Genomic DNA, 115073 nt, shown 5'->3' on the forward strand with positions numbered 1-115073 from the left:
TTGCTCTCTCTGCCGGAATACTTGAGGTGGGACATAGATCTTTTGCCCTTGGGCTAGAATTTACACCGTTGGATCTCCTGGTTCTCAGGCCTTTGAACTCAGACCAGAACTACACCGCTAGCTTTTCTGGGTCTCCAATTTGCAGATGGCAGATCCTGGGACTTCTCGGCCTCCGTAATCACGTTAGCCAATTCCTTAGAGTCTCTCTCTGTTTCTCTGTCTCCCTCTGTCTCTCTCTGTGTCTCTCTTTCTTACTTTCTCTCCCTATATATATGTTCTGTTTCTCTGAAGAACCCTGATTAACACATACAGCTGGAAAGGTCAGTAATATACCGTCACTCTCCCACCTCAGGAATATATTAACTCTCCAACTCTACGTCAAAATTCAGTTCACAGGGAACTCATCTTAGTCCATTTGCGTGGCTATAACAAAGCACCATAGACTGGGTGGCTTATAAACAGCAGAAGTTTATTTCTCACAGCTCTGAAGGCTAGAAGTCCAAAATCAGAGTGCCAGCACGATCACGTTCTGGTGAGATCCCTCTTCTGGGGTGCAGGCTGCCAGACTTCTCATTGTATCCTCACATGGTGGAAAGAGAGAGAGAGAGCTCTCGCGGGTAGCTTTTATAAGGGCTATAATCCCATTCATGAGGGCTCCACCCTCATGACCTAATTACATCCCAAAGACCCCAACTCCTAATACCATCATATTGAGGGGTAGGATTTCAACATATGATGTTTGAGGGGACACAAACATTTAGGCCACCGCAATCACCTTTCTCTTCCACAAGATATCACACTGGTCCATTGATGACATTATGCGGACCGGAGCTAGAGAGGAAGAAGTAGCAACTACCCCAGACTTATTGGCAAGACATTTGCATGTCAGGGGGTGGGAAACAAATCTGACAAAAATTCAAGGGCCTTCTGCCTCAGTGAAATTTCTAGGGCTCCAGTGATGTGGGGCACATAGAGACATCACTTCTACGCTGAAGGATGAGTCGTTGCATCTGTCCCTTCCTACAACCACGAAAGAGGCGCAATGCCTGGTGGGGCTCTGGGGTTTGAGGCAGCATGGTCCTCATTTGGGTGTATTAATCCAGCCCATTCATCGAGCAACTGGAAAGGCTGCTAGTTCTGAGTGGGGCTCAGAGCAAGAGAAGCCTCTGCAGCAGGTCCCGGCTGCTGTGCCACTGCTCTACCCTGGGGTCACTTGATCCGGCAGATCCAGTGGTGCCTGCAGTGTCTGTGGCAGGTGGGGATGCTGTTTGGAGTCTTCGGCAGCCCCTAGAGGTGAATGTCAGTGCAGGCCCTTAGGATCTTGGAGCAGAGCCCTGCCGTCCTCTGCGGACAGCTACTCTCCTTTGGAGAAACAGCTCTTCGCCTGCTACTGGGCCTTAGTAGAAGCTGAACGCTTAACCATGAGCCACCAAGTTACCATGTGACCTGAGCTGCCCATCATGAACAGATGTTTTCTGACTCATCAAGCTGTAAAGTCGGGCCTGCGCAGCAGCACTCTATCACCAAATGGAAGTGGTGTGTACGTGACCGGGCCTGAACAGGCCCTGAAGGCACAAGTCAGTTCCAGGAAGTGGCCCAAATGCTCATGGTCTTACTCCTGTTACGCTCCCTTCTCTCTCCCAGCTGCACCTGCGGCCTCATGGGGAGTTCCCTGCAATCTGTTGACAGAGGAAGGAAAGACTCAGGTCTGGTGTACAGATGGTTCTGTGTGATATGCAGACAGCACCTGAAAGGGGACAGCTGCAGCACCATAGCCCTGTTCTCGGACATCCCTGAGGGACGGTGGCGAAGGGAAAGCCTCCCAGAGGGCAGGACTTCAAGTAGGTCCACTGGCTGTTCACTTTGTTTGGAGGGAGAAGTGACCAGACATGAAATTGTATAGCTGTGGCCGATGGTTTGGCTGGACGGTGAGGAATTCGGAAGGAACGTGGTTGGAAAATGGGTGACAAGAAAATCTGGAGAAGAGGTCTGTGGTTAGACCTCTCTAAATGGGCAAAAAATGTGAAGATATTTGTGTCCTATGAGAATGCTCACCAAAGAGTGACCTCAGCAGAAGCCATGTTAATGATCAAATGGACAGGATGACCTATTATGTGGATCCCAGTTAGCCTCCTTCCCCAGCCACCCGTGTCATTGCCCAATGGGTTCATCAACAAAGTGGCCACAGTGGCAGGGATGGAGGTTACGCCTGGTCTCAGCAACATGGACTTCTACTTACCAGGGTCAACCTGGCTGTGGCTACTGCTGAATGCCCAAGCTGCCGGCAGTAAAGACCAACACTGAGCCTCTGATATGGCACTATTCCCCAGGGTGATCAGCCAGCTACCTAGTGGTGGGTTGATTACATTGGACCCCTTCCATCATGGAAGGGACAGTTTTTGGTTCTTACTAGAATAGACACCCTGGATACAAATTTGCCTTCCTTGCATGCAATGCTTTTGCCAAAACACCATCCATGGGCTTACAGAATGTGTTATGCACCATTATAATATTCCACACAGCATTGCTTCTGATCAAGGAACTCACTTCACAGCAAATGAAGTGCAGCAATGGGCCCATGTTCATGGAGTTCACATGGAGTTCACCATGTTCCCTACCATCCTGAAGCAGCTGGCTTGATGCAGTGGTGAAATGGTTTTTTGAAGACTGAGTTGCAGTGGGTAGCAATACCTTGTAGGGCTGGGGCAGTGTTCTTCAGAAGGCTGTCTATGCTCTGAATCAGCATCTAATATACAGTGCTGTTTCTCCCATAGCCAAGATTCACAGGTCTGGAAATCAAGGAGTGGAAATAGGAATTATCCCCAATGGCCCACTAGCAAAATTTTGCTTCCTGTTTCTGTGAACTTATGCTCTGCTGGCCTAGAGGTCTAAGTTCCAAAGGGAGGAATGCTTCCACCAGGAGACAAAATAATGATTCCATTGAATTGGAAGCTAAGACTGCTGCCTGACCATGTTTGACTCTTCATACTGCTGAATCAACAGGCAAAGAAGGGAGTTATTGTGATGGCTTGGGTAATTGATCTTGACTACCAAGGGGAAATTGGACCACCACTCCACAGTGGAGATAAGGAAGAGTATGTCTCGAATACAGGAGATCCCTTAGGGTGTCTCTTAGTATCACCATGCCCTGTGTTAAGGTCAATGGAAAACTATAACTCACTCCAGGCAGGACTACTAATGGCCCGGACCCTTCAGGAATGAAGGTTTGGGTCATCCCCCCAGGTGAAGAACAACAGCCAACTGAGGTGCTTGAAGGCTTCCCTTTGAAGGCAAAGGGAATAGGGGATGGCTAGTGGAAGAAAGTAGTTATAAATACCAGCTACAGCCTGACCATTTACAGAAACAAGGACTGTAATTGGCATGAATATTTCACCATTGTTTTGTTATGAATATGTTTGTGTGTATGTGTACATATATACACAAATATATATTTATATATGTAGCAAATATCTTTGTGTGTATATGTATGTGTATATATACATGTGTAGCAAATGTCTATATATAGTATGTAACAAGATATATAGTATGTGTAGCAATATATATAGTGTGTGTATATATATATATAATATTACATATATATAGTCTTCTCACTTCTGCAATTTCCAGACAGCACAGTCTGGGTCTGCAGATAGACCTAGTATCCAGAATATATAAAGAATTCTTAAAACTCGACAACAAAAAGACAAACAATCCAATTCAAAACAGGCAAAGGACTCGAATAAATATCTCTTAGAAGAAATACAAATGGCCAATAAGCACACCAAAACATGCTCAATATCGTTAGCCATCAGGGAAATGCAAATCAAAACCACAACAAGATACTGCTTTACAACCTCTAGGATAGCTAGAATCAAAAAGTCAGATGTAACAAGTGTTGGTGAGGATGTGGAGAAACTGGAACTCTTGTACATTGCTGATGGGAATGCAAAATGCTGCAGCTGCTGTGGAAACACAGTTTGGCAGTTTCTCAATGAGCTAAACATAGACTCACCACATGACTCAGCAATTCCACTCCTAGGTATGTATCCAAAAGAACGGAAAACAGGTGTCCAAACAAATACTTGGACGTGAATGTTTTTAGCAGCACTATTCACGATAGTCAAAAGGTAGAAACAAGCCAAATGTCAATCAATTGATGAATGGATAACGAGAAGTGGTATATCCACACAATGGAACATTATTCTCCCGTAAAAAGGGAATGAAGTACTAAAACATGCTACATGGATGAACCTTGAAAACGTTATGCTAAATGAAAGAAGCCAGATTCAAAAGGTCACTTATTGTTTGATTCCGTTTATATGAAATATTCAGAATAGGCAAGTCTATAGAGACAGAAAGCAGACCAGTAGTTGGATGGAGAGAGTGACTGCTCAATGGGTACGGAATTTTTTGTGTGATAAAAATGTTTCAAACTACTAGAGGTGATGTTTGCACAACATTGTGAATATACTGAATGCCACTGAATTTTACACTTTAAATGGTTAATGATTAATTTTATATTAGGTGAATTTACGTTAATTAGAAAAGAGTGGTGAGCAAGGAGAAATCTGTGGAATCTGCTAATTCTGAGGTTGTGCTAGGTGGCAGCAAGTGAAGCAGTGGCATGTGTCCCCGTGCTTCTTTGTTCCTTTGCCTGCTTCCAAGCTTTTTGTTCCCTTCCAGTGTTTGAAATTAAAGATTCCTTGGGCTGACCCCATGGCCGAGTGGTTAAGTTCACGCGCTCCGCTGCAGGCGGCCCAGTGTTTCGTTGGTTCGAATCCTGGGCACAGACATGGCACTACTCATCAAACCACGCTGAGGCAGTGTCCCACATGCCACAACTAGAAGGACCCACAACGAAGAATATACAACTATGTACCGGGGGGCTTTGGGGAGAAAAAGGAAAAAATAAAATCTTTTAAAAAATAAAAAATAAAATAAAGATTCCTTGATGTAGGGTACAAGTGGTTTAGGTGTTTTCTGCTCTAATAAAGGACTATACCTAAAAAGAAGAGGGAAAGGAGGGAGGGAGGGGGAGAGGATGGAAAGAAGGAAGGAGGAAGGGGGGACAGAGGAGTGGGACGCAGTGATTAAGCTTACAAGTGGCCAACCCGGCCCTTGGAGGATTGGTAGAACCTCCAGTCACATTACCTCTTCCTCTCTCATCATTCCCACCATGTTCCAAATGGACAGGCTGAACTGCTGTCAGTTCCCTAATAACCCGTGGTCTCTCTCAATCCCAGGCTTCTGAAATGCCGTCACTCAGCCTTGAATGCCACTCCCTATTTTTAGCTGGCCTCTGTTATACCTCTTCCACCATGCAGTCCCTTTGAATACGAGGTTGGGTGGAGAGCCTGCCCAGCGTCCTCCCCTAGCATTCTGCACTCACCCCCATTAGAACGCTTCCTACATTGTTGTTTGACCACTTGTCTTTCTCAACAAGCTGTGGGTTCCGTAAGGACATGAGCTGTGATTATTTTGTAGTTGTATTTCCAAGTGCCCAGTATGTAGTAAATGCCGAATATAATTTTTAATGAATACATTAAAAAAATCTGAAAATGGAATATGTAGAATACGCAGCCGTGCATATTCAAGAATAGTGGAATGACCCAGGGTCTTCTTCATGGGAATTAGACAAAAGGTGACTCTTTTTCAGAACTGATGCCACCCCTAATAGAGTATGCTGGTTGGTGACCAGAATGTGGGCTGAATTTCAGTCCTTGGCCCCTTCAGTTAGGTGTCCTTGTGCAGTGAACAACCTGCCCAACCATATACAGAAGCTCTGGAAGGATCTTTTACACCAGTGGTTCTCAACTCTGGCCACATATTAGAAAAACCTGGGGAGCTTTTTGAAAATACCCATACTCAGGCCCCACTCTCAGAGATTTGGATTTAACTGGTCCTGAGGGATTGGCTTCATTTTAAAGCTCCCCAGGTATTTCAATGTGCAGCCAGGGTTGAGCACTACAATTTTAGACTTACTGATGTGAAAATCTCAACCTAGGCTCTATTGCAAATGTGTTTGCATCATATAGGCATGCAACGACATGCTGATGGGGTTCATGTCGCAGCCAAAATGCTAACGCCAGAGCCAGCCACTGGCACTTCCACATTTACTGCCAGGAGTCTTCGCCTTTACCACCCATTCTCAGATGTCCAGGCACATCTCCCTCTCAACCTGTCCCACAGTGAGGAGGGAAGTGATAGGCAGCTGAACTACTGCACTAGGACTGCAACTCGAGCTTGCGGGAGCAGGAGCTCTGAAGGAAAGTCCTTGCTTAGCACAACCCTGCTTGTATAACCTTGATAAAGTTATTTCACAATTCTCTGCTTCAGTTACTTTGGTTGTAAAGTTAAATTAACGGGTTGGACCTATTTGCCAGAACTATCATGAGATTTAATGAGCAAATAATTATAAAGGGCTCCATAAATATAAATTGTTGTGCAATTGTTAAATAACTTCATTGTGTAAAATTCTATAGAAATCTTTAAAAAATGTACTCCAATGATTGTGACACAGATGGTTAGGCAGCTGCTTAGACAGATCTGCTCTCGAAGTTCTCAGAGCTACTCTGGTCCCTGCCTTTCCTGAGTTTTGTTTGTTCAAATCTTCTTGAGATTCTGAGACAATAGCCCTTGTTCTTCCAATACATTACTCCTTTTCTCCTCCTTAAGCCCTCCAGTACTGCTTTCTGTTGCTTGTAAACAAAGAGTTTTAACTAATGCCATAAATGCCAGTGTAGCATTTTCCAAATTGTATTCTGTGAAATGCTATGTTCTAAAATGTTAATATGTTTGTGCAAGAATAATTCTTAATATATTTTTATTTTTAAATCCTAAAATAGCATTCATATTAAGAATTATACTAAATATATGTGGTTATTCTTCTTTTTTTTTGGTGAGGAAGATTGGCCCTGAGCTAACATCTGTTGCCAATCTTCCTCTTTTTGCTTGAGGAAGATTGTTGCTGAGCTAACATCTGTGCCAATCCTCCTGTTTTGTATGTGGGATACCGCCACAGCATGGCCTGATGTGCGGTGTGTAGATTAGCACCCGGGATCCAAACCTGCAAACCCCAGGCCCCCGAAGCAGAGCACACCAACTTAACCACTATGTCACCAGGCCAGCCCCTATAGTTATTCTTATTATACTTAATAACCTGCCTTTATACAAGTGTTCTATGTCCAAAGATGCCAGCAAATTTCATGAGAAAATACTTGTAATACAGTGGTCCTCAAACTTCAGGGCGTATCAGAATCACCTGGGGGAGCTTGTTAAAACAGATTGCTGAGGCCCACCCTCAGTTTCAGCAGGTCTGTGATGGGGCCTGAGAATTTGTATTTCTAACAAGTTCCCAGGTGATGCCGCTGCTGCTGGCTTGTGGACATTTTAAGAAGCCCTGCTGTAGTATTTTCCCAATTTTAAGAACCACCTGGGGTGCTTCTGGGTCCCAGGTGACTCTTATGACCTGTGCTGTGTCTGTGGTTACTGGTTCATATCACACAAATTATGTTAGGACTTTAACACATATATGTTTAAAAACAGATACATATTTAAAAAATATATGTATTTTTTGAGGAAGATCAACCCTGTGCTAACATCTGCTGCCAGTCCTCCTCTTTTTGCTGAGGAAGACTGGCCCTGATCTAACATCCATGCCCATCTTCCTCTACTTTATATCTGGGACACCGCCTCAGCATGGCTTGCCAAGTGGTGCCATGTCCGCACCTGGGATCCGAACCAGCAAACCCTGGGCCACTGAAGCAGAACATGCGAACTTAACTGCTGTGCCACCGGGCCGGACCCCAAAAATATTTTTTAAAACATATTTTAAAACAATATTTGCATCTTGCTTTTATTACAGCATGATAGAAAAATTAACCACTGGTATACATCATAACAAAAAGACCATGAGTTACCATTTTCGTAAAGTTCAGGTAGTCTTAAATTAGGCTGCTCCAAAAATTGTTCATTTTATCTTTTTAAGAATTCAAGCTTAGGGGCCGGCCTGGCGGCGCAGCGGTTAAGTGCGCACATTCACTTCAGTGGCCCCGGGTACGCCGGTTCCGATCCCGGGTGCAGACATGACACCACTTGGCGCGCCATGCTGTGGTAGGCATCCCATATATAAAGTAGAGGAAGATGGGCATGGATGTTAGCTCAGGGCCAGTCTTCCTCAGCGAAAAGAGGAGGATTGGCAGCAGTTAGCTCAGGGCTAATCTTCCTCAAAAAAAAAAAAGAATTCAAGCTTATGATTCTTCATCGACACTTTAAAATTTCAACTTTTTGCTTGCTTCATTCAATCATCATTAGGCTGATTTTTGTCTAAAATAAAACGTATGTCAAGAGCAGATGGTACACCCCTGTTAAGGAATCAACTCAGAAACATCACTCCTAACAAGGCAATTGTTGATTGTAAGAAGTCACAAAAACTCTATCGCATACAAACTTAGGGGATTTTGCATGCCTTTTTTGTTGTTGTTGTTACAAAAATGCAAAATGGAAGACATTTATTACCTGTTCCTCAACTAATTTTTAAACTTTTCAAATCTTGTACTGTTGTAAAGTTGAGCAAAAAATTATCCTTTCTTGCCCTCCATCTTTGAGGTCATTTTGTCGCTGGCCACTTGAATCCCCGCACTCGTGCCTCAGGATGGTCTCTACACTTTCCATCAGCAGCGTGACTGACACGTGGTTTGGAAAGTCCTCTAGTGCCTGGTCTTTGAGGACACGGTCAATGACCTGTCCAAGCCTTTATCATTCAGTGGCCCTAAGGGCCTTTGTGTAACAGGGTCTGGCAACAAACAACTCCTTACAATTCTGGGGCAATGATCTATGGAACTGGTGAATTGAAAATGTCTTGCTAATGGCCCCAAAGGTGACCTCAAATTTTTTTGCCTAGAGGGGTCACACAACTAGTTTGTATAACAATTTAAACAAGGCCTTAAAGTCTTATTTGAATTAAGAGCACACTTGGTGCAGCAAAACATAACCTAAGAAATAACTCTGACTGTTATTAACACTTGGATTAGGAGTCAAAAACCTTGGAGGCCAAGTCTCAGCTCAATGTACTGAGTAACCACAGGCAATCTGACGTCTAATTCCAGTTCTCTCAGTCTGCACAAGGAGAATTAGAACAAGGCTAACTAGTCCATATGAAGAATTCTCTAGGCCATTTTATAAATACAAAATAGACTGATGGTGCCCTGCATTGTATCTTTTTTTTTTTTAATATTTTATCTCATTTAATCCCAACCACATCCTGAGATTCGGAAGGCAGGTATTCTTATCAGCTTCTTAACAATAAGGAAATGAAGACTCAGACGGTAGATAATCTGCAACCTATTCAAGATCATACAGCTAGTGCCTGAACAAAGTCAGGATTCAAAATAGTTTTTTCTGAATCCACAGCTTTGTGCAGCATTTTAGGTAGGAGGGGTGATGGTGGAATTAGGGCTGTCTCCCACTCTTTAGCTCACGATTTACGCATTCCGGTGCCTTTGGTATGGCAAGCAACCAGCCAAAGTTTTGAGCTCAGTTTGTCCATGAGTCTTGCTTCCCTTCTCCAGACCTACCCACACTTTTGCTGGTTAGAAAAGGCTATTCTTAATTTGTGAATACAGAGCAATAATATATGCCATTGTCATACCCTTTATATAGGATCTGAGTGCGCGCCATTCAACAATTTGCCGAACTGAGCACTCACCAAAATTACCCAGGTCAACTGTTAAAAGTTGATTCTCCAGGCCAGTTCCTGCCCCTCATTCTCCCACCCAAATCTTATTCAAAGCCCACACTGTATCTTTTTAAGCAATCATTCCTCTCTATTTTCCAGGCTGCTCCTCACCTTATGCCCTGCATTGGGGTTTATTCTTCAAGAAGCTTCTCTGAACACCTTTGACTAGTGTCAAGACAGGGAAAGGGGCCTTTCCCCATTGCAGGTACCCTGTCTGATTCACTTCAGCCAGGGAGTGTGTCCCCCTACCCCTCTCCAGATAGAAGGCATTAGACACAGTTCATTGATGACACGACAATTTATTATAATCTGTTGGCAGTACACAGATAGTCATTAAACCAGAACTCTGTCTACATAGAAGTGGGTAATGATATGTAGCCATTCCACGGGGAACTGTGTGCACTTAATCATCATCATGATCTTTTAGCGTCTTGATCCTCTGCTTGTGCCGCTCAATTTCTTTTTGCAGATGTTCAATCTCCTTTACATGATGACTGATCTCATCTTCATGGTGTTTCTTCAAGGCTGCCAGTTGTTCTCTAGTCCGCTTTCTACAAGGACACAGTCACTCTGGGTTTAATCCCAATCCTCCACCCCAGAGAGTTTCTCTAAGCATAACCCACAATACCTAAGGCTAAGGACAGGAGTTCCAATCTCATGGGAGTCAGGCTAGTCATCCTCTTCTACCTCCTTAAGCCCTACTTGGGAAAGAATACTCTATCTTAAGATGTAGTCATCTTTAGATGACCAAAGTGATTTCTTTTTCCTGCTGCTAGTACCAGAAATTCCAGCATTAACGAGCTAGAGTAGGAAACTCCAGAGAAGTGTGACACAAATCCCCAATACCTTATAAGAGGAACAACCCAGAGAACAGAATCCCCTTTTGGGGGAAAAAAAGGAGCAAAAGAAGGGGGGTAAGCCAAGGGGTACAGTTAAAGGACAAATATTTGCATCCTATCTCAATTTATCTAGGGCTTCCTTTGCCTGAAGAAATGCATGGCCCACCGTAAAGGCCAAAATGAAAGAAAAAAAAGAAGGGGTCTCTTGCATGGTCAGTACTTGCAGTCCAATTTAGGTCTCAAGAGGGGCAATTCAAATGTTGGTTCGGCCACATTTGGGCCTCAGTTTTCCTTAACTGTATAATATAGGGCCCAATTAGATGGTCTCTAAGGGTTGTACCTTGGCTTTCTGGTATGGCAGGGGCTATGGTGATAATTCTTAAGAGTGAGCAATAGAGGGCAGAAGTGAAAAGAGGCCAAGGGAGAAGCAGAAGGAGATTAGTTCTATGCTGTTCCCCACTGTGAATAGTAGTAAAAGATAACTCAGGGCTGAGAAAGAGGATAGGCCCAGATGCTAAAGGAGAGGGAAATCTACACAGCCCAGGAGATGGGCTGGGCGGGCAGGGCAAAAGTCTCTAGGAAATGTGTGTATGTGTGGATTCCAACCATGAGGAGCTGCCACCAACCAGGTCCTAGGACCTACTCGCGCTGGCCGAATAGGAGGTGTGTGGCGGTCTAGAAATGGCTGAGGAGGTCTGAAGAGTCAGGGAATCCATCCACACGGGGCTTGCAAAACTAAGGCGTGTGGAGGAGAAAAGAGAGCGTGGAGGAGCGACAGGTCTGTGAGGGCCGAGGGAGTCAGGCTCGGAGGGTCTGCAAGTATTGGACGGTCGGATCTAGACACACTGCGAAGTATCGGAGCGGCGTTTCGCACGACCCGGGGAGAATTCCACGGGTGGGGATGGTAAATGATTCAGGAAAAGTTGAGCCGTGGGATGAGTGTTCTGGAGACCCGCAGGTGGGAATGGCTGGCGTGAGGGGCCCTGGGATATTCGGCAGGGCTGGGAGCGCCCTATAGGTGGCAACAGTCAGGGCTTCGAGTGTTGGGCGTAATGGGTTCGGGGGCCCGGGAGTTCTGTTGGGGGACAGGGAGCCCCAGGGCAGTAAGGAGGGATGGGTGGGGCGACTGGAAGGCCCTGAGACATCTAGGGCTGGACTCGGGACCCCGTAGGCCTCACCGGAAGTATCGTTCCTCTTCAGCCTGCTCTCTCTTTCCGAAGGCCCCTCCGGCCTCCCGGATCGAGCCCGCGGGGGAGTCGTGATCCTTTGACTGCGGAGAGAGACGGAAGACATTGGTGAAGGGCGGAGGGGGACACGGGATCCGCGCTCGGGGCTGGGGCAGCGGACACTGCCGCCGGCGTACCCGATCGGAGCTGAAGCCTCGGGCTTGCATGACCCTCGCGCCCCACACGCCCAGCCGCATCTGCGCCGCCAGAGCCGTGACTGCCATTGCTGTCAGTGCAGCACCTCTCCGGTCACTGGAGGTGCAGCCTCTCTATAGGCCCCAACCGCGCTGATGGCCAGGCAGCCAATCGCTTCGGTGGAGGCGGGATGAACCTAGGAATAGCGAATCATGAGAGGGAGGAAGCGGGGTTCCTATGGTTCTCAGCCAATCCTGAGCGAGAGGCGGGCCTATTCTTAGCCAATTCCTAGCAAGGGCTCCGGGGCCAAAGGACAGGAGAATAATAATGGAGGAGGTTGGGGAGGAAGGGGAGGAGAAGGTCAGGAGCTGAAATTTTGGCTCTTGTATTCATCAGAACGAGGCGTGGCATCCACGCCTCCCACCCCACGATTCCAATCCTAAAGTTATTATTAAACAACCCATAGGAAGCCTTCCCTTTCCTGGACTACTAGCACCAATAAAATGGGTAATATGGGGGGGGGGGGGGGGAAGGGGCAGGTGGGGGTGCGGCGCTGTGTCCAGGATGCTCCGACGTAGGGCTGTTGGGAAAAAACATTTTTTAGGTATATGTAAATGCTCTCTTAAGAGGTTGTCAGTGTTCTTTTGTTGCATTGACGTTTCGCTCTCAAGTCTCAGCTTAAATGTTACCTTCTCAGAGAAACCCTCCCTGACCTCCTTAGTCATTCTGTCCTAGCTCCCTGTTTTGTTCTGTTTCTCTCTCTTTTTGCACTTTTCATCTTCAGAAGTTATCAGGGCCTTGATCAAGTAGGCACGGAGTTAATATTTGTGAAGTGCATTAATACATTATCGAATGGGCTTGATAACTGGGATTTTGGTAACGTGGTGCCATGAAGTGGAAAAGCGCATAAGTAGGAATCTAGGGAAGGCTTTGCCTTGACCGTCCTTCAGCCGTCTAACAAATGTGAACAAGACAACAGTAGTTAATAGCCTTTGCCTGCCTCATTTTCTCTCTCTGGGCCCAGTTTTTTCTCCTTTAGATGTGAGGGTTGGGCCAGATTATCTATCTTATTCATGATTATAAAAATACCTTCTTTGCTTTCAATGAAATTGTAGAACTGTTTTTGTTGATCATCTTTTGGTTGGAAAAATACCAGCCCTGGTTTGTCTGACTTAAATGAGAGGAAATGGCTGCGGGGCACATTTTCAAATGTTCATTGCAGAAAACTTGGAAAAATACAAAAGCAGAAGGATAGAAATAATAAATCACTTACAAGCCCACTACCTAGTGATAATAATTTGGTGTGTTTTTAGGTGATATTGAAGTGCCATTCCAGTTTCAGAACTCTGTTTGTAGTTCTCAAGTACTGCTGTTTCTTAATTATTCCCTAGGCTGGGCATCCAATAGAGGGTCTTGGCTGTTTATGCAAAAGATCCGTCTAGGCACTAGGATGGCTATAATTTTAAAAAGTGGAAAATAAGTGTTGGTGAGGATGTGGAGAAAGTGCAACCCTCATACATTGCTGGTGGGAATGTAAAATGATTCAGCTGCTGTGGAAAACAGCTTGGCAGTTGCTGAAAAAGTTAAATATAGAATTACCATATGATTCAGCAATTTCACTTCTAGGTATATACCCCCCCCAAATTAAAAACTGGTATTCAAACAAATACTTGTACACACATGTTCACAAGCAGCATTATTTCGTAATAGCCAAAAGATGGAAACAACCCAAGTGTCCATCAACTGATGAATGAATAAATGAATTGCGGTATATACATACAGGGGAATATTATTCAACCATAAAAAGTAATGAAGTAATGATACATTCTATACTTTGGAGGAAACTTGAAAAGATTTTGATGAAAGAAGTCAGACATGAGAGGTCACAAATTGTATGATTGCACTTATGTCAAATGTCCAGAATAGGTAAATCTATACAGATAGAACACACATTGGTTGTTGTCAGGGGTCCGGAAGAAGGGGAAACGGGAAGTGACTGCTTAATAGGTGCCAGGTGTCCTCTTTGGGGTGATGAAATTGTTTTGGATCTAGATAGATGTGGTGGTTGCATAACACTGTGAATGTACTAAAGGCCACTGAATCATTTGCTTTAAAATGCTTAATTGTGTGTTATGTGTTTTTCACCTCAAGTAAAAAAAAGAGTTGATGTACTTACGTTAAAGGAGTGCGGTTACGCTTCCAGCCCTTTAAGAATCGCAAGGAAGGGGGCGGGGCTAGGGAGGACCTGTGAGAATCACGTGAGGCAGCGCCTGCGCAGAAGAGTCACGTGGTGGCTGGGCCGGGGAAATGGCGGCTCCAGGAGAGAGCGGGGCTTCGGGCGGCGGAGGCAGCACGGAGGAAGCCTTTATGACCTTCTACAGTGAGGTGAACACCGAGTGAGGAAGAGTGGCCCCGGGGCGACCCTCCCGGGCCTGCTCTTCCAGCGGGTGAAGGCAGTGGTCCTCCTGGCCTGGACCGTTGGGTGGCTCCTCCTCTTTGGCCTTCGGGGCGGCGGGGGGCTGGGGGCGTGTGCGTCTCTCCCCGATAGCTGCTGGGGCATCCCCTAGGCAACGGAAAAGGGGCCGGGGTCCGACGTCTGCGGGGAGACCGCGAGTGTGGCCAACGAAGTGCCTGAGCCCGCGCGAGTTCCCTAAGTCCGGGCAGTGCGGGGCTGGCAGCGGCTCTGCCTTCCTGGGGGCCACTTAAGCGTCTTGGCCCCCATTTTTGTTCTAAACGGAAGCACTCTCTACGCTTAGTTCTCTGTGGTGAGTTGTATTACTGGTTATTTCTGCCATTCGCGAACGCCAGGCCGTATGCATCATGCCAGGTAGGCACTATCTCCGCTTTTTACGGATGACAAACCTGAGGTTTAGGGAGGTGAAATCATTTGTTCCGGGTCTTAGAGCAGACAGCTTGGTATCGTGTTAGGACAGGAGTAGGTTGAGTCTGAGCCTCTTTTACTATCGCCTCTCCAGCGCATAGTGCATAGTGGTTGCTCAGTAAATATATGTTGAGTAAATGAATGAATGATGAATGAATGAAAGAAGAGCATGCCATGTGAAGTCAGAGGACCCGTGATTGGGTTTGTGCAAGGGAGTTAACTGGTCTGAGATTGAATTCTTTGAAGACGTTGATTTTGCAGATCCACAGTTTCCACGTCTGTAAAACGAGGGTTAATATAAAAACAAGAGTTTTTATGAAGGTTAAAGGAGTTAATGTGTAAGAAAAGGTTTCACAAAATATAAAACAGAAGCATCTTTAAGAGTTAAGAGAAGGCTGAAGACGGACCTCGTTAAGTTGGCATGGATTTGAAGAATGGAGTTGCTACCCGCCAGGCTGTGAGCAGCTCACAGTTAAGCACCATGTCACATTCATCTTTCATGTTAGGGATCTGCAACAGTGCTGTTACATAGTAGTTTCTCCAAAGTGTTAAATTTAAAATGGAAATTAGCACATCCTTTATAGTCTGTCCTTTTGAGATGCCTAATTCATTTGAAAGCGTTGATGCAGTGGTACCATAGTTTATTGGCCTCTAATGACTACTCAGTAATTATAGTGAAACTTGTTTCACTTACCCTCTCTTAGTTGAAAAAAAAAAAGAAATCCTGATTTGTTTGAATTGGATGAAAGAAAGTACCTAAAGGAGGACCCTTCACTTATCATTCAACCAATGTTTATTGAGCATCGGACATATACTAGTGTACTGTTTAAGTGCTGGAAATTTGGTAGTGAACAACAGAGAGAAGAATCCTGTCTTCATAGAGCTTAGATTCTGTAGAGAAGGGTAAACAATAGACAAACAGGTACAATATAGTGTCAGGTAGTGATAAGTGCTGTGAGGAAAAATTAGCCTGGGAAAGAAGGTAGAGAGGATGGGGGGAGTGGCATGCTATTTTAAAATGAGTGAAGAGGGAAGATGCTGAGAAAGAATGGCTTTTTATGTTACTGAAATGTTTTCTAATCTGATTTTGGCTGTAGGAATAAAGATGGTATATAACATACCAGAGATCCATTCCAACTAGCATTCCAGCTCTGGCAGTGGCACCAAGGATGTTGTCCTGAGAGTACCTGGTGCCTATTCTCCTTAGCAGTCTCTTCAAGTCAGGGATTTTTCTAACTCCAGTAGAGTTAGTTAGGCAGAGTTATTTGCTCCCTGCCCTATGCACTTTTAATGCTGCTTTTAGTATATATTTCAGTGTAATTGTATTTTCCTTTCTTAAAATACAGTTCTAAATTAAGTATGGGATTAAAATTAAAGTATTGGGATTAAAATTCTGCTTTATAGGTTGGGTGATTGGGAACAAGTTTGTTAACCTCTTTAAGTCTCAGTTTCTTATCTGCAAAATGGCGATAATAGTAATATCTACCATGTAGCATTGCTGAGAGGAATAAATATGTGTAAAGTTTTTACATGATTAAAATTCAGTAAATGGTAACTGTTGTAATTATTCCTCAAAGTGTTTAGCAGAATATCTTGAACAGTAGACACACAAATGTTTGCTGAACATGCCAGTGAGTAACTTGTTAGGGTGACAATTCAGAGTTTACTATTGAGCTTTACTAATGAAGTTTTTATCCCCTTTGTTTTAGGTGAAACAGATAGAGAAGAGAGATTCAGTTCTAACGTCCAAAAATCAGATTGAAAGACTGACCCGACCTGGTTCCTCCTACTTCAATTTGAACCCTTTTGAGGTGAGCTGTGTGATGTTGCTGTGGCCTCCTGATGGGTAGCTATGCATAGCTGTGGGCAGACTTACCTTAGGACACACACCTCATTTGTATCATAGTTAGAACTGAACCTGGGTGGTTTTGTGAGCCGAGCTGAGGAGGCAGCATATTAAGGAAAATGAAATGGTCTTTGCCCCATCAAACATTCCCCCTCGTCTTTTAGCAGCCCGAATATATAAAGATTTATTTTCAGATGTGAAGGGATAGCTAGCCTTGATAAATTTAGGATCTTTGATTTAATTTACGTGTTAAAACTTCTCTGTTTCACCACAATAAAAAAGTAGCAAAAACCCAAACAACCAAAAAATCATCGCAAGATTATAGACAAGCAGATGCGCTTTTTGGATTTCCTTAATTTTATAGCTTTAAACTTTTTCTGATAAAAATAAGTCATATTTTTTATAAAAATCTGAAATATAGAGAAAGCAAGAATAAATAATCATGTATTATTCCAACTAAGAGAGAAATAGCCATTCTTAACTGTTTATAGTCAAACTTTTATTTGAGTTTTATTTAAAAACAAGAATCATGCACTTTATGCTATTTTAAATACTATGTTGTTACATAAATTTTTTTTTTTTAAAGATTTTATTTTTCCTTTTTCTCTGCAAAGCCCCCTGGTACATAGTTGTGTATTTTTAGTTGTGGGTCCTTCTAGTTGTGGCATGTGGGATGCCACCTCAGCATGGCTTGATGAGCAGTGCCATGTCCCTGCCCAAGATTCGAACAGGCGCAACCCTGGGCCGCCGAAGCAGAGCACGCGAACTTAACCACTAGGCCACGGGACCGGCCACTAAAATATTTTTATATAAGATTTTTAAAAGTGTGTACTGGGGGCCGGCCCAGTGGTGTATTGGCTAAGTTCACATGTTCCGCTTCAGTGGCCTGGGGTTCGCTGGTTCAGATCCTGGGCACCAACCTATGCACCGCTTATCAAGCCATGCTGTGGCAGGCATCCCACATATAAAGTAGAGGAAAATGGGCACGGATGTTAGCTCAGGGCCAGTCTTCCTCAGCAAAAAGAGGAGCATTGGTGGAGGATGTTAGCTCAGGGCTAATCTTCCCAAAAAAAAATAAATCAATCAAATAAAAAACAAAAAAATAAATAAAACTCAGATTTGCAGAAAGGTTGCAGGTACACTATGAAGACTTTCTTGAACTATTTGAGTCTAAGTTGTTCATATGATGCCCCATCACCCTGAAATACTTTACTGTGTTTTTCCTACAAACAGTATTCTCCTACTGAACTACAATATAAGCATCAAAATCAGGGAATAAACGTTGATATATTGTTACTATGTAACCCTCAGGCTCCATTCCAATTTGCTAATTGTCTCAATACTGTACTTTATATCAAAAGGATCCAGTCCAGAATCTCCTGTTATGTTTAACTGTCCTGTCTCTTTGGTCTCCTCCAGTCTGGAACAGTTCTTCAGTCTTTCCTTGACTTTTGTGACCTTGGCATTTCTGAAGATTGCAGGCCAGTTATTTTGTAGCATATCTCTCAATTTGAGTTTGATATTTCTTCATACTAGATTCAGTTTGTACACTATTGGCAGGAATATCACAGAAGTGATACTACATTCTTTCCTTTGTAACTTATAAAGTGGTACATGATTTTGATTATCCCGTTAATAGTGATGTTAACTTGGTCACATAAGGAGGTGCTTGCTAGGTTTGTTCATGAAGTTACTTTTTTTCTCCTTTGTAATAACTATTTTATTGGGAGGTGTTTTGAGACTGTGTATATATCCTTTCTTTATCAAAGTTTCAATTTATTAATTTATTTGTCAGTATGGACTTGGGATTTCCTCTTTTATCCAGTGGGTTATATTTCAATATTATTTATTTTAATGCTCAGATTGTCCCAAATTTGGTCAGTAGGTTACTTTTAAGACAGCTCCTGTCTTTTTGATATTTCTTCATTGTTGTTTGATTACTAGGCCCTCTTGTATTTTTTCTTACCCAGGCTGGAATTAACCATTTCATCAAGGAGCCCTGGTTCCTTTAATGAAGAATGGTGTTTAGAAATCAAGGACTGAGTGCTAGGTGTACTCATTGCTAGTGGGATATCACTACTCCCAAACCCTGTTGGTGGATATGGCTAAGGAGTGTGTGTATGTGTATGTATGTGTGTGTGTGCGTACACGTATTTATGTCCAATTTTGATCCAACACCCCAGGGTTTATTCTAGGTTTTTTCTTTCCATGTTCATAGTTCCCTTCTCTGATAGTGAGAAATCTGGCTCCCACTCTCTACTATATAGATATTTACTTAACTGACCCTCCTGTATGCATTAGATCTCGCATTGCCATTCTTTCCCTCCTCACTCCACTTTACTCTTGACACCAACACCAGTTTGCCTTGTTATGCAAAAACTGTTTTCCCCATACCTGAGCTCAAAACTCACATGCCAGGTCACCCTTCCATGTGGGTATGTTCCTCACCCGGCTGTGGCTCCGCGTGCCTGCCCTCTACCTCCTGGGGGTTCTCTTCACTCCTCCTGGGCTCCAGCATCCTCCCCATCAAGCAGGGGCCTTCCTACCCTGCTCTGGCTTTGACACTCTGTGTCAGCCTGCCTTTTTGGGGAACACCCCCCTCATCTTACTTGGGCTCTTGAGTCTACACTCCGAGTCACCCCCTGCACGGAGGCTCTCTCCACTCTGCTGAGGTTCCAGTTCCCTGTGCCACCCATACTTCCACACATGTTCTCCACACTCTGCGCAGGCTCTGATACTTCGCATTGGGCTGCCTTCTTACGTTGGATGCCCTCCTACATAGGCATCCACCTCACCATGCACAGGCTTCCACACTCCATGCTAGGCCGCCCCTTTGTGGAGGTGTCCTTGCTTGGGCTCCCGTACACTGTGCTGGGCCACCTTCCTTATGGACACTTTCCTTACCCTGCTTGGTCTCAACTACCCCTTGTTGGGCTCCACTTCCATGTGGATGCCTTCCTCATGCCTCTTGGGCTCTCGCACCCTGTGCTGGGCTGTACTCCGATGTTGACAGTCTCACCCTGCTTAGGTTCTAACACCCTATCCCAGGCTACCTGTCTGTGGAGATGCCCTCCTCAACCCACTTGGGCACTTCATTTCAGGCTGCCCTTCTGTGTGGATGCTCTTCTCACCCTGTTTGTGCTCCAGCACCATGTCACTGGCCACTCTTCCCTGTGTGGTCACTATCTTCTTTCTCCCAGGTGGGCTCTGACACTTTGCTCTGGGCCATCTTGACTCCCCACCCCGAGTGGATGTCTCCTTTGCCTGGCCCCTGTTAATATATTTGGATTGCATTGCTCAGAAAGGGAAGGGGAAGATGCAAAGCTTAAAGGTGCTTTTGATAGGATTTTGGGGAGGGCACAGGGGAGAGAATTTGTTTGCGAGGTGGTAAAACATTTGATGGTATGTTCTATTTAGCCATACTTTCAAATTGAGCATAGTACCATGAAAAGGAGATCCTGTAACTTACCCATTTATTTGTTAAAGTAATTAGTATTTCCTGTGGTGATCTGATTGGTGAGGAGTGACAGATTATTGGGACCAGTATGAAGGCTGGGATTTTAATGCCTCCTGGTTAATGTGGTTCTCAAAGTGGAACTCACTGCCCCGTAGCTCCTGTCCTGACTATAGGAAGTGTGTTTGAATGGGTAAAGATATGATGAGGTTGGCACACTCAGGAACATACGTTTGAGTGGGCGGGACTCCATGATTGTCCATTAGAACTTTTGTCTTTTCTATTTCATAGAAATGTTCTGGCCACTCTATAGGCTGGGTGTCATTTTCTTATAAAGTTGCTTTTGACTCCAGGTCAGAGTTAGTTGTTCCTAGTGATTAAGGAAATCAACGACTTGTTTTCATGTAGCGTCTATTGAGACATCTAAATGAATTAGATTTTTCTACAGAGGTAAGCAAGGCTGTGTTTTTCTAGTAAGGAGAAGTAAGGCAGTAATAGCTGTCCGCTCAGCTGTCAGTTGAAATGTCAGTAGTCTTCCTCTACACCACCTTGCTGAGCAGCGGGTAGGAAAGGGAGAAATTAGGGGTCTCAGTGCAGGAATCCTTATCCAGGGAGCATTTTTTCCCTTCCTGCCATCTCTACAGCTCCTTATTTGGATACATTTCTAACCTTCAGCCATTATGTGAGATCTTTCTTAGATGTTCTGTATTGTTCTCAGGTTAAGGGCCCTGCCCCACTTCCTTGCATAAGCTTAGATGAACCTGTGCCCCTGCTCAGTCCTGCCCTTTTCCTTTTCTTTCTTTTGCTTTAACTTTAAGGCCCCAGCAGGCAGCTCCACGGACTTTGTTTTCTGTTTATTTTGTTCAGCACCTTGGAAAGAAAGGTATTTCTCTCGTAGAACTCTGGAACTTGGTACGTTATTAAAAGGTCAGAGAGTTCAGGTGTGACCTAAGACTGGATTCCTATTTCAAACAGAAGCTCCTAGAGGACACTACTATAGTTTATTTGAGTTCAGGAACTTATATAAATGCCACAGTCATGCATTTTTGTTTCTGTGTGATTAACTTTTTGAGGTCCAGGACTGTGTATTTTCTATTGCAGTGTCCCCAAATCCTGAGACACAATAGGAGTTCAGAAAAACCTACCGAGAATCTGAATGGAGGGGGCTGGCCTGGTGACACAGTGGTTAAGTTCACATGTTCTGCTTTGGTGGCCCAGGGTTTGCCGGTTCAGATCCCAGGTGTGGACATGGCACCGCTTGGCACACCATGCTGTGGCAGGCATCCCACATATAAAGTAGAGAAAGATGGGCACGGTTGTTAGCTCAGGGCCAGTCTTCCTCAGCAAAAAGAGGAGGATTGGCAGCAGATGTTAGTTCAGGGCTAATCTTCCTCAAAAAAAAAAAAAAGAATCTGAATGGACCTGTGTGTGTTCTTAGAGCTCTATTGGTAATATGACATGTATCATTTATGTAAGAATTGTTGCTTGTCTCTCCCTTCCCTGCTTAAATTCTTTGAGCACAGTAGTGAGCACAATATCTAGTAATCCTAGGTGCTCCAGAAGTTTGGACTGAATGTATAAAGCTGGCTTCCAAGAGGTTTGGGCCACAAGTATAAGCCCATTGTCCTCATTGTGTTTTATGGCCACATATGGTACCTCCAACTCTTAAAGATAGAAAAGGAGTTGGGTTAGCTTTGAAGGCACTCAGGGAATATTTGTGGCCAGTGACCAGTGCACGTGTGATATAACTCTTGGAAAAATAACTTTTGGGGTGCGTCTGTGTACATACCCTCTTCATTTTTGCCAGATCTTCTGAAGGTAAGCTGCAGACAGTGTGATGCTTCATGCTGAAGTACTTGAGTGTGCATCTCCTCAAAATCAGAATGCACTTCCTCAGAACCCCACCGTTACCGCTCCTGGGAAAGACAGCTTTAGCTCAGTAACGTCGTCCAGAATAGAGTCCACACTCAGAGCGCTCCAGCTGTGCTAAAAAACTCAATTATAGCTATTTTATTTTTTTCACCTTGGGAACCAAGGTTTATGAATTACATTTGGCATGGTTAGTTCATGGCATAGGCTACAGCTTTATTGGAGGCAGTTTTCCGTGCTTTCTCATTCGTTTTGGACACCGTCTGGCATTTGTTGGACATTCCTTTTCCTCAGAGCCGAGGGAGGTAAGGTTCTCTGAAGAGCTGTGTGTGTTCAGTTACCTTCCTTTATCTGTAAATCTTATATGGCTGCATTCTTCCTCTGGAGTGACTTTTTCCCAGTTTCTTTCTCTCTTGGGAAGTTATGAGGGGGCGCACTGACTCTTTAAAGTTCTTCTTTCTCTCTCACCCCCAGTTGTATATGTAGCGTTTGAGAACGGGTATGCTCTTGTCATAACCTTCAAAAGCCTGTTGAATGCAGTGGTGATTCAGCTTGGCTGCCTACCAGTGACTACTGCTGTAGGTGGGCTCTTTGAATGTTTTGAAAGCTTGCTATAAATCTTGACATTACTTGTTGCCAAGTTTTTCTAAGACCCTGTGAGCATCTGACTAAGCTTGGCAGATTATTTTTCAGTTTTAATTTCTCTGGTAGGTATTTTTCACTTCAAGATTTATTTTCCTTTTTTTTCCTTTGCCCCTCTTAACCGATCCTCAGTTCTACTAGCTTTGAATGCACTTGGTTCTCACTTGCATCATCATTTCTTACTAGTGCTCCTCAAACGTTAATGTGATTCAGATCATCCGGGGATCTTGTTGGAGTGTTAATTCTGATTCAGTACCACTGAAGCGGGACCTGCTCTTCTGAATTTCTAGCAAACTCTTCTCACCCTCCACCCTGTCTGCACCTTCTTCTAGCCTTGAATACTGAGTAAATAAATAATTGGTGCTATGTTGAAACCATGGACTACACTATGAAATCATCTGCTTTAATTGTGTATCTTACAATGTTCCCTTCCTCCAAATGCACTTATTATATGGTAATTTAAAAAAATATGTTTCCTCTGCTTATTTATCTTTGCATTTCTAGTACACGGCAGTGTGTTCAGCAGGTAGTAGCAACTATATAAACGTTTGAATGAATGTATGTATTGTGATGTATTGTCATTCATATTTCTTGAGCATTTTTTAGAACTATGCCAGGCACTGTTCTAGAATGCTAAGTATTATTCTAGATGCTGATTATAATATGTATAAATTATTGGACACCTTAAATTTTTTAAATCTCTTTTACAGTTTTGATTTTGATTCTTCCAGGTTCTTCAGATAGATCCTGAAGTGACAGATGAAGAAATAAAAAAGAGATTTCGGCAGGTACCGTATTTCTCTGTAATAGATGGAGTTTGAACCTTTTGAAAATATATTAAGTACGTGATTCTCTCAGGACTTGCTATTATGACTTTTGGGCCAAAATTTAACCTTTTTTTTTAAACTTCGGGCTATGTAACTCTTAAAAAAGAACTCATAGTGACATAAAAGCTTAGATAATTTGGGGTCGGCCCGGTGGCTCAGCGGTTAAGTGCACACGTGTGCTTCTCGACAGCCTGGGGTTCGCCAGTTCGTATCCCGGGTACGGACATGGCACCGCTTGGCACGCCGTGCTGTGATAGGCGTCCCACATATAAAGTAGAGGAAGATGGGCACGGGTGTTAGCTCAGGGCTGGTCTTCCTCAGCAAAATGAGGAGGACAGGCAGTAGTTAGCTCAGGGCTAATCTTCCTCAAAAAAAAAAAAACTTAAGTAATTTAATGACCATAGCTTACCTCTGAATAGAATGAATTTTATATCCAAAGAGGCTCTCTGCAGCCCCTTAATTAAGAGGGAGAGGTACAAGGTAGAACAGTCATGCTTACTTGGGGTCACACTGACTTAATCCCCTGGCTTCCAGGAGAGAACATGTTAAATGATTTGTAGCAGTTTTTTATTTTTTAGACCCCATTCCTCAATAATTTTATCTTTTGCAAACTTAAATGAATACCCAGGAGGTACATGGTTTAATATAAAGAGTGCTTTCTGGAACAGGAAAGTAGATCAACAACCTCTGGTTCTTGCCCATTCTAATATTTAATGACTCAAGCTGTAGTCTTATAGTAGCCTTTTTAAAAACCCTTTCAATTTTAACAGCTGAGTAACCCACCAGCCTTTCCTTATATGAGCTCAATAAGCAAACTCTTGTAATGTCTTTGCAAATTGGATTTTCTATATATTTAATATATATATATATTTTTTAACTTTCCCCAACTTCTTTCTGTCTCTTACGTACATCATATTTTAGTAGGGCCTGACCAATGCTAACGTAATCCTCAGCTCCTGCATGCCATCCTTGTCAGTATCCAGTGTTATACTCGCTGCTTCAGTACGGTGATTGCTCCCACATTGCTGACTCACAGTCATCATCTGATCTACTATTAAGCCAAGATGCTTTTTATCTTTGCCTACTCAGTCATTTCTCATTATATAACTGTAGCTTTTTTTCCTTCCTGAGTTCTACTCTGCACTCAAATTCCGCTTTTTTTCTTTTTTCTAAAATTTCAAGTTTCTTCATGTAATGCATTAGCAGTCTTTCCCAATTTAATAAGCAGGCATTCAAATCCATAGTCAAAACAACTTTTTATGTAGCTCTGCAAAGCACTCAGTAAGAGTTCTTATTTCGTCTCTAATGTGATCTAAAAGTTATTAAAAGTGTGGGCCCAGGAGCTGTATGACTTGAGTTTCAATCTTGGCTGTAGCTCTTACAATCAGTTTGAACTTGGGCAAGATACTTTCAATCTTTCTGTGCCCGTTACCTCCTTTGTAAAATGCACATAATAATGGTGCCTACCCCATGTGGTTATTAATGAGGATTTAAGTGAGGTAATACACATAAGCACTTAGACTAAGTCTTGGCATACAGTGTATCCTCTTTATATGCTAACTGTCGTCAATGTGTGTTAGACAGTATGCTGAGCTCTTGGCTTGCATCATCTCGTTTCATCCTTACGGGAACTCAGTGAGATGTAGGTACCTGGCATCGTCCCATTTACCGTGGAGAAAGCTGAGGTGGAGACAGGTTAAGTGAATTGCTCGAGATCTCACAGCTAGTAGGTGCTTGAAGTTGGAGTTAGACCCCAGGCTCCACTGATGCTGGGTTAGTATTAGAGTCCCACTTGCTCTCCTTCCCCAACAGTCCCTGTTATCCAACTAGTGGCTTTCTGTTTGTCACTTGACATAGGTCAGTGATTCTTAACCCTGGCCGTCTGAAGGAGTCGCCTGTGGAAGTTGTTATTTTTTAACTTTTTTATTATAAAAATTTTAATTATATTTTGTAAAGAAAGAATAGAATAGTGAACACCCGTATACTCACCATCTGTATGCAACAGTTCACTTCATTAACTATGTATTTTTGGCTGAATTGTTATAAATTACAGATACCGTGATACTTCAGCATATATCCCCCCAAAATAAAAAAGGACATTTTCTTGCATAACTGCTTTTCACATCTAACAAAATTAACACTAATTCCTTACTATCATCTGATACCCAGTCTAGTAGAAGTTTAAAGAGTAGGATGCCAGAGCCTGATTCAGCGGTCTGAAGGTAAAAAGTAGACCTGTGGATTTTTGAGAAGCTTCACAGGGTTGGAGCACAGCCACAACTGAGAATCACTGCTTTAAATTAAAAGTTCTTTTAGAAACGAGATGATGTCTCATACCTGTTTTATCCACCTCAGTGCTCAGTATAAAAGGAACTGAGTACTTTTCAATATGTAATAGGAACCCAGTACTTTTCAGTCTACTCTCTCCAAATTATCACAACGTCCTTGTAATACTAGGCTTACATTTGTTCTCAACTGTGTGATTAAAACCATAAATGTTTCCCAGGTGTGCATTTAGCCTTTGGTGCTTGAATTTTGATAAAGACCAGTATTTCTAGTCATTTTATGATATTTATTAATTTTAAAAAAATGCCTCTGGCTGATAGTCTCTTTTTTTTGGTAAGGAAGAGTGGCCCTGAGTTAACATCTGTTGCCAGTCTTCCTCTATTTTGTATGTGGGATGCTGCTATAGCATGGCTTGATGAGCAATGTGCAGGTCTGCACCCAGGATCTGAACCCACAAGGGATCCAAACCTGCAAACCCCGGGCCACTGAAGTGGAGCATGTGAACCTAACTGCTACACCACCAGGCCAGCCCTGACGACAGTCTTTTTTGCCATAATACCTTAGAGCTTTTGGTTTTAAAGAGGCACAGTGCAGGTGAAGAGTTATTAAATGTTCCTCTTATTGACAAACTTAACTTGTCTCTTATTGTAGTTATCCATATTGGTGCATCCTGATAAAAATCAAGATGATGCTGACAGAGCGCAAAAGGCTTTTGAAGGTATTTGTAAATTTACCTGCTTCTGAGTAATGTATTGTCAGTGGTAGGGACTGACTGTTCCTTGTCCTGGATCAAGAAAAGAATGTTATAGTTTTGTCTTCTGGTCCTGAAGAAGCTGTGGTTTTCAATAGAACAATTGTCGTTCCAAAGCAGAATGTTGCTGTTTAAGAAATAGACCTTAACTTTGGTTTGTTAGAACTTTTATGTGCCAACAAAGAGTGTTATTGCATAGGATCATTTTTTTTTCCTTGAACATAAAAAATAATTGGAAGTATTTTATCTCTGAGTTAAATCTAGATGTGGTATATTTAGCCTTGAGTGTGTATCTAATTTTTTCTAAGGCTTTCAAGGAAAGCCATTGCTATAGTTGTATGTTTTTTAATTAGTTTAACAACAGTAAATAATTTAACAAAGTAGGGAGTGCTTTTAGACAGCACAAGTCCATTTACACTGCCTGAGTATAGTTCAGACTGTCAGAGGGTGTTTGCAGAAACAGTTAATTTCAATGTTTTGCATTAGCTGTGGACAAAGCTTACAAGTTGCTACTGGATCAGGAACAAAAGAAGAGGGCCCTGGATGTAATTCAGGCAGGAAAAGAATACGTGGAACACACTGTAAGTATTTATAGTGCTGCTGTGTTTACAGGAAGTATTAGCAAGCCTTGGGCACCTTGTAGGAGGGTGAATGTTAACTTCGCAGTGCCTCCTGGCGTAACTGTGACTGCTTATGTGTCTCCAGCACTTTGCTGTGGTGGTCGTGAATAGTGTGTGCCTAAAGCTCTAATTCACCCCCAGAGCTCAGGATGAGGAGTGGCTAGGACACTGCTCCAACCTCTTTCCTTACCAGTCCTGTGTTGTGGAAGGAGGGCTCTTCTTGCCCTCTCATCACATGTTGTCACGTTACCCCATCCTGAGAGTGGAAAACTGGAGCAGCCATGGTGACACTTGACCCCTGATTTTTATTCTTGTCCCTGTGAAAGGGTTGGAACAGGGGCTTGAGAAAGGCTGGCAAGGGGATATGAGTAACTTTTTTTAAAAAATAAGAGGAGGTAATTGTCTATTAATAACAGGATTGGGAAGGACTCAGTTGAAATAAATTCTGTTATTGCTGGCATTATTTTTTTTCATTACCTAAATCTTCTGAGTGGTGGGAGATGTTAAGATGGCTTGCTTGAGGTGAGAAAGGTCTTTGCTTTAATTTTTTGCTTGCTGGGGCAAGAATCTCGAGGCCATTTATCAGAGCAGTTTCAATCCGGGGTGAATATGGATGTGACCTTTTCTTTGAAGAGCTTTGGAATCTGAAACAGAACTATCTAATTGATAGTAATAATGAGTCCAATTTAGATGAAGAACATGAGTAAAAAGAGGAGATGGGCCAACATAACTGTGTCCAGCTGGTCATGTGTTGGAAATGGTACCTGTAGGCCCAGTTCTGGCAGAAATCAGAAAAGTACCTGACAGTTTCTTGACTCCTTGTGGTAGTTACCCTTCTTCTGTATTTTGCCTGAAGAAGCCATCCTCACTCTCTGACACAAGGTGGCAGTAGGGCCTTTCTGAGCTTGGAAGCCACTTGGCTTTTTGCTGGTGTGATAGACTGAATCGTTAGTTAATGGAGTAATGTCGTTCTTGGGTGAATGGGTATATTTAACTGTTTTGGATCTCAATAGTGACCGAAGTGGTAATAACATCAGTTAATGTGATGTGAAAATTACTGGTTTAAGGGCATTTCACAGTCACAATTATTAAGAATGAAGTTGTAGAAATGCCAGAGAAACAATGCTTAATGTCGCATGTTCTGTAGCTTCTTCTAAAACTTGACAAATATATTTTCTTTGCTATAAACACGTAACCGCAAGTGCGAAAGGTAAACAGGTAATCTGTTCAGTTTATCAGAGCCTCTTTTGATCTGGCCTAGGATCCGATGAGTTGAGGAAAACTCCCTTCTGGTCCCTTTTCATCCGTCCAGGTAGAAGAATTTTAGATGAAGTTAGAAAAAGGATCCCTGGTTCCTGGTTTTCCTTGATTGCATTGCTGTTTTGGAGGGCAGGGGAGAAGTTCATCTTTTTTTAACGCAAACTTTTTATTATACCTATAGAAAAGTGCGCATATTATATGTGTGCAACTCAGTGGACATTCTCAAAGTATGAGTGCTCATTTTTTGATGAAAAAAATTCTTTTTAGGTGAAAGAGCGAAAAAAGCAATTAAAGAAGGAAGGAAAACCTACAAATGTGGAGGAGGATGATCCTGAGCTGGTGAGTTAAACATGAGAAGAGCCACCTTATCTTGTGCGGTTGAGTTCACTGATTAGTGGTTAAAGACAGGGAAGCCTAAAGAATGATGCACACATGCATGCTATAAACATTTTATTTTGACTTAAAATATTAAATGTACATTCATTCGCCCTTTTAAAAAATTTCCCCTTTTTTGACATAGGGCTGCGGCCATGTTTTTGCGTGTGCGTCTGCTGATCAGAGTTTATAGTTGACTTAATTTCGTAAAACACGCACGCCAAGCATTATCCATAGTTTCTGTTCTTAATTCCTTTTGAAGTGCATTGGAAATGTAGGTACTCGGGAAGCAAACCAAGAGCAAAATCTTAGATATTTGTGATTCTGTTTTCAGTCTTTTCCAGATGTCTCACCTGTAACTAATTCAACAGCAGTTATTTTTAGGGACTCATGTTTATTAAATCTTTCTAAAGCATTCAATGTAGTTTAAAACAACAACAACAAGCATTTGTTTTTATAATGACGTCAATTTCTATGATATTTAAATAACTTAAGTACGGTAGTCATTGCAACTGGCGTAGACAATTTTGGGAGCAACCACAAATAACTCTTGATAAACAGACAGCTGTTTCGTAGCACGAGTGCTCGCTTTGCTCCAGGTAATAGTTTGCAGAGAAATGGAGAGTAGTGGTTAATCCACTGGGTTATTTAGTGGAGATTGGTTAGGAGATTCTACTTAAATATTTGTGTCTAATTGCCTCCCTAGCCTGCAAACTTAAAGTCTTCTTACTGATCCCTCAGTTGAGGTTGGTATGTAACTTAGCCATGTGCGTATCTTGTTGTTGAAGATTTTTGGAAGAAAGGCTGCACCTGCTCGCTTCAGTGATTCTGCTCATGGTGACCAGTCCTCTCTTCTGGGTGGTAACGCTGCTTGAGAACTCTTAGGTCATCTTTTCCACCAGCCACCTGTTTTGGGTTTACTCTTTTCCCATATTTAGTTTTTTCTCCTCAGTCCTATTTGCTCTTCTCTTTAATTGTCCTCTTCAGTCTTTTCTGAAGACCCTCTTACAAATACTCCTTGGCCCTCCTGAGCTGTTAAAGACCCTAACTTTTTGTAGTTGTATTTTTTTTTGTCTGATGATAAAGGAGCACATGCTAATAATAGAATATTTGGAAAAAGCAGAAAAATATGAAAAGATGAAAAACCCCCCGTCTCTGTCCATCCAGAAGAGTTTGGAACTTTAAAGGTGTTGAAGTCTTCCTTGCAGACGCCTGCACCCCTTTGATGTTTGTCCTTCTTAGGGCTGGAGTGGCATCACTGCTTTCATTAAGCAGTGCCTGGCTAGTGGAAGCGACGGCAATTCTGGACCTCTTTTACTTGCCTTCTTTTCCACGCAGCACTCTTTGCTCCACCGTCTCTGATTTTAGGGTATAGGCCCTGTGAAATCTGCATGTTGGGTTATTTTCTATGTTTCTTTTTATATTTAAAATCCTTTGTATTTGGGGGAAAGAGTTTTAAAGATAAAGTTCTGCTTTCTATCTAATGTTGTGTAAACTGTTTCTGGCAGTGATTAGAATATAAGTTCAGCTGCATACAACTGAGACCCAAAATGGTGGTGGTTGGAATAAGATAGCAGTTTGTTTTTTCTCCCATGTAATAGTCTTTGGGAAGATGGCCATTGGTATGGCAGCCCCGGACCATCTGTAATCCAAGGACTTAGTCTCCTCCTTTCTGTGGCTCTGCCAGCAAGGATGTTGCCCTCATCCTCACAGTCCAGGATGTGTCATCACCTCACTCATGTGCCAAACAGCAGAATAGAGGAAGGAGGCAAGAAGGGATAAGCCTGCTCCTTTTAAGAACATTCCAAGAAATTGCTTAATCACTTTTCCTAACATCCTGTTGGCTAAAACTTAAGTCACCTTGGCACTCCCGGCTATAAGGAAGCCTAGGAAATACAGACTTTTACATTGGGTGGTCATGTGCCTTAAGACAAGCAATTTTAGATGGAGGGAAAAGAGATAATGAGATGAGGAGTAGGGACAACTAGTAGCCCTGCCACAGTCAGTAGACCCCTAAGACTGGTGTGCTGGATAGCAACTTCGTATCTCTAGCACCTAGCTCAGTGCCTAGCACAGAGTAATTATAAAATATTTGTGAAAATTTTGGAAGGTCTTTGGAGGTAAAGGCCCTCCGAAATCTCAAATGGTTGTGATGAGCAGGTAGATTTTTTTCCCTTATTGGTGCTTTTTTTAGAGCAGGGTTCCCGTGTATCATCTATGTGGTGAAAGTGGGCAGGTCTCATAGGTGGATGTGTTGTTTTTCTCCTGAGAGAGCATTGTGAAGTGGTTCTCTCTGAAGAATCTTTTTCCATGCCGGCTTCTAATCTGCTTTTATCTTGGGCTCCATCTAAAAGTACTTGATTCAAGTTGCTGGTAAAATATTTACTTGGATTTTCTTTTGTTCTTAATTTTCTTGTAGTTCAAACAAGCAGTATACAAACAGACCATGAAACTCTTCGCTGAGTTGGAAATTAAAAGGAAAGAGAGAGAAGCCAAAGAGATGCATGAAAGGTATCTATTAGTATATTCATTTAAATCATATCTAAATGCCTTGGTTACCAACATTGGTCATTGGGGGTTTTCTTAATGAAGGGGTTAGGTAATACATGACTTAAGAGGCTGTCTAAAATAGTTCTCTGACAGGGAAGTGCAAATCAAAACTACGCTAAGATATCGTATTGCCTTACACCCATTAGAATGACAAAAATATCTAAAACTAATGGTAACAAATGTTGGAGAGGTTGTGGAGAAAAAGGAACCCTCATACACTGCTGGTGGGAATGCAAACTGGTGCAGCCACTATGGAAAACAGTATGGAGAGTTCTCAAAAAATTAAAAATAGAACTACCATACGATCCAGCCATCCCACTACTGGGTATTTATCCAAAGAGCTTGAAGTCAGCAATTCCAAAAGTCCCATGCACCCCAATGTTCATTGCAGCATTATTTACAATAGCCAACACATGGAAGCAACCTAAGTGCCCATCAACAGACGAATGGATAAAGAAGATGTGGTACATATATACAATGGAATACTACTCAGCTGCAAAACAGAGCAAAATCATCCCATTTGCAACAACATGGATGGACCTTGAGGGAATTATGTTAAGTGAAATGAGCCAGCGAGAGAAGGATAATCTGTGTATGACCCCACTCATATGAGGAATTTAAAAATGTGGACTAAGAGAACAGTTTAGTGGATACCAGGGGAAAGGTGGGGTGGGAGGTGGACACAAAGGGTGAAGGGGTGCACCTACAACACGAATGACAAACATTAATGTACACCTGAAATTTCACAAGATTGTAACCTATCATTAAGTCAATAAAAAAAAAAAAAAGAAAAAAAAATAGTTCTCTGAAACAGCCAAACTTTTGAATTACTAGGGTGAGAAATTTCCTCTCACTTTTGGGAAATATGGAATAGACCTATCCTTAGGGAGTTTATCGTCAAGAGTGCTATGTGTTTTCTTCCTGATTTCCTGAACTGAAATAGGCAGAGTTATTGAGGCCATTGTTACTGAGGCCAGAGCCTTTGTGTGGCTAGTGGATGCAGCTGTGGTGAGTATGCAGCGTCATACAGCGTAATCACTGACAAAATGTTTATTGTCCTAAAGTAGGATTTCCCGTGCTCATCAAAATATTGAGGTTAATTTAGTTTATGTATTTCGGAAGGTAGCTGTGCTCACCGCTGTACCACCAATGCCGCTAGTTTATATGTTTTGTATTGTTAATTACTGTTTAGCAATAAATACGTTTTGCTAGTTGAGGTTGTGTGAAATATCCTGGTTTTGGGATAGGTTTTGGGATAGGCTTTTTTGTTTTGGGTTAGGTCCAGAGATCCTCTTGAGTAAGAACCTCTGCTATTGTAATATCATAATGAAGAATGTATGTAATGTGATGAAGTATGTAATATAATGAAGATGGCTTCGTCACGAACTAAGCCCAGAACCTCCCATTAGTATTGGCTGAGCTTTGATGACACGTGACAGGAGTGTTTGTATCTTGCCCCACAGCCCTGCGCAGGGTCGCCTCTGCGTGTTTTAGAGTGAGACATTCATGAAAGTGCTTTGAGCCCTTGCCAGGCAGCCATCTTTGTAGAACCCTAGGGAATTGATTTCCTTTGTCTGCTTGCTTCTGTGGGGAGATGCCTTAACTTGCTTAGTTAACATGGGCTCTAAGTTTCATCTAAATACTATGGTCTGGTTTTCTTCCTAGGAAGCGACAAAGGGAAGAAGAGATTGAAGCTCAAGAAAAAGCCAAACGGGAAAGGGAGTGGCAGAAAAACTTTGAGGTAAATTTTCAGGCTGGCCGGGGTTCTTATTCCAGACTAAGAAAACTCCCCAGCCTAGAAACTTGGTTCTGGAGCATTCCCGGGACTGACTGGGGCAGTCGGTCAGGGAAATGGGATATGGAGGGAAGAGTGGGGGCTTTGGAGAATGAGTCCTGGCCCAGCCACCTCTAAGCTCTGTTGCCTTGGCAAGGGCCGTGAGGCTCCCTGAAGGGTTTTTGGAGATTGTGGTGGGCTCAGCTGCCAAGTGGGCTGAAGAGAAAGACTTGCATGTTTAATTTAGGGGTAATCATGGAGTAGTGCCCTGCTTAGAGGGCTGTTACTAGAAACCGAGGTTCTTGTGGCCCTGGTGTCCTGCCTACAGAGACACTTATGGCTTTTGAACTGGTCTCCTCTGTGACACCCTGGTTGCATCCTTCAGGTGCCCAGCCAATTTCCTGAATTGAGCAACATTTAGTCTTGTCTTCTTAAGATTCAGAACCTAGGTTAGGGATTAGCTAACCAGAGTTGATGACTTTGTTTCTGTATGCAAAGAGAGAAAAGGAGTAGGCCCCTTGGTAAGGAGGAAGAGATCGTAGTGGCCCTCTCAGCACAGCCAGCTAGGCATTGCGCTGGCTTTGAACCTCCACCCAAGTTTTAGGGGGCAGAAGGAATGTGCAGTGGAAAGAGTGGCAGTCATATGTTTGCTAGTCATATGGCTTTGAGAAGATGATTTAACCTTTCTGAGCCAGTGTCACCATTGGTGAAATGCCAGTGGCACTACACACTGCAGTCAGCTTTTTGTGAGGATTAGAGAGAGCATATGCTAAATGTCCAACCCAGAGGTCCCCAGTGATTGGTGGTCTCATTGTTCTGATGAGTGTTACTCATCTGTCCTCGTCTTCCAACCTGTGGCTTCTCCTTCCTTCTGGGGATGCTGTGACACCTTTTTGTGCCACACAAAATGGGAGAAAAGCTCTGCTCTGTTCTACTCTTGGATTGTTCCAGAGGACTGAGCTGCACTGGGCTGTGGGGGCATGGCAGAGCAGGTTCAGGCTCTTCGTCTCATTAACTGGTTTCCTCACCTCAAACCTCTTTTGTGCTTAGGAAAGTCGAGATGGTCGTGTGGACAGCTGGCGAAACTTCCAAGCAAATACAAAGGGGAAGAAGGAGAAGAAAAATCGGACCTTCCTGAGACCACCAAAAGTAAAAATGGAGCAGCGCGAGTGACTGCGTGGGGTCACAGCCACAGAACCTTCCCCCAGCTGTCTCCCCTCCTGCTTTGAAGGACTCATTCTTTCCTCCCATTTCCACCCCAACATAGAGTAGTATTTGCTTTTTAGTCCATTTTGTTTTCAATACAATTTAATATCGATCAGAGTCATTCTTTTGTACATTGAAATCAGGGGCTTGGTTTAAAAAAAACCTTCCCCGACCCCATACCCCTAAACCAACCGGGATTGGAAGGTACCACCGCTGGTGCTGCCTTTCCTTCCCACAGCCTGTAACTTAATGTTTTGTACTTCACTGAATTGTGATGGTTAGAAACTTCGTGTATAGTTTGTGGAAATCATGCAATTAAACATATTGCTTAAAACGGTGTTGCCGTGACTTCAGAGCTAAGCCTAGGCCACCTTGGGAAGCCTGGGCCACCCTCTCTTCCACTGCTTGCTTCTGGATGTGGCATCCTTCGAAGCCCCAGGTCAGGCAGGGAGGGCATTGGGCACACGGAGCAGTTACTCGCTGCCCTGACATCCCATGGTGTTTGGCATGTGTTCTCCCATCTGACCCATCCGCGTGGCATGAGGCGCCAAGCCACCCAAACCTGTTCACTTTCCAAAGAGCTAGCCATCTCCACCCAGTACCATTGTGTCCTAGCCTGTCTGCGTTTGTTAGCGGTAGTATTCTGTATGTGTAATAAATTTTTATACCCTAACCATTGATGTACTCATCCTCAGGTATTATTCCAGGGGTGGGTCTCTTGTCTGGCTTGGATGTTGGGCAGACCTGGCTCCTTACCTTATTTGCTGAACCTTAGTTCCTTCATCTGCAAAATGGGAATATAGGTTACTGTGGTAGCTTCTCGGGAGGACTAGCTGCGGCATGTACAGGGTAACTACCACAGTGCTCAGTGGGTGTTGCCAGTGTTCGTTCTTTTTTTGTTCTTTTGCTTGCTTAAAGCTCTACAGCTGGCAAATGGCAGAGCCTGGAATCAAATTGAGGTTTGATGGACCCCAGAGCATATACTCTTTTTTTTTTTTTTAAAGATTGGCACTTGAACTAACAACTGTTGCCCATCTTTTGTATTTTTTTCTTCTTCTTCTTCTCCCCAAAGCCCCCCAGTACATAGTTGTCTATTCTAGTTGTGAGCGTCTCTGGTTGTGCTGCGTGGGATGCCACCTCAGCATGGCCTGACGAGCAGTGCCATGTCCGCGCCCAGCATCCGAACTAGTGAAACCCTGGGCTGCCAAAGCAGAGTATGCAAACTTAACCACTTGGCCATGGGGCTGGTCCCCGCCAGTATTACATTGTGCAAAATGAAGGTACTGAGTATTTTGAGGATTAAATGAAATAATGTATGAAAGCACTCAGCTGATAGTATATATTCAAATGGCCTGCTGGCTATGAGAGACAGGATTAGCCCTTGGGAGGGACATAAGGTGAGAAATAGAACACCTAAAAGTGTTCTTACCTAAAGTGTGATGATAGGAGAAACGGGGCAACTTGAAATTAGACGTTTTGCAGTATTCTGTAGATGAGTGAAGAGGTACAGTGGTCACGAGGGCGCGAGGTCTTACAGTATCCAAAGACAGTGCCGCTTTGATTTGCTTCTTGGAGGGGACAGAAGTGTGGGTGTCCATACAGCTGAGCACGTCCAAACTACAGGAGAATTAGAGCACAGGGGTGCGTGGGGGTGGCTAGAGCTAAAACTGGACCAAGGCAGAGAGAAGGAAATGTTTTGTCACCCTGCAGGGTCACACAGGCTGCATTTTTTGACTGTCCTGTGCAGGGAGCAGCAGCTATCTCTTCTAGCCAGGCAAGCCGACGCCCACCTCACTCCAGCATGTGTGTACACACCCACCCCTTCCTTAGAGGTTCTCTGGTGGTCACAGCTCAACTGTCTTTGCAAGCTCGTGAGGGCCAGGCCCAGTCTTTGCCCTCAAGGAAGTCGTGCCGGCAATCAGCTATGAGTGTGCTCATGCTTCAAGTCTGCTGGAATAAACGGTTAGAATAAACGGTGATCCTCCTGGGGCCCCTGCTGCCTACCTCACAGTCTCTACTGGGACTCATGGATGAGTGAAGAGGGGCAAAGATCGTGAAAGGCACAGTGCATCCCCCGCTCCAAGGAGGGGGCGCTTGATCCTATTCTTAGGCAGCCAGGGAATGTTTCCTGGAGGAAGGGGCTTTTTTAAACTTGGAACCCAGAGGCCGTTGCGTCAGTTCGCAGTGTTATCAGCTGCAAGGGATAACTCGCATCAACAAACACGGGAGTACTTGCTCACGTAAGAAGGCTGGTGGCAGGCAGTTTCAGGTGTTGTTCATGGGCTCAACGCTACCCCCAGGGAAGCAGGCTCTTAGAGTGCCTCCCCTCCATCCTCTCAGGAGGGCTTGTCATCTTAGGGTGCACAGTCTCACAGAAGGCTGTGGCAGCACCACACCCCATGTCAATTGCCAGGTAGAGGTCATCCTGGAAGCCAAGTTTTCCCCAAGAGATGTCATTGGCCAGAAAAATGGGTCACATGGCCGCCTCTAACTGTAAATTTGGGAAAACAGCAAAGGAGAATGGGCAGGTCATAGACCAGGACTTGTCCCTTGGGGCTGGGCACCTACTCTTTCCAGTAATGTTTTGTTTGTAAGGAGGAAGAAATAGAGGTTGATATCTGGGGATGACTTGGAGTGTCTGGCATAGTTGGGGTAGGACTTGAGGGGAAGATGTTTCAGTCAGAGGGAACAGTGTGTGCCAAGACCCAGCGGTAAGAGCATAGCCCATTCACGGAATCGAACATCCTTTGTCATGCCTAGAGCATAGAAAGGGTGAGGTGAGACCAGGAAGATCAGAAAGTCATGAGGAATTTGCATCTTAGCCATGACATCCTGTTTTCCCGTACAGACTAAAGCCTGCCCATTTCTTCTCTGGCACAGTTTAGCCACAGACCCACTGGGAGGATCAGCAGTGGTCTCAGCCATTCTCAGGACCCTTCTCAGGGCAATCTTCAGTGAGGACCTGGCCAGGGAGAGGGCTGTATGTGGGGTGTTGAGTTAAGACAGTATTAGTCAAGATGTCTCCAGGGTGGGGCCGTGGCTGTGGCAGTTCTGCCAGCGCCTTCATCCGTGAAGAGGTGAAGGGGCTCTTTGGGCAGGAAAGGCCCCAGGGCCCAGAGAGAATGAAAGCCTGGAAGAGCCACTTCACTCCTCTTCCTGCGGTTTGCTGTGACTAATGGAACACTTAGCCAACCCCCACACCTCCCACTGCCAGCCGACCGCTGCCTGAGGACTGCTGCAGGTGACGGGGCAGTGGAAGGAGCTGGACAGAGGGGGTTAGCGTCCTGGCAACTGGGCCAGTGAATCAACCCAACCGCTACTCAGAGCCTCTGCTTCCTCGTGGGTAAAGTAGTGTGTAAAGTAGCAATTTACCTTTAAAACGAGGTCTAACCCTCTGCAGCACCAGTCATTGCCTTTGGCAGTTCAGTCAAGGTTTCTCAGCAGCTGCCCGGGGCAGCTGCAGCCAGGCCCCACCTTCTGGCACCTCTGGCTTCCCTGGAGCCCCAGAGGAGGTGGCAGTGAGTGAGTGGGAGGCTGCAGAGGAGTCTGGGCCTGCCCTGAGGGCGGAACCTCAGTAAAGCAGCGTTTGCGCCTCCTTTTGCTTCTTCTTCCCCGTCCCTGTCCCTGTCCCAACGCATCTGGTTCATCCGCCCCCTCCTGGAGGTTATCAGCTCTTCTCACCATTGGAATGGGGAACTGTGGGGACATCTGACCCCCAATGCTGTGCAAGGAGCATCGAAAGGGCTTGCAGTCACCTTCCTGATTACCTGCTCTCCCGCTCACCAGCTCTGTAATCCCGGCAAGTCATTTCACCTCTCTGGGCTTTAGCTTCCTCCTGTTCGGTAAAACCAGGGTAAAATACACCCTCACCCGCCCTGTTCCTGTTCCGTGAACTCTGGTGACATTCTGTTTATTGCAAAAAGAACAAACCTTGCAAATGAAAGTAACAGGCCTGTGTTTGGGGTCAGACAGACTGGAATCTTGAAACTTGTCTGAGCCTCAGCTTCCTCATCTCTTAAATATGTTGCCCTGAGGGTTAAGGAGATTAGAGAAACCAGGTGCCCAGGACAGTGAGGTGCACAGTGGGTATTCCTCCCTGCCCCCCTCTTCCAGCATAGTGTTCCCTGTTCCAAGAATTGGGTGAAAGAGCAGAGGATTAAGGACACTTGGGACACTTGTTAAAAAGACATTCTCGGGGCCGACCCTGTGGCCGAGCGGTTAAGACCGTGCGCTCCGCTTCAGTGGCCCAGGGGTTTGCCGGTTCGGATCCGGGGCGCAGACATCAGGCTGTGTTGAGGCGGTGTCCCACATGCCACAACTAGAAGGACCCACAACTAGAAGATACAACTATGTACTGGGGTTGCTTTGGGGAGAAGAAGAAAAAAAAAGATTGGCAACAGATGTTAGCTCAGGTGCCAATCTAAAAAAAAAAAAGACATTCTCTGCTCTCCCTCAAGATTCTGATTCAGGATTTAGGGTGGAGTATGTGGGGTGTGCGCAGTGGGGAGACAGACAGCTGGATCTTTAATAAGCTCCCAGGTTAACTCGGCCAGCACTAGAACATCAGACAGGGACTGACAGGCCTCCATGAGGTAAGGGGTGGGGCGAGCTTGAGCTTCTGTCAGAGATGCCAATATTCTCACCCTACACCTGTGGCTCAGTGGGCAGCCATTATTAAGATGATGGGTAGGTAAGCATAGCTACTAAGAGTGCTTCTGTAGTTGAATTCTCCTTCCCCAGTCCCTTGCTTCCTCTGGAGTCCCTCCACGCCTGCTCTGCAACATGGGCCACCTACCTTGGAACCATGGGGGTGCTTGTCAAAAATTCATTTCCTGGGCCCCACCACCAGGACTGCTGGATTGGAATCTCTTGACGTAGAACCTGAGAAACTGCTTTTTTTAACCCATCATTTTTAACAAGCTCTCCAGCTTAATCTGATGTCGGGAAAGGATTTGAACTCTGATTCTGGGACACTAGGCAGGAACTTGGTTCAACAAAGTGATTTTCATTTAATGAGTTCCTAGTATGTACCAGGCATCACGCCAGGTGTAACATAGGGAAGATGTGTCTCTGTTACCCGACCCAGGAGCCTGAGGCTCCTTGCTGCTCAGTGGAGGGCTCAAGCTGAAGAGCAGAGGCGGTGGTCAAAGCCGGGTCTAGTGGATTCTTAGAGCCGGTGTTTGAGAATGTCCAACCATGCCATGGCCCAGTTTGCTTTCCTCTGTGGCCTAACACCTCTGCTTCCTGCTAAGCTCAATCAGATATTTTGGCGAAGTTGGGGTCGGGGGTGGAGGTGGAGATAAGAAATAACATTCCGCACAGAACGCACAAGGCTGGAGCTTCTAGCGCAGTCATAGGCATTTGGCAGAACGGTGGTCCTTTGTTTGGATCAGACAAGGGGCCTCCTCAGAGCAAGGATTTGTCTTCTCCCTCAGACTGGGGGCTCATGAGGGCAAGGATGGCTGCGTCTCCCCCTCAGATAGAGGTGGCTTCAGAAGGCAGAATTTTCTCTTTCCCAACAGACTGGGCTTCCCTGAAGGTGGGGAGGTCTCCTCTTGGTTGGGGGCACCTGTGGGTGGGCTGTGTCACACCCATTGGACCGTGGCCTCTGCAGGCAAGACTGGCTGTGTGTCCTCTCAGACAGGGATATCTTCTGGAAGCAGCTTTGGGTCTTTTCCATAGCTTGGGGCTCACTGGAATTGGAGCTGTGCCCATCGAAGCTTGGGCTCCTGAGGACGGGGCTGGAGTACCCTAGGCCAGGGCCCATCTTCCCCTCAGACCAGAGCCCCGGTTCCTCCCTCCTCTGCCAGCCCAGGCCCAGCCCTTTGTCCCAGAAGGGTTCTGCATCGGATGGGACCAGCCTGGTGGTGTTGGCAGAGACTCCTTGGCTGGATGTGAGTGTTCCCAGTGACCTCGAGGTTGGGGCCCCACCAAGGAGCGGCTTCCTGGCCTTATGCCCTGCCCATCCAGCACAGCTGGCAGGCAGGCCTCCCCTAATTTTTCATCCTGCCATTGCTGAATGGCGACTGGGGATTGGAACGTAGAGGAAATTGAGTCACACACCTAGGTCTGGGCCTGCCTTCTGCCTCCTCCCCATTGTGTGCCCTGCTTCCTGAGTTTCCTGAGAAGCTGTCCAGGAAATATGCTCTCAGCAGCCCCCACCTGCCCCTCAGCTTCTCTGCCACCTCCTAGGCCACTGCCCCCGCCGTTTCTCAGGTAAGAGGCTGGTGGCCTGGGTGAGAGGGTCAGGTATGGCTGCTTTGTCTAGCTGCCCCACAGAATCCTTGAGGCCGGTCAGGCTCTGGAGGGGTCTGAAGAGCTAGGTCATGCCTGACTTCCCTCCATTCAGCACCTGCTCATGGACACAGTCCGCCTTCGTCACTCACAGACACAGCATGCATCCTTTCACCCCTCATAGCCGTTTAACATACACAGTCACCTACAGTCATAGCATTCCCTCACACACATCACACAAAACACACCCTGATCACCACAGACACAGTTCATGGCCTTTCGCAAACATGCAGCACACAACGGACGCTTGATGTCCACTGATGCAACCCGTGACCCCTCACTACACACAAAAAAACAAACTGTCACAACTGACACAACCCATCGTGTGATGCGTGTCCTTACCTACGCTCTCTGCAAACACACCTACTCCACATAGACACACAAACATCCCCCTACACACACACACACACATACACACACACAGATCAATGCAATCACCTGTGCACATCACAGAGATTCCCCTCACCCCAAAACAGGCCCCCAAGATCCCTGAGTGCTACTGCTCAGCTGGGGCAGGGACAGGGGCCCAGTCAGCAACACCATTCCCACTTCTCACCGCCCGCGGGCTCTGCATTGAGGGGCAGTCAGGAGCAGAGCCCGGGTCCTGGCCACACCATGGAGCACGATAGGAGAGACACCTGTGCTGCTTCCTATGCCCTGGGACTCAGCGCAAGCAAAAAGAAAAAAGCTGGCTAGCATTTGTCACAGGCCTGCTGTGGGTCAGACACCATGCTCAGTGCTTTTACAAACATTATCTTATTTAATTATGCAATATCTTTATGAAGTAGATACTATTAACCTCATTTTACAGCTGTTTCAATATAGGCTCAGAGAGGTTAAGAAACATGCCTGATATACCACAGCTAGGAGGCAGCAATGAGATTTGGACAGAGGTAAGTCTGACAACCAGAGTCCATCTCTTTTTTATTTATTTTTATTTTTATTTTTTTTTGAGGAAGATTAGCCCTGAGCTAACATCTGCTGCCAATCCTCCTCTTTTTGTTGAGGAAGACTGGCCCTGAGCTAACATCCGTGCCCATCTTCCTCTACTTTATACGTTTTAACGCCTGCCACAGCATGGCTTGCCAAGTGGTGCCCTGTCTGCACTCAGGATCCAAACCCGCAAAACCCTGGGCCGCCGAAGCAGAGTACACGAGCTCAACCACTCGGCCACGGGGCCAGCCACATATTTTAATTTTTTAATTTTTTAAAGAGTTAACAAATGAGCAAATTAAAAGTTCAGTAGATATCAAAGAATCCACAGTGAAAAGACTCCCTCCCATCTTTGTTCTCCAACCACCCTATTTTGCTCTCTGGAGGAAACCCAGCCTACCTCTTGGAGACCTCTCTTTTAACAACCGTCACAGGCATTGCAGCCCAAGGGTTCCAAGAGCAGCACCCAGACCCTGGGGCCTTTCCCACGCCCTCCTCCTGCCCAGGCACACAGCCAGTTGCCTCTGTCTGTCCAGGTGAGGAGTGGGGCCCAAAGCCCCTCTAGGGCTCCTGCCTGGCTGCCAGGCACCGTCCTTTACCGACCTAATCCCATGGGAGGTTGGTGGTGCTATCTATCCTCACTTTACAGATGAAGAACTTGAGGCTCAGGTGGCCCACTTGTTAAGTGGCAAGGTTGGGATTCAAACTCCCTGTCGTTTGAGAAAGAGAGAGAGAGAGGGAACCTGAGGTTGTGATGGTGAGGAGGAAGAGAGGACGCAGGGCTGCCAAGCGTCACGGCTGGCCGGCCCAGAGAGGAGTCTGAGAAGGAACCCGCCGCCCCAGTGACTTTTGGGCTCTTAGGGGTCTCTGGTTTTGTAGGAACCCCCTCCCCCAGTGGCTCTTTTCCTATTCCGTTCATTTGCATTATTTGTCTATCTTTGTGTTTTTGCCATCCTGCTTTAACTACTGTAACTTGATAGTAAATCTTGATGTATGATGCAGCATGTTTCTTGACTTCTCATTCTCCAACTTATTTTGGCTAATCTCAGGCTCGTGTTATATATATATATATATATATATATATATATCTACAAATACCTGTGTGCCCACTGCCGAGTTAAACAGAATATTACAGACGCACTAGAAGTCAGTCTCCTGCGCACCTGGCCAATCCTGTCCCTACCCCTCCCCAGAGCTAATCATATCCTGAATTCATCTTTATACATTGATGCATATGTATGTGTCCACCGACAGCAATAATGTTTTAGTTTTAAGAAATAGTATCAGGCTATATTTATCCTGCAACTTGCTTTTTGAGTCTAGCATTGTGTTTCTTGTCCATGTTATTACATGTAGCTCTGTTCATTTTAGCATGTGTTTTACAAGATTACATTGTAAAAACACGCAAATATGTATTTCCAAGAAAATGCGTGACAAGGGAATACAAATATTTCCAGAGTGTACGTAGGAAGGATGTGCACATTTTCTGGTTCCTTATGAAATTCATTTCCAAAATGATGGCGCCATGAGTGCTCTCTTTTTAGCAGTGTAATAAGAGGTTCCATTGTTCTGCATCCTCCCCAGTACCTGGAATGGGCACACTTCAATTTTTTTTCCTATCTGGTGGTTGGTTCTTTTCATTTGAACCCCTGATTTCCCAAAATGTTGATCATAATTTATGTTTCTTACCCCTCAGGCTTTTTCTTCTGGGGATTGTTGCCTCCTTCCTGGACCCGTTTTTCTATTGGGCTTGTCTTTAAGTTATTGATTTGTAGGAACTTAGATTATGCCTGAAAATTCTTTTTTTTTTAAAAGATTTTATTTTTCCCTTTTCTCCCCAAAGCCCCCTGGTACATAGTTGTATATTTTAGTTGTGGGTCCTTCTAGTTGTGGCACGTGGGATGCTGCTTCAGCATGGCCTGATGAGCGGTGCCACGTCCACGCCCAGGATCCGAACCAGCGAAACCCTGGGCCACCAAAGTGGAGCACGTGAACTTAACCAATCGGCCCCGGGGCCGGCCCCTACAAATTTTTTGATAGACGTGTTGCAAATATCTTCTCCTGGTCTGTCTCTTTTCACTCTCTTTATAGTGTCTTTTGATGTACACAGGTTTAAACTTTATATGGTCAGATTTATCCAATTTTTTGTTGTTTATAATTTCTCTGTCTTTTAATTTAAGAAAATTTCCCCTGCTTTTAGATCATAAAGGTATCCTCCATTTTCTTCCAGAACTTTCTATTTTGCTTTACACAGTTAGGTCTTCAAGCCAGTTGCAATTTAATCGTGGACATGGAAGGGGTAGGGGTCTAATTTTATTCTTTTTCCCTAATGGATAGCCAGTGACTTGTACCAATATCTGCTCTGCTTTCATTGATCTGTAATGGCAACTCTGTCACATGTATCAAGTTTCCACATATGTGCTATTTCTGGGATCTCTATTCTGTTCCTTTGGACTATTTGGCTTATCCTTTTATTAATACCACCCTGTCTTAATACTGTAACTTTAAGACTTGACATATGATAGGGAAAATATTATCATATGTCCTTATTGTTCAGATGTCCTTGTTGCTCTTCAGGAATTTCTTGGCTAGTCTTGGCTCTTTGCTTTTTGTTTGGAATTCTAGGATCAGCCTGTAAGTTTCCTTGAACTCTATTGGGATTTTTTTTGAAGTGCTTTACGTATCTTATTTCTTTTCTTTTTCCAGTTTTACTGAGGTATAATCGACAAATAAAATTGTACGATATTTAAAGTGTGCATCATGGTGGTTTGATATACATATACATTGTGAAAGGATCCCACCATCTAGTTAACTAACATCTGTGGGGATTTTGATTGGAGTAGCCCTGAATTTATAGATTAAATTGGGAAGAACTTACATCTTATAATATTGACAGTCCCATGTATGAATATTTTACATTTATCTATTAAACTAGTTCTTTAAAAAAAATTTTTTTTTGAGGAAGATTAGCTCTAAACTAACATCTGCTTCCAATCCTCCTCTCTTTGCTGAGGAAGACTGGCCCTGAGCTAACATCCGTGCCCACCTTCCTCTACTTTATATGTGGGAGGCCTACCACAGCATGGCTTGCCAAGCGGTGCCATGTCCACACCCGGGATCTGAACCGGCGAACCCCAGGACGCCAAAGCAGAACATGCGAACTTAACCACTGCGCCACCGGGCAGGCCCAAACTAGTTGTCGTTTAAGTATTTTTCAATGACTTTGTAATTTCCTCCATCAAGATCTTGCACATCTTTGGCCAAAAAAGTTATTTGCCAAGATAGTTTTCTTGCTATTGTAAATTGGGTTTTCTTAAAAATGACATTTTCTGTTTATTTCTTGTTTAGAGGAACATAATTGATTTATATATATATATATTGATTTTATATCCAGAAATTTTATTGAAGTCTTTTGTTGATTCTAATAATTTGTCCATGGAATTGCTTTAATTTTTTCTGTGTAAACAATCACATTACCTGTGAAAATGACAGTTTTACTTTTCCTTTCCAATCTTCGTAGGCCTCTTTTTTTTTTCTCTCATGTTCTTCACAGCAGAGTGAGGTACTTACGATTCCTCCCAGTTTGCATATTAGGAAAGTGGGGTTCAAAGAGGGAAATTAGCTTTTCCAAGTTCACACAGAGAGTTGGCGGCAGTCAAGATTGAAATTCAAATCTCTTTAATTCTGAAACCCACGCTCTTTTCCCTGTGGCGTTCTTCCTTCCACGTTATCCTCCATTTATAGACAAGAAAAGAACAGCTCGCAGCGGTGAAGTGTCCACAGCACTTTGAGCAGAGGGCAGTTTGAGAGAGCGGAAAGAAGTTCACAAAGCCTACGCAACACTGTGCAGGACTGAATTAGTGTTTAGAGTATCTGGGTCCTAATTCCAGTTCTGCCACCTGCCAGCTGTCTTTCCTCCCGTACCGCACTTCCTCTCTCCGACCTCATTCATTCAATAAACGTTATCGAGGAGCGCCTGCAACGTGCCGGGGAGTGTTCTGGATAATGGGGTACAGTGATAAACAAACCCATCCTTGCTCTCAAAGAGGTTATTGTTTAGTGGGGGAGACAGATAGTGAGCAAAGTGAAGAAGTAAAATGGATGGTATATTGGATGTGCTAAGTGCTGTGGCGGAAAATAAAGCAGGGTCGGGGCCTAGGGAATGTCAGGGGGTCCCTACAGCTTGTTAGGGTTATCAGGAAAATCTCACTGAGAAAGTGGCATTTGAGGAAAGACCTGAACTCTGGGTGTCTGGGGAAGAGTGTACCAGGTGGAGAGAAGAGCAGGTGCAAAACCTCGAGTCAAGAGTGTGGCTGGCGTGTTGAGGAAGAACAGACAGGCCAGTGTGCGGAGTGAGAGCAGGGGCGGGATTGCAGTGGGGAGGAAGTAGGAGGTGAGGTCAGGTCTTTAGGGCCTTGTGGGCATTTTAATGCACTTTGGTTTTTCCTCTAAGTGAGATGGAAGCCACTAGAGAGTTTTGAGCAGAGCAATGATCTAATCTGACTGCTGTTTCATAGGCTCAACTGCACCGCTGTGTTGAGAACAGACTAAAGTGAGGCGCAAGGGTGGAAGCAGGGAGACCAGCGAGGGGGCCACATCCAGGTGAGAGAGGCTGGTGGCTTGGACCAGGGCCATAGCAGCGGAGATGGTGAAAAATGGCCAGGCTTTGAACCTCTCTCTACCATCTATCATCATTTAAAGTATAAAGTAAACTTATTTACTTTAAAATTTAAAATAAGTTGATTTGATGAAGGAAACTTTAAAATATAAATCCAAACATAAGGCAACTCCTTAAAAAAGCAATCTCTTATTTTCCTGATGATAAGATCCCAAAAAGAATTTTTAGGGCAACTTGAATATATAAACTCCTGGGAACGTAGATGATATAGTCCAGAGTTTCTCACCCTCGGCACTATCAACATGTTGAGCCAAATAAATTTTTATTGTAGGGACTGTCCTGTGCATTGTAGGATGTTTAGCAGCATTGCTGGCCTCCACCCACTAGGTGCCAGCAGCACCCCTGTCCCTTCCTCCCTGGCAGTTGTGACAACCAAAAATGTGTCCAGATATTGCCAAATGGAGCCAATGTTGAGAATCACTGATGTTGTCAAATGCGTAGTCAAATTATAATATTTCATTTATTCTTTTAGTTGCTCATACACCTTAATATTTTGGGCAATAATTTATTATTTTCTAAGTAATGCTTTTTTTACACTCTCAAATTTCATGAAACAGATTTATTCAGACCCTTTATGTGCATCGTTGATGTCAACACCTTCGTTGTTGCTCTTCTGGCCTGTCATTTAACAGAATTTTCCAGGTTACATCATTTTCCCTTCCATCTACATTGTATGAACCCAGCATCTTAATAAGATGCTATCACAGGAAAATTACATCCCAAGACACAATTATCCATTATGTAATATTGGGACAGTTTTTCTTTCTCAGTCGTTCTCTAAAATCCGAACAAGTGCTACGTTACTTTAAAAAACGCAACAAAAAACTCTTTCTTATTATAAAAAATTGAAAACACATACACGAGTGTACTTAATGTTATAATGGATCCCCATGTACCATCAGCCAAATTCAACAATTATAAACCCATTTTTTTAATTGAAGTATGTCCCATATTATTTTGAAGCAAATCTCCAGTATATAATTTCATCCATAAATATTTCTGTATGTCGCTACAAGATAAGAATTCTTTTTAACATAACAGTGAAACCATTGACCTAACAATTAACATTAATTCCTTAATATAATTGAATATCTGTTAAGTGTGTAGATTTCTGTTGGTCTCATAAATTTCTTTCTTTTTTTATAATTTGTTTGAATGAGGATCCAAACAAGGCTCGCACGTAGCAATTGGTTGCTGTGTCTCTTAATTCTCATTTAATCTACAGGTTCTTCCATCATCTTTTTTTCTCTCTTATAATTATTTGTTGAAGAAACCAGGTTGTCTGTGCATTCATTACTGTCTGCATTTGCTGAGTGCATGCCTAGGATCAGTTTCTCTTCTATATTTCCTGTAAACTAGTGATTGAAATTGCTAATTCTGTATCCATTTCCTTGGCAATACTATTTGGGTGTGTACAAACACAACTGTACTAGGACAGTTTTTAAACATACACACAAAGAGAGGGAGGAGTATAATAAATCCTTTTATACCTGTATTAGTTTCCTGTAGCTGCTGTAACAAACGACCACAAATTTGGTGTCTTAAAACAAACACACATTGATTCCGTTACAGTTCTGAAGGCCAGATGTCCAAAATCAGTATCAGCGGACGGAGACAGCAGGGCTGTGCTCCCTCCAGAGGCTCCAGGGCACAATTCGTTCCTTGCCTCTTCCAGCTTCTGGTGGCTGCTGGCATTCCTGGCTTGTGGCCGTGTTACTCTGCCTCTGTGGCCACATTGCTTTCTCCTCTTCTGTCTATGATCAAATTTCCGTTGGCTTCTCTCTTATATAGATTCCTGTGATGGCATTAAGGCTCACTTGGATAATGTAATATTTTAAAGCAATTCCCTGTAATTTCATCTCTAAATATTTCTTATATAACCACTCCACCATTATCACTTAATAAAATTAACAATAATTCCTTAGAATCATCTAAAATCATGTCCATATTAAATTCTCCCTGATTTTCTCAAATACGTCTGTCCTAGATATCTTCTATTTTCCCCTCCAGCTCCACTCTTCGCCCTTCTCCACCCGACTCTGTGCCCCTGGAGGCTGGTCTGTATGGGCTACGTTAACCATCTCCCTTGCTTCTGGTTGGGGTCAGCCAATGGGAGGCACTGGTAAGACATCAGAGGGTGGAAGAAGAAAGAGATTTGGGTATTTATTTCCTGGTTCATTCTCTGCCGGGTCATTGAGGATCAGCTGCAGCTTCCTACCCAAGGTCACAGCTCCTGCCCAAGGTCACAGCTCCTACCCAAGGTCACAGCTCCTGTCCCTCAGCCCTCCCCAAATAGCCACCCTCTTTGGGTTCCAGTAACTGCTCTCTCTCCTCAGCCCGTCGTATGATAAGGGTGCCCCACTCTTTGCAGCCCTGGAGGACTACTCTATTCCTTTTGGATCTCCAGCCCGGCCCGCATCTCTTTAAGTGCTCCCTTCATCCTTGGACTGCCCATTTTGAGTGTGCCATCTCTTTCCAGGACCGTAACTGACACGTATGTCTTTTTACAGTTGATTTAATTGCTCCAGGTTCCAAACAAGATCCACAAGTTGCATTTGATTTTTATGTCTCTTAAGTTTCTTTTAATCTAGAATAGTCCCCTCTCCATTTTTTTCCCCCAGGTGGTTGGTCTCTTGAAGGAATTGGATCAGTTGTCCTGTAGAATGTCCTCGTCCCACATTCCGGATTTGGCTGATTGCCTCCTTGCCAGGTCTTCTCATTTGTTCCTCTGTCTCCTGTATTTCCTACAAACTGGTTAGATCCAAAGGCTTGATTAGATTCAGATTTGGATATATTTTAAAGTAGAACTCACAGTGTTTGCTAACGGAATGAATGTGGATGTGAGAGGAAGGAGGAGTCGACCTCAGTGTCCTCATTTGTAGAAGGTTGATACGATCTCTGCCTACCTACCCCGCTTATTGGTAATCGCAAAAGAGGTACTGAAAGGCAACTGCTCCAGAAACCCCGGAACAGGAACAGGGACTACTGAAAGACAGGCTGAGCCGAACAGCCCTGGGTTTGAGCCAGGTGTCCTGGAATCTGTGGTCAAACAGGGCCTGGTTGATCCTGGAGGTCCCTCCAGGCTTGACGTCCCTGCTGGAGTGTGGCGGCTGGAGGATGGCTGAGAAGGTGAAGCCAATTTGGGGCAAGCGGGTCTGGGCTGGGGAGCAGAGTGGAGGCCTGGGCTTTCCAGCGGACAGTTTGCAAGAAGGTTAAACGCAATGAACAGATTGTGTTTGCTTGTGTCTCAGGGCACTCAAGGCTCAAAATGCCTCGAAGGGAGACGAGGCGGGATGACCAAACTGTGCCTTTGCAAAGTCCTGAACAGGCCTGGGCCGCATCTTGGGATTCGAGGACAGTGTCTGTGGTGGGTGAACGTGGGGAAGTGTGTGTGAATGACCATGAGGGAGGAGGTGACTCTGGGCAAATGTGAGGAAGGGGGTGACAGATTTGGGCACCTGAGTACGTGAGTGTGCATGTGAGTGGAGGGATGTGGTTGTGCGTGGGTGTCTTTGCATGGTAGAATGTATTGAGCGTACATGAACATGTAAGGGTTGTATGCCTAAGTGGTTTGAGTGCTTCTCCCTGTGTGTGGCGAGGGTGGGGTAGAGGGGCAGATTTGGGGCTCTAGTCTCCAGGGCCGAGGCACAGGTTAAAGCTGGTTTGTCCTTTGAGATCTGTTTTCGGCTTTGACAAAGGACGGCAGTGGGTCCCAATCAGCGTAAGGAGGCTGGCCCAGACACGCAGGGCAGAGCTGAGGCTGGACCCTGCATGGGGAGTCAAGAGCCTATACTCCTGGCTCTGCTTTGCACCTGCCTCACTCTGGGACCCTGGTCCTGTCTACAGTTGTTCCCCTCTCTGTGTAGCGGGGGGTGGGATTGGCTAATATCCACCTTGCTTTCTTAGACAGTGTGCACTACAGTGCCCGGTACCTGGCGATGTTCAATAAATGTTTATTGGTTGAATGTGTGGGTAAGTGGATTGGAAACTGAGGCAGGAAGCTCTGGCCCATCCCTCATTTATGAACACACAAAGCCTCCACTCAACCGACTTTCACACACACGGACACACACAGACACACATGCACACACACTCACAAACTCACCTGTGTTCACCCCTTCAGTTGCCCACACCTATTCACCCTCACTTTTTCCCACTCACTCCCACACTGCAAAACTCCCGCTCAGGGTCTTATGACGCTCCCTCCCTCCCCCAGGCCCATGGCACTCCGTCCCCATGGGTTCCTTGGGTTCAGTGCTTCTTGGTCACCAAGGATGCCCAGCCCAGTCACGCCGCTGACCACAGTAGCTCTTCTGAGCTCCTCCCTTCTCATCTTTTTTTAAATTCTAGTTGTCACTCTTTTTCCTCCTCTCTCTCTCTCTCTTTCGTTCTTTTCTCTGCCGCCTGTACAGATGCACAGACACACACCTACATAGGCACACGCAGGCACACGCTCGCTGTCTGTGTCCTCTTTCTCTTTTAACTCCCCTGGTTTTTGTCCTTATATCTCCTCCTTCCTCTCATGCGCTCTCTCTGTTTACATCTGTCTGTCTTTCTGCGTATGCCTTTCTCTCTCCATTTCTCATTTTTTTCCTGACTCCCTCTCTCCTGCTCTTATTCTGTTTTCTCCATCACTCATTTCTCCTCTCTCCTCTTCCTTGCGCTCATGCTCAGTTTCTCTCTCTCAAGTGCATGCTCTCTCACTTCTTGCTTTCCCTCTCTTTGCTTTTTCTCTCTCTCACTCTAATTCTCTGGCACAGTGGCCACTGCCCACACCCTACCGTGCCCCTTGCTCGGTGAGAAATCTCCAAGCAGTGCCCAGGGCCTGGGTGACCCAACTTGGAGGTTCCCGTGGCATCCGTTGGAGAGGCCCTAAGGTCACGGCATTTCCTCCCGGGGGTGACTTGGCAGTGGCGTGCTCTGTTTCCTCACTTCTGCAATTTCCAGACGGCACAGAAGCTGGGTCTGCAGACAGAGACACCAGGATCCTGCCGCTGCAGCTGCTGCCCCTGGTGCAGGTAAGGGGGTCCCAGCCCTGGCTGGGCAAGGGGGAGGCATATGAGAGAGTCCTCAGGAGACCAAGGGCGTGCTTCTGGACTATGCCTAAGCAAATGGGGGGTTCTGCTTTTAAGAAACTGTTTTCACATCTTCCTTGGGCCCAGAGTATCATATTTAGAAAGAATTTCTCGTGACCAAACTTCCCACGAAATCAGCTCCCCTCTTCGGTTCTCTGAGGCCAACGCAGTGCTGAAGTGACCTCAGAGACCTCACTGGGAGGTGGTGATGGTGATGAGAGAGGGGCTACCTAGATCTCGGGGAGCTGAATGCCGCCTACTTTACTAGCTGTGTGACCTTGGCCAAGTGGCACTCCCTCTCTGCACCCCAGTCTCTTAAATTGTCACATGAGGATAATGCCATCTCCCCAGCAGAGTTGTCAGGACAAGTAAAGGGTCTGGTACAGGCACGGGTGCTTAGGAACTCACTAGATGCTAGGCTTTCCCGGGGGACGATGAAGACAGAGGTTGTTGGTACAAAGGGCCTGGCCCACAACCAGGTTCTTCCACCAGGTTCCAGGGGGTAGGGACAGAGCACAGGCTTGTGCCCTCCTGTCCTTTGCTGGCAGGAGGTCCGGATGTAGACCTGGTGACCCAGAGATGCTCCAGGCACTCCCTCGGCTGGGAGAAATGAGGAGCCAGCACACTCTCTCCCTGAGCATTCAGGCAGCTTTAATTTAGCGCTGACTGACTCCACAGCTGTGTTCTGGTGCTTGGAGAGGGAGAGAGAGAGAAAGAGAGGGAGAGAGTGTATGTGTGTGTGTCTGTTGGGAGGTGCTGGGAAAGCAAAAGAAAGAGACATCCCTACCTTTAGTTACCGACAACCCAGCCAAGGAAAGACGCCCGCTCTGGAGGTGAAGAAATGGCCCTGGGCCTGAGGCCAGCAACAGGGTTTTGATTTCGGCTCTGGCTCACAAGCTGGGACCTTGGGCACTTCAGGAGCCTCGCTTTCCTCATTTGCAGATTGCAGTTAAAAGGACTGACCTTGTGGGTTTGTGGGCAGGATGAAGTAAGAAGCTGGGTGGGAAAATGCCTCATCAATCGTAAGATGCTACACGAACGTGAGGCAATGTGTTACTGCCACTGCCAACACTGTAATTCTTACTGAAAATGCCTTAAGAATGAGGAATTTGTTTTGTTCATGGCTTTATCCTTACCCTTAGCACAGAATTTGGCTTATATATAATCTTAGAATATGAATTGAATAAATGAATGATAAAGTAGTATTTTGTACTTGGAAGAGAATGGACAGTGAGCCAGAGACCCAGCATCTAGTCCCAGCTCTGCCCCTGATACTGTTGTCGCATTGGGCAAATCCTTTCTGGGCCTCAGTTTCCCCATCTGTGCAATGAAGGTTTGGTAAGGGATTCACAGTCTATGACATTAATACAATGTGCCTCCAGGACCGAGTTTCTACTCCCGATTGGTATTGGGGTGGCAGGGGGTGTGATGAAAGGCTGGGGTCCTGCGTGTCCTTTTCTAAGGAGACCTTTATGGGGAGACCTCCTCCTCCCCATTCTGGGCCTGTGAACAAGGCCTTGTTGAGGAGAAGCGAATGCTCCTCTTTTTAGGGGCAGCCCCTCCTTTCCCACACTGGTCCCATCCCCTTCCCCCATGGGTGGGCAAGGAGGGGGCAACAGCTGAGCTGTAGCCTGGGAGCATGCCCCGAGTGGTCCTGGGGGGTATGTCTGGGTTAGGAGTGGAGCCTGTTCCCACAAGGACAAATGATGGGTGCCCAGCGTGGCCACTTCTCTGACCAGCACTATTGGGTTCCTAGGCTGCATGGTGGTGATGTGGGCTCTGTGAGCAGAGGAGTCAAAAGAAAGATTTCTTGAACTTTCAAGGTCTGGTAGTAGTGCTCCTTTATCTAAAGAATAGCATGAGGACAGGACCCATGGACCGTAAAAAGCTGCAGGCATGGGGACAGGACCCATGGGCAGTGAAGAGCTGTGATGGGTTGAGGGCAGGGCTAAATTTATAAGGCATAGGTATATGAGTTATTTCTTTATTAGACAAAGAAGAGATCGTGTAAAAAAGTCGTTAAAAAGGTATCAGTGCAGGTGGGGTCCAGTTATTGGGTGGTCCTATAACTTTGTCTATGAATCAGGTCGAATCAGGTCAGGAAGTCCTATACTTCCTGGAGGACGATATAGATTGGCATGTAGGGCAGGACGCCTTAGGCTTCTCTCCCTGGCGTAGCCTTGATCCTCATCAGTGGGAGGGTAGAGAACCCTCTGGTGTATGTTTGTGCGTGCGTGTGTGTCTGTGGTTATGTGGGGTGAGCTGGGGAGTTGGCTCTGGCTATATCCACATGTGCTGGGAGCATGTCCAACCTGCAGGTGAGGCTGGTACAGCCGAGCGGTTCCCAGAGGCAGGATCATCGACAAAAGCAGCTGAGAGGTGGGTACATCTTTCTTTCCTTGTGTCTTCAGACAAAGGAAATCAGAGCCAGGCTCTGTGTGTGTGTGTGTGTGTGTAAAGAGAAAAAGGCGAGAGAGAATATGTGGGGGGAGGACCACCACTCAGCAACCCCCCTTCCCCATCCCCTTAGTTCTGCAGGAGGGGGACCCTCGGGGCCTGGGTTTGGAGTTGAGCTTAGATGGCTGATGGGCGAAGCATGTCAAAAATTTGTGCAGATCTGTTTATAGTTTATAAAATCCATTTCAGTTTACCAAGTACTTTACTGTGTACCAAACCCTTTATTCCAACAATCTTAGTTCCCTTTCACAGCAATGCTTGAAGTGGGGGGGCCCGTTTTACAGATAAAGATCCCAAGGCTCAGAGCCGGGAGGAGACTCTCTTAGGACTGTGGGTGGCACAGCCGAGGCCAGAACTCACATTCTCTGATCCCAATTCCTGTGATTTCTCTTCAGCCACCCCTTGTTGCTGCTTCCAAAGAAGGAGATGTGGCTCGTGGGTGCATGGCTGGTTTGTTTGCTTATTCATTCATTGGTTCATTCAACAAATATTTTCGGGGTGAGGGAGGAGCTCACAGTTATTGACCGGTAACCAAGTGCTTAAGTTGCTTCATTCTGCTCTTACAACTACCATGTGAGGCAAGTTTTATTATCACCATTTTGCAAATGAAGAAAGGGCGGCTATGAGAGCCAACGATCAGCTAGGAAAGAGCAGAGCCAGGTACAGATCAGGGTCCCTGTGACCCCAGGGACTGCGCCCTGTACTCTCTGTCTTCCCTTGGGCCAGGCCCTGGGTTCCCATGAGAGTGTCCGCAGGACTCAGGAGCTCGCAGGCTGGGAAGACGTGGTCAGCATGGTTCCTGATGTAACAGAGGGGTGTGGCCAGTTCTGGAAAAGCCCAGAATAGGAAGCTCCTCTCCTCTCCCTCCTCCCTGCCCTGGCTGACTTTCAGGGAACAAGGAGCAGGGAGCATGACTCAGACAGAAACCATCTGGGTATCTGGGAGCCAGGAGAGACCCAGGCCAGGCTCAGGGTCTCCCCACTCCACAGGGATGCCCTAGGCCAGCTGAGCAGAGACTGAGTCTCATCAGTGTAACATACATACCTGGGGTCAGGGTAGGGCCCCAGTGACAAGGAAAATTGAGCAACTCTGGTACCCAGGCCACCCCCATCTCCAGGACCCTAGACCCTGTCCCTGACCTCTCCCCAGACAAGGAGCTCCATTCGTCCACCAAAAAGTGTACCTGGCACGGCACTAGACTCCTTGTACCAGAACCCGTGGGGAGCCCAGCACAGAATTCTCCGGAGCTCAGCATACTTTCTTCCTTAATTTGCCCCTCAAATCCCTCTGCTTCTTGGAGAAATGGTCATGAAACCACTCCACAAGGGGATCTTTAGAGGGTATGGCCAGCATGGCCAGGCCAGGGCACAAATGTCAGCAACAGGGGAGGTCAGAATAGGACGTAACTGCTTTATTATGCACCTACTGTATGCCAAACATCTTAGAGGTTTATCTACCTTCAACGTCAGGGCTGTCCTATGAGGTCAGTGATGATACTATTCCCCTTTGATAGATGAGTAAACTAGTACTCATGGAAGGGAAATGACTAAACTGTGGTGTTTGAGTGGCCCCAGGGAATCCCAGGGCTGGGAGTCATTGAGTCTGGTACGTGCGGGTTTGGAAGTGAAGGGGGGGATCAGTTAGACACTCTGTGTTTGTGTGTGAGTATCTATTTGGTAAATATTCCTTGAGCGTTTGCTGCGCAGGAGGGCCTCTGATGCGTATTGGTGAAATGCCAGAAGCCTTCACCCAGGGAATTCCTAACCCAGAAGGAAAGAGAAGCCTACAGCCATTGTAATGCAACGTGATGCGCTGTGTCGTAGGAATCAGAGGTGGCACCTCTAACCCTGTCAGGGGTAGAGAAGTAAGACTAACAGTAGCCAACACTCATTGAGCTCCTGTGATGGATCAGGCATTTTCCATTTAATCCTTACAACTCTCCTATGAGGTAGGTAACATTATTATTATTTTGTTTTACAGATGAATAAACAGGGGCTCATGGAAGTTAAATTAATCACCCTGGGCAAGAATTGGCTGATAGCATTTTGCCAGCTGTCCCCAACTGCTATAAAAAGATGTGACTTGTTCCCAGAAGCTTTCAGGGTTGATGATATATCCAGAAGCCTGATGTAGGCGGCGTCAGGCTGGGGTGAGCTTGATTGAGTGATCACAGTGACAGCGGTGCTATTTTGAAAAACATTTGATCTGATTTAATCAGCAGATTGTCTGGGTTGCTTGTAGATACAGCTTTTTAGAGCTGTGGAGTGTGAATACCTTGAATTGTGCTAAACACTTTATACGCGTTATTCGTTGAATCTTCACACCACTCTAGGGAGATATGCACTTGGAATATGACCAGCTCCATTTATAAGGGAAGGACCTGAGGCCCGGAGGGTGACGTGGTTGGCCATGGTCATGAAGTTGGACGTGACAGAGGCAGGATTTGAACTCGGGTTTGTCTGACTCCAGAGTCTGTGTGTTAACCACTGTCCTTTCCAAATACTTTATATCTTTTATCTCACTGGGTGCTCACAAAAGCTCCGTGAGGTAAATGTGTTATTGTCCCCACTTTATAGATGAGGCCCAGGGAGGGGAAACAGTTTTACCAAAGGTTGCACAGCTATTTAGTCATAAAACTGAGCCCTATGATTCCAAGTTAGAAATAGACAATGTAGGGCCAGCCCGGTGGCACAGCAGTTAAGTTCGCACATTCTGCATCTCTGCAGCCCAGGGTTCGCCGTGTTCGGATCTGGGTGAGGACATGGTACCGCTTGGCAAAAGCCATGCTGTGGCAGGCATTCCACGTATAAAATAGAGGAAGATGGGCACGGATGTTAGCTCAGGGCTGGTCTTCCTCAGCAAAATGAGGAGGATTGGCAGCAGTTAGCTCAGGGCTAATCTTCCTCAAAAGAAAAAAAAGAAAAAAGAAAAAAAAAAGAAATAGACAATGTACTTTCAAATCTGCCGTCTCTCAGGCCCGTTTTTAAAATTTATTTTTTTATTGTGGTAAAAAACACATAAGATGAATTTACCCTCTTAATTTTTAAGTGTCCGTTACAGCATTATTAACTATATGCACATTGTTGTAGAATAGGTCTCTAGGACTTTTTATCTTGCATGACTGAAACTCTGTACCCATTGAACAACAACTCTCTATTTCCCTTCCCCCCAAGCCCCTGGCAACCACCATTCTACTTTCTGTTTCTATGAGTCTGATTACTGTAGACACCTCATGTAGATGGAATCATGCAATATTTGTCTCTTTGTAATTGGCTTATTTCACTTAATAATATCTTCACGTTTCATCCATGTTGTAGCATATGACAGGATTTCTTTCCTTTTAAAGGCTGCATAGTACTCCATTATACACACATACCACATTCATTGACCTATTCCTCTGTTGATTGACCTTTGGGTTGCTTCCACCTCTTGGCTATTGTGAATAGTGATACTATGAACACAGGTGTACAAAGATCCCTTCAAGATCTTATTTTTAATTCTTTTGAAAATATACCCAGAAGTGAGATTACTGGGTCACCTGGTAGTTCTATTTTTAATCTTTTGAGGAAGCTGCATGTTTTCCAGAGTGGCTGCACCATTTTCTGGTTCCACCAATGATGCACAAGTGTTCTAATTTCTTCACATCCTCACCAACACTGGTTATTTTCTGCTCTTTTGATAGTAGCCTTCCTAACTGGTGTGAGGAGATATGTCATCGTGGTTTTAATTTTCATTTCCCTGATGATTAGCGATGTTGAACATCTTTTCATATGCTCGTTGGGCTATTTGCATATATTCTTTGAAGAAATGTCTATTCAAGGCCTTTGCTCATTTTTTAATGAGTTATTTATTTATTTACTTATTCATTTATTTTGTTATGAAGCTGTAAGAGTTCTTTATATATTCTGGATATTGACCCGTTATCTAATATAGGTTTGCAAATATATTCTCCCATTCTGTAGGTTGCCTTTTTACTCTGTTGATTGTTTCCTTTGCGACTACACAGACGTTTTCAAGTTTGATATAGTCCCATATGTCTATTTTTGCTTTTGTTACTCGTGCTTTTGATGTCATTGCCCATTCCAATGTCATGAAGATTTCCCCCTATGTTTTCTTCTAGGGGTTTTACAGTGTTGGGTCTTATGTTTGGGTCTTTAATCCATTCTGAATTAATTTTTGTGTAGTAAGCCCCTCTTATCTGTGAGGCATATGTTCCAAGACTCCCAGTGGATGCCTGAAACCATGGACAGTACTGAACTCTCTCTATATATACTATGTTTTTTCCTATACATACGTACCAATCATAAAGTTTAATTTGTAAAGTAGGTGCAGGAAGAGATTAACAAGAACTAATAATAAAATAGAACAATTATAATGATATATTGCAATAAAGGTTATGTGAATGTGGTCTCCCTCTCTCTCAAAATATCATGTTGTACTGTACTCACCCTTCTTCTTGTGATGATATGAGATAATGCAATGCCTACTGATGAGATGAAGTGAGGTGAATGACATAGGTATTGTGACATAGCCTAATGCTACGTCAGAAGGAGGATCATTGAACCATGACGCTGTCAATGGCCGGATGTCAGGAGCAGACCATGGGGATGGTTGGAGATGCAACGAAGGGATGATTCACATCTCAAGCAGGACAGAGGGGGGCGATGTGAAATTTTATCATGCTGCTCAGAAGCACGTGCAATTGGAAACTTATGAATTATTTATTTCTGGAATTTTCCATTTAATATTTTCAGACTGAGTTCAGACTGTGGGTAACTGAAACTGCGGAAAGCTAAGCCACGGATAAGCGGGGGGGCTACACTATATGGTGTAAGATAAGAGTCCATCTTCATTCTTTTGCGTATGGATGTCCAGTTTTCCTATCACCATTTGTTGAAGAGACTCTCCTTTCCCTATAGTGTATTCTTGGCACCCTTGTCAAAGATCATTGACTATATATGTGTGGGTTTATTTCTGGGCTCTCTATTCTGTTCCATTGGTCTGTGTGTCTGTCTTCATGCCAACACCATACTATTTTGATTATTATACTTTGTAATGTGTTTTGAAATTAAGAAGTTTGAGGACTCCAGATTTATTCTTCTTTCTCAAGATTCTTTTGGCTGTTCGGGGTCTTTTGAGATGAGAGTCCATATAAATTTGAGGATTTTTTTTCTATTTTCTCAAAAACTGCCATTGGGATTTTGATAGGGCATTGAATCTGTAGATTGCTTTGGATAGCATGCACATTTTAACAATATTAAGCCTTCCAATCCATGAACACGGCCTGTCTGCCCATTTATTTGTGTCTTCTTTAATTCCTTTCAGCCGTGTTTTGTAGTTTTCAGTGTACAAGTTTTTTGCTTCCTTGATTAAGCTTATTCCTAAGTATTTTATTCTCTTTGATGCTCTTGTCAATGGGATTGTTTTCTTAATTTCCTTTTCTCTGAGGCCCATTTTTAGGTCTTCGTTTTACCAGTGAGGAAACAGAGACCCAGAGTCATGGGTGAGTTTAGTGTTTGAACGAGAGTCCGATTCCATCTCCAGCGCTGCCTGGCAAGAGCGAGATGGGTGCAGAGCAGACCCTGCCCTCCCTTTACCACTTTCAATACCCGACTTTGGGGAGCAAAGGTACAAGCAGGATTCCCAGGGCAAAGGCGTCTCGTCCTGGGGCCCTGCAGCACCTGAAGCTCCTTCTCAGGCTGTCGGTCGGATCTGTGAGTGGACCCGTTGGCCCAGGAATGGTTTGCTTACAGCAGAGGTCACAGCTTGGCCTAGGAGAGTTAGGATGGGCCCTGGAGTTTAAAATCCCACTTGTCCCAGTGTGACTGTGGACAAGTCTGTTTCCCTCTCTGATCTCACTTTCTTCCCAGGAAAAATGGACATTTCATAAAATTCTTCTCACAGGGCTGATTTGAGGAAGAAACGTGATCATTGGTGAGAATGTCTCTGGCTCTGGCTCACCTCCAGGCCTGCCCTCCTCGCACAGCAGGGAGTCCTTAGATCCATGTGAGAGGGCCCACCTGGAGCCTGTGTCTCTCCCACACCCCACTTCTAGCCCACGCTCTGTTGGTGAGTGAACCCCCAGGCTTATGGGGCTGCGAGGAGCTGCTGGTGCATGGGATATATGTGAAGTTGGACGTGACTGATTTTATAAATATTTAGAAATTTGTACTCTTGACATCAAATGGACCCCCCAAATGTTAGGGGCCAGTCTGACTGGTAAACCCAACTTCCCAACCCACCGTCCGCGCTGGGGAGGTAACCAGCAAATACTTCCTTCTTCCCAGATCCTCGTGGTCCGTCCCCTCTGACTGTCCAGCTGAGGATGGGAGCTCTTTCTCCGGGTTCCCTAGGGGCTGCGAATGTTTCCAGACAGGATGGAAATGGCAGGCAGAGTGGGAGTTGGGGCTGAGCATTCTGCAGGGCGGAGGATGGGAAATCCAGATGGCAGAATTCTTCTTGTCTCCATGAATATTTATGGCCCCCTAGCCCACCCCCGGCTGAGTACTGGGACTGGGCCTTCTGCCCAGCCTTGATCCGTCAGGAAACCATGCCCTTATGTTAAGGTGAATGGTCTGAGCCATCTCCTCCTTCTCCTTCCAAGTGCTCATTCCCCTTCTAAGCTGTTGAAAGCTTTGTTGGCGTTAGCCTGAGGGCCTGTCTGGAGCTGACAGGGAAGCCATCATGTGGGTTAGAGCCCATGGGGTCAGTGGTAATCCATCGTCCCCTCCCCTCGCTCCACATAGCTGGGCCAATAGGAAGAGGGAGGCTTGGCTTTTTGCGGCCACTTTGCATGCTTATCTTTGGAACCACTGTTAGGATCACAAGATTTTGCAGATGTAGAAACTGAGGCTCAGAGAGGTAAAGTCACTTGCCCAATGTCACACAGCAAGTAAATGGCAGAGCCAGGTATAAACCTAGATCTTTCTGACTCTGGAAGCCTTGTTCTCCCCACCTTACTATGCCTCCCCAAGAGAGACTAGACACCTTTCCTTCCTGCCAGTTTCCTCTGAATAGTCATCAAGGGCTTGGTCATTCATTCATCCATCTAGTCCCCAGCGTCTGACACTGGAGATAAAGACATGAAAAAGACCTAGTCCTTGTCCTCAAGAAGCTCCCTGCCTGGTGAGGAAACCACCACAGAAATCAATACTCAGCAAAACATTGTGTCAGGTGCTACACTGAGGAGTGTGCCCGGGACCATGCGGACCCAGGTAAGAAGGCAGCTCATTCTGCTGGGGTGATCAGGGAAGGTGGCCCAGAGAAAGCACTCTTTAGATCAGGTTTGAAAGGATGAGTAAGATTTTGCTAGGTAAAGTAATAGTCAAAGGGCACCCTTGAAAAGGACCTCAGTGTGCGCAAAGGCACAGAGGTTTGAGGAGAAATGGAGTTTTTAGAGACCCAGCAAGAAATTCAGTGTGGCTGGAGTTGAGGGTAAATAGTAGTAGCGGCTGGTGGGTAAGGAACTTAGACTTGATCCTGGGCCATGGGGAGCCATGGAAGGTGTTAGATCAGGCAATTATGTGGCTGCCAGTGTGTTGAGGCACAACACTTCCCAAACTTCAGTGTGCACATGAATCACTTGGGAATCTTGTTAAAATACAGATTCTGATATAGCAGGTCTGGGGGGGGGGGTCTGAGATTCTGCGTTTCTAGCAAGCTCACAGGCGGTGCTGATGCCGCTGGCCCAAGGACCACAATTTGAGTTGTGAAGTTGTGAGGGCTCAGTCTGCCTTGTGTGGAGGCTGCTCTCACGTCACTGGACAGATCAGGCCTCCGCCATCTTCTTGGCTCAGCCCTCTTGCAGCTGTCACAAAGGGATCAGTGTTGTTGGTTACCAGATATTTGTTCACTCAACAAACATTTACCCAGCTCCCGCTCTGGCCAAGCTTGTGCTGAGTGCTGGGGATGGAGAGAGGAATTGGAAATGCCACTTTCTGGTCCATGTCATCACCATCTCTTGCCTCCAGAATGGTCTCTCTGCTTCCACTCTTGTCCCCTACCATCTAGTCTCTGCCCAGCAGCCAGAGCAAGTCAGATTAGGTTATTCATGCACTTGACATACCCCAACAGCTCTCCGACGCTGGTGGAGTAAAATCCAAATTCCTTACTGTGGCCTGGGAGCTATTGGGAGCCTGTTACCCTTTGCTCTCCTCCCACTCTTCCCATTTCTCACGCCCCTACAGCGACATTGACCTTTTAGTCTCTTGAATATGACAAATGTATTCCCACTTCAAAAGATGATGAACTAACTTCCACCACAGACTCTTTGCACATCATACATCATACCCTTTGCCTCGAATACTCTTCTTCTGGATTTTCTCTTGACTTGTTTCTTCTCATTTTTTAGATTTTTAGCCAGGGGAAGATACAGGTTTTGCAGGATCCTAAAGCTTATACAATTTTGGGGGCCATCTTTGAAGAAAAGATACCAAATTATAAATACACAATTAGCTACAAGGCCTAGGAGGGGGCCTAGAAGCTTAAGCTTCATTGGTTTTGTGATAAATCTGCCTCTGCTTTCGTTTATATGTCACCTCCTCTGAGGAGCCTTCCCTGATCACTCTATTTAAAGCAACCCCTCACTCAATCTTCGTCGTCATGTCGCTATTTGTATTTCTTTTATTGAATTCATCACAATTTGAAATTCCCTTGTTCATTTATCTCTCTAACTATTTTTGTCTGATTTCCCTGACTAGTGTAAGCTCCTCAAGAGCAGCAATCTTGCCTGTCTTATTCCTGCAGTATCCCCAGCTCGGTGCCCAGCACCCAGCAGGATGTCAATTACTGTTGGTGAATGAATGCACACAGTCTCGGTGCTTCAGTCTGGTGTGGCAGGCGGACATACACAGGCAATTTCAGTGGGATAAGAAGCCGTGAGCTCTGGGAGCCCAGAGGATGGGCACTTAACCAGGCCTGGGGGCAGAGGGGAGGGTGCGGAAGGCAAGGAGGCCTAGGAAGAACTACCTGGAGGAACGAAGGCCTGAGTGGTCTTAAAGGATGATCCGTAGTCGGCCAGGCAGAGAGAGGGAGGGAAGCATGAACAAAGGCACGGAATATGAGCCCCGAGACCTACAGGAGACTTGACTGGTTACATTTTGATGATTTTAAGGGTTCTGTTGATGAAAAGGACAGCTAGGTATTAAGTTTGGGAAGAGGACCAAGCAAATGGGAGTCACCTGGGAATCAGGACCTGGGACTGGATAGCAGGCAGCAGAAGTAGGAAGAGCCAGGGTGATGGGTACCGGAACCGCCACGGGCAAGGCTTCGGGCAAAGGCAGGGGTTCCACCCAAGACTCCCCACACTGATTCTCATTCTTTATCTGGAAAGAAGTGGCCTACCACTGCTGGGCCTACTGGGGAGGCTCTGTGGACTGGGGAGGCTCTGGGCTCAGACAGATCGGAGTATACATTGTCACAGCTGACTCTGGGAAGCTGACGCTGAGATGGAGATTAGCATGTAGGCACATTTTTCCTGGAATATTTTAAAGCAAAACCCAGATAGTGTATAATTCTACCTATAAATACTTCAGTATGGATATCTCATTGATAAGGAATTAAAAAATTAAAAAATGTATAATCATAATATTGTTATTATACTTAAAATTAACATTAATTTCATAATTGCATCTAATTCTTAGTCTATGTTCAAGTTTTCCCAATTGTCTAACAATTTTTTTTTTTAGATTTTTAAAAATTTTTCCTTCTTCTTCCCAAAGCCCCCCAGTACATAGTTGCATAATTTTAGTTGTGGGTCCTTCTAGTTGTGGCATGTGGGATGCCGCCTCAGCATGGCTTGATGAGCGGTGCCATGTCTGTGCCCAGGATCCGAACCCACGAAACCCTGGGCCACCGAAGCAGAGTGAGAGAACTTAACCACTCGGCCACGGGGCCAGCCCCTAACAAATATTTTTTAAGTTAGTTTGTTTGTTTGATCAGGATACAAACAAGGTCCACACACAGAATTTAGTTGCTGAACTAAGCTTCTTGAATGAGAACTTAACATTCCATTTCCTCATCTCACTTACTCCCCAACTCATGCTTCAGAAACCACTATCCCTCTGATGAAGGAAGATAGAGTTCCGTGTTGCCACATGCGATGTTTGTTTTTCTGTCTACATCTCCCTGTGGCTTTTCACACTGTTGGCCACTTACTCCCCACTTTTGAAACTTTCTTCCGCTAGGTCTCCTGCATGGCACTTGCCTGGCTCTCCTCCGACCACTCGGACTGGCCTGGGCCTGCCTCCTCCGTAGGTTTCTCTCCTCCTCTGCCCTCTGTTTCAGTGCTGGGCTCTTCAGGGTTTAATCCTGGATTCTCCTGGATGTTTCACAGACATTCCTAATATGATATGTCCTCAGCTGAATTCATCCTCCCCACCGCACTCTGTTCTTCCTCAGTGTCGTCTCCATGAGGATAGACACCACCTCAGCCCCAGCTGTCTGGGCCAGAAACCTGGCAGTCCTTGACTGCTCCCTTTCTATCAACCAACATCCCGCCCATCACCAAGTTCTGTCCATTTCATCTCTCAAATAACTCTCACGGTCATCCATTTCCCTCCATCCTTTCTGCCATGGTCCCAGCCTCTTCCAGCCCTGCGACAGTTGCAGTTGTCTCTGGGCTGTCTCTCCGCCTCCGGTCTGAAGCCCCGCCAGTCCATTCTGTGCACAGCAGCCAGAGCCATCTTCCTTAAACCCGGATCCAGCCTTGTCCCTTCCACACTCCGTATCCTTCAAGGACTCCCCATTTTCTGCAGAATCAAGTACGAACTCCTTAGACTAATATTCAAGACCCTTAAGTTGACTGCTGCTCACTTTGTAGGCCCTGTCTCTCCTCATCCCTGCTCTCACTTTATGTTTTAGCCAAACCGAATGTCTCAAGTTCCCTAAGAACCAGGTACACCCTCTCCTATTCTTCCAGGGCTCCGCGGTGCCGTCCCTTCTGCCTGGCGTTCCTCCTCAGGCCCACTCCTTCTCTCCCTTCAGCATGAGCAGGAGGTCATTCCTGACCCTCAAGTCTGTGCTAACAGCACCCTCTCTGAATTACCCTGACATCTGGGACCTCCACCATCATCACACTTATCACTTGTCTGTTTCTGAATCTCTCTCTTACAGAATGGTCTGTGAGCCGCTGCAGGTCTGTTCTCCGGGGCCTCGGTGCTCTGCCCAGGGCCTGGAGCAGCGGGCGCTCGGCCAGTGAGCGCATGAATGAGTGACCGAATGGGCGAATTGGATCAGCTTGCATGTGTGCCCCATTCACATGGTGAAAAGGCTTTTTAAAGAACCAGTTAATGCAAAAAAAAAAAAAAAATTCATGATGAACAAAATACCAAAATTTTAAATGGAGACAGGATCCTAACAGCGCCAGGCAGAGCCATATTAGAACATGAGGCACAGGGAAGAATCAGTAGTTACACTGATTTTGATTTTTTAAAATGTTGCATTAAAATAGAATTTATTTTGATTCCTGAGGTTTTGGGCACCCCCTTAAATTTTGTACCCAGGTGAGCGCCTCGCAAGAGTTACCCTAGTCCTGCTGCTTCCTGGTGGGAAGACTTTGTCCACAGGCCTGGGTAGGCATGGCACGGGGACAGGGGGCCCTGGCTTAAGGTGTCCTGGGTTAAGTCCTTTGGCTGGAGAAAGACAGTTTTCAGGGGAGAGATGCCCCCACCCCACTGAGCTGGAGCCTGAACCCAAGAAGAGGAAGGGACTGACTGAGCGACAGGGGTGGGGAGTGGGGTGGCTAGAGATGTGACTTCCTCACAGACCCAGAGTGAGCACCACGCACTGCCCAGCAGTGGTTGCCTCCCTGCCTCTCTCAGCCCCCAGGAACAGCGTCCCCCAAGTCCCAAGGGTCCAGCACGAGAAAGAAACAAAGTCAGCCCAGATGAATGGGCATCTTGGGCTCAGAGGAAAGGCGGGCAGGGCTGAAATTGTAGAGCCGTGATTTTCAGATCTTCTGGTCTCAAGATCTCTTCATATCCTTGACATTTGTTGAGGGCCCCAGAGAGTTTGTGTGTATGCAGGTCATATCTCTCAAGTTTTACCATATTTGAAGTTAAAACGAGGACAGTCTAAAAATCTTTTTGGTTTTTAAACATGAAAACAAGCAATACATTCATTCCATGGTAACATAAATAATATTTTTAGCAAAAAATAACTAAAATTTTCAAAACATAAACAATTTAGAGAGAAGAGTGGCATTGGTTTATTTCTTTTGCAAATTCCTTTAATGTTGGATTTAATAGAAGACAGCTGGATTCTCGTACCTCCGTCTGCACTCAAGTCTGTCGTGAGATGTTGTTTGGTTGACGTCCACAAAGCAGATCCGCCCTCACGCGGTTGTGTGTTTGTAAACGGAAGGATATTTTAACGTCTTTTTCGGATGATAGTTGATGCTCTTTGACATTGCATCAAGGCTTCACAAATGGTAGTCTGTTTCTTACAGGTTAGTTGCGATGTGGAACCTGAACCATACCCATGAACTTTTTGGGATCTGTTACACAGCAATGTGTCGATCCAGCTTGCCCTTTGAATCTTTTACCTAGACATAATTTTGAAATATCACGCCTTCTTCCTTCGGAAAATTCGGGTTCACTGAGTTAGGCAGGTCTTCTACATCTCGACCTTTCATGATAAGATATCAAGAAAATGCATTCAGGGGCCGGCCCGGTGGTGCAGCGGTTAAGTGCGCACGTTCTGCTTCTCTGCGGCCCGGGGTTCCCCGGTTTAGATGCCGGGGGCAGAAGTGGCACCACTTGGCAAAAAGCCATGCTGTGGTAGGCGTCCCACATATAAAGCAGAGGAAGATGAGCATGGATGTTAGCTCAGGGCCAGTCTTCCTCAGCAAAAAGCGGAGGATTGGCAGTAGTTAGCTCAGAGCTAATCTTCCTCAAAAAAAAAAAAAAAGAAAGAAATTGCATTCATTAATATCACCACCTATCTCATCGGAAAATTCTTTAAGTATGGGAAAGTTGTCAAGCTCATGCTGTCAAATACAAGTTCTCCAAAAATTGTCATCTTCTCTTGAAAGTTCAAATTTTATCACCGGCAACAGATACCATCGTTTGTTTTCCTTGAAGTGACAGGTTCACTTCGTTCATATTTGAAAAAATGTCTGCCAAATACCCAAGTCTGAAAGCCATAGTTTGTCAGTCATTTTTCTGAGAGATAATGGTGACTAAGCAAAATTCAGCTCTCAACCCCAACAATGGCATAAGCGCTTTTCCTGAAGACAACTGTCCTTCAGTGTGCGGCGGAAGTGTCTCATGGGTGTTTCCCGTTTCGACACACAGACAATTAAAAAGATGTATACTCAAAATTTAATAAAGTTAATAATTTCCTTGCTTTATTAAGGACACTTTAAAGTGAAATTGGCTTTTTAAAAAATTTAATTAAATTTTGGTACACTGCGTGCATGGCTGTGAAGAACGTAACTCCTGCTACATTTTGGTGCCACTGCCTTGATTTGTGCTAAAGAGGCAACTGTTTTGCTCATCATTTTGTACCATCAGCACAAATGTCAACACAGTGAAAAAGACAAATAATCTCTTGGTATTATTATGACAATGGTTTTGACCTCAGGGATCCCCTAAACGGTTTCAGAGAGATTCCTCTCTCCTCCCTCGTTTCCATGGACCACCCTTGAGATCTATTATCCTAGAGTGGCGGCATCAGGTGGGTTCCACCTTAGGAGTGGAAAAGGTCCCAGCCGAGTAGAAGCTAGCAATTTTGCTGCTGGGGAAGCAGCATAAAACTATGTAATTCAGGGGCTGGCCCAGTGGCGCAGCGGTTAAGCGCGCACGTTCCGCTTCTCAGCGGCCTGAGGTTTCCCTGGCCTCGGGTCCCAGGTAAGGACATGGCACCGCTTGGCAAAAGCCATGCTGTGATAGGCGTCCCATGTATAAAGAAGAGGAAGATGGACATGGATGTTAGCTCAGGGCCGCTCTTCCTCAGCAAAAAGAGGAGGATTGGCAGCAGTTAAGTCAGGGCTGATCTTCCTCAAAAAAAAAAAAAAAAAAAACTGTGTAATTCAAATCAACTATGTAATTTACAACATGACTTGGTGGGTTTTTTGTTTTTAAAGGAATCACGATTTATTGGAATAATGGAACCTACATTTATTTAATTTAACATAGACAAACTACGACTACAGGAATGGGGCAAAGCACAAAAGTGTTCTCAATCAGGCTGCCCAGTGGCACAGCGGTTAAGTCCACGTGTTCCACTTCTCCACAGCCCGGGGTTCACAGGTTTGGATCCCGGGTGCAGACATGGCACTGCTTGTCAAGCCATGCTGTGGTAGGCGTTCCACATATAAAGTAGAGGAAGATGGGCACGGATGTCACCTCAGGGCTAGTCTTCCTCAGCAAAAAGAGGAGAATTGGCAGCAGTTAGCTCAGGGCTAATCTTCCTCAAAAAAAAAAAGTTCTCAATCAACAAAATTCCGATTAGAGCCAGTCGTTTCTTCAAACTCACCTGTAAGTATCTATAGGTTTCTTCAAGTGTCTCTGCTACTCCGGGGCCCCCTAAAGAATGGGCATAATTAAAAGGCTTCTCACTCATTCCTTCGGTTATTGGTTCATGATGCCGGGAATAGTGTTGAATAGACAGATAAGGCCCTTCTCCTCCTCGTGCTCGTAGTCAAGTGCAGTCAAATGCAAATATGATTACAAGCGTGCTCAGATTTACGAAGAAGTACAGTGAGTTTTGAGACAGGAACGGAACTGAACTGGCCCTGGAGTCAGTGAAGTCCTCTCTGAAGAAGTGAAATTCGGCTAAGGTCTGAAGCATTAGCTCACATGGCCAGGTGGAAGCGGGGTGTGGGTGGGGAGGAATGTTCAAGGCATCGGCGTGGGGACGTGTGGAGGCTGAGGCAGGAAAGGTTTGGGTGGGTTTGAAGACCCATGTGGGAAGTCCATTTTGGCTGCAGCCTCGGGGGAAGGTAGCATGAAGTGAGGGTGGAGTGGCAGCTGGAGGTTAGGACAAAGGGCTGTCAGGTGGCCCTTTTTTCAGTTCCTGGAACCTACCAAGCTCTTTCCTGCCTCAGTCCTGGACCCGTGCTGATCCCTCTGCCTGGGAAATTCTTCCTCTGCTCCTCCTTCAGGCCGCAACGGAAAGGTCACCTCTTTTCTAAGCAAATCCCTTTTTTGATTCTCCATATCAGTGCCCCATTTTCTTTGTATAGCAGCTATGTTTGTTTACATTGCTTTTGTCTGCCTCCCCCATGACACTGTAAGTTTCCTGAGTGCAGGGCCCCATTGGCTGTGTTCACCCTGTATCTCCTGTGCCTAGCAGAGAGCCTGACAGGCAGTTGATGCTCAGAAATATTTGTTGGATGAATATGTGAATGAACAAATGAACACAGAGCTGGACTTGAGATCCTGGCTCCATCCCTTAACGGCTGTGTGACCTTGGACAAGTCACATAACCACCCTACGATCAGTTTCCTGTTACATAAAAGGGGGGTTTTACTTCCTATCTCAAAGGGCTTTTGTGAAACTCAAATGAGTAGTGCATGTGGAAGCACCTAAAAGGGTGCCTGGCTCTAAAAGGAGTGCTCTGAAGTGTTAACTGTCTTCCTTGCTTCTCACGCTCAATTCTGGGCTCTTTTCACTGCATTATGATATATGACGAGCCTCAGGCCTTGCTTAATCCCAATCTAAGTCTCTTGCCATCCCTTCCCCATCAGCTGCAACAAAACATCAGAGGGCCTTCCAGGCTCACGTGATAGCGACAAAGTGGGAGGAACAAGAGGTGGGGAGGGAGCCACGGGTTCTGATGGAGAGCAGATGACGGCGAGGCACTGTTGAAAATGGACCGCACTTTGGGTGATGGGGTTGTGGCTGGTTTTAATCTTCCTTAATATACTTTAAAAAACTTGTTTATTTTGAAATAATTTTAGGCCTTCAAAAAAGTTGTAAAACAGTACAAAGAGTTCAAGTATGCCCTTCACCCAACATTCCCTAGAGTTCACAGCTTATAATACCATAATATGATGATCAAAACCAGGAAATGAACATTGGTAGAATATTAACTAAATTATAGACCTTATTTGAACTTCACCAGTTTTTCTCTTAATGACCTTTTCTGTTCCAGGATGCAACCCAGGATCCCACAGTGCACTTAGTTGTCACATGTCTCCTTAATATTCTGTCATCTATGACAGTTCCTTAGTCTTTCCTTATCTTTCATGACCTTGACACTTGTTTCTCTTAAAATTTTTTTTCCCTTTTTCTCCCCAAAGCCAAATGTTGCATATTTTTAGTTATCGGTCCTTCTAGTTGTGGGACGCTTTTGGTTAGTACTGATCAGTCATTTTGTAAAATGTCTCACAGTTTGGGTTTGTCTGGTGTTTTCTCATGACTAAACTGAGATTATGCATTTTGGGGAAGAATACCAGAGAAGTGATGTTATGTCCTTTCCAGTCCATCAATTCCGGGGGACATGATGTTGATAAGTCTTGCTAATGATGATGTTAATCTCGATCACTTGGTTAAAGTATTGTCTAAAGGGCTTCTTCACTGTATACTTTTCTTTTAAAATTATCTTCAAAAATTTTTAGCTGCTAGAGTAATAAATGCTCCTAAAAAGTTCAAACAGGGGCGGCCCCGTGGCCCAGTGGTTAAGTTTGCGTGGTCTGCTTTGGCGGCCCAGGGTTTCAATGGTTTGGATCCTGGGCGCGGACATGGCACTGCTTGTTAGGCCATCTTGAGGCGGCATCCCACACACCACAACTAGAAGGACCCACAACTAAAACATACAACTATTCAGTGGTGGGATTTGGGGAGAAAAAAGCAGAAAAAAAAAAGAAGATTAGCAACAGTTGTTAGCTCAGGTGCCAACCTTTAAAAAAAATAAATAAAAAATAAAAAGTTCAAACAAACAAAACTACAAAGTAAATAGACTTCCTACCAAGCCCACTTTACCTTTCCAGTGGTTACTTACCACTGTCAACTGTTAGAGGTGTACCCTAGATCATTTTCTATTCATATACACATATATACTGGGGTCCTACCAACTCGTTTTGTTTTACTTAGCTATATTATCCAGGGACAACTTTCCACGTCAGTACAATCAGTAACTCACTCTTTTGAACAACTGACTAGTATTTCAATCCCTGGATGACACTAATATTATACTTCTCTGTGTTTTCCTGATTTTTTATAAACACATAAATCATTATTACTATTATTAGTATTTTGTGTGTTTGTGAGGAAGATTGGCCCCGAGCTAACATCTGTTGCCAATCCTCCTCTTTTTGCTTGAGGAAGGTTGTCGCCGAGCTAACATCTGTGCCAGGCTTCCTCTATTCCACAGCGTGGCTTGATGAGCCCAGGATCCGAACCTGCCAACGCTGGGCCACCGAAGTGAAGTGTGTGAACTTAGCCACTACACCACCAGGCTGGCCCCATAAATTATACTTCAATGTAGAACATTTTACCATCAAAATTTTTATTTCAAATGTCATCAATAGAAAAATATACAAATTTTGTCAGAAAATTAAAAATTTCATAGTATAAATTTTTATGTATTTTATCACCATAAATAGATTATCTAAAACTTTAAGTCAAAATAAGCCAAAGAATAAAAAGGTATATACATATATTTAAAATTATTTTGTTGAGGTCATACTGGCTTAAAAGATTGTGTAAATTTCAGGTGTACATCATTATATCAGCTTCTGTATAGGCTGCGTAGTGTTCACCACCAATAGTCTAGTTTTTATCCTTCGCCATAAATATGTGCTGCTTTACCCCTTATGCCCACCCCATACTCTTCCCCTCTGGTAACCACCAATCTGTTCTCCTTGTCTATGTGTTTGTTTATCTTCCACATATGAGTGAAATCTTACAGTATTTGTCTTTGTCTGACTTATTTTGCTTAGCATAATACCCTCAAGGTCCATCCATGTTGTTGCAAATGGCATGATATTGTCTTTTTTATGGCTGAGTAGTACTCCATTATATCTATATCTATATCAATATCGATATTGATATAGATATAGATATCTTCTTTAACCATTCATCCCTTGATAGGCACTTGGGTTGCTTCCAAGTCTTGGCTATTGTGAATAAGGCTGTGATGAACATAGGGGTGCATCTATCTTTTTGAATTAGTGATTTCATGTTCTTTGGATAAATACCCAGTAATGGAATAGCTGGATCATATGCTATTTCTATTTTTAATTTTTTGAGTAATCTCCATATTGTTTTCCTTAGTGGCTGTACCAGTTTGCATTCCCACCAGCAATGTATGAGGGTTCCCTTTTTCCACATCCTCTCCAACACTTGTTATTTCTTGTCTTGTTAATTATAGTCATTCTGACAGATGTGAGGTGATATATCATGTAGTTTTGATTTGCATTTCCCTGATAATTAATGATGTTGAACATCTTTTCATGTGCCTGTTGGCCATCGCTATTTCTTTTTTTGGAAAAATGTCTGTTTGTATCCTCTGCCCATTTTTTGATCAAATTGTTCATTTTTTTGTTGTTGAGTTGTATGAATTCTTTATATATTTTGAAAATTAACCACTTGCCAGTATATGACTTGCAAATATTTTCTCCCAGTTGGTGGGTTGTCTTTTCATTTTATTGATGGTTTCTTTTGCCATGTAGAAGCATATAAAGATGTATTTTTAAATGGAACATTTCTCTTGTAGAAAAGATATTGAACTGCCATTAGTTTCATTGAATCTCAGATGTCATCCATTGTAGAAACACACTATTATTTTCTCTAGAAAGAAAAAAGATGCTGCCAATTAATTGGAAGACGCCTTTGATTTTAGGGTTTTAAAAATGTGCAAAGCGGTAGTCTTGGAATTGATGAAATAACATAGTCCTTTGTTGGCCCCTCATTGACCAGAATTCCTGTGTGATCTTCCAGGCACAGGCAGGACCCTGTGACCAGCTGCCTCATTCCAGCCCAGAGCGATGGAGTCAAATAATAGCTCTCGTGTGGACTCTGAGTTTCGGTACACTCTCTTCCCGATTGTTTACAGCATCATCTTTGTGCTGGGGGTTATTGCCAACAGCTACGTGCTGTGGGTTTTTGGCCACTTGTACTCTTCCAAGCAACTCAATGAGATAAAGATCTTCATGGTGAACCTCACCGTGGCCGACCTGCTCTTCTTGCTCACCCTGCCACTGTGGGTCGTCTACTACTACAACCAGGGCAACTGGATTTTCCCCAAGTTCCTGTGCAACCTGACCGGCTGCTGCTTCTTCATCAACACCTACTGCTCTGTGGCCTTCCTGGGCGTCATCACTTACAACCGCTTCCAGGCAGTGGCAAAGCCCATCAAGACCGCTCAGGCCTCCACCCGCAAGCGTGGCATCTCTTTGTCCCTGGTCATCTGGCTGGCCATTGTGGCTGCTGCATCATACTTCTTATTCATGGATTCCACCAACATAGTGCCCAACAAGGCTGGCTCAGGCAACATCACTCGCTGCTTTGAGCATTATGAGAAAGGCAGTGTGCCAGTCCTCATCATCCACATCTTCCTGGTGTTCAGCTTCTTCCTTGTCTTCCTTATCATCCTCGTCTGCAACTTGGTCATCATCCGCAAGCTACTCATGCAGCCAGAGCATCTGCAGCGCAGTGCAGAAGTCAAGCGCCGGGCACTGTGGATGGTCTGCACGGTCTTGGCTGTGTTCATCATCTGCTTTGTGCCCCACCACATGGTGCAGCTGCCCTGGACCCTGGCTGAGCTGGGCTTCCAGAACAACAAATTCCACCAGGCTATTAACGATGCACATCAGGTCACCCTCTGCCTCCTTAGCACCAACTGTGTCTTAGACCCCATCATCTACTGTTTCCTCACCAAGAGTTTCCGCAAGCACCTCACCCAGAAATTATATAGCTTGCGCAGCAGCCGGAAATGCCCCCTGGCCACCACGGAGACGGGCATTGAAGGGGTCATGCCACTCAACCAGATCCCTGTCAATTCCCTCAAAAATTAGTTCCTGATTATTGGGGCCAGGCCCAGAGGCTTCTCCTCTATGGACATCACAGACCAACCTGGGAGAAGAAGGGGTATCTGCTGTGGTCTGGTCACCTCCTCCCTGGGCACTGGTGCCCATTAGATATGGAGGCTAGCTGCCCAAGGTGGGGATGATGGCAGAACCAGATTATGGGAAAATCCGGAATTTGAATGAGCCCCTCCAGCTACCTTTAGGCATAGGCCATAGCAATCTTGGCTGGTGACCTTATCCTGAGCCTGAGTCTGATAGCTCTGGGAGGAACATCAGGGCCAGGGGCAGACCTTGGGGGCAGACTCTGAGCCACTCAGTTCACCCTAGCAGGGCAGTACCTCAAGTGAGTGTGGCCTAAAGTTTTGGGCAACCACTCCTTTTATCACTATAAAGTTAGAGAAGGGGGGTTTTGGAAACCCTCTAGCTGAGTGACATTATCTTTGGGGCAGACTTTTTTTTAAAGTATGCTTTTTGGTGAGGAAGATTGGCTCTGAGCTAACATCTGTCACCAAGCTTCCTCTCTTTTTTTTCTCCCCAAACTCCCAGCACATAGTTGTATATCCTAGTTGTAGGTCATTCTAGTTCTTCTATGTGGGATGTCATCACAGCATGGCTTAATGAGCGGTGCTAGGTCCATGCCCAGGATCCGAACCAGTGAACCCTGGGCCACCAAAGCAGAGCCCGTGAACTTAACCACTTGGCCACGGGCTGGCCCCTGGGGCAGACTTTTGAGCTAGAACAGTGCCACCGTCTCCACCCACAGGCACAAGGTCTTTGTGACTCTTCTTAGGGGAAGTGGCTTGGTGGAACCATCTTCTGACTCACCCAACAACCTGTCCTGAATGGTGACCAGAGAAGATAAAACATGCAGAAACCGAAAGCTAGAATGGGGAGCTTGTCTCCTGAAGCAGATGTGTCTCTCTGCACAGCCCTCGCCTCAAGTCTGGGTCAGTTCTGGGCCAGCGGGAGAGACACAACCTCCACATCCATCTGTCTGTCTCAACAACAGACCCTGATGAATTACCTTCTATGTGGCAGCCACGCACTGTGGAGTCAAGGTCCCTCAAAGCGAAACTCAGGTCATCCAGTGCACCACGAGGCCCAGAGGCTTCCACGGGAGTGGGCACTTAGGCTGGGAAGTGCCTGGGTGTGGGTGAGGCCTCCAGAGTGGAAGGAGCCTGTCAGATCTCCTCTCCTGCCTCGCTTTCTGGGGGGCCCTCCTAATTTAGCTTCCAGGAGGTGGGAGGAGTGGTTATGGTTCCAAGGGCCAGCTGGCACTTTGAATTCTGGGGGCAGAAGAGAGGTGTCAGCTTCTCTTGAGGATCTCTAGATGCCTGCTTGTGAATGTCAGAAAATATATTCAAATGAGCCTCCTCTCACACTCTGAGCTGAGTGCCTGCAGTATGCACCTGGCAGCCTCAGACCCTGTGCTTGGAGGAGCTTTCCCTGGTGTCCAGAGCCCCGCGGTTCTCCTGAGAAATTTTCCTACCTTCCAGCTAGTGTCCCCATAAAGCTAGGATCCTTATTTCCTATCTGCTGGGCAAGCACTGGATTGCTGAATCTGATAAATGCCTCCCAGGGCCAGTAACCTGCCTGGGTCTGGAATGATAGCTGTGGGCTGGACTTAGCTGATGGTGACCAGGTGGATAGTGCAGCATCCTAGAGCTTTGGTGTCACACAGACCCAGGTTCGAGTCTTCACTTTGCCACCTCTTGCCTGCCGAGGGGCTGTGAGCTGAATTTCCTACCTCATAGGGTTGTAATGAGCAGTGGATGCTGAAGCAGATACCTCTTGGTCAAGGTGACTGCTCATCCCAGATTCTCCCTTTTTCTGAGAATTTGTTCCCCTCAGTCCTCATATAGGAGCTGAATGGATGAGAGGCGAGCATCTGGCTGTACTTGGGCCAGTCTGGTTCTCTCTCTCAGGAATAAGCAGCGAGACTCAGGGATGCTGTTTCCAGCTCTGCAAGTCACTTACCTGAAGATATACAAACTCTGGAGCTGTGAGCGTGTGTCTACATGTGTGTCTCTATGTACCCAAGCCTTGGGGGTGGTGGCGGCAGGGGGTGGCCACCTGCATGAGTGTATTAGAGAAAATGGCTCGACTCAGAGAGAAGATGGAGATGTGCAGAGCAAATCAGAGACCAGAGGGAGACCCCAGGAGCCTGGAGAGGCCAGGGGGAGGCGCTTCCCGGAGCCTGCCGGCGCTCCTCCTCTGGGCCAAACCCTTCTCGAGCCTCAAAGTCCGCCCTCCTTCCTTTGAGTCCTGTGAGATGCCCTTGTTAGGATGCATTCTCTTGTTTTGCTTGAGCTGATTTGAAGTATTATCTATTACTTGCAACCAAAAGAGCTCTGAATAAGATAAAATCTTGTTGCTAAAGCACAGTGTCTCTCGAATTTCGGTCATCCCTGTACCCTCCTCACAATTTTTGCATATCTATGTACCATCTGTATGTTTACTTAATAAATATTGTTCTTTAAATCTTTAAATCCTTTTCAAAACTTGTCTCCCTAAAAGGATGCTTTACAACTAAATCGTAAATGAAAACTAATACTACTTGTCACACATAGAAGGTAAATACAAACTTAAAGCCTGTAACTATTAAAATAAAAATGCCTTTGATGTCCTGTCTAGAGTCACCTCATACGCCCCAGTGACTTACACAGCACACTTCAGGAAACACCGCTGTGCTGTGTATAAAGTGCACAGGGTCTGCATTCAGTAAGTGCTCAATAAAGAGTGAGTCTGACAGTCCTGAGATGGTAACTCGTGATTGCCCATTTGCTTCTCCCAGAATGTTGCCCCTACACACAGGCCAGGGTCTCCCGCCCCACCAAGGCCCCTGGGGGTGGGAGGCGTATCTTAGTTTGTAGTCCGTGCTACAGTCCTGCTCATCTCCTCACCACTCTGAATACAGCCACATTTACTCCCATTGTGACCTTCTCAGATGTCTTCTCTTCTTTTTGACCTAGCCCAGAACACCTCCTACAGGCAGCCTTCCTGAATTTCTCTCGGCAGGGTAAATGGCTTCCTTCTAGCAGCATTCTAGCTGGGAGGGTCCAACTTTTTTATACCCTAATTACCGTGGTTATCAAAGTTTATCCATTTCAATGTCTGTCTTCCCCATCCTGGGGCAGGAACTGTGTCTTAATCCTGAACATATCTAGGCCTGGAATTGAGATCTGTTTGTCTTCAAAGCTTACTGCTCTCCTCTGAGTGTAGCATAAACAGACGTGTTGACATATCCATGCACTTATTTTGAAAGGGTTTAAGGAGACTCTTTAGGGACAAATAAGAAGGAATTTAATACATACTCTTCCAAAGTTCTATGTTCATATTTTAAAGAAGATGTCAGGGATTTTCAGAGGATCAGAGCATTTTGGAGATGGGAAGACCCACTCTCCTCATCTTACTAAGGGAACCATGGGACTCGGAGGGGCTAAGTGACTGCAGAAATCACCCAGCGTGGGACTGCAGCCAGGACAGAACTGCCTGCTCATTTGTTTCTCTCGCTTCTTGCAATGGTGCCAGCGATTATAGGAAAAGCTGAGTTGTAATTCTTTTGATGAAACATCACCAGTCAGGATTTCTAAGCTACCTCATACATCAGGAAGCTCTCACCCTTCATTTGCCTCTGCTCTTTGCCTTCACCCCAGGGAACCACAGTGATCTCAGTTGGAGAATGTTGGAGCGGGCAAGGCCTGGCCCTCACCTCATCGAGATGAGTCATGGCCACAGGAGTGGTAAGTGTAGGTCACAGATGACTAGAACTGGGCATGTTTATGCCTGTTTTTACTCATCTATGTTAAATCTGTGCTTAAGACCTAAGGCTGTAAATAGGTATGATAAAACCTCCCTGTAAAACACCTGATTTCTGTGCAGACTTGTATTCCTATAATACAAACAGTGTTTCCCCTGACATCCTGCCAGCAAGCCGTACTCCCACCTACCATCTATCCATCCATCCGGGTATCCAACAAACAACTATGGAGTACCTATTTTGGTCCAATAGCTATGTGGAGCACAATTTTTACCTGTTGTCTCACTGAAACCTCACATCCTCCCCAAAAGGTAGGTGATTCCATCCCCACTGAAATGAATAAAGTAATAAGGACTGGAGCTGACTGAATAAGACAGTGGCTGCCTCCCAGGTACTCGGTACAGGGGTAAAGGGGCCTACTTTTTGTTAAGCCCCAGACAGCTGCTTGCCACTTTCATAAATCTTATCTCCTTGAGTCCTCACAACCACTGTACAGAATTGATATTTTCAGCCACTTTCATAAATCTTATCTCCTTGAGTCCTCACAACCACTGTACAGAATTGATATTTTCATGCCTACTTTACAGATGGGAAAATTGAGGCTCAGAGGGGTTCAGTGATTTGTAAAACAGCTAGTAAGTGGCAGAATAGTATTCAAACCCGGATCTGCCTTAGAAAATATGGGTCCCTTCCCTTTTCTCCTCCCCCTGTGTGACTGTGCCTTCACCCAAGCTGCTCTAGGCACTGTCCCAGCTTTGGTGTGCGCTGGGGTAGGGATCCCTCAAGGGGAATAGTAGCTGGCAAGGGCCCCTGCCTTGCTGTTTCAAGAGTCTTCTTTGAGGGCTCTCCTGTTCCCCATGTAGGCTGAAGCCCCAGCAGCAATGACTTCTTTCCAGGATGAGGCTCCTGTGGTCAGTTAGGGAGGGCACTCCTGAAGGTGGATGGTGCACATGAATGCAGTGTTTCAAAGAACTTCTGAAGCCAGAGTGCCATTGTCACTGAAGCTAACAGTGTATTAACTGGTCACCTGGATCCTGGCCTCTCTGTAAGAGGAGGGAAAGAGATGAATATCTGACACTTGCTGACCACTTACCGTGTGCCAGGCACCGTGAGGACTACTTCACAGTATTACCTGTGGATAGAGGTGACTCTGCCCTCTTCCTGAATTGCATTTTCCCCCAGATGACCATATGGCTCACTCCCCCACCTCCTTCAAGGCTTTGCTCAGATGTACCCTTCTCAGTGAAGCTTGCCTCGACCGCATCATTTAAAACAGAAGCTTAGGGAGTGAAGTGATTTCTCAAGGCCACACAGTGAATGGCTGGATCTGTCTGGCTCCAAAGCCCGTGCACTTTCCATTCTGCCGCACTGACTTCCTCTGTAGACATCCTTCATGACACAGGATGTGAAGGTCCTTATCCCCCATCTTCCACACAAGAAAAACTAGTATCAAGGAGATGGCATGTCTTATCCAAGGTCACACAGTAATAACTTGGTAGACCTGGGGTGCATACATCCTTTTTCTTAACCTCCATTTCTCAAGACGCTTCTCTTGTACATTTTTCTGTCTGAATGCATGTTGTTTTCTCTCATCGGCATTCTCCAGTCTCATCTCCCGCAACAGTTCTGGTGCATTCCATAAATATATTTGACTTTGCATGTATCCTTGGAAAATGTAATGTTATTTTCTGTGCATATTCATTTTAAATTTACGTGAAGACATGATTTCCATAAACTGGTCTACGGACCTCATTCTGTGTCTCTCTTTTTCCCCCATTCAGCATTATTTTTACAGTTTAACCATGGTGAACTGTGTATATCTGGTTCATTGATGCAAGCATCTGCCTGGTCCTCTATCGTGTGCATCTACATTTTACTGACCTAGTCCCCCAGCAATGGACCAGTTCCAACTGACCAATTCCCCTGCCAATTTAGGTTGCCTTCAATCCCCTTTTCTATAAACAATGCTGTGAGGAGGTCCTTCCGGATGTTCCCCTATGGGCCAAGGTAAGAATTTCTCTGGGACGTATACCCAGGAGTGATGTTCCTAGGTCACAGGCTACACTCTTACTGAATTGGATGAAGACCTGCCCTATCCCTTCTGGAATGGCTGCAGCAGTCTACGCTCCTACCCACAGTTACATGCAAGTTTTTATTTCCCCAAACCTCCATCCACACGGCATTGTCCAACTTTCAAATTGCTGGCAGGTGTGAAGTAAAATCTTGTGTTTAGTTTGATCTTCTCTCAGATTACTAAAGGGTTTGTAATCACGTACTTGTGAGTCATTTGAGTTTGAATTCAGATAATTCTGACGCCGAAGCCTGCACAGTGTCGTGTAGTGATCAATAAAATGGCCTCTGGGGCCGCCTTGTGAAGACTCAATTTCTAGCTCCACCTAATCTGTGATTTGACCTCTCTGGGTCTCTGCTTCTTCATCCGTAAAATGGGAATAATTTCATTGTCGACGTAATAGGATAGTTTTGACAATTTAAAATTGCTTAGAACAGGACCTGGCATGGAATAAGTACTTAGTGAGTGTTGTGTCCTGATTTGATAGATTGTGTTGCTCCCCGTGCTGCCTCTTCTTTCAAGAAGTTCATACTGTGTAACCCTGTACTTTCCTTGGGATTGTGACACTATGCAATAAGAGAGGAACAGAGTGTGTCTGGATTTCTTTTTATTTAACTTCCTAGGTCATTCTAAAATATGTTTGGAGGGTGTTTTAAGCAGAATTGCCACATACATGAGTAGGGGATTTTGAACCTTTGAAAGGAAATGATGAGTCAGTTCCTTAAAAGAAAGGATGGGGCATGAAAGACACTATCAACGGAGTTAAAAGGCAACTCACTGAATGGGAGAAATTATTTGCAAATCATATGTCTGATAAGGGGCTGATATGTAGAATATACAAAGAACTCCTACAACTTAACAATAAAAAACCAACAACTCAGTGAAAAACACGGGCAAAGGACTTGAATAGACATTTCTCCAAAGAAGATATACAAGTGACCAACAAGCACGTGAAAAGATGCTCAACATCACTAATCATAAGGAAACTGTAAATCAAAACCATAATGAGATGCAACCAGAAAATAACAAGAGTTGGAAAAGGCTGCGGAGAAATGGAACTCTTGCGCATCGCTGGTGGGAATGCAAAATGGTGTAGCTGCCGTGTGCAAGACAGTATGCAGTTCCTCAGAAACTTAAACACAGAATAGCCGTACGACCCAGTAATCCCACTGCTGGGTAAACACCCAAAAGAATCGAAAGCAGGGACTTGAACACCAAAGTTCATAGCAGCAATATCCGCAATAGCCAAAGGCAGAAGCAACTCAAGTCTGTCAAGGGATAAATGGATAAATAAAATGCAATATATACATACAACGTAATATTATTCGGTCTTAAAAAGGATGGAAATTCTGACACACGCTACAACATGGATGAACCTCGAAGACTTAGTGCCAAGTGAAATAAGCCAGACACAAAAGAACAAGTATTGCATTATTCCACTTACATGAGGTGCCTAGAGTAGTCAAATTCACAGAGACGTAAAGTAGAATGGTGTTGCCACGGGCTAGAGGAGAGGGGAATGGGAAGTTATTTTTTATTTTTATTTTTTTGGAGAAGATTAGCCCTGAGCTAACATCTGCCACCAATCCTCCTCTTTTTGGTGAGGAAGACTGGCCCTGAGCTGACATCCGTGCCCATTTTCCTCTACTTTGTATGTGGGACGCCTGCCACAGCATGGCTTGCCAAGTGGTGCCATGTCCGCACCCGGGATCCAAACCGGCATCCCTGGGCGGCCCAAGCGGAACGTGCGTACCTAACCACTGCGCCACTGGGCCGGCCCTGGGAGTGGGGAGTTATTGTTTAGTGGGTATGAAGTTTCAGTTTGGAAAGGGGAAAAGTTTCTAGAGATAGATGGTGGTGATGGTTGTACAACAATCTGAATATACTCAATGCTACTGAACTGTAAACTTAAAAATGGTCAAAGTGGGGCTGGCCCGGTGGCACAGCAGTTGCGTTCGCATGTTCCGATTTGGTGGCCCGGGGTTCACTGCTTCAGATCCCGGGTGCGGACATGGCACTGCTTGGCAAGCCATGGTGTGGCAGGCGTCCCACTTATAAAGCAGAGGAAGATGGGCACGGATGTGAGCTCAGGGCCAGTCTTCCTCAGCAAAAAGAGGAGGATTGGCAGCAGTTAGCTCAGGGCTAATCTTCCTCAAAAAAAAAAAAAAAGGTCAAAATGGTAATTTTATGTTATCACAGTAAAAAAAGTTTATTTTAAAAGGCGGGATGGGTTAGGAAAAGTGAGGTGAGGAGGGAGAAATTCCAGCTCCCAAAGGAGCCCCTCTCACAGTGGGTCCATCATATTCAACATGGTGTTGTCTGCCATTGATTCAACAAACTCCGCTTGAGTTACAGTGTGTGCAAGAACTTAGTCCATAAAACTCTATACACATGGGATATTGTTGGTATGTGTGGCTGTCTGAGGCAGCACAGCGTAGTGAAAAGAGAATGGGTGTCCTTCTTTCATTCCACCAATGTTTAATGATTGCCCATCGTAGGTAGCACTCTGCCACGTGCTGTAAGGACAAGTCAAGAAAGATGAAGTCTCTGCTCTCACACTCTAGCAAGTGGCAGACGTGCTAAGAATGCAATAGAGTGTTACGTTTGCTATTCCATGGTCTACTTCTGAGAGTCCATTGTGAGCATCTCCTCCCGTCTTTGGCTTTGAAGTGACCTTGAAAATGGAAGCTATTTGCCAGGATGGTAGAATGGAGTGATACAAGGAGCCTGGGCCCGTGACATTGGTGGAGTAGCATTCCTGCCCTCTACTGCCTATCTCTGGACCACTTTTATGTGAGGGAAAAACAAAATTCTCTCTTGTTTAAGGCTCTGTTATTTCGGATTTTCTGTTCTCTGCAGCTAAATCTAACGAACCTTGATGGATATTGCTGGATGGAGCTGTGGGAGACATCAGCGGACAGCAGCTACCTCTTATGGAGCACTTGTGATGGGCTCACGCGGTTAACGCATGTACATGGTTTCAGTCTTCTGACTTGACTTAGCAGCATTTGACTCTGTTGACCATCCCCTTCTTCTTAAAACTGGCCCCCGGCTTCTGTGACCTCACATTATCCTGGTGTTTGTGGGATCTCTTTTGATCATCAGGTGACAGAAATCTTGACATATACTGGCTTAAACAACAACAAAAGGGTATGTTGTCTCAAGTAACTCAACAGTAATCCAGGGGTAGATGTCTGGATCCAGTTGAATAGAGGGGTTCAAACAACAGTATTAAGACAGGAGTAACATTCAAAATATTTAACAACTGATGTTACACTGTCACTGACTCATTAGAACAGATGTCCGAGGGGGTGACCTGGAAGTCCCCTACTGGTCCTGGCATTAACTCTTTAGTTACTGGATGATGGGGAAGTCCAGGGAGTCCAGAAAAAGGGTGGCTGGGAGGCAGTGGGGGAATGACTCCTATTCCCAGGCAGTTTAGGCAGTATTTACTTACCAACAGAAATATTTCAACAACAATCAGCCATTCCGGTGTGTACCAGCTGAATAACAGTCCTGTGTTAGGATCTGGTCACTCTATTTTTCCATCTCTCAGTTGTGCTCTTCCATGTTGACTCTATCCTCACTCTCTCCCATGGTTGCAAGATGGCTGCCAGGGGCTCCCGGGGCTACATGCTTCCTCGTTCATATCTAGCAGAGGAGTGAGGCTCTTTTCCCCAGTAGCCCTAGCATAAGTCCTGAGATTTGCTCTGATTGGGCTGGCTGAGATCATATGCCCAATCCTGATTGATCAATGTGGCTGGGGGGTAGAGCGGGGAGCCTGGCTTAGGCTAGATCACATACCCCACCCCTGAGCCCCAGGTTAGAGTTAGCCCCATTGGAGTATATAGGCTTAGGGTGGGGTTGGTTTCCCCAGAGCCAAATTGGGGTACCGTTCTCAAAAGAAGAGGGGGTATGCATTAGTTTCCTATTGCTGCTACAACAAATTACCACAAACATAGTGATTTAAAATAACCCAATTTATTCTCTTATAGTTCTGGAGGTCAGAAGTCTGAAATGGGTTTTATGGAGCTAAAATCAAGATGTTGACAGAAATGTGTTCCTTCTGGCTGTTCCAGGAGAGAATCCATTCCCTTGCTTCTCCCAGCTTCTAGAAGCTGCCCACATTCTTTGGCTCATGGTCACATCATTCCAACTTCCAATTCTGTTGTTACATCTCTTTCTCTAACTCTGACTCCCATTCCTCCCTCTTATAAGAACCCTTATGATTATCTTGGGCCTGCTTGAATAATCCAGAATAATCTCCTCATTTCAAGATCCTTGACTTAATCATATCCGCAAAGTTCCTTTTACTATATAAGGTAATATATTCAGGGATTGGAGTTCAGGAATTAGAACATGGACATCTTTGGGAGGGTGGCTATTATTCCACTCACCACAGAGTGGATGCTGAACGATAACGGCAACAAATGTCTGTTATCTCCGCTTTGCCTCCTACCCCTCTGGCTACCCTTGTATCTTTGGCAGACTCATCCTCCTTTACCTGACTTTAAATATTGGGTTTCTCAAGTTTCAGCTCTCTCCCCAGGCAAGTTCATTGAATCTAAAGCATAATTACGCTCACACATCCACATCTCCAGCTCAGACCTCTCTGAGTCTAGACCAATTTATCTAAATGTCTACATGACATCTCCACTCGGCTATTTCAATGGTCCTCCAAATTAAAAATGTCTAAAGCCTTCTCTCCAAACCCAGCCCTAACTCAGTAAATAGCACCACCATCCCTCCAGTTATGGGAGCCAGAAAGCTAGACAATCATCTGTAGTGTCTATTCTCTCCCTGCCTTCAATCCAATCCTTGACTGAGTCTTTTCAATTTTACCTCCTTGATCAAAAATCTGCCTACTTCTCTCAATATACTAATCCTCCACTCTAAGCCACCACTTTTGTCTAAACTGTTAACTTTTCTTGCCTGGACTTCTGCATTGGCCATCTACACTGGTCTCCTGGGTCCATTCTGACCCACCTCCTGCCTGTTCTCCATACCATTGTCAGGGTTATTTTTCCAAAATGCAAATCTGACTCTGTAACTCACCCAATCAGAACACTTCACTGACTTTTCAATGCTCTTAGTGATGTGGGATCGGTGAGCCGAGGAGTCGAAAGAAAGATTTCTTGGACTCTCAAGATCTGGCAGTAGTGCTCTTTTATTTAGAGAATAGTGTGGAATAGCGTGGGGACAGGACCCACGGGCAGTCAGGCTGCTGTGTGGGGACAGGGCCCACGGGCAGGAGGAGCTGCTGCTGCTGCCCCCGCTTCTGCTGCAAACATGCGTGGAGCCTAAGGCTAAATTTAAGGCATAGGTATGTGAGCCATCTCTTTACAAGACAAAGGAAAGAACATGTAAAAAAGTTAAAATGGTATCAGTGCATGTGGGGTCTGGCCATTGGGTGGTCCCACAACTTTTAGATAAGAATCAAATCGGATTAAGTAAAGGCCAGAAGCCACCACCCGAAATCAGTTACATGAGGTTGCCAGACAGTAACCAACTTAAGTCCTTGTCTTCCCCATTAAGAGTTTCCAGAGATAAGGCCATCCTGCCTTCCTCCTGGTGCAGAGAGGGAGGCATCTTTACAGATGGAGGTTTCCCTTACAAATGTAAAAGTTTCCCAACAAAGGGCAAGCAAACTCCAGTCCTCGGAACCTGCTTCTCATCTGCAGTTTTAAAATTAACCAGCCTGGGGCCGGCTCCGTGGACGAGTGGTTAAGTTTGCACGCTCCGCTGCGGCGGCCCAGGGTTCGGATCCTGGGTGTGGACATGGCACCGTTCGTCAGTCCACATTGAGATGGCGTCCCACATCCCACAACTAAAAGGACCTGCAACTAAGATATACAATTGTGCACAGGGGGGATTTGGGGAGATAAAGCAGAAAAAAAAAAAAAAAAAGATTGGCAACAGTTGCTGGCCCAGGTGCCAATCTTTAAAAAAAAATTAACCAGCCTGAAGTCCACATCATTAGGAGAGAGATGGAAACCCTTCCTGTGGTATCTAACGCTTTACAGAGTCTGCCCCCGGCCTATTTGTCTAGACTTGCCTTCTGTCAGGTTTCTGTTGGTCTTCTACCTTTTTTCTTTTCCTCAAGCTTGCCATGTTCTCTCTCATCATTTAACCACTGCATATTCTGTGGAGTCTGCCAGATTACCTCTAACTCATCCCTCATATTCCCCCATGGACCCTTCTTCAACCTCCTGGAGGAGATCAAATTCTCCCTTTATAAACTGACAGGGTTCAAGGCAGGCCACTCTAAAATGTGTCACTTTGACTTACGGATTATTTTGATCTGAAGACAATCAACGCCCATCAGACTCAAGAAGAGCTTTTTACATCCCCCTTAATTGCCTAAGAGAATTTAGATAGGGATCCTGTACCAGGAAGACAGCTATTACCAAAGATAACATTTTTACATTGGAAAGCCTTCCCTGCATGGCATGGGAAACATTTGTTTACCACGCATTTGCTTTTCCCATCTTTCTGTGAATTGTCTTCCTCCCTTTCAAGGCCCCAGACCCTGACTCGCTCTTCCTGAGCTCAGGATGGCATATAAACCTCAATAATGTGACTGTCCAGGAGCCTCTCATGTCTTTGTGGGGCTCCTGTACCTACAAAATTAATTTTTTTCCTCCCGTTAATCTGACTAATGTCAATTTAGTTGTTAGGCCAGCCAAAGAAACTAGAAGGGAAAGAGAGAGAAGTTTTCCTCCCCTACAGGACTCTCTTTGTATTCCATTATAAACATTATAGACTGTGCACTTCAGCTAGGTAGTGCTAACATAATTCTTTTTTTTTTTTTTTTTTGAGGAGGATTAGCCCTGAGCTAACTGCTACCTATCCTCCTCTTTTTTCGCTGAGGAAGACTGGCCCTGAGCTAACATCCATGCCCATCTTCCTCTACTTTATATGTGGGACACCTACCACAGCATGGCTTTTGCCAAGTGGTGCCATGTCTCCACCCGGGATCGGAACCGGCAAACGCCGGGCCACAGAAGTGGAACATGCGCACTTGACCACTGTGCCGCCCGGCCGGCCCCAACACAATTCTAATGTTCTGTTTACTTGGGTACTCATTTGATTAACACCTGTTCTCCCCAACACAGCCACGACCAGTCTGTAAGCTCCAGGGGAGCAAGGGCTTTGTCTGTGTCTGTTCACCAGTAAGTCTCCAGCACCTTGCTCTATGAGCACTGGATGTCTCTTAAAAATAAGGATGCACATGCTCATTTTTGGATCAGGACACTGAGGCTTGTTCCAAAGTCACATAACCAGAATGGGGGTAAACCCCAAATCGGACTCCAAAACCTGCCCTTTCTTCTTTTCACTCTGCCATCCCCTGAGATGGGGGAAGGCTTGGGATTATGCTATTTCTGGGCATGCAGCTCTAGAAAACTCACCTGCTTCCTGCAGCCTTTGGAAACGGATCTGAAAGGGCTGATGGTTTGCCTGACCACTCAGGGGTGGAGGGAAGTTCTCCTTTTTCTTTTCTTCCATCTGCATCTTTCTCTTTCCTCCCTCTCTCTCTCCCTCCTTCCTTTTCTCTCCCTCCTTTCTTCTCTTCCTACTCTCCAAAACAAGCACAGAGTTCCTGCTCATTGCCAGACTCTATTCTGGTAGATGGTGAAAAAGAGATGAATCAAACATGGTCCTTGCCCTCAAAGAGCTCAAAATCTAGCCTATTAGAGGTCTAGGTCAAGTAAATAAATTCCAATCCTGCATGGTTTCCTCCTCTGTAAAACGGATATCATCCTTACCACGCCAGTCAGAGTTTTTGGATGCAAGCAACTGAAACCGAGTCTGGAATGGAATTTACCGGAAGGACATTGGGTGAATTCCAGGATTGAAAGGAAAGCAGGAGAACCAGCCTCAGAAAACAGAGGGATTGGCAGCTAATGGATCCAAGACCACACTGTAGGAACAAGCTGGTCAGGACAACGTCACTGGCACGGTCCCCACTGTGACTACTCCAGTTGTCTGTCTGTCTTTGAGATTGCCTCTCAATATTCAAAGACCCAGATGGGGGCATCCTGTGAACCAAGCAGGGAGCAGTCACCTGGCCAGACTCCAGCTGCCCAGATGGAGGGAGAAGAGAGAACTGCTTTCTTTCAGGGTGGAATGGGAGCTGGCACTCAGAGCCCCTGACGCTGTTGTCCTCATCTCCTTGTGGTTCTTGGGTGGCACCAGGGCCAAAGAACCTCTTGAGAAGTCATCTATCGGTCAAGTCCCTGGACAGCGATCAGCTGCTAAGTCACAGGGCTGGGACTTGAATTTGGCTCTAACTGGTGGAGGAGCAGTTAGGGCTCTCGGCTGCAAGTAACAGACACCACTTCTGCCAATTTTCAGCAAAAAAGGATTTATTGGAAGGATGTAGGTGGGGCTCAAAGGATTTATAGGTAGCTAGAGAAGCAGGTCTGGGGACATACAGAAACCAAAGGAGAGAGGGAGGGCCTAGGATCAGGTTGCAGACATAATCACACCTGAGTACTGCCGCCACCACAATAAATGACCTCCAACAAGATCTCCTATCTTGGCTGCACTGTCTCAAAATCCAGATTCTTTGGGAGAAGGTGTTGGATGGGGTTAGTTTCCACTGTAGTCCTCTCTTTCAGGGTGTGAAGAAGGATATTGCTTCTTCACCGGAATGGGTCATTTAGAGTTACTTGTCAAGGGGGGTCCATCAATGATCTATCACTGAATGGTGTGTGGCAAATGATTGCATGCTCTAGAAGCACGTAACAATAAGCTCGTACATCTGGTGGTTAGCTAGGCAGCTCTGCTGGTCTCGGTTGACTTGTTCGCATGGCTGGAGGTTGGCTGGCTAGTGGCTAATCTAGTCTGACTTTGGCTGGGAAGGCTGGGGCCTCTGGCTTGGCTCTTCCAGTTGGCTAGTTCTTACATGTTCTCACAGGTAATGGCAGAGGCACAAGAGTGGGAAAACTCTATCAGACAAGTGCTTTCTCAGCCCCAGCTTGCATCACATTTGCTAATGTCCTATTGGCCAAAGCAAGTCACACCACTAAGGCCAGTATCAGAGTGAGAGAGCACTGCAAAATTTTGTGGCAAAGGGTATAGATATAGGAAAAGATGAAGAATTGGTGCCATTTCTGCAATTCACAGGGGGAAGATGTATACTGCTAAAAGGAGCCAACGTCTGTGACAGACATCAAAGTCCAAGTTCTTTCCATGTTTCATACCACCTGGGGCCCTAGCCAAAGGAGCTTTTCTCCAGGATGGACCTCTGCCCTCACTCAATGGTATCACTAAAATGTCAGGTCCGTGAGAGCAGAGATTTTTGTCTGTTTTGTTCACCGTGTAACCCCATTCTCAAGAACAGTACCTGATACATAACAGGTGCTTAACAAATGGTGGTTGAAGACAATTACCTCGTGAACTTACCTTATGCATCTCACCAGAGTTTTTCACTTTTGTGGGAGAGGCTGCATGCTATGGAGGAAAAGACTTAGATTTGGAGACAAACCAACATGGATTAGCATCTGGGCTTCGTCATTTACTACCCGGTGAACTTGGGCAAATTGTCCAGTCTTCCTGAGCCTCAGTTTCCTGTAGTAGAAATTGTGGGGACCTGAAAATGGCCACCCCAAGATATGTCTCTTTGGCATGATGATTATTTGAGGCTGGTTCCTTTGCAGACAGGAAAGCAACTGAAAAGTAGAACTTGCTTGCCCTTTGTTAGGACACATTTACATTTGTAAGGTAAATCTCTATCTGTAAAGGTGCCTCCCTCTCTGTACCAGGAAGAAGAAAGGAGATGACCTTCTCTCTAGAAACTCTTAATCAATGCCAAAGGCAAGGACTTAAATCTGCATTTTATTGTGCTTCTCTGGTAACCTCCTGTAACTGACTTCCCTCCCCCCCCCCCCCAACATTGGCATTTCTTTAAGGATTAAGCATCTTTCCTTAGGCTAGGAACTGATTGCTGCGCTCACCTGTGCTCACCTGTGACCACCCAGCTCAAGACAATAGACTTGCCTCCTGCTACGCCCTCTGAGAAAGCAGACCACTACCTGCTGTGTCCATCAAGTTCTGTGCTGACAGGGCAATCTTGTGACTATTGTGGGAGGGACATTTCAATCATATGTGAAATATCCTGTTTGGGGGTATGTAACCACTCTGTGCACCCCACTTCTTTGGTGCCCTTTCTTCCTTCGGGAAGAAAGACCCCGGGCCATGGTCCTCATAAAGCTTTGTTTAATTTTCTCTTGCTATTCTGTCTCATGTGAATTTAATTCGTTCTCCAGCCAGATGAACCCACATTGGATAGAGGAAAAGTTTTCCTTCCCTGCAAAATCTTTTGGGGTGACTTCCCAGTGCAACCTCCTCATTTCCATCTTCACATGTTTAATTGATGAGGCTTCTCGTATTACATGACCCTGTCCCCCTCTTCTAACCCTATCCCGACTGATTGGACCGGGAGTATGCATCTGACCCCAAATGGGCCAATCAGAGTCTGTTCTTCGGGAATTTGGAATTCCACTCTTTGTCTGATTGGCCTCTTAAATTGAGGAGATAGGAACTCAGGAACTGGCCATGGCCATTTTCCACCAAAGAGAGCAGGTCTGCAGCAGGAGAGAAGAATATTATTCCAGATTATTTCTTAGGCCCAGCTTCCTCTCAAACAGCTAGGTAGGTAGCTAGGTAACCACAGGTGTAGTGGTTAATGGCATAGTCTCTGGTTCCAGACTACCTTGGTTCAGATTCTACCTTATCACTTACTAGCTGTGTGACTTGCCTGAGTCATTTAACTTCTCTGTGCCCTGGCCCTCATCTGTAAAATGCGAATGACATTAATACCTACTTCATGGGGTTGCTATAATGATTAAATAAAAGTGCAAAGAACAATATCTAATACGTGGTAGGTACTAAGTAAGCATTACGTGTTATTATTATCCATGTCTATGGATTCCAGGCACACATTTTGATCCTTAAAATTAATATCCTCCCCTCCTTAGGAAAAGCTCACTTCAGTGGATTGTTGATTCCAATGCAAAGAACTGAACTACTATCTTTCCTTGCTTGAGAAATGGGGAAAGTTAAGACTCTTGAGTATTTAGAATGGTAGTGAGGATTAAATGAGATAAGCAAAACCCCTAGCACACTGTAGGTACCCAATATTTGTGCGCTTCCCATCCTTCCTACCCCACCTTTCTCAGACTCCAACCATTTTCACTCATCTTGGCCAGGCTGGGGCCAAGTGTGTAGGACGGTATTTCTGGTGAGGATGGTCCTGCCCACAGCTTAGTTTGGCTCCTTTGCAAGGTGAGTCAGATCTGTTCTGACAAGGTTCTTAGAACCACACATCTCGATACCTCCTTCTGCACTCGGAGGAATGAATCATTGGTCCTGATGATGAGGATCGAGGCTGCCCCAGGGAGAGAAGTCCAAGGTACATACTGCCCTACATACTGATCTATATCATGTTCCAGGAAGCATAGGACGTCCTGACTTAATCTGATCTGATTTCTTATCTAAAGTTATAGGACCACCCAATAACTAGACCCCACCTACACTGCTACCATTTTAACAATTTTTTTCATGGTCTTTCCTTTGTCTTGTAAAGCAATAACTCATGTATCTATGCCTTATACATTTAGCTCTAACCCTCAACACATTGCAGCTCTTACTTCCCATGTGTCCTGTCCCCATGCTACTCCATGCTATTCTCTGAATAAAAGAGCACTGCTGCCAGACCTTGAGAGTCCAAGAAATCTTTCTTTCGACTCCTCGACTCACCGAGCCCGCATCAGTGAGGTGCCTTCCTCCAGGAAGACTTCATCTCCGGATGTATTCTAGATTTTCTCATTGCTGGAGAAGTGACTCAGGGCACAGCAGCCCTTGGGGGTGGGGGCAGGGAGCTGAACCTGGTTTTCCTCATTTGTCCCCTGCTGGCACAATCCCTTTACTTGGGAGCTACATAGGAAGGGAGAAGGGTGTGCCACTGCCTTAAGAGGACAGAAGCAAGAGGCTTGGAGATGTGAACAAAACTTCTTGATTTGTGTGATAATATTCCAGGGTGGACAGCAAGTCCCTGACAGGGAGCTTTTCTCCCTCTGGGCTGGCTTTCTCAACAGTCCTGGCTCCTCCCTTTGGGGCCCCTCCTCTAAGCCAGCCCAGCCCAGCCCCTGGGCCAAACCAGCAAGGGCAAGAGGTATGGGTAAGTAGAGTGGGAGGTTCTAGAACCAGCTGTGTTTCCTGGATCCATTTGCATCTGGGGGGTGCGGTGGGCATGTGGGAGAGTGATCCTGTTGACGAAAATAATCCATAACCAATCTATAAATGAAAATTTGGGTGAGTTTATTCTGAACTGAAATCTGAGGACCATGGCCCGGGGTCTTTCTTCCCAAGGGAAGAAAGGGCACCAAAGAAGTGAGGTGTACAGAGTGGTTACATACCCCCAAACAGGGTGTTTCACATATGATTGAAATGTCCCTCCCACAATAGTCACAAGATTGCCCTGTCAGCACAGCACTTGATGGACACAGCAGGTAGTGGTCTGCTTTCTCAGAGGGCGTAGCAGGAGGCAAGTCTATTGTCTTGAGCTGGGTGGTCACAGGTGAGCACAGGTGAGCGCAGCAATCAGTTCCTAGCCTAAGGAAAGATGCTTAATCCTTAAAGAAATGGCAACGATGGGAGGGGGAGGGAAGTTGCACCTTTATCTCAAGGGTCTTTGCTCTTGCCGTAGGGAATATCTAAAGCAGATATACAATGCATGCTCAACGCCCGGTCAGGCCCTTTTGGAAAGACAAGGTCAGGTCGAATTAGGTTTACACCAAATGGCTTCCTCATATACTCCAATATATCCTATTACTTGCCATTTTTATTTGTCAATCCCTAGAGATGAGTCAGCTGTCATCATTGTCCCTGACCCCTCCCCTTCTCTCCTGTGGAGAAAACAGTTGTGGACACTGAAAAGGCCATAAAGTGTTGGAGAATACTTCTGGAGACCCATAAATTCATGGTGTTGCAGCCTTCTCATTCTGGCATGTTGGCCTTGTCCTTGACTGGAATTCTGCCTCAGTTTCCCTATTTAGTTCTCTACTGGTGCATGAACATAGCTTCAGACTTTGCATATGTGGGGGACTGGAATTGGCCAGCCCAAGATACGTCTCTTTGGCATGAGGATTATTTTGGGCTGGTTACTTTAAAAAAAACTGCAGACAGGAGAGGAACTCTGAGAAGCAGAAGTTATCCTTTGTTAAGAGATATTTACATTTGTAAAGGAAATCTCTGTCTGTAAAGGTGTCTCCCTCTCTGTACAAGGAAGAAGACGGGATGACCTTATCTCTAGACACTCTTAACGCGGAAGGCAAGGACTTAAGTCTGCATAATAACCTTACTCTTGTTTGCTGTGCTTTTCTGGTAATCTCCTGTAACTGACTCCTCCCACCCCCAACATCCTCCTTTGTCTTTAGCTGAGGGTGGTATTTAAGGGGAGAGCTTACGCCATTTTGGTGAGTTGCTCGGTTTGCCTGAGCCTCTCCCATGTATACGTTATAAAGCTTTATTTAATTTTCTCCTGTTATTCTGTCTCATGTGAATTTAACTCATTGTCTGGCCAGAGGGACCCAGAGTGGGTAGAGGAAATGTCTTCCTCCCTTAGGCATATTACCTTCCTTTTAGCTGCACAAGTCATGCATCTGCCAAGGCCACACCAAGTTCCCCACCCATCCTTGGATCTCAAACGTAGGACTGCCTGACTTCCTGCCCAGGATGTTCCACTTGAGCTGGGTCAGTGTATCCTAGACCCACCTGACAAGCATCCTCCTTGCCTCCACCAGCTCAGCATTCCCCACGCCTGAGTCGACTACAGTAATTATATTTTGAGTCTTTGTCCAAGAGACAGCCTGGGGAAGGAGCGTGGGCTCTAGAATCAGACAGTCAGGCTAGGATTCTGGAACCGTTATCACTTAATTGTTGTGTGGCCTTGAGCTAGTCACCTCCCCTCTCTGAGTCTCAGTTTCCACACCTGTCAAAAAGGCTAATGATCCTCTACTGCGGAGATGTGAGGATTTAATGCCATGACCTATCTATAGTAGCCAGCACACTGTAGAAGCTTGAGAAACGGCCGTCCACTGCCCCTTCACACACCACTGTACAAGGAAAAGGAGTTCTGTATCATCATTACTCCTCAACTATTTAAGCTGTCCCTTGCCCTTCAGCTTTTCATAAGCCTGTTATCGGATCAAGATATCAGCATGTGCTGGGGGCCAATCTGGGAACAGGAAGTTATGCTGGACCAGGCGGAGGCAACAAAACACAGTGGTGGAGCATGTGACCCTGGAGGCAGACTGCTTGGGTTCAAATCTTAGCCTTCACTCTGTTGAGCTAAGGGCAAACCACAGTATTTCCTGTAGCCTCAGTTTCCCCACTTGGTATATGAAGGGCAAAATAGCATACACCACCTAGAATTGTTTTGAAGATTAAATGAAACCATCTGTGTCAAGTGTATAATGTGGCACCTGCTGCAAAGTAAGCGCTCAAAACACCTTTGATCTATTTCCAAGTTTTTGCTTCTTTATTTTTTTCTTCTTTGTATAATTTAATTAGGGTAACATTCCAGGAGAGGAATTATTGCCTTCTAAAATATTTTGCCAAATTACATTTTAAAGGGTTGTGCCAGTTACAGTGTCATCAGCAAATTGTGTAAATACTGGTTTTGTCATATCTTTGCCAGCACAGACCATTATAATTATTTTCAGTTTTTACTAATATATAAGGTGCCTCATAGTTGACTCAGTTTTTGTCCCTTTAACAGCAAATGTGAACAGGATGGAGCACTAAGTAAAAGTTTGTCAGAACTGGAGAGGGATAATTTCTTTGGGGAGGAAACTTAGAAAGGAAAAAAACCACACACTTTGTAAATATCTTGAAAATTGAGGATGTTGTTCTTCTTGTCAAATACTGCTACTTCTCTTTTCTGAGACATCCTTTTCTGTGTATCTTGTTCAGTTCCCCTGGCTTCGACACTTGTAGATCTGGAATGTGGAAGTGCCCTTAATGATAACAATTTAACAACACAAGACACACTTTTGATGAAACTTCAGATCAATTTCTTTGTCCCTTTAAACATGCATTTTATCATGACAACTTTGCAATTCAGAGGAGAAATTTAAATTTCTCTAGAAAATTATTGAAGATGATTGAGACTCAGTTTCTCCATCTGTAAAATGGGAGGGAGAGGTTGGGATGAGGTAATCTCAAAGGGCCCTACATTTGAAAGTGAGCAGCTTCATTGGCCTGCAAAGACCTGAAAGGACTTGACTGGCAAAACATGTCTTGGGAGGAGGAGGAATTAAGCCAAGACTAAGCGGCATGGTGAGTCTCAATGTCCTGCTTGTTCACCCTAGGAACATAGGATGACAGGGGGTTAAGAATCCAAGATTCACTGTCTTAGATTCACTATCCTCCACCCCTAATCACATCCTTAGAGATATTGAGAGAGATTCCCACTCTTCAGGGTCTGGGCGTTCAAGCCAATTTTACTACTTTCTCTATCTCAGCTGCCCATTTCTCTTTTTGCTCCATTGAATTTGTCATTTCCACTACTTTGCGTTCTTCTTCTTTGGCATTTTTACCTGTTACTGTCTGTCGCCCTTGCTAGAATATAAACTCCATGAAGGCAGGGAATGCATCTGCCTCATTCATGTTGTATCTCCAGTTTCTGGAAGATGCTAGATGTTCAACAAATATTAATGGAGTGTAAGGTGACCCTATTGGGCTAGAGATGTGGGGGACATCCAGGCTACCATCTCTTGGGTTACATATCTTCATTTCCTTTATAAAAATGATCCTGTATCATATGTAATTAGTAGAGATAAGATTTGAAAACAAGCAAGCTGACTCCAGAGTCCATGTGCTTAACCATGATGCTTTGTGGCTGTGCAAAGCAAGACTGCATAGCCATTAAATCCATGTGGCAGAAGAATGTTTATTGACGTGGGAAAATACTCACAATACGTTGGTGAGCGAATACATCAGGCTTCAATATACGGCACTTACCTCACAGGCTTACTGGGAGGAGTAAATAAATTAATGTGTGGGCTGGCCCCGTGGCCATGTGGTTGTGTTCGTACGCTCCGCTGCAGGCGACCCTGTGTTTCGTTGGTTCGAATCCTGGGCGCGGACATGGCACTGCTCATCAAACCATGCTGAGGCAGCGTCCCACATGCCACAACTAGAAGGACCCACAACGAAGAATATATAATATGTACCAGGGGGCTTTGGGGAGAAAAAGGAAAAAAATAAAATCTTTAAAAAAAAATTAATTAATTAATTAATTGTGTGTGAAGCACATAGAACAGTGTTTAGCAAAAGGAAAGTTCTTGATACGTGTTGCCAAAGTAGTTGGTGAGCCATCTCTCATCTTCAGGATTTCTTAGGGAGAAGTCAGCCCCCGGGCCACAGTATGGAAAGGCACCCCATCATTTAAGAACTGCCTCCCTGGGCTTGAAATGATATATGCTACACCTCTCCACCTCTCCCCCTTCTCATCTTGGGGTGGTAAGATAGTGAGAATGACAGTACAGATAACAGCCCTCTCCGAAGATGTGTCTTCATCAAATCCTCTCTCCTTTCCACATTCTGACCACCTTTTAATCTCTTTGATTTGCCTGAGAGGTCCAAAAGTGGTAAAACTGGTTCTATACTTTTCCTTTGTAACTTCTACGTAGGCAATGGCTTCACATTCGCTTTGGGATATGATATCCGTGTACTGGCATCTCTGTAGAAACAGGTGGGGAAAGGCCCCATTTCAACATCCTATTATATGGCTGCTCTTATTGCCTTGGGTTCTATGAGACCCTTGGGTTCTCGTAATAAATTCTTCCCTTTTACTAGTCTGATTGGGTTTCTTCTACTTGCAAACAAGTGACTGCTGACCAAGACACAAGTCCTAATAATGACATGACCCTATTGGGGTGTTCCTCCTGAAGTGGGAAGAAGCCAGAGGAAGCAGAGCAGAGAGTCTAAGCCAAAATCTCCCACAAGTTCAATGGCCTGAAATGGGGCAGAAAATGGAAGACAGAGTTAAGAGCCAGGCCTGGGCCCCGGAGCTGAATGAATTGTAACTGAAGAGGTGAAGATTGAATTCAAAGTGAAGTGGTGCTGGGCAATGGCTCACTTCCACTTTTCACAATTTTGCTTTTTAGTCTCCACAGCCTGTAACGTGCAGTTGGCTTAAAGGTACAAGGTCAGGGACGAGAGCCACCAATATCTCCAGGTCTCTGGCCTCTGGCTTTTGTTGAATTGTTTTTGGAGTGGGATTATAAAGCCAGAAGATTTGACTCTTGGTACCAGCTACCAATGGCTTTGCCCAAAATGTTGCCAGTCGGCCCTGCATTAGCCACACGTGAGCCCATCGGGGCGTATGAAGGTGCAGAGTTACAGGCAAAGGAGTGCCTAGGACGGCCCAGGCAACTTTGCAGCTTTAAGGGAAGGAAGAGATGCAGAAAAAACGTCAGGGAAGACAAGGACCTCATCCAGCACCCAGCGTTCTGGACATTCCTTCGGCTTCCCTCTGCTGTGGATTCCTGACTCCCACTTCTTGATTATCCCCAGTTCCTGGGCTGTGTCCTTTACAGATTAGGCCTTTTCCAACCACATCCCCCTTCCCCACTTAACCTATTGGCCAGTCATGCGTGAGGAAAGGGTCACCGGTTCCTGTTAGTCTTCACCTTTCCAGCCTGGTGGCTCCCTTGAGCTCCTGAGCCCACTCTGACAGCCTTGCTGGACTCTCCTCAAGGGTGTTATCTGGCCAAGGCACCCCATGCTTTCGTTTATTCTCTTAACTCTTAGTGAGGCAGGATAGCAGAATGGTTAAAAGCACAGGCCCTAGAGCCAGACTGCTTGAGTTCAAAAGCTGACTCCCCCTCTTATGAGCTGGGTAACCCAGGGCAAGCTGTTTAACCTCCCTGGGTCTCAGTTTCCTCTTTTCTAAAATGGAGATGGGACTAACCTAGGGTGGTGGAGAGGATGAAACTGAGTTAATGTATGGAAAGCCAGGGATACAGATCTAATCACGCTGAGTGAGATGGACAGTCCTGTACAGTGAAGAAGCATCTCACCCAAACGGCCATTAGTGCTCCTAGTTGAGAAACGCTGGCCAAGAGCACGGAGCCCAATCCCTAGGTTGTGTCACAGATCTGCCACTTACTAGTTTTGTGGCCTCAGACACTGAACATTTCAATGTCTCAGTTTTCTTTTTTTTGATGAAGATTAGCCCTGAGCTAACATCTGCCACCAATCCTCTTTTTGCTGAGGAAGATTGGCCCTGAGCTAACGTCCATGCCCATCTTCCTCTACTTTATATGTGGGATGCCTGCCACAGCATGGCTTGGCAAACAATGTGTAGGTCTGCACCCGGGATCCAAATCAGCAACCCTGGGCCGCCCAGGAAGAATATACGAACTTAACTCCTGTGCCATGGGGCTGGCCCCACATCTGTCTCCTTATCTGTAAAATAGGAACAATGATAGCCTACCTCATAGGCTTGACCTGAGGCTTAAATGAGGTAATACATATATTTTATTTTACGAGTTTTATAAAATATATTTTTATTTACTTATATTTATATTAAATATTTTAAATATATTTTAGGATGAGGTCTGGTACAAAATAAGCTATACATTTTAGTAACTCTCCCTATTATCTGTTCCCCTTATCTGATGCTGTAGTCATAACTGGAGGTGGCATATGATATATCATAAGCATTTTCCCCACATCGTAAAATAAATCCTCTTTGACTGCTTTCTTTGAAATTCCTCCGGAAGAAAAGTTTCCCTCTGGAGGTTAATTCCTATATGTATTACTCACAAGAGAAAACACTTTCCTTAGGACGGGGAAAATGAAACCAGTCATTTCCTAGTTGGTGGTGAATTAGACCAGCCTGAAGAGCTAAGGCACTTTAGTTAGGGATGGTTCAATTGCACGTAACAGAATGCTTCCCACACACCAGCCTAAGCAAGACAGACATTTTGGGGGAGGAAATAGGGGGGAATCTGGATGAACTCAGGGGCAGGAAGTAGACAGGTCTCATGAGGAACTAGAACCAGGAACTGGAAACTTCAAAATAGGTCCAGACTCCCGCTCTTCCTCACCACTCCCGCCACCACCACCCTAGTCCTAGACATCATCGTCTCTTGCCTGGCCTGTTGCAACATTCTCTCTGCTTCTCCTCTCGTCCCCCCACAATCCATTCTTCACACAGCAGCTAGAGTGATCTTTTTAAAATGTTGTAAGATTGTGTTGTTTCCTTGCATAAACCTTTCAGTAGTTTCCTGTTATACCTGAGGACAAGAATTTGTCCTGCTTGTTCACTGCTGTATCTCTGGGCTTGGCACATAGTGGGTGCTCAATAAATTTGTTAAATGACTGAATGGAAATGCACCAGGATTCAAGTATTCACTCCTGTCTCCATAACCCTCTGTGACTATGAGGTTTCTTGTTATTCTTTGTGACTCTCTTCCATGGTTCCTCTCTGGCTTCTTGGCACCCACATTAAACGTGGCATAAAATGGCTGCCTCAGCCTGGGGCTGTGTCACCTCCTAGCTTCTGCATCATGTGCTAACATATCTCGGAATCCTAATCCCAATTTTCCAGGAGAGAGAAATTGGCTGGTTCGGCTTGGGTGAGGGGTCCACCCCTCTCTACTCCATAATGAGTGGGGACTGCTGAATCCCATTCCTGCGGGAAAGGCATTTTCAGAGAAGAGGAGCACGGGCTGGCAGACCACCCCCAACCTGTGTACCACCTTGAAAGGAGGGTTCATGTGTGGGGAATCCTCAGTCCTTGGGGAGTCCAGTCCTAGGTTTGCGTAAGCAGTTACACCTTGTCAGGAAGATCCCCAAAAGAATCTAGGATATGAAATAGATACAATAAACTAGCTACTATTTTTGCTGAACGATTGAACCACATGCTGGGCATAGTTCTAAGAACTTTATAAGTATTAATTCAATCTTCCCAATGATGCTATGATGTAGGTACCATTAAACAGATGAAGTAGATGCCGTTAAACAGATGAGGAAGGGGAGGCACAGAGAGATCGTCACGACAGAAGAGAATTCTAACCAAGCATTCCAACCCCAGGCTGCACTTGTTCCTTGACCACCTAAACAAGATAAGGATATGATTCCCCTCTTACAAGGGGCAAAATGAGGGTCAGAGAGAGAAAGTAAAGAAACATACCCAAGGTCACCTGGCTATAAAGTAGCCAAGCCTTGGGGCTGGCCCCGTGGCCGAGTGGTTAAGTTTGCGCGCTCCGCTGCAGGCGGCCCAGTGTTTCGTTGGTTCGAGTCCTGGGCGTGGACATGGCACTGCTCATCAGACCACGCTGAGGCAGCGTCCCACATGCCACAACTGGAAGAACCCACAACGAAGAATACACAACTATGTACCGGGGGGCTTTGGGGAGAAAAAGGAAAAAATAAAATCTTTAAAAAAAAAAAAAAAAAAGTAGCCAAGCCTTGATTGCAACAGTTCTACAGCCCTTAGACCAAACTTTCCCCATCAAATAGCTCACCACAATTTTATTAAAAAATAGCTTTATTGAGATACAATTCACATAGCATACAATTCACCTATTTAAAGTGTACCCTTCAATGGTTTCCAGTATAGTCATGGATAGGTACAATCATCATCATAGACAGTTTGCCCACAATAATTTTATGGGTAAGAGAACTCCATTCCCAAGAGGGGAAGTGATTAACCAAAAGTTACACAGAGAGTAACTGATAGAACCCGAGCCACTGTCCCAATCACTGTGAGAAAGCTTCTGGAAAATCCCCATGAAAATAACTCTGTGTGTCAGAAAAATGGTGGCTTGTCGTGGCACAATGGCATGTGGCGGAGCTGGGAGGAGGCAGCAGCTGGCAGGATAAGGAAGTCCCAGTCCCACGGAGACAGTGACTGTCCAAAGCTGAAACTCTGGGCTTCATGACTTCCCTGTGCCTACCTAGACGACCTCTTTTCTTGCTTCTCTCTTTTACTCCTTTGATAAACACCAACAGTTCTTTAAGACTCAGTTCAAATATCTCCTTTTCCAGGAAGTCTTCCCTGGTTCATACTCCCAGGCTGGACCAAGTGCTCCGCCATGGTGCCTGCTGGATGTCTTCTCTATCACAATAGCAAAGCTTCTCTCTGCCTTGGCCCCTCAGCCTTTGCTCAGTCCTCCCAGTGGTAAGTGCATGGACTTCAGAACTAAAAGGGCGTGGATTTAAATCTAGGCTCTGCCATGTCCTAGCTCTGGGACCTTGGGAAAGCACATAGTAGGCCCTCCAAAAATCCTAGTTCCTTTTACTCTTTCCTTCTGGTTTCTTGGAAAGTGCCTATTAAGCCTCAGTTTGCATTGGAATCCTGGTGTCCTCGTGTCCTACAGCCTTCTGGGATGTGGCAGACATTTTCATTGCTCAGCCTGTCTTACTATGGGAAATCATTCCTCACCCCCCAAATTCAGCTCAGTCCTTGTGGTTTGGGTGGTCCTCACCCCAAATCTCAGGGGTGGGCAGAAGACCCAAGGCTGCTCTAGCCAAGTTCTACATCCTTTGTCCCCAGTGATTAGTCCAGGGATAGGCCTGTGAGTTAATCAGAATCCCTTCATGAAATATGTTACATGGACATTGGAAGAAAACACATCTCTCTCCCTCTCTCTCATCATCATCATCATCATCATGATTTACAAGGTTTTGAAGGCTTGGTATGGCCAGTAGCCATCTTGCAGAGAGTGAAGCCAAGCAGAATCAAATAAACCTGAAAGAGGGAAAGAAAGCTTTCTGATGCCCTCCTGGATCCACACAAGCCTGAAGTCCCCTTTGACTTTTATTTTCCTTTACCTGGTCTAGGATGGATCTTTGACAATTGCACCCAAAAGAATTCTGACCAGTACACAGGTTCACCATAATATGTAAACAGAGTGACTTGGTCTATGGTGGCCTGAAGACAAGCCAACAAGCTTTGGATAGCAGAGCAACGAGAGGCAAAGAACTTGAGCCCTTGATGACACCATTAAGCTGCTGAATTAACGAACCCTGGAGCCCATCTCAATTAGGACTTCTTGTTATGTGAAATAATAAAATTTCCCTATTGGTTAAGTAAATTTGAATTGTTTTTTTTATTAAATGTAGCTAAAACCATCCTTAACTTGATCTCCAGCCCTCTCCGCCTCCTTCCTGTGATCTTGGCAGGGATAGCGTGGAGGTGGGGTGACATACCTCTGGCTAGCCTAAGGAATGGTTTGCTTCTCAGAGTTACTCTTACTCCTTGGATGCTATTTTTTCTTGCAGGCCCCCTTAGCCCCTTCTGGACACATTCCTGATTCCTTCACTCCTCCAAGTATCTCTAATACTTACCAGATTCTACTGAGGTTTTGGGGAAACAGGGAGAAGTTCAGCACAGTATAGGCACCAACTCAAAATGATCACTGTCCTAAAATTTCATGGGCCATTCCATTACTGCCAAGAAGAACTTCTTTCTAGCTATATCCGTCCTTGGGAATGAGCTTGCTGTCTTCTCCTCCAGCCTCTCTCCAGCTCCGTTCTAGTTTCTAGCCGTCTACTCCAAAACTTTTCTTACTCTACAATACAAAGTATAAACTTCAGGCTGAAGCTGACCCACTGAACACTCATTAAAGTGCCGCTGGAAACAAAGGAACAAGTACACCTGAGAATGACAGGGTTTTTTTTTTCTTTAACAAAATTAAATTCTTAGGCTGGGCTCCCTTTCCCATCAGTTTTTGGGAAGCTAAAGAGAATACTATAACAAATACTTCTCCTTCTGTCCCAAGCAAGCTCCCAGGGATTACGGGATCCCCCGCTCCCCACCCCCTCTACCTACACATTTACTAGTTGCCCCTGAATAAATATATATTTTTTAATAACAATTTTATTTGAGATATAATTCACATCACAAAACTCACCATTTTAAAGCATACAGTTCAGTGAGTTTTAGTACATTCATTCAAAAGGTTGTGCAACCATTGCTACTATGGAATTTCAGAACATTTTCATCACCCCAAAAAGAAACCCTGTACCCATTAGCAGTCACTTCCTCTTTCCCCTTCCCTCAGCCCCTGGCAACCACTAATCCTAACAACTGATTTTAAAGGAAAACATTCAGTGTTTCCTCATTAAGTTTGATGTTAGCTCTGGGTGTTTTGCAGATTGAGAAAGTTCCCTTCTATTTCTAGTTTGTTGAGTGTTTTTATCATAAAAGGGTGCTGGATTTTGTCAAATGTTTTTTTATGTATCTATCGAGATAATCATGTGGTTTTTGTCCTTTATCCTACTAATATGGTGTATTACATTGATTGCTGTGTAAAGAAATATTAACACGATGTTTTTAACACATTCCGTGTTGCTATGTTAAATCACCATCTTGGTTTATAAGCTCAAGCGGACCTCATTTTAGGAAAATTTGAGAGATGACAATCTAGACTTACACAACTATAGGCTTGGTTGCTTAGGTTAATGAAGATTTCCTTTTCTCTGTCTACAAAGTTTTTCTGAAAGAGAAAATTCGTTGTGAGCACATAAAATAAGATGCAAAAATGAAATGTTTAGGCTTTTTAGGAACTATCTGTTAGTGCCAGTCTCTTTGAGGCTGAGAAAATTTACATCATGTATGATGATGTATTGTCCTGGGCAGTGGCCTAACTGGTCAAAGTGGGCCCCAATGCAAAGTCCACAGCCTCCTCAGGCTTCTTAAGTCACCAAGGCAGCTGCGGAATCGATCCCCCACCTTTAGGGGGCAGGAATCTCCTCTCTTGGGCAGGAAAATAGAATGAGGTTTGAATAGAGATAATGGACCACGGGAGGCCACCTTCTCCCTCCTTTTTATTTTCCTTCATTTTTAAATTCTCTCTTCTGGAAGTTTCTGCCTTGAGTGGAGAAGTTGCTGCAGCAGATCTTGCTCCGGAAGGAGAGAGCTGTGCATTCAACTTGGCCAATTACCACTTTAAGGACATTTATTTTTGTGTGTCCAGCATTGCTTCCTTTGGGGAACTTCCTTCCCACCTCCGCCCCATGGCGTACTCACAGGGCTGCCAATCACAGGACTCTACCTCTCTGACCACAAGAGTGACTCAACACTGAGTCAACTTGACTTTCTCAGGACTTTGGAACCTTGAGTGGAGACATGTGGGGAGGGAAGGTGGTTGGAGCTGAGTCATTTGACGTGTTTACCTAGAGCCGTGGTTCTCATGTGTGGTCCCTGGACCGGCAGCATCAGCATCTGGGAGCTTGTTAGAAATACCAATTCCCAGGCCCCACCCTATACCTACTACATCGGAAATTCCGGAAGTAGGCCCCAGCAATCTGTGTTTTAACAAGCTCTCCAGGTGATTCTGCCCTAGAGAAACTAGAAGTTTCTGCTAGTGGGATTTCCAGAGCTTGACTGGATCTTGTCCTTTCCTGTCACTTGGCTGTTGAGACCTTCCTTAGATTCTTTGATCTCCTCAGTGTCCTTCTGCTAAATTCCTTTTTGGTCTTGTTTTATTTGAGAGAATCAGAGTTAATTTCTGTTTCTGGCAACCTAAAGACCCTGATTGACGGCCCTCTCACCTAACTCATAGCTGCACAGACTCTTCTCGAATCGTGGGCCTTTGCACCATACACAGGCTGCACTGGTTCAACTTTACCCTGATCTTTGCATTTAGCTTCAGCCCCAATTGTGTTAACTCCTTTCTAGACAAAAGCAGAGCCCGGCAGGGCTTCTGACCAAGCTCTGCCAATGTCCTACCTGTTAATAGTTCAGTTGTCTCCTCCAGTAAAACAGGCCTTTGTATCTTCCAAGACCTCTTTATAAAAACATCGTCTCCTATTCCTGCATTTATTTGACTCCTCTCTTTTCTCATCTTAGCTCCTATCTCCCTTTTTAACTATTAACCACACCTGTTAGCATAATACAGTTTGTTTTCTATATTAGTTAGGGAACAGAATAAGCTGTTTTAATAAAGGGATTCAAAAATATAGGACACATTTAAAAAAAATCTCTTGCTTAATAGTTGCTGCTATTTTATCTCTTTAAGTATATGAGTGGTCCAGAGGGAGTCCAGAGGTGAGTAGTAAGTGGCTCTGTTCCAGGTGGTTATTTAAGGACACAGGTTCCTTTGGTCTTGTTTGGCTGCCATCTCCTAGGACACTGTTGAAGAAAGTTCTTCACCACTATATCTACATTCCTGGCCTGAGGGAAAAACAAAAAGGAGGAAGTACATCGCTAACAATTTACTTTTGAGAAGTGATGCTCATATCAATTCCATTCACTTTCCAGTGGTGAGTTCTTGCAGGTCACACACAGCGAGCTGCAAGGGAGGCTAGGAAATATGATCTCAAGCTGGGCAGCCATTTGCCCTGCTACATCCTGGGGTGAGAATTAGTTTGTTGCTAGAAGGAAGAAGAAGATAATGGATAACTGAGGACAACTATCAATTTTTTCACACTTTCTAACCCTGAGTCTTATATTCATGTATTGAAAGCTCAGATGCCATCATGGGCAAGCAGGTGATTAAGTGAATAAAGCAGTCTGGGGATAAGACTAGAAGGAGTGAGGTGACTATGACAGTGACAAGGTGGGCAGCACTATATCCTGTGTAAAGGTGGCAACAGCTAGTTACCTATCCAATGTCCCTTCTCTCTTCTTTGCTAACCGACCTCCAAGTTTGCTTGGGTGGTAGTGTAACTAGGACGTAAATCATGATTTTCTAAGCCAGTAATGAAATTTCTGTTTCTAGTGTCTCTTGCTTCCCTTGTAGCTGGGAGTGTCCAAGTGACTCAGCCAATGAGAGAGTTAGGGAAGTCTTGTGGGGGACTTCTGGGAAAGCTTGTGCTTTCCTAGTAAAGAGCCAGCCATGACTGGAGCTTCCCCTTTTCTGTTCTTCCTGCTTTGAATATGGGTGTGATACCTGGCGCTGGGGCATCCACCTAATGACCATGGGGTGACAAGCATGAGGAGAAGGCCAAAAGAATTGGGGTGATACTGTGCCAGAAGGAACCAAGGCCAGAGGCTGCCTACCTCCAGATATCTGGTTACATGAAAAAAACAAAAAACAAAAACACCTGTTTTTGCAATTTAAAATTGTTGAATCTCGCTGGTTTAAGCAATTTAAAATTGGTTTATCTGAACCTCATGGCCATTTGAAACTGATTAAATCCTTCCAAATTTTTTCTGTGTATATTTACTTTGTAAAAATATGAAATAGATATACTCCTTTGTAACCTGCTTTCCAGATGTACAATAAATAATGTGCAATTTTATACAATATTAAAATAAGGTACAATATTGTAAGCACCCTCCCCTGTCATCTACTACTGTTCAACATTTTTTATTTTAATGACTGCAGACTATCCACTGCATGAGTGCAGCATAATGCATTTAATTAATCCTTTATCATCAGACATTCAGGTAGTTTACAGGTTAGCTGTTTAGGTTTTTGAGGGGAAAGTTTGCTATTATAAACAATTCTATAGGAGATCCTTGCAACTAACTTGGAAACTTCTGAACATATCCTTGTAATTACATTCCTGATTATTTCCTTAATTTTCTAGAAATGAAAAGACTGGGTAAAAAGTAACAAATAGCACATTCTTGTAAGTAAAATGATACACTTGCCTTTAGTTCTATTTCTGTTATCTTGAGTAACCAGTCATTCATTTGTTCACTGTCCATTCACTTAACAAGCCCAAGAGGCCCATGCTGGCACTAAGGGCACTAAGGTGAGTAAAATGTGGTCCCTGTCTTCAAGGAGCTCATAATGGAACAGCAGAGACAGGCAAGACAACAGGCAATGACAAGACAGAGTAGAAGGCGTGACAATTGTGGTAGGCAGCTTCTAACAAGGTTCCTAAGGATCCCTGCCTCCTGGTATTTATGCCCTTGTGCAATTTCCTACCTGTGAGTATTGGCTGGATGTAGTGAGTTGCTTCTAATGAATGGAATATGACAAAAGTGATGAGACGTCACTTCTGTAATCAGGTTCAAAGGACTGTGACTTCTACCTCTCTTGTCCCCTCATTTGCTTGCTCTGATGAAGCCAGCTGCCATGCTTGCTTGATGCAGAAGCCTACATGGCAAGGAACCGAGGGAGGCCTCTGGCCAGCAGCTTTTGAGGAACTGAGGCCTCAGTCCAACAGGCTGTGAGGAACTGAATCCTGCCAACAATCATGTGAGTTAGGAGGTAGATCTTTTCCAGTTGAGCCTTAAGATGACCAGGGACACGGGCAAGCCGTGCCTGGATGCCTGATCCACAGAAACTGTGAGATAAGGAATTTGTGTTGTTTTAAGCCACTGCATTTTGGAGAAATTCGTTATGCAGCAATAGAAAACTAATACACAAGTGGAGCGGTACAAAGAAGCACAGTGTGCAACAGGTTCACATGCGACGGTGAGGCACCAAACCACTGTGGTGGGGAAGGGCTGCTCCTGGTAAGACTTCTGCAAGGAAGGCGGGCTTCCACTACGTTTTGCAGCCTAAGAAGGCATTAGTTGGGGGAAGAAGGGAGAGAAGGCATTTCCAGGCAGAGTTTGCAGAACAATCAAGCTTTGCGACCATTTCTCAAACTTGTTACTGGCTCACTTCTCATACCCTTGATTACAGGCAAATTTACTGTGCAATCAACAGAGCTTAAGCTTCAGGGCCCCTCACCTGCACAGACCCCTTCCAAAATCCAGGAAGGCCCTAGCAGTCTTGTACAGGTGAGTTTACATTCTTTCTCTTCAAGAGGTCCTCACACTTAAGGCCCCGTCTCAGTGGATCTGCCAAGAACCCTTCCACTGCCCTGCCACCCACCCCTCTCAATCTACAGCATAGACTTACCAGCATACTTTTTGTATTTTATTTGGCTCTCTTTGAAAACTGTTTCTCAGCAGCCCAGCCTTCCCCTCCTGCCTTCACTTCCTTAACCTAAACAATCCAGGTTCCGTACTTTCCTCACAGGCCGTCTTCCCCTACTCTTTAATCATCTTTGCCGCTGTTTTTGAAGTCTCTCAGAGTTTTCCCTTAGGTAGTGGTGCCCAGAACGGATGTGTTTTTCTAAGCAGCAAGTCTGGCTCCTGACCAAATGGCCTCTGAGCAGGGCCACTTTGGGACGGGGTGAGACTGGGGGACAGCCTCTCTGCCCTGTGTCACCCCACTCCTAATTTCAGAATGACTAAGATTCAGACAAAGAAAAGAAGAAGTGACTAGAGAGAAGGTAGAAGGGGCAATAGCAGAGTGGGAGTCTTGTTATTTCCCTAGGGCTGGGACTTCTCTTTTAAGATGCTGGTGGCAGTATTTCAAGATGGCGATGGTCTCCCAGTGGGAAGGGAACTGACATTATCCACGCCTGCTCTACACCATGCACATTGGTTTTCCAGCCGTTACGGAATCGTTACTACATGCCTGCAAGTTAAGAGTAAGACCCCCCCATTTTATAGCTGCAGAAGCTGAGGTTCAGGGATGAGAAGCAGTGTGTGCGCCTCACAGCCAGCAAGTGCAGGGTCAGGCCCAGCTGACTTGAGAGCCCAGGCTCCAGCTCCACCTCATGACCCCCCATCCTTTATTGGTTCTCTCGGGGGCATATCACCTACCTTCAAGTTCTAGGTGAAAATTGGTGGGCGTTGCAGCAAAACTCCACCTGGAAATAAGTTTAATAAGTACAACGCGCAGGCAGGCTAAATTCTTATTTCTGGAACATCTGTTTAAATGAAGAAGACCCACCAGTGAGCTGGGAATCCTTCCGGGGCTGGGATTCACTTCTAGATAAAAAAAGAAAAAAAAAATGCCAAGAGAAGGCAGGAGATGCAGGCTTCAAACCAGAAAACTGGAGTTGAGAGGCTGGACAGACTCTAGCCTGGAGATAATGAGAATAATAAGTAATGAGAACAATAACTACTGTTTATCTAGTGTTTAGAGTGCCATGCACTGTGCTAGATGTTTCCTATAGGTTGGTGAGCCTTATCATCACAACAATCCCACTAAAAAGGGAGGGTTATCATTCCTATTTTTAGGTAGGGAGCGTGAAGATGAAGACCTTATACACAGATAGGCAGTGGTCATGCAGGGGCTTGAACCTAGGTGTGTCTGGCCTCAAAGCCATTACTTTCAATCATTAGGCTTTACTAAGTCAGGGAGAATGGGAGCGGGAGAAATCTAGTTCCTGTGGTGAAGATAACATGGCGAAGCCGAGGTTAGCAAGAGCCATAACTTGGGTGTGGCATAGAGGTGGCTGGGGCTCCCCCAGACCCAGTTGTTGAGGGCGGCAGAGGTGACTCAGTGGATCCTCAGGAGCCAGCAGTGGAGTGCTGTGGAAGGTGACAGCAAACGAAGATCTTTGGTCCAGAGTGGGTGGAGACAAGCAGAAGCAGATCTCACTATCCATTGACCTCTCTCCGGATTGGCTCAGAAACTTGAGGGGGAGGGGCTTAGGCCTCAGGGATGCTGGACCAGGAAGCTGGAGCTTGCTCATCCTCCTGGTGCCGCTGTCCCAGAGCACTGGAGTCACACACCTGGGTTTGGAGCCTGTCTCTCCTCCTCCTGAGACCTCGGCTTAGTGATTTAATAACTAGGAGCCCCAGTTTTCTGTAAAGTGAGGATAATCAGAGTATACATAGCCAAATAATAGATAATAATTGTGCCGTTGAGAGAATTCAGTGAGGTAATGGTTATGAAGGACAAATATAGTGTCTGGGATGGTGGGTGCCTGGTAAATGGCCGCCATATTATCGCCAGATTCCATCCTCAGTGGAGCCGGTGATGCTTTTTCTACTTTCTGCTTACTGTCACTGCCATTGCCAACTTTGGCAGGAAAATGAGACTGCATTCCAGGAAGGGAGTAAATTTAGTGCCTCTCTCACCTTTCATTTGCTCATTCTCTGAATATTTTTTATTGGTTTTATGGTTCACAACTCATTTCACAACTCTAATTTGTCTCATGCCTAGACTTTGTCATATAAAAGCAATAGATTTTTCAAGCTAGGAATTTTCTCTATGCTCTTTTGCTATGTCTTTTGCAGGTAAAACATTGGATTACCTATGGTTCATTGGTTAAAAACATCAGTGACCAATTCTGGTCTTTTTTTTTTTCTCTGCTTTGTCTCCCCAAACCCCCCCGTACACAGTTGTATATCTTAGTTGCAGGTCCTTTTAGTTGTGGGATGTGGGACACCACTTCAACATGGCCTGACGAGCGGTGCCATGTCCGCACCCGGGATCCGAACCCTGGGCCGCCGCAGCGGAGTGCACGAACTTAACCACTCGGCCACGGAGCCCAGCCCCTCAGTTCTGGTCTTAATGACAGCAGCAACAATGAAAATATGTGATTGGAAAGATATGGGATAGCTCACTGAAGAAAGAGCTGAACGGCGTCAAGGCTCAGAAAAAGCCCCCAGGGTAGCTCCAAGGATCTAGGGGGCAGGAAGTCTTGAGCATTCTCTCCAGGTACTATCAGATGTGTCTAGTGTTAATCCACCCAAGGCTAAATCCTTCCAAGGGAGCCTTTGATCGACCTCACTCGGTTTGTGCACCTACTCCCTTGTTCCAGGAAGGAGAGAGCACCTTGACTGAAATTCATAATGACTGAGCACACACAGGGGGAGAGCAATGCCGGGAAGGTAGATGGAGGTGCTGTTTCTAGAAGAGGGGTAGATATACTGGGTGAGCACAAACAGCAGGTGTCCTCAACAAATACTGTTCTCTCCGTGTGGAAATATTAAGATTCAGAATTTTTCAATTGTTCTCAAATATGCAGAATAGTTGAAAGAATAAAACAATGAACACTTACATACTTTTTGTTCAAAATTCAACAATTGCTAACATTTTGCTACATTTGCTTTCATTTCTCTCTGCAATTTTTATTTCGTGAGCCATTCGACAGCTGCTGACAGCATGGCCTTTTACCCTTTAAATACTTCCTATATCTCCTGAACATAGCAACACTCTCCTACATAACCACAATAGCATTACCACATCTAAGAAAGTTCATAAAGATTCCATAATATCTTCTAATAGCGAGTTCATGTTCAGATTTCCTCAACTGATACAAAAATGTATTTTAGAGATTTTTTTTTTCAAATCAGGATTGAATCAAAGGTCACTCATTGCACTTGGTTGTCGGGTCTCTTTATTTTCTCTTAATTTAGAGCAATTCTATGTTTTTGGATTTTTCATGACATGGACAGTTTGGAGAGTCCAGGCTAGCTGTCTTGTAGAAAATTTTACATTGTTTTCTCTCTGTATTATTATTATTATTTTGCTTTTTGCTTTTTGCTGAGGAACATTTGCCCTGAGCTAACATCTGTTGCCAATCTTCCTCTTTTTGTATGTGCGCTGCCACCAGAGCATGGCCACTGACAGACAAATGGTGTAGGCCCACGCCCAGGAAGTGAACCCTGGCTGACCAGGCAGAGTGCGCCAAACAACCACTAGGCCACCAGGGCTGGCCCCGTCTGTATTTTTTACAGTACTTTTTAAAATTGTGGTAAAATATACATAACATAAAATTTGCCATTTTAACCTTTTTTTTTTTTCAATTGGCACCTGAGCTAACAACTGTTGCCAATCTTTTTTTTTCTGCTTTTTCTCACCAAATCCCCCCCCAGTATATAGTTGTATATTTTTTTAGTTGTGGGTCCTTCTAGTTGTGGCATGTGGAACGCCGCCATCAGGTGGCCTGATGAGCGGTGCCATGTCCGCGCCCAGGATCCTAAGCGGTGAGACCCTGGGCCGCCGAAGCAGAGCGCGTGAACTTAACCACTCGGCCGCGGGCCGGCCCCTGACCATGTTTAAGTGTACAGTTCAGTGACATTAAGCACACTGGCAATGCTGTACAATCACATTACTATCTATTTCCAGAATTTTTCCAGCATCCCAAACAGAAACTTTGTACCAATAAACAATAAATCCCCATTCTCTCTCCCCACAACTTCTGGTAACTTCTATTCTACTTTCTGTCTCTATGAATTTGCCTACTCTAGGTGCCTCAGCAAGTGGAATCATACAATATTTGTCCTTTTGTGTTTGGCTTATTTCAGTTAGTGTAATGTTTTCAAGGTTTACCCATGTTGTAGCATGTCTCAGAACTTCATTCTCTGCATTGCCCTTTTTTTTCCGTTTTTTTCCTGAGGAAGAGGATTTGCCCTGAGCGGACATCTCTTGCCAATCTTCCTTTTTTCGCTTGAGGAAGATTCGCCCTGAGCTAACATCCATGCCAGTCTTCCTCTATTTTGTATGTAGGCCACTGACACAGCACAGCCAATGACAAGTGGTGTAGGTCTGCACCCGGGATCCAAACCCGTGAATCCAGGCCACTGACGCAGAGTGCACCAAACTTAATCACTAGGCCATGAGGCTGGACCCCTTCCATTGCTTTTAAAAGTTAATTTGTTAGAATCTTATATTTACTTTCTTATAAGACAACTTTTTTCACACCAAGAAATGTATTTAAATGTATTACCAAATTTAAGAGAATCTGCCCAGACTTTTATACTGGTCAAGTGAATGAGAGCTAGATCAGTGAGGTCACAGGCGGTGGGTTAATGTATCACCAAACTGGAATAAAATTAACCTTCCATAACAAACATAGTTTACAGTTTCAAATGAATAACCACTGTTTTCTACAATGAACATTCTTTAAAAAATGTAGTTTCCTATAATAAAAATTATCCGCCTCAGGGTTATAAGTAAATACTCCTTGGAATTAGTAAAAGGAGTATTCCAATATTATAGCAAAGCTCTTTGCAAAATTATAATTTTGTCTTTTCAAAATTATAATTACATGTTTATAATTTTTATAATGACATGATTCAGAATTCATTTAGATCTAGCTTAAATTTTATGGTAACTCCTATGTAAAAATTCACCAACCTTCTCTCTCATCTTTCTAACGAGGGAGAATGGGTAATCCGGTGCTCGGCATTCACTAAAGCACATGGGATTAATAGCTTCTCATATTCTCAAATCTCCTGATAAAGATCAGGACTTCAGGGTTTATCATGACTCTTTAAAGTATCTCTAAACTTGTACAAGCTTCATGGCATATATTCGATATCTTCATTCTTTTCTGATTTTTTTGTTTGTTTGTTTGTTTGTTTGTTTTTTGGAGGAAGATTAGCCCTCAGCTAACTACTGCCAGTCCTCCTCTTTTTGCTGAGGAAGCCTGGCTCTGAGCTAACATCCGTGCCCATCTTCCTCTAGTTTATACGTGGGACGCCTACCACAGCATGGCTGCCAAGCAGTGCCATGTCCGCACCCGGGATCCGAACCAGCGAACCCCGGGCCGCCGAGAAGCGGAACGTGTGAACTTAACCGCTGCGCCACCGGGCCGGCCCCGATTCTTTTCTGATTTTTAATCACTTATATAGGTATGTGTCTGGCATAATTCTAAGCACTTTATATACATTTAATCCTCATACAACTCTATGAGATAGGGCTTTTTCTTTTCTTTTCTCTTCCTTCTCCTCCTCCTTCATTTGTTGTTGTTGCTGTTGTTGAGATAAGTGCTTTTTAAAATCTCTAATTTATAGGTGAGAAGATTGAAGCACTAAGAGATTACTTGACCTGCCCAATGTCACACAACTATCAGTGGGAAAACCAGAATTCAAACGGACACAATCTCTCTCCAGGGCTTTTGTTTTTAATCTCTACACATTCTCACTATAGGAAAATTCTAAAAAAAATTAAACTTGACAGATATATATAACATAGAAATTAATAGTTTCCTTAATCCTATCCACAAGAAATATCCTTACTAACAGTTTATGTTTTAATTTTAAATCTAATTACAGAGCACACAGATAATAGCATTCTTCGGGGGAGATACAGCCGCAATTAAAAGCAAATATTAATCCACCATCTGGTTGCCAGGAAATTTTCAAGAGGCTTCAGTTTGACCCAACTCAAGCTCTGGAATTGGACAGGGATAAGAAATGGGGACGGCTCAGCTTGGTCGTGGGTAGCTGGCAATGATCCCTACAGCGGGGGGGCCGCCTGAACAGGAGGGGAGGCAAGAGTGGGAGCAGGAGGCCAAAGTGGGTCAGACTAAAGCTAAATAGGGTGAAAGCAGGGTCAGAAACCAGGTATCCCAGATGAGTCCATCCAGAAAGTATGATCCAGCACCAGTAAGGTGAGTGGCTGGTCTGTGGTCTCGTGTTGCCCATGAGGACAGTTCACAGCTATGTGGAATCCCAAGGCTGTGCAAGACAGCTGCTACTGGACATGTGTGCAATAAGATTCTGTCTCAAGTGTGTTAATCAAAATAGAAAGGCATCCTAGTAGAAGAGTGTTGGACATGGCAGGAGTATGACCATGAGTGGGAATCAGGCATCCAGAAATGGTTAAAGTGGGGGCCACTGTAGACAGTACAAAAATGGGTATACACAATGGCCCAAGTCAGTGGTTCTCAAATGTTTTGATCTCAGGATCCCTTAACACTCTTAAAAATTATTGAGGCCCCCAAGAGCTTTTGTTTATGTTGGTTATAGCTATTAATATCTGCTCTTTCAGAAATTAAAACTGAGGGGCTGGTCCCGTGGCCAAGTGGTTGGTTTCGCGCACTGTGCTTCGGCGGCCTGGAGTTTCGCTGGTTCGGATCCTGGGCGCGGACATGGCACCGCTCGTCAGGCCACATTGAGGCAGCATCCCGCGTGCCACAGCTAGAAGGACCCACAACTAAAATATACAGCCATGTACTTGGGGGATTTGGGGAGAAAAAGCAGAAAAAAAAAAAAGAATATACAGGCATATATTCCATTAGCCATCAGAGCAATGACATCATCACATAGTCTCTGGAAAACTCTATCACACTTTTCAGAGAATAAGAATGAAAAAGTAAGTTACGGAGTTAGTAGTATTTTAAAAGTAATTTTGATTTCACTTACCCCCTGATTGTGTCTCAGAGACCAGACTTTAAGAACCACCAGCATAGATAATATGTAGCATCTTAACTGTATAGTTTACAAAGTTCCTTGAATCAGGAATAGTATTCTTATTCCCCTTTTTTTTTTTTTGAGGAAGATTAGCCCTGAGCTAACTACTGCCAATCCTCCTCTTTTTGCTAAGGAAGACTGGCCCTGAGCCAACATCCATGCCCGTCTTCCTCTACTTTATATGTGGGACGCCTACCACACCATGGCTTGCCAAGCGGTGCCATGTCCACACCTGGGATCTGAACCGGGGAACCCCAGGCCACCGAGAAACAGAACGTACGAATTTAACCGCTGCGCCACTGGGGCGGCCCACTTAGTCCCATTTTATAGCTGAAAAGCACGCTGCTGTGGAGCAGGGGAGGGACCAGGCCGTCCTGCCCCTGAAGAGACAATGCTGAGATGGTGTCCCGGGACGCTTCACTGCAGCGATTGCACTTCCCAAGCTTCCCCTGGTTTCTGGGACTTGGCCTCTGCTACAACATTTGGCAGTCTGCTCTCGGCTTTCTCTCTGCCAGGGGGCTGATCGTGTCCACAGTCCCTGGAAAGCTGTAGAGCTGTCTGGGACTCCAGACGTCTGGGAGGAGTTAAAGGCAAGAACATCAGATGTTCAGAATTCCATGTGAGGTATCCTAATGTAATCA

The 115073-nt window shown here is 45.0% G+C and overlaps 3 protein-coding genes and 1 long non-coding RNA gene across 10 annotated transcripts; 2 read left to right on the top strand and 2 right to left on the bottom strand.

Annotated features, from left to right (window-relative positions):
- Positions 1–10019: 10019 nt before the first annotated feature.
- Positions 10020–14246, bottom strand: ATP5IF1 (ATP synthase inhibitory factor subunit 1). The gene is made up of 4 exons (XM_008520148.2): positions 14113–14246; positions 11939–12132; positions 11754–11845; positions 10020–10287 (listed from the first exon to the last, which is right to left on the bottom strand). The coding sequence occupies exons 2-4, from the start codon at positions 12023–12025 to the stop codon at positions 10140–10142; spliced, it is 327 nt and encodes a 108-aa protein (XP_008518370.1). The 5' UTR covers positions 12026–12132; positions 14113–14246; the 3' UTR covers positions 10020–10139.
- On the top strand, positions 14161–34950 carry DNAJC8 (DnaJ heat shock protein family (Hsp40) member C8). The gene is made up of 9 exons (XM_008520149.2): positions 14161–14321; positions 16527–16628; positions 23360–23416; positions 26393–26459; positions 26979–27073; positions 28640–28711; positions 31167–31258; positions 32963–33038; positions 34122–34950. Exons 1-9 carry the CDS (start codon positions 14244–14246, stop codon positions 34242–34244), a joined length of 762 nt encoding a protein of 253 aa, XP_008518371.1. The 5' UTR covers positions 14161–14243; the 3' UTR covers positions 34245–34950.
- Positions 34951–46625: 11675 nt separating this feature from the next.
- Positions 46626–52204, bottom strand: LOC139081956 (uncharacterized). Its single transcript, XR_011537500.1, has 2 exons — positions 52045–52204; positions 46626–48933 (listed from the first exon to the last, which is right to left on the bottom strand). It is a non-coding gene; the product is annotated as an uncharacterized lncRNA (long non-coding RNA).
- PTAFR (platelet activating factor receptor) lies at positions 49149–101635 on the top strand. 7 transcript variants are annotated; one of them, XR_011537497.1, is made up of 4 exons: positions 49149–49311; positions 51130–51200; positions 100587–100719; positions 101382–101635. XR_011537497.1 is itself a non-coding variant. In XM_008537751.2 (3 exons), exon 3 carries the CDS (start codon positions 72646–72648, stop codon positions 73672–73674), a length of 1029 nt encoding a protein of 342 aa, XP_008535973.2. In that variant the 5' UTR covers positions 49160–49311; positions 51130–51200; positions 72599–72645; the 3' UTR covers positions 73675–76175. The 7 variants fall into 7 exon arrangements, 3 of the variants coding, with proteins under 3 accessions (XP_008535973.2, XP_070466662.1, XP_070466663.1); XM_008537751.2 differs by lacking the exons at positions 100587–100719; positions 101382–101635 and adding an exon at positions 72599–76175 and having other exon boundaries at positions 49160–49311; XR_011537496.1 differs by lacking the exon at positions 49149–49311 and having other exon boundaries at positions 50507–51200.
- The last annotated feature ends 13438 nt before the right edge of the window (positions 101636–115073 follow it).

This window comes from Equus przewalskii, chromosome 2, assembly GCF_037783145.1.
Source record: "Equus przewalskii isolate Varuska chromosome 2, EquPr2, whole genome shotgun sequence".
NCBI lineage: Eukaryota > Metazoa > Chordata > Mammalia > Perissodactyla > Equidae > Equus > Equus przewalskii.

Bases quoted from the DNA above. Each gene is read 5' to 3' on its own strand.
- PTAFR (XM_008537751.2), top strand. From the start codon at position 72,646: ATGGAGTCAAATAATAGCTCTCGTGTGGACTCTGAGTTTCGGTACACT.
- DNAJC8 (XM_008520149.2), top strand. From the start codon at position 14,244: ATGGCGGCTCCAGGAGAGAGCGGGGCTTCGGGCGGCGGAGGCAGCACG. The intron at 14,322-16,526 runs GTGAACACCGAG...CCTTTGTTTTAG, and splicing joins TTATGACCTTCTACAGTGAG to GTGAAACAGATAGAGAAGAG. The intron at 33,039-34,121 runs GTAAATTTTCAG...TTTTGTGCTTAG, and splicing joins AGTGGCAGAAAAACTTTGAG to GAAAGTCGAGATGGTCGTGT.
- ATP5IF1 (XM_008520148.2), bottom strand. From the start codon at position 12,025: ATGGCAGTCACGGCTCTGGCGGCGCAGATGCGGCTGGGCGTGTGGGGC. The intron at 11,846-11,938 runs GTACGCCGGCGG...CTCTCTCCGCAG, and splicing joins GAGGCTTCAGCTCCGATCGG to TCAAAGGATCACGACTCCCC. The intron at 10,288-11,753 runs GTGAGGCCTACG...GTGTCCTTGTAG, and splicing joins GAAGAGGAACGATACTTCCG to AAAGCGGACTAGAGAACAAC.